General features: G+C 39.3%; 1 protein-coding gene and 1 pseudogene across 1 annotated transcript; both read right to left on the bottom strand.

The window, feature by feature from the left end:
• Positions 1-16,069: 16,069 nt before the first annotated feature.
• Positions 16,070-120,568, bottom strand: NVL (nuclear VCP like). Its single transcript, XM_007454481.1, has 23 exons — positions 120,510-120,568; positions 116,830-116,903; positions 114,710-114,762; positions 114,524-114,623; positions 110,970-111,027; positions 109,941-110,213; positions 107,161-107,293; positions 106,891-106,967; positions 106,225-106,359; positions 104,125-104,226; positions 100,911-101,028; positions 95,208-95,352; positions 82,861-83,110; positions 80,704-80,922; positions 79,752-79,856; positions 75,527-75,589; positions 70,732-70,851; positions 67,238-67,337; positions 50,002-50,108; positions 39,416-39,492; positions 36,645-36,733; positions 33,431-33,501; positions 16,070-16,252 (listed from the first exon to the last, which is right to left on the bottom strand). The coding sequence occupies exons 1-23, from the start codon at positions 120,564-120,566 to the stop codon at positions 16,208-16,210; spliced, it is 2,571 nt and encodes an 856-aa protein (XP_007454543.1). The 5' UTR covers positions 120,567-120,568; the 3' UTR covers positions 16,070-16,207.
• Positions 53,058-54,114, bottom strand: LOC103078369 (serine/arginine-rich splicing factor 3 pseudogene; annotated as a pseudogene).
• Positions 120,569-137,610: the final 17,042 nt, after the last annotated feature.

The following is a 137,610-nucleotide window of genomic DNA, read 5'->3' as shown; positions in this document are numbered from 1 at the left end:
GAGAGGCCACAACCGTGAGAGGCCCGCGTACTGCAAAAAAAAAAAAAAAAAAACAAGTCCCTCTGAGGGAGGAAGAGGCTGAGGTGTACATTCACCAACCCCTGTTCCTCTCTGGCTGGTGGATTCTCCTGAGGCCACTTCTAGTCTGCTGGGGCTGGGGGCAGAGGAAGCCCTTGAGAGACCCAGAAGGGCTTCTGCAAACCAGGGACTGGGATCTCCAGAGTGGGTGGAGAGGACAGGAGGGGCACTGATGGGTCTGCTGGGCCCCTCGCCACACAGTTTGCCACCCACATCCCAGGGGCAGAGCTGCTGCCACGCTGAAGCTTACGCTGGCACAGGCCCCCTGAAAGCCCTGGAGGAGCCCTAGCCTTGTGTTGGGGGTTGAATCGTGTCCCCCCAAAAAGACACATTGAAGTCCTAGCGCCCATACCTCAGAATTGGAACTTATTGCACATAGGGTCATTGTGGATGTGATTAGCCAAGATGAGGTCATGCTGGCGGGGGGTGGGAATAAATTGGGACTTTGGGACTGACATATATACACTGCTATATATAAAATAGATGACCAACAAGGACCTACTGTATAGCACAGGGAGCGCTGCTCAGTATTCTGTAATATCCTAAATGGGAAAAGAATTTGAAAAGGAATAGATACATGTATATGTAAAACGGAATCACTTTGCTGTACACCTGAAACTAACACAACGTTGTTAATCAACTACACTTCAACATAAAATAAAAATTAAAAAAATAAAAGACAAGGTCGTGCTGGAGGAGTGGGCCCCTGATCCAACAAGACTTATAAGAAGATGTCAACACAGGGACAATGCCATGTGAAGGTGAGGACAGGGGGTGCATCTACCAGCCAAGGAATGACTGGAGAGAGGCCTGAACGCATGTGCCCTCAGAGTCCTCTGAAGGAACCGACACCTTGGATTTCTAGCCTCCAGAACTGTGAGAGAATTGTTGAGGCCCCCAGTTTGTGATACTTTGTTATGGCAGCGCTGGGAAATTAATAGCCCATGTATTCTTTTTCTAAAAGAGGGTCCCCAAATAAGCTTCAGGCTCCACCAAACTGGGATCTGCCCTTGCCCATTTCCCGTATTTTCTTCCTAGTACGCCTCTCCACCGGAAATCATCCTATCCAGATATTTGTTCAGTTCAGTCATGAACCATCATGTGGGCTTTGTGAGAGCAAAAGCTGTATTTGTCTGTTTGCCACCATGTCCCCAGCTCTCCGACAGAGCCTGGAAGTGCTCACTTAACTTTTGTTGAGTAATAAGTATTTAACTGGCTTCCAAGGGGGTTTGGATACATGGAGCACGGCATTGTTACCGAACCAAACTTGGGCCTGCTCACCCATAAAGCCAATATGCTGATACTGGGTTGTGGTGAAGGAAAGTATGCATTTACTGCTGGGCTCCAAGCAAGGAGTCCAGGTGGCTAGTGCTTAAAAGGCCCACACTACCTGAAGGCTATCAGGAAAGGTTTTTTGTTTGTTTGTTTGCACTACACGGGCCTCTCACTGTTGTGGCCTCTCCCGTTGCAGAGCACAGGCTCCGGACGCGCAGGCTCAGCGGCCATGGCTCACAGGCCCAGCTGCTCTGCAGCATGTGGGATCTTCCCGGACCGGGGCACGAACCCGTGTCCCCTGCATCAGCAGGCGGACTCTCAACCAGTGCGCCACCAGGGAAGCCCAGGAAAGGTTTTTAGACAGGATAAGGGAGGGTTGGGGTGGCGTGCATGATCAGTTCATGGACATTCTTCTGATGGGTTGGTGGTGAGGTCATCAGGAGTCAACATCATCCACCTTCTGGTTCTGGGGTCTGTGTGCTTGAGGGCAGCATACAGTTACCTTCTTCCACCTGGTGGGGGTTTCAGTATCTGCAAAACAGCTCAAAGGACGTGGCTCAGAATATTATCTATAGCCCTTGAGGAGAAACTAAAGATCCCTGACCTTGTTTAGTGGCTAAACGATTATGATTTTGTCTTGCTTGACTGTTTTCCTTTGCTTCTGCATTTTCTCACTTCTCTGATTAAATTTATTCTTTAGAACTCAGGGAAGGCCTAGGAGGATAAAGTTTTTCTATAAACAAGAGCCAGGCAGAGAACATGGGTGGGACGGGTCTGTTCCAGAAAGGCCAGCATAAGGCAGACAATCCTAGAATGGAGTCGAGAGAAGCTGGTTGGCAGCCCTCACTTTACAGACCTTTCAAAAGTCAGTCTTTCTTGATGAGGGTTTGCTCACAAAATCATTCAGGGTTGGCGGACCTGGCATGGTGCTATGGACTCAATGTTTGTGTCCCCTTGAGATTGATATGTTGAAGCCCTAAGCCCCAATGTGATGGTACTAGGTGGTGGGGCCTTGAAAGGTATTAAGTTTATTTAATTATTTATTTATTTATTTTTGGCTGGGTTGGGTCTTCGTTGCTGTGCGCGGGCTTTCTCTAGTTGCAGCGAGCGGGGGCTACTCTTCCTTGCAGTGCACGGGCTTCTCATTGCGGTGGCTTCTCTTGTTGCGGAGCACGGGCTCTAGGTGTGTAGGCTTCAGTAGTTGTGGCACGTGGGCTTCAGTAGTTGTGGCGCACGGGCTTAGTTTCTCCACGGCATGTGGGACCTTCCCAGGCCACGACTCGAACCCGTGTCCCTTGCATTGGCAGGCAGATTCCTAACCACTGTGTCACCAGGGAAATCCGAGAGGTATAAAGTTTAGATGAGGTTGTGAGGTGGGTGTGGGGAGCCTTCATGATGGGATTAGTGCCCTTATGAGGGGAGACACCAGAGCTTCCTCTCTCCACTCACACAAAAGAGGTCATGTGAGCACATGATGAGGTGGTGACCTCTACAAACCGAGAGGGGAGGTGTCAGAATGAAACCTACCTTGCCGGCACCTTGGTCTTGGACTTCCCAGCCTCCAGCGCTGTGAGAAATAAGTGTCTATTGTTTAAGCCCCCCAGTTGGTGCTATTTTGTTAAAGCAGCCACAGCTAACTGAGAAAGATGGTATCAAGTAGTTCATGTAAGAAACATCTTGGATTTTTTTAAAGTGGCTGCAAGGAAGGTGATTTAAAAAAAAAAAAAAAAGACAAAAGAAAGAGTGCAACTTGGGTTACCTATGTAGCATGCTGTGTTAACGATCAGATCTCACCTGGAGTCTACCTCTAAGAGAGAAAAGCTTTCCAACAATCAGAATGGCCTCAGAAAGGCCTGGGCCGGCCTGCAAAGCAATGAGATGCCCTTCTCTGTAGGGGCTTCTTAAGAGATGGTGCCTCCCAGTAAGAGACAGAGCAAAAGGATTCTGGTCCCAGGGCCTTGGAGTCAGGTGTCTCCAGGGTGCCCTTTGGATCTCGGAGAGGCAGCAGTGAGTGGTGGCGTGAAGTGAGATCTTAGTTCCCTGCCCAGGAATTGAACGTGGGTAGCCTGGATGACAACCAGGAATCCTAGCCACCATAACCCCTGGCTCCTGCCCCCAGTGAAAAATGCATTTCTCACGAGGCAAAAACTGTAAAAACAGATACAAAGTTTATTATTAGAGACACAGCACAACAACAAGTGGGAAAGCACACAGAGAAACAGTTTGTTTACTTAAGACAGAAGCAAGGCAGAGAAGCACACCCAGAGAGAAAGGGTGTGGGCATCCTCCCTAATGAGGAGCTCAGTAAAGAGGCGTTGAAGTCATCTATGTAAGGCAGTTCTTCCGGGTCTTTGTTTACCTTTGGCCAATTACCTGGTTTCTTTTTCCACACCTGATCTGCCTCCGGACCCTCTCCAACATGCACGCGCAACTTTTTTCCAAGATGGATTATAGCCCAGAGGCCTATGGGACGGCCTTAGCATCACATATTATGGAGTGGCGCCCTCTCCTTTTTGCCCTCAAGGAGCCTTTCTGCGCACCTGCAATGTTTCCCTTGCCCCAAGGATGGGAAATGTATGAGCTCTTGATCTTTTAAGAGGGTTTAGTCCCACTCTATCCCTGCCATAAAAATGTCCAATGTCTGGTTATTTACCCTATTTCTGCTGCTGGTTTTTATACTGAGATGCAGATCTGGAAATACAGACAGGAATCTGGTCATAACTATGTAGTCCTGGAGCCCGTTTGTCTCTTGCTTCAGGAAATGTAAACAGGGGGCTGGTAATGAATGTCCGGCCTGGAGCCCATCTTCTTCTCACCCCAGGAAGTGTGAACAGGAGGCCAGTTTTAAGTGTCTAGCCTGGAGCCCATCTATCTCCTGCCTCACTTTCACCTTGGGGAGTCACTTTGTAGGAATGAAGGTGGGTCACTGGGACAGGACCCCCAAAAGGCCTGCTTCATGAGGAAGTAATGTTAACATCTGACCAGGGACAAAAATCACCCCAATCCATCTGATGAGAGAAAATCTTAGAGGCAGATATTTGACAGCTGTTAATGGTGGTAGTCTCTGAAAAGCAAGATTACGGATGACTCATATACCTTTCTTCTGCCTTTATGTAAATTTCTACAAATTCCTTTAGCAACAGAAAAATAAATGAACGAAGTTATCCACACGTGTATTAAATGGCTCTCCCATAGCGAAGTTGGTCATTCTATCCCGGCTCCTCACTTAATCCTTTTTTGTGCCAACCGATAGCCAGCACTTAATAGTACTTAAGTCCTCTCTCCTTTCCTGAGTCACCGTTTTTTGCCTTGTGACTACGCTTGGGGCGTTATTTAAACCCTGGACGTTTAAACTTTCCATAATTGTGCTTTGTTTCCTTGAAGAAAGGGGTTTTCAGTGGATAAGACTTGCCCAACTCTGCCTCTCTCTAGCCATGGGCAAGTTTCTTTATTTGCAAACTGATGATAAAGTCACACATCCCTCCCAGGGCTACAGTGAGAAGTGAATGAGTTAAAATGTGGGAAGGCTGGCAGCTCACAGCCACTGTCCCTCAGCCTCGAGGTAATGACCCGTGAGGCCACCGGGAGTGCAGGTATGACTGCTCTGCACGGCCCCTCCTCTGCAGAGGTTAGGGGTCATCAATGTCACAGATGGCGCTTGGGACAGGAGCAATGCTGCGACGCCCTGCCCCGGAGAGTGAGGAGGACAGAGGCAAGACCAGACCACCAACCTGGCCTGTTATGGGGCTTGAAAGTACCAGAGTGTCTGCCGGTTAACCTGGAAGAGACTGACCAGGTGTCATGGATCTGATGAAGAGGCTGGTAGAACATGAAGGGACGGTGGCACAGCTAGGTGTAGATGCCTTTGACTGACGGACATTTAGGTTCTGTGGTCTCGTGGGGCAGAGCACCCTCTCCCCCAAAGGCTACCTGCCTCTCTTTCGCTCCTTGTACCCCCCCACCACGTAAAATAACCACCGACCCACAGACCCACGCACAGCTCTCACCAGCCCTTTCCCTCCTTTTTCTTCACAGCACTTACCACTTGTTCTATTTGCTGTGTGTGTGCATAACATAGACATACCTGGACTTACTGACTCTGCCCTTTTCTTCTCCCCATGACCTCTCCCACCGTGGGAGGGGGAGATGCCCTTGGGGGAGGGACTTGAGTTTTGCTCTGAGCTGTACTGTCGGCAACTAGCACTGAACCTGCTCAGTTGCCAGTCAAGAAATATTTGTTGAATGAATGAAATCTCTCCTCCCACTTACATGACTGCTTTTCAGTTTCTAATTTCAAGTTATGAGTGGACTATGGACTGCAAACTACTATAACTATTGTGCCCTGATGCCAATTAAAAAAAAAATCAATCAATCTTTAGACTCACCTGAAATGAACCTGATTTTCATCTGGCATCTGAACCTGTTACAGGTCCCAAGTGAGAATTTAGCATCCTTCAAGATTTGAGACCTCACGTAAATCCCAGTCTTCCCTTTCTTCCAGCTTTGTCACACACTAAGCAGCGGGAAGGAGGGTTCCTGGCATTTGTCCCTCATCCCCTTTGCTGCCAATCATGCTGTGCTCCCTACCCGGCTCAGCCTCTTGACCTCAAACGCCTGTACTGCTCTCCTGCAGGGATAAAAGGAGCCTATGAAGTTCCACTGGGGCAAATTTTAATTGTTGTGTGTCAGCTCATCCCACAGCCAGCTGCTTGGACTTGGCTGCAGGGGAAGGAAAGGAAGGAGGGGGGAAAGTGTGGCACCAAAGCTGTCACTGGGCTAATGACTCTCCAGAGACTTCACCTTGAGAACGAGGGCGGCAGGCACATCTGGACTGCGCGTGGTCTCCAGGGCGGCCTCGTTTGCTCAGTCAAGATCATCAGGAAGCCAGCGTTGGCAGATCTCGCTTCTGCTTCCTCTCTTTTTCAGCGTGACTGAGGCTTTAGCTGGTCACGTAATTTACAGCACGGAATATAGTCAACACGTACAGCATGAAATATAGTCAACAATATCATAATAATTTTGTATGGTGACAGATGCTTACTAGACATTGTGGTGGTCAATTCATAATGCATATAAATGTCAAAGCACTGTGTTGTACACCTAAAACTAATATAATATTGTATGTCAACTATATTTCAATAAAAGAAAAAAATCACCCAAGCCCCAGCCAGGAACTCTGGTTCAACAGGTCTGCAGTGAGGCCCAGGTAGCATTTAAAAAAAAAAATTTATTGAAGTAAAGTTGTTGTTTATCCATCTATATATGATAGTTTGCATCTGTTAATCCCAATCTTCCAATCCTTTCCTTCCCCACTCTCCCCACCCTTGGCAACCACAAGTCTGTTCTCTATGTCTGTCTGTTTCATTTTCGTAGATATGCTCATTTGTGTTGTATTTTAGATTCCACATATAAGTGATATCATATGGTATTTTGTCTTTCTCTTTCTGACCTTCTTTGCTTAGTATGACAATCTCTAGGTCCATCCACGTTGCTGCAAATGGCATTATTTCATTCTTTTTTTATGGCTGAGTAATATTCCATTGTATATATGTACCACATCTTCTTTATCCATTCATCTGTCAATGGACATTTAGGTTGTTTCCATGTTTTGGCTATTGTAAATACTGCTGCTATGAACATAGGGGTGCATGTATCATTTTGAATTATAGTTTTGTCTGGATATATGCCCAGGACTGGGATTGCTGGATCATATGGCAACTCCCATTTTTAGTTTTTTGAGGAACTGCCATACTGTATTCCATAGTGGCTGTACCAATTTACATTCCCACCAACAGTGTAAGAGGAGTCCCTTTTCTCCACACCCTCTCCGGCATTTACTTGTAGACTTTTTAATGATGGCCATTCTGTGAAGTGTGAGGTGGTACCTCATTATTGTTTTGATTTGCATTTCTGTAGTAATTAGCGATGAGCATCTTTTCATGTGCCTATTGGCCATCTGTATGTCTTCTTTGGAGAAATGTCTATTTAGGTCTTCTGCACATTTTTTGATTGGGTCATTTGAGTTTTTTTGTTACTGAATTGTATGAGTTGTTCATATATTTTGGAAATTAAGCCCTTGTCGGTTGCAACATTTGCAAATATTTTCTCCCAGTCCACAGGTTGCCTTTCACTTTGTTTATGGTTTCCTTTGCTGTGCAAAAGCTTCTAAGTTTGATTAGATCCCATTTGTTTATTTTTGCTTTCATTTCTATTGACTTGGGAGACTGCCAGGTAGCCTATTTTTAAGAGCCTCAGTTGATTCTTGTGTCATCCAGAGTTGAGAAATCCTGACAGAGGATTCAAAGGCCTTTTGTAGCATTACGATTCAATAGTCTTGAGAAAGAGACTATAAGTAAACTGTAGGTAATATTTTCCAAGATAAGACACATGCTAATGCTGCTGGATAACCTAAGATCCCCTGCGATGTGGAGAAATACCCATTGTTCTCTAGGATTCAAAGGCATTTGAAAAGCACAATGCAAACACTGGCTTCTGATTATGACTAAGGAGGGATGTGAGCATACTCTAAGGTTCCTAGAGTTAAACATTTGCCCATTTTCTTAAATCTTTTACTTCCGAGGTTGGGCAATACAATAGTTATTTCTTTGCCTCCACCCTATCCATTTAAAAAATCACTATTTAAAATATACATGGACAGAACTTTGCCTGGTGGTTCAGTGGTTAAGAATCTGCACTTCCACTGCAGGGGGCACGGGTTCATTCCCTGCTCAGGGAAGTTCCGTATGCCATGTGGTGCGATCAAAAATAAATAAATAAATAAATAAAATCTTGTCTGCCAGAACATCAGAGTTTACTGAGTGGCAACTGTGTAGAGAGGTTTCTGATACTAGTTGCTTGAGTTCAAAGAAAAAAATGTTATTCACTATTTAATAAAGATTATTATTATTACAACTCACACTAGTTAATGATTTAGAAGGCATTTTGGTAGTTCCCCAGGGGACATGACACAGAAGTCCATCTCCTGCCCCCAAAGCCAGGAGGATGTAGGAGAAGGACAAAGTCTTTAGAGTTAAGACAGTCTCGGGTTTGAATTTCCAGATGCCACTTATTAGCTGTGTGACAAAGACAAGTTGTTCAACCTCTCTGAGCCTGTCTTCTCAAATATAAAGTGAAGATACTATATGTCTCAGTTTTAATGTATTAGTAAAGATACAGTTTATAAATCCACCTTCCTCTTCTTCCCCCATCCCATGCCACCAGCAATAATAACAAAGCCTGTGACATTTTGTGTGTCAAGGCACAGATGCTCCAAACCTGCACCGTGCAAGGTGCAAAATTAAAGTGGCACAAATAATGTCATTTTTAATAAATGAATCTAAGCTGGACTACAAACTGAGTTTGGCAATAAAGGGTCAGAGAATCTGAATGCTCCTTCAACATCCAAGTTCTAAGTGAGCTGAGAGTAATAAAGGAGGCAGTTGGAAAAAGGCAGATATGAAGCAGATGCTCAAAAAGTATTTGTTGAATTAATCAATCTGCTTTTGCCTCCTTTTCAGATAGGGCTTTTTTATTTGAAAAACAGACTTCCTTATACATACGCTGCAAAACAGGGCTTCTACAGTTCCCTAATCTATTTCCGTCACCCCGTATCTCCACTTCGAAAGGCCTCGGTTATCGTGAAACTCATTTAGCTTTCTGCATTATTAGTTCTGAGAAAAGTTCAAGCTAGCAAAACTTCCTGGAGTCTGTAAGGAAGACCCATTGTCCATTTACCAGGCTCACTCACAGCCAGAGTAGCAGAGGTTTTCCCATCTGTGCCAAGATGGTAATAAGAATTTCGGTTGTAATAAATATATATTATCTCCTCCTTAAAACTTTCTGCTTTAGAGAGAGAATGCTTGTGTGGGCCAAGCTCTTAGAACCAGTTTCTTTTGAAAGCCTTGAGCACATTCAGGGGCTCCTTAGCCACGGAGAAGGATCGCTAAAAGGACTCTTCTGATCAGCAATAACTAAGTGCCTGAGGAAGCCCCACCTCCAAAGCTTTGCTGATTTCTCTTCGAAGAGCCATGAGCCATGAAGTTCCAGTTTGGCAGATTCCTGGGGTGGAAACAACATAAAATCTCCAGCAAATCTCCCTTATGTTAGCTGTGCTTTGTGCCACAGGGCAAAGTGATTCAATTGTGCTATTAAAAAGTTACTTTGTTCTTATTGTCAAGTGCTATAATGCAAAAATGAATTAAGGACTGCCACTGAGAATCTAGTACTTAAGCAGAGGGTGTTTAATGGCCACAGTCCAGGTCAGCACAGTCTGAGCAGAAAGTGGAGTGAAGGATTGGGCAGGGCTTCTCACGATGGCTATTTCAAGCCCAGAAGTGGGTCTTGTGTAATGGGAACACCATGAGCCAGGGCTGAGATGTGAAAGAACATGGTGTTCCACTGGAATGGCAATATATCCAGTCAGGGGAGAGGGGGCAGGACAGGTGCCAAAGGTGGATTGAAGTCAGATTACAAAGGCCCATACATAATTAGACCAATGTGTTTAGGCCACAGGAGGATGCTAAGCTGAGAAGTGACATGATTAATTAGTATCTTTTGAAGGCAACCCTGGTTTCAGTGTGTAAGAGATTGGAATAGGAGATTAAATAGGAGGCCAAAGTAAACGTATGAAAGGCAATGACAGCTTGAGCTAGGTCAGTGTCTGTGAGAATAAGTACATCTAAATAATAAATGCCTGATCACTGATCAGAAGAACTGAAGATGCCTTCCACCTTCCTAGCTTGGGTGATGAGGACTGTGGGAGACACAGCAGGTGTTCAGATAGAGGGGAGGGAAGCTAAGGAACTGTCGAGTTTCTCCCTCTTGAGACTTACTGTGGTCTTGGAAAACAGAATGTCCTTGGCTGCGATATAACGTGGGCTGCTTATCTCCACACCTAAGAAGGAGTTCTTTGGAACACACTTTGGTGAGTTCCTCCCTCCCTCCCCCTCTCAGGGGCAAGGCCTACCTGGCAGTGGAACCAGACTGCATGGCCAACATGTCATCTAAGCAAACATTCCCGAAGGCAGCAGTGGTCCAGACAACCTCGACGGCTGCAGGCGTCTTTGAAGCTCATATTCTCCCAGGAAGAGAGAATATTAGTGTTGGGCTAATTTAAATAACAAAATTCCACTCCCACTCACCTCTTCAACTTTATTTTCTCACCACTGACCAGATGGGAGGACAGTATGAGCAAAACGCCTGGTGTTTTAGGGGAAAAAGAAAGAGAAAAGAGTGGCTGGCTTATCCTCAAGGATACTGGACTCTATGCACCTCTTTACTTTTAAGTGACCCACGTTTTCAATATTGATACTCCTATTGTTTTAAATTTTTGAAAAAAATTTTTTTTTTTCCTGCGGTACGCGAGCCTCTCACTGTTGTGGCCTATCCCATTGCGGGGCACAGGCTCCGGATGCGCAGGCTCAGAGGCCATGGCTCACGGGCCCAGCTGCTCCACAGCATGTGGGATCTTCCCGGACCAGGGCATGAACCCGTGTCCCCTGCATCGGCAGGTGGACTCTCAACCACTGCCCCACCAGGGAAGCCCCTGAAATGTTTATTATAAATAAAATCAGATGAAGAATCATGAATTACAGAAAAAATTTTCATAAGTTTTTAAAAAACCTTTTTTTAAAAAATAAATTTATTTATTTTTACTTATTTATTTTTGGCTGTGTTGGGTCTTTGTTGCTGCGCGTGGGCTTTCTCTAGTTGCGGCAAGCGGGGGCTACTCTTGGTTGCGGTGCGCAGGCTTCTTGTTGCGGTGGTTTCTCTTGTTGCGCAGCACGGGCTCTAGGCACGTGGGCTTCAGTAGTTATGGCGCGTGGGCTCAGTAGTTGTGGCTCACAGGCTTAGTTGCTCCGCGGCATGTGGAATCTTCCCAGACCAGGGCTCAAACCCGTGTCCCCTGCGCTGGCAGGTAGGTTCTTAACCACTGTGCCACCAAGGAAGGCCTAAAAAATCTTTTTAACTGAAGTGCACATACTTACAGAAAAGAGCTATGATAAGCACACGGTGCAATGAATCATCAGTAAGAAAACACATGCATGAAGCCATCACCAGATCAAGGAGGGCGTGGCCAGCATCCCAGAGGCCGCCCCACTTGGTGCTCCTTCCAGGCACTGCCCTCCAAAAGTAACCATAAATCTGACTTCTAATGGTATCGATCAGTTGCCTTTTTGAATTTTATACATTAATAAGTAGAATCACACAAGATGATTTCAAGACTGGCTTCTTCCTCTCAAAGCTGTGAGAATCACCTGTGCTGTTGCATATAGTTCATCACTGCTGTGTAGTATTCTAGTGCATGAAAACACCATGTTTATCCATTCTATGGTTGATGGATATCTAGGTTGTTTCCATCTTTGGTCAATTATGAATTTTGCTATTTTGGTGTGTGCACTTCTGTTGGATACATATGTCAGAGTGGAACTGCTGGGTTATAGGCTATTCACATGTCCCTTTATCTTTTCTCATATGACAAAGTGAGATTTCTATTACCCAATGAATCAACATTTTTAGTTCTCACGTGGAGGGAGGGGCTGGGCACAGCCAGCAGTCTAATTTTGACAGTCCTGTTGTCTAAGAAAGGTAATTCATTTAACATTTATTAAATGCTTCCTGTGATCCAGGCACTGGGCTGGATGCTAAGGAGACAAGACTGACAGGATCCCTTCCTCATGAAACTTAGCAGGACACCCCAAGTCAGACAACTATAATACCTGCACATTTAACTGAATATTTTTGTTTGTCCTTATTTTGTAAAAATAAGTTGAAAATTAAAAATGCTGATGCCAGTGATAAGCATAGGTCTCATGGACCTAAAGCAATGGAGTTAAGGGTAGCCTCTAAATGATGTGGGATTCCATTTTATCCCAAATCTATCTGGCCTCTCAGCTTTGGAACGTGAGCAGTGCAAAAATGTATCCAAATCCATTCAGTTCCTGAGTTCAGGTAGTGAGAACTTCAACAGTGAGAGATATTAACAATGACTAAAGATTGTGCCTAACATGTACCTAGGTGCTTTCTAACTATTTTAGCTTTTGGAAATAAGATGCTCCTGTAAACACAACTTTGATGTGTTTTCAGCAATATCATGTGGATGAATGTGAGAGCACACCTGTCCTTAGTTTCTCAGACACCAGCCCCTCTCCCATCTGCAGGTCTCTATTGTCAGTTAGATCATGTATTCCCTTCCTGCATTTCCCTCCCAGCCTTCAGGACTCAGCTGAGGCATCATTTTCTCCGGAGAACTTTCCCTGGACCCCACTGCCCTTCCTCTGTGCTCCTCCTAATGAATGGCATCTATTCTTATCCCTTCACAGTCATTCTCAGGCTGTTTTGCAACTGCCTCTTTACTTGTTTCACTGTATCAATTAGGACATTAATTTGGCTGCTTTAACAGAGATCAAAATATAATTGCTTAAGCACAATAAAGGTCACATATAAAAGTCTAGGCCAACTGTGTCTGAGCAGTGAGAAAACTGCTCCACAAGTGTCCAGGGACCTTGGTTTTTTATGTCTTATTGCTCTGTCACCCTCTAGAATGTCTCCATTTATATGGTCAAAGCTGGTTCATCATCACTTCATCACATTCTAGCCCTGGAAATGAAAAAGTGGAATTAAGAGAGCAAGCAGAGTTTTCCTCTTTTTTAAACCAGTTGTGGTTTCTGAGGACATTCCCAGAGTCTGCCTATGGGCTAAGATGCATGAGTTCAAGGCAGGCTGCCCCCAGTTAATAATGGGTTCGCAGTCCAAGCCGCTTCTTGTTTTTTTTTGGGGGGGGCAGGGGTCGTGGCCCTCGTTGGGCGGCACACAGTATCTTAGTTCTGCGACCAGGGATTGAACCCACGCCCACTGCAATGGAAGTGCAGAGTCCTAACCACCGGACTGCCAAGTCTCCAAGCTGCTGCTTCTTTGTAAGGATGTGACCAGAAGCTGCACTCATCACCTGAGTTCATATTACACTAGCCAGAACTTAATCACTCTCCTACTAAAAGGAAGAAGGGATGAATAGATATTATGGGACAATCAGATATTTCTGCTAACAAATTAGGCAGAAACTAGGCAACAAACTAGGCCAAATTAGGCAATAAGTTCTGAGTTTGTTCACCATTATGAAGTTAGTGCTCAGCACAAAGCATTTAATGAAATTGCCTAATCTTTCAGGATGCTACAGAGGATACAACTCCAGATGGTTCTCAACACAGGACTGGACGTTGTTCACAAAAGAAAGAAAAGCTGGACAGCTGTAGACCAGAATTCAGACCCTTCTTATGCATGTATATACACAGGTGACTGTGAACAAGCTCTGAACCTTATTCTTTTTATTTATTTATTTATTTATTTTTTGGTGGTACGCGGGCCTCTCGCTGTTGTGGCCTCTCCCGTTGCGGAGCACAGGCTCCGGACGCGCAGGCTCAGCAGCCATGGCTCACGGGCCCAGCCACTCCGCGGCATGTGGGATCTTACCAGACCGGGGCACGAACCCGTGTCCCCTGCATCGGCAGGCGGACTCTCAACCACTGCACCACCAGGGAAGCCCTGAACCTTATTCTTTTTAATGGGGATGCCATCCGATCCCCATTGTATGGGGAGTAAGAGTTGGGAGGATTAAAGAGAACATATGACGGTGTCTAGCACACAGATGGCACTTAGAACATGTTGTCCTTCCTTATGGAGAAGGGCTGGCAATATCCACTGTGACATTAGCTGGTTAGCTTTCTGCCCAATAACTGCCACTGTCCAACTTACATAGCAGCTGATTTGCAAAGCTGATGGACATGCAGCCCATCTGATCTCTGATGTGGTCAACATTTTATGTTTAGGCTAAGCTAAATTACCAGAAAGTTCGGTAGGTAGACCTAATTGTCTAGAAATTGTCAAAAAAATTCAATCATCAAGAAAATCTTTGCTTTCCCTCATAACCTACATATATGATATACCAGACTGTGTCTCTCTCTTTTTTTTTTTTTTTGCGGTACGCGGGCCTCTCACTGTTGTGGCCTCTCCCGTTGCGGAGCACAGGCTCCGGACACGCAGGCTCAGCAGCCATGGCTCACGGGCCCAGCTGCTCCGTGGCATGTGGGATCTTCCCAGACGGGTTCCCACGAACCCGTGTCCCCTGCATCAGCAGGAGGACTCTCAACCACTGCGCCACCAGGGAAGCCCCGTGTCTCTCTTTTTTGACCATGTGGCTTGCGGGATCTCAGTTCCCTAACCAGGGATTGAACCCGAGCCATGGCAGTGAAAGCCCGGAATCCTAACCAGGAGGCCACCAGGGAACTCCCCGTGTTTCTCTTTTGATTTGGCTGATATCAAGCACAATCAAATCTACTACTCAAATTTAATAACTGTTTAAGACCTTCTGGCCCACACTTCTAATTTAACTATCATTCCTAATCATCTATGCCTAGGACATGATCCTGATTTACTTTTTCTTTCGGTCTTCCTTCCTCTGGAATCCTACAGCACCCTCCTTTCTATGCCCCTTCCTTGGGCATTGTGATATTCTGTTCGAATGTCTGTATCCACCTGTGAACTCCTTGAAAAAAAGGACTGTGTCTTACTTACCTGACTTGCTTTGATCTATTAATATTTTCTCTATCTTATCAATTACATCCTTAAAAGCAGCATAAACATTTTTAATGACTGAGGTGGAGTAGAAATTTTGGAAGGAAAAAAGGAGGTAACCAAAGCCATCTATACAACCTAAGAATACACCATGAGCAGCACTGTAAACGAGGGATGAGATGAAACATGACACAAATTAAACCCTCCCAAAAGTATCAGCTAGAGACTTGTCAAAGCTGCACAGAGGACAGTGTGACGGGGCTCCCAACTGGCTGAATCTCGGACAATCTGAACATCATATAATGAGAGTAATAGACAACACACTGCAGAAATAGTAATACCTGAGTTTGATGAGGAATGGGATATTTACATAGTTTCCAAGTACCTCCACACAACACACATATGAAATACAAAGGAAAAGAGTAACTTCACAGTGTAAGAAGCTTGGCAGAACCACCTTAATTAAGTGACCAAAGTGAACATCACCAGTATTGGGGCAAATTAAAACTGCACATCACCTGACACGACGCAGTGAGAAGAGCATCACCTCATGATATTCCTGCCAGAGATGCACAACCTGTGTCTAATCACGAGGAAACGTAAGACAAATCCAGATTGAGGGCATTTTACAAAGTAATTGGCCTATAACCTTCAAGAGTGTCAAAAGTCAAGACAGGAGCTGTTCCAGACTTTAAGGAAACTAAAGAGAAACAGCAACCGGTTGCAATAGCTAATTCTAAACTAGATCCCTTTGTTATAAAGGGCATTATTGGGACAACTGGAGAAACCTGAATGGAGCCTGAGGACTACATGGTAGCAAAGTATCACAGCTGATGTCCTGATGTTGATGGCTGGTTATGGAGGGAAATATCCTGGTGTGTAGGAAGTGTACATTAAAGTATTTGTGGGTGATGGGGCATCAGGTTGGCCAATACTCTCAGATGGTTCGGGCGGCGGGGGAGTTCTTTCTATTGTGACTGCAACTTTCCTATAGTACAGTGAAGGTTGTTTCAAAATGAACATTCTAATTAGAAAAGGTATCTGTTATTTTATTTTGACAGTTAAAAATTTTTTTCTTTTTCTTAAACAGGAGGTATAGGGTGTTTCCGTACAAGGTTGGCCAGATGGGAAGAATCTTTAGCTCTGACTTGGCCTCATTAATTTGAGCATAAAATGCTTACGTGAGACCACATCTGTGTCAAGCTGAAAGTGGACAGCTCAGAGCACGTGGGTACCTCTGGCAGCTCGATGCACTGGACTCCCTGAAGGCCTGCTGCTGGAGAAGTCACCGGCTGAGGGACCACTGCAGAGCTTCATACATCGCTTGATCCTGAGAGGAGAGGACAGAATATAGAGCTGGTCACTGTCTGACATGGGTTTACCTGTGTTCCCCAAAATTCAGATGTTGAAGTCCTCACCCCCAGTACCTCAGAGTGTGACTGGATTTGGAGACAGGGTCTTAAAAGTGGTGATTAAGTTAAAATGAAGTCATTAGGGTGGGCTCTACTACATCCAATACAACTTGGTGTCCTTATAAGAATAGATGATTAAGGACTTCCCTGGTGGCGCAGTGGTTAAGAATCCTCCTGCCAATGCAGGGGACATAGGTTTGAGCCCTGGTCCAGGAAGATCCCACATGCTGCAGAGCAACTAAGCCCGTGCGCCACAACTACTGAGCCTGTGCTCTAGAGCCCACGAGCCACAACTATGAGACTGCGTGCCACAACTACTGAAGGCTGCGCGCCTAGAGCCCATGCTCTGCAACAAGAGAAGCCACAGCAACGAGAAGTTGTGTGCGGCAATGAAGAATAGCCCCCGCTCGCCACAACTAGAGAAAGCCCACATGCAGCAACGAAGACCCAACACAGCCAAAAATAAATAAATAAATAAATTAAAAAAGAAGAGATGATTAAGACACAGACATGCACAGAGGGAAGACCATGTAAAGACACAGGGAGAAGACCGTCATCTCCAAACAGGGTCCAGAAGAAACCAACCCTGCCAGTACCTTGACCTTGGACTTCTAATTTCCAGATCTGTGAGAAAATAAATTTCTGTGGTTTAAGCCACCCAGTTGGTGGTACTTTGTTATAGCAATTGGAGCAAACAAAGAGAGGTGGCCTTACCTCCCTGATTTAAATTCCATACACACTCCTTTTTACAGGGAATGCCCATGACTCTTATAACTGTTGACTAAAGTTTGCTATAAAAATCAGATTAGAAGATTCTTATGTCTATATCTATTTAATGAAGAAAGCAAAATTCTAAACTGTACTGGGTCCAGATGAGAATGGGAAGCAGAAGCAGAGGCTTCTTATACTACATTAACATTTGTAAGAAATGCCAGAGCATTTTCCAATTGGTGGTATCATTTTACATTTTCAGTAACAATGTATGAGAGTTCTAGTTGCTTCACATCCCTGCCACCATTTGGTGCTGTCAGTCTTTTATTTATTTATGTATATATTTTTGGCCGCGTTGGGTCTTTGTTGCTGTGTGCGGGCTTTCTCTAGTTGCGGCGAGTGGGGGCTACTCTTTGTTGCAGTGCGCGGGCTTCTCATTGCGGTGGCTTCTTTTGTTGCGGAGCACGGGCTCTAGGCATGTGGGCTTCAGTAGTTGTGGCACACGGGCTTAGTTGCTCCGCGGCATGTGGGATCTTCCTGGACCAGGGCTCGAATCCATGCCCCCTGCATTGGCAGGAGGATTCTTAACCACTGAACCACCAGGGAAGTCCTGTTGGCAGTCTCTTAAATTTTAGTCATTCTGGTAGATGTGTAGTGGATTCTCACTGTGGTCACACTAACTTGTTTTTTTTTTTTTTTTGGTGAGGCTGTGGAGCAACAAGAATTCTCATCTATTGCTGGTGGGAATGCAAAATGGTACAGCCATTCTGGAAGACAGTTTGGCAATTTCTTACAAAACTAAACATGCTCTTACTAGAAAATCCAGAAATCATGCTCCATGGTATTTAACCAATTGAGTTGAAAATGTATGTCCACAAAAAAACATGCACACAAATGTTTATAGCAGCTTTATTCATAATTGCCCAAACCTGAAAGCAACCAAGATGGCCTTCAGTGTGTGAATGGATAAATTATGGCACATCCAGACAATGGAACATTTAGTGCTAGAAAGAAGTGGACTATCAAGCCATGAAGGACAGAGAGGAACCTTAAATGCATATCACTGTGAAAGAAGTCAACCTGAAAACACTAATGTATGATTCCAACTGTAGGACATTCTGGAAAAGGCAAAACAACAGAGACAGTAAAAATATCAGGGGTTGGGGGAGGGAGTGTTGAGCACAGAGCAGTGAAACTATACTGTAAGACACTACGGTGGTAGATTTATGTCATTACATATTTGTCAAATCCCATAGAACAGCGGTCCCCAACCCCTGGTACTGGTCCATGGCCTGTTACGAACCGGGCCACACAGCAGGAGGTGAGCGGCAGGTAAGCGAGCAAAGCTTTATCTGTGTTTGCAGCCGCTCCCCATCACTCGCATTACTGCCTGAGCTCCGCCTCCTGTCAGCATTATGGTGAGTTGTATAATTATTTCATTATATATTACAATATAATAATAATAGAAATAAAGTGTACAATAAATGTAATGCACTTGAATCATCCCAAAACCATACCCCCCACCCCCGCCGGTCCGTGGAAAAACTGTCTTCCACGAAACCAGTCCCTGGTGCCAAAAAGGTTGAGGACCGCTGCCGTAGAATGTACAACACAAAGAATGAATCCCAATGTAAACTATGGGCTTTGGGTGATAAAGATGTGTCAACGTAGGTTCAACAAATGTAAAACTCCTGGTACAGGATGCAGATAGTAGGGGAATTGGGGTATGTGTGCCGCGTGCACAGCAATATTTGGGAACTCTGTATTTTCTGCTCAATTTTTCTGAAAGCCTAGAACTGTTAAAAAAAAAACATTAAAACAAACCCAAATTATATTCTATATAGCGAAACACTTGAAGCAGCGGTAGCAGTCACTTTTTGGCAAACCTCAAGTACAGAATCCAGACACTGACATCTGTACTCAAGGCATCAGGCAGCAGTGAGGATGGCTCGAACAAAGCAGAGCAGTCATTGGGATGCAAGTCAATCTAGCTGTGGACTCTCCACCATTTATTCTTTTTTTCTGATTACTAGTAATAAGGCTATAATCAAACTTCCCAAAAACAAAAGTCCAGGACCAGATAGCTTGACTGTTGAATTCTAACAAACATTTTTTTTAAACCGAGGTAAAACTGGTATATAACATTATATTAGTTGCAGACATACAACATAATACAATATTTGTGTATACTACAGAGTGATCGCCACTCTCTGTGGTCACACTAACATTTTAAGTGTTGGAAGGCAATTCCATTCCTGTACACTTAACCCCAAGAAATGTTTGCAGTATGTTTTTGTTTTTCCAACTCTTTAAAATCTTAAAGAAAACATCTGCTTTTGTTAAATTATTCTTTTGAATAAGTAAAATGTTCATAAGATTCAAAAATATAGAAACAGTTATAAAGTGAAGAATGTCTCTTTCCTACTCTACCCCCCGTCAATGCATCCTCCTCCTGCATATGCAAGCAAACAAGAATTGTCATTATTTTTTCCTTTTTCCTCTTTTTTATATAACAGTGGCATTTCATCCACATGATTTGTACTCTTTAATGTAAACATATTTAACAATATATTTAGGAGATATTCTTCAGTCTTTTTATAGTAGTTATGTCATAATTAATTATATCATTTAGAGTCAAACTTCAGCTATTACTACATACAATACTCCAACTAATAACTATATTTCTGAGGAAAGTTGCTGGGTCAAGCTTTGTTGTGATTATAATTCGGGCCATGCAAAAAGGCCATACTGAGCAACACCTCATCAGTTATGCATGAGCAACTGTTTCCTCATATCCTGGACAACAGGGTGTGATCAAGTTTTGAGATTTTTGCCAACTGACAGGTAAAAAGTGGTATCTTAGTTGCTTTTCTTTTACTACCAGTAAATGGAGAATTTTTCCATATGTTTAACAAGCTCATTTCCTTTTCTGTGAAGGGCCTGTTCATATTCTTTGCCCATTTTTAAAAAATCTTATCAATTTCTAGTCATCTTCTATGTGTGCAGGAGATTAGCCCTTTGTGATATGAGCTGCAAATATTTTTCATTTGGTCATTTGTCCTCTGAAAACATTTTTTTTTAACTAAGAAGTTTTTATTTTTATGTATCAGATTCTTCCACCTTTTCACTTATGGTGGCTGGGTTTTATGTTGAGAGAAAAAAAGGAACTCCCTACTTGAGGTTATAGAAAAATCTCCCTGTTTTCTTCTAATATTCTGATGGTTTTAGTTTTTACATTTAAATCGTTGATTTATTTGGAATTTATCCTGGTACAAAGTATGAGTTCAACTTTAATTTTTTAAGATGGCTTCCCCATTGTCCCAATATTAATCACTGAATCGTCTCCTTACTGGTACTGGTGTGAGGAACATTATACATTACATCTTTTTATATAAATTATGTATTATATTAGGATCCGTTCCTGAACTTTATATCCTGCTCCATTTGTCTGTCGATTCATGTGTCACTACTTCAGAGTTTTAGTTACTGAGGCTTTTGAAAACACATAGTGGTTTTTTAGGCCCCACCCCCAGCTTGATCTTTCTGGAGTTTTTCTGGCTCTTCAGTTTGCTTATTTTTCAATATAAACTTTAGGGTGCCTCTGTCTGGTTTCAAAAACAAAATAAGGAAAATTAAAAAGACCAAGAGCAGAGCCATTGAAATAATTTTGAATAATGCCAAGTGGCCGTAGCACTAATGGTTTCTTCTTTGCCTACTAGATTGGGGAAAGTCAAATCAACAAGATTGTCTTGTACTGCCAAGGGAACAGCCCACAAGTCTGATCACAGTGTTCTCTCTTCTAGCATGATGCAAGTAAGACTTGAGGGAAGGCATGGAGGAGTGGAGAGTTTAAAAACATTTATAGAAATTGCAAGCTAAATTCATGGAAATTAGCAATAACATATTCTTTTACATGTATTATGTTTTTGACTTTTTAAAAAATGAGTTTACCATCATTATATTTTATTCTAACGATAATCCCATGACAAAGGAAGAACAGATGTTATCTCTCTCTAACAAATCAGAATACTGCAACAGAGAAAGGGCAAATATACCATTCAAGAAGGAAAACCTCTTCTGGACTGCAGGAAGGATACCTCTGGTTTGGAAGATGAATTAAAAAAAATAATGTCTGGGCTTCCCTGGTGGAGCAGTGGTTGAGAGTCCGCCTGCCGATGCAGGTGACAAGGGTTCGTGCCCCAGTCTGGGAAGATCCCACATGCCACGGAGCGGCTGGGCCCGTGCGCCATGGCCGCTGAGCCTGCGCGTCCGGAGCCTGTGCTCCGCAACGGGAGAGGCCACAACAGTGAGAGGCCCGCGTACCGCAAAAAAGAAAAAAAAAAATTTCATTACACTTAAAAATGATCTATAGGGCTTCCCTGGTGGCAAAGTGGTTGACAGTCCGCCTGCCGATGCAGGGGACGCGGGTTTGTGCCCCGGTCCAGGAGGATCCCACATGCCGCGGAGCGGCTGGGCCCGTGAGCCATGGCCGCTGAGACTGCGCGTCCGGAGCCTGTGCTCCGCAACGGGAGACGCCACAACAGTGAGAGGCCCGCGCACCGTAAAAAATAAAATAAAATAAAATAAAATAAAATAAAATAATGTCTGTATACTTATTTCAGTGATTTTTCAAGCACCACTCTCTCTCTCTCTCTCTTTTTTGGCTGCACCACGTGGCTTCCAGGATCTTAGTTCCCTGACCAGCGATCGAACCCAGGCCCTCGGCAGTGAAAGCACCAAGTCCTAACCACTGGACCGACTCCCCTCAACTACCTCTCAAACCGTGTCAAAGGTGAACAGAAAACAGGTATTAGTGAAATGCTGAATTAACTCTGAAATAGGATAAAAGGGCCTCTGTATTTCAACACCACTGCTAAATAATATATGTAAAGACATTTTAAGCATGCTTTGCTTATAGCCAGATTAAAGCAATTCCTTTTTAAATAATAAAATAACATTTTAAGTTATAAAACACTATTTTTGTAGAAATATAAAGAAAATACAGATCAGCAAAAAAAAAAAATTAATCCTTAATTTCCAAAGATAACTATTATTACTATTTTGGCCTTACAGATCTTTTAAATTATTATTTTTTAAGTATTTAATTTTTAAAGATAGATAATACATTCACGTGGTTCAAAATTCAAACAGGATGAAAGGTCAACTTTCACACCTCTGTCCTCCAGTTACTCAGTTTCTTTTCCCACAAGCAACCACTGTTAGTTTCAGAAGTAATAATTTCGTAAGGGCCAGTTAATATGCCAAACAAGGAAAGTAGTCTCTTTACCTTAATGTTGTGCCTTATTTTTTTAAAAGATCAAACAAAGTAATAATCAGCTTGGTCATCTGTCTCATTTATCATTTACTCAAAATTCATACCATGCCTACCTCCAAAAGAGAAGTTATATCTTCTTATTCACTAGCGTAGTTTCCAGAGATCAAATACTTAAACATTTATGATCACCAAAAATATTAAAGAGAATATATTAGAATCAAGTAGCATCACCAGGGCATACATGTAGCCTTCCAAGGGATGTTCCTAAGAGGATAAAAAAAATTCTACTGTGTGTGGAATTATAGGTCCAGTTTTTTAATAAAATCAGTCATATGGCCTTTGTCATACTGTAGTTGATACCTTTGAAGCAAAAGCTGTTTGCAAACAATTTTCTAACATTAACAGAATTGAGTGACCAGGTTAATATGTATTCTATGTATACATCTATGGTAGTGCTTACCATACAACTCTTAATTGCTCAAAATGGTTCCTAATCCACGTCTTATGTGATTTTAAATATATCTTGTGAGTCTAGCACAGAGGCTGGCATATGTACAGTAGGTATGTGATGTTTATGGATGGATGGGATCTTAGGCAACTCAATACACAGCTAGAGGCAAGAGGGGCTAAGGAAGTGTTTCTCTCATAAATGTCAATGTGACAGACTTGATCAAGCAAATGGATGAACCACATAATCCTGAGTGGGAAGAAGAGAATCAATGTGTTCCGGCCAGTGGGTGCGAAAAACACTAAAACAACGAGTTAATAAAACAGGAGAGTTTCTATGGTGTGGCTTTAATAGAGGAGGAAAAAAAAAATTATAATTTATGTTTGAGTGAGGTTTCCTTCCTGACATCTGAACAATGCCATAGTAGGCAGAGTGAAAAGGCTATAATTTGAGATAATAGCTGGGAAAATAATCTCAAGGTCTCAACATTTATTAATAGTTAACCTAGCCTCAGGTCTCTGGTGAGCAGTTATTACTGAAAAAAACAAACCAGCAAAATAAGTTATGCTTCATAGGTCTATGAAGTGACACATATTGGACAATCTGAGTTAATTGAGGGGAGAATCTGAGTTAATTGAGGGGAGAGAATTAACAGTGACTGAGAAGCAATTGGCAAAAAGAGTTCAATCTTCTTTGTTGGGATATCTGTCATAACAAATTACCAGTCTATTAAGTCTTCTTAGGACCACAATAGGACATGGCCTCTCACCAGAAACTAGGACAGGGCAGGTATCTTCAGATGGAGCCTAAAAGTTTGGTACCAATGAAGTGGGAATGAATGAGGAATACGGGTAGAGACTCAGAGAAGGAATATTTGCTCATGTGTTCACTTTCCACCCTCAACTGGTTACCAAGGATTTACTGGGTCAGGTGACACGTTGCTGCATTTGGCCTCTAAACTACACCCTACTATCATGTCAGCCAATTGCTGGACACGGAATCCACTTCACACGCCGTTGTTGTCCAACCTCAAATTAACAACCATGTGGCACCTGGGAGCCAACTGCTTCAAGGAAGGAGAAGGCACGAGCTAGTAGGAATGATTTACCCGGCAGGAGAGCATGATGAATATTTCAGAACTGTAAAGACCAGCTCTGTGGACTTTGGGAGAGAATGTGCACACCCTTCTTTCAGTTTTCTTTTTCCTTTTTTGACATCTCCTGATCATTTATTTAATGTTAACTCACTTCAAAGCAACTGCTATCCCTGTAAGTATGTCTGAAATGTTAAAATGTAGTAAGTGTTCTTTTTACATTTAACAAAATCTAGTGATTCTCTTTTAGCGTGAAAAGACTCAAAATCCCAACCCTGCTGCTAACAAGTCAATTAACTTGATGCCAGTGTCTTATCTACAGCTTTTCATTCTAGGGCTTGAAGTCAAAAAACTATGCCCTTTAGAATCTGCCTGGCCAGAGTATCTAATTTCCTAGTGAGTCATAGTGATTGGTTTTGTCATGGGCTCTAACCTGAGCTGGACTAATCACAGGCTCCCTGAAACTCTCCTGCCAGAACTATCAGGGAATTCTCTTGCTCTGGGGGTTAATAAACCCCCTGTATGTCTGGGCCTGCAGGCAGCCATCTTCCCCCATGAGATGAAGCAATGAGGTTTCTGGATCTAGCATGCCTGAAGCCAGCAGTACTCTCAACTTCCTTGTTATGTGGACCAATGAGTTCCTCTTTTTTCCCACTTACATTAGTTTGAGTTGGGTTTCTGTAATTTACAACTAAAAGAGCCCTAATATTAAAAGTAGAAAGAGGTGGCTGATAAATGAGCTGCTAAACCTTATGTTCAGAAAAATATCTCAACAAATGCCACACCTTTCTTTTGGTTTGATATGCTTTTCTTTTGGTCTGATTTTTGAAATGGATTTTATTGGACCATACAACTCCTCTAATTTCAACTGAATTCTCCTAAATCAGAAGGAAGAAGTTCTTCTAAAAATAGAGCTGGCATATAATCCAGCAATCCCACCCTGGGGCATATATCCAGAAAAAAACTATAGTTCGAAAAGATATATGTACCCCAATGTTCACAGCAGCACTATTTACAACAATCAAGACATGGATGCAACCTAAATGTCCATCAACAGATGAATGGATAAAGAAGATGTGGTATATATATACAATGGAACACTACTCAGCCATAAAAAAGAATGAAATAATGCCATTTGCAGCAACATGGATACACCTAGAGATTATCGTACTAAGTGAAGTAAGTCAGATAAAGACAAATACCATATGATATTACTTATATATAGAATCTAAAATATGATACAGATGAACTTATTTACAAAACAGAAACACTCACAGACACAGAAAACAAACTTATGGCTACCAAAGGGGCTATAAAGGGGAAGGATAAATTAGGAGTCTGGGATTGCAGATACAAACTACTATAAATAAAATAAACAACAAGGTCCTACTGTGTAGCACAGGGAACTATATTTAGTATTTTATAATAAACCATAAAGGAAAAGAAAATGAAAAAGAATACATATACATACATATCATATACATATATATATCTGAATCACTTTGCTGAACACCAGAAACTAACACAACATTGTAAATCAACTACACTTCAATTAAAAAAAAAAATTTAAGGAAGGAAGAAGTTCTTTGGTACAGCTTTGAACTGTGAAGGACTAGAACCAGAACCAGAAAGGACTGAGCCCCCAATAAACATGACGTTAACACTGGTTTCAAATTTGCCTGCGAAGAGTAAGCAAAGGTGGTAAAATAAAGATTTAATCTTTAATTATTATAGCTGCAAGGATGAAAACGTGGCCAAATTTAAGGACAGGCCAAACAATTTTCAAATTCTGCATGACATTTTTGTAGGCATCTGTAATAAAATTACTTGAACATTGAACATAGAAGCTTTTCAAAATTACAGCAAGCAAATTAGAGAAAGAAGAACAAAAAAACCCCAAAGTTAGCAGAAGGAAAGAAATCATAAAGATCAGATCAAAAATAAGGGAAAAAGAAATGAAGGAAACGATAACAAAGATCAATAAAACTAAAAGCTGGTTCTTTGAGAAGATAAACAAAATTGATAAACCATTAGCCAGACTCATCAAGTAAAAAAGGGAGAAGACTCAAATCAATAGAATTAGAAATGAACCAGGAGAAGTAACAACTGACACTGCAGAAGTACAGAGGATCATGAGAGATTACTACAAGCAACTCTATGCCAATAAGATGGACAACCTGGAAGAAATGGACAAATTCTTAGAAATGCACAACCTGCCAAGATTGAACCAAGAAGAAACAGAAAATACGAACAGATCAATGACAAGCACTGAAATTGAAACTGTGATTAAAAATCTTCTAACAAAAGCCCAGGACAGATGGCTTCACAGGCAAATTATATCAAACCTTTAGAGAAGAGCTAACACCCATCCTTCTCAAACTCTTCCAAAATATAGCAGAGGGAGGAACACTCCCAAACTCATTCTACGAGGCCACCATCACCCTGATAGCAAAACCAGACAAAGATGTCACAAAAAAGAAAACTACAGGCCAATATCACTAATGAACACAGATGCAAAAATCCTCAACAAAACACTAGCAAACAGAATCCAACAGCACATTAAAAGGATCACACACCATCATCAGGTAGGGTTTATTCCAGGAATGCAAGGATTCTTCAATACATGCAAACCAATCAACGTGATACACCATATTAACAAACTGAAGGAGAAAAACCATATGATCATCTCAATAGATGCAGAGAAAGCTTTTGACAAAATTCAACACCCATTTATGATAAAAACCCTGCAGAAAGCAGGCACAGAGGGAACTTTCCTCAACATAATAAAGGCCATATATGACAAACCCACAGCCAACATTGTCCTCAATGGTGAAAAACTGAAACCATTTCCACTAAGATCAGGAACAAGACAAGGTTGCCCACTCTCACCACTACTATTCAACATAGCTTTGGAAGTTTTAGCCACAGCAATCAGAGAAGAAAAAGAAATAAAAGGAATCCAAATTGGAAAAGAAGAAGTAAAGCTGTCACTGTTTGCAGATGACATGATACTATACATAGAGAATCCTAAAGATGCTACCAGAAAACTACTAGAGCTAATCAATGAATTTGGTAAAATAGCAGGATACAAAATTAACGCACAGAAATCTCTGGCATTCCTATACACTAATGATGAAAAATTTGAAAGTTAAATCAAGAAAACACTTCCATTTACCACTGCAGCAAAAAGAATAAAATACCTAGGAATAAACCTACCTAAGGAGACAAAAGACCTGTATACAGAAAAGTATAAGACACTGATGAAAGAAATTAAAGATGATACAAACAGATGGACAGATATACCTTGTTCTTGGATTGGATGAATCAACATTGTGAAAATGACTCTACTACCCAAAGCAATCTATAGATTCAATGCAATCCCTATCAAACTACCACTGGCATTTTTCACAGAACTAGAACAAAAAATTTCACAATTTGTATGGAAACACAAAAGACCCCGAATAGCCAAAGCAATCTTGAGAACAAAAAATGGAGCTGGAGGAATCAGGCTGCCTGACTTCAGACTATACTACAAAGCTACAGTAATCAAGACAGTATGGTACTGGCACAAAAACAGAAAGATAGATCAATGGAATAGGATAGAAAGCCCAGAGATAAACCCATGCACATATGGTCACCTTATCTTTGATAAAGGTGGCAGGAATATACAGTGGAGAAAGGACAGCCTCTTCAATAAGTGGTGCTGGGAAAATTGGATAGGTACATGTAAAAGTATGAGATTAGATCACTCCCTAACACCATACACAAAAATAAGCTCAAAATGGATTAAAGACCTAAATGTAAGGCCAGAAACTATCAAACTCTTAGAGGAAAACATAGGCAGAACACTCTATGACATAAATCACAGCAAGATCCTTCTTGACCCATCTCCTAGAGTAATGGAGATAAAAACAAAAATAAACAAATGGGACCTAATGAAACTTCAAAGCTTTTGCACAGCAAAGGAAACCATAAACAAGACCAAAAGACAGCCCTCAGAATGGGAGAAAATATTTGCAAATGAATCAACTGACAAAGGATTAATCTCTAAAATTTACAGGCAGCTCATGCAGCTCAATAACAACAAAAAAACAAACAACGCAATCCAAAAATGGGCAGAAGACCTAAACAGACATTTCTCCAAAGATATACAGACAGCCAACAAACAGATGAAAGAATGCTCAACATCATTAATCATTAGAGAAATGCAAACCAAAACTACAATGAGATATCATCTCACACCAGTCAGAATGGCCATCATCAAAAAATCTAGAAACAATAAATGCTGGAGAGGGTGTGGAGAAAAGGGAACACTCTTGAACTGTTGGTGGGAATGTAAATTGATACAGCCACTCTGGAGAACAGTATGGAGGGTTCCTTAAAAAACTAAAAATAGACTTACCATACGATCCAGCAATCCCACTACTGGGCATATACCCTGAGAAAATCATAATTCAAAAAGAGTCATGTATCAAAATGTTCATTGCAGCTCTATCTACAATAGCTAGGACATGTAAGCAACCTCAGTGTCCATCAACAGATGAATGGATAAAGAAGATGTGGCACATATATACAATGGAATATTACTCATCCATAAAAAGAAACGAAATTGAGCTATTTGTAATGAGGTGGATAGACCTAGAGTCTGTCATACAGAGTGAAGTAAGTCAGAAAGAGAAAAACAAATACTGTATGCTAACACATATATATGGAATCTAAGGAAAAAAAGAAAGGTCATGAAGAACCTAGGGGTAAATAAAGACACAGACCTACTAGAGAATGGACTTGAGGATATGGGGAGGGGGAAGGGTAAGCTGTGCCAAAGTGGGAGAGTGGCATGGACATATATACACTACCAAACGTAAAATAGATAGCTAGTGGGAAGCAGCTGCATAGCACAGGGAGATCAGCTCGGTGGTTTGTGACCACCTAGAGGGGTGGGATAGGGAGGGTGGGAGGGAGGGAGACGCAAGAGGGAAGAGATATGGGAACATATGTATATGTATAACTGATTCACTTTGTTTTTTTTTCTTTTTTTTTTTGAGGTACGCGGGCCTCTCACTGTTTTGGCCTCTTCTGTTGTGGAGCACAGGCTCCGGATGGGCAGGCTCAGCGGCCATGGCTCAGAGGTCCAGCCGCTCTGCAGCATGTGGGATCTTCCCGGACTGGGGCACGAACCCGTGTCCCCTGCATCAGCAGGCGGCCCCTCTACCACTGCACCACCAGGGAAGCCCTGATTCACTTTGTTATAAGGTAGAAACTAACACACCATTGTAAAGCAATTATACTCCAATAAAGATGTTAAAAAAAAAAATTACAGCAAGCAAATACAAACAAGTTTCTAGAAAATGGAAGTGATCTTTTTAGAGGTAAAGAAAGTAAAAGAGTGACAAATCAGGAGCTATCCCAAGTCAATATAGAAAAACCAATTGATGCTGTGACCACCTAGAGGGGTGGGATAGAGAGGGTGGGAGGGAGACGCAAGAGAGGAGATATGGGGATATATGTATATGTATAGCTGATTCACTTTGTTATAAAGCAGAAACTATTATACTACTAGAAAAAAAGCAAAGGAGAACATTTTTGCAAACTTAGGATAGTCAAGGTTTCTTATGACAGAAGCACACAAATTATAAAAAAAAAAAGATAAATTGAATTTCATCTAAATTAAAAACTTCTGCTCTTCAATAGATGCCTTTAGAAAATAAAAAGGTCAACAACAGGTTAGGAGAAAATATCCTCAATATGCATATCTGATAAAAGGCTTCTACCTAAGATAAACTAAGAATTTGTACAACTGAATAATAAGGAAACAACTCAATTTTTTAAGAGCAAAAGATGAGGACACAAAATAAGATATCCAAATGACCAACAAGCATATGAAAAAATGCTCAACATTTTAGTCATTAGGGAAACACACATTTAGACCACAAAAGGATACTATTCCACATCCAGTAGAATGGCTAAAATTAAAAGCCTGAAAATATTTAAGTGTTGGTGAGACTGTGAGCCAACTAGAACTCTCATAAAATGTAAAACGGTATTACAGCCACTTTGCAAAGAAGGCTGGAAGTTCTCTATAAAGTTAAACATAAATTCACCATAAGACCCACCAATTCCTCTCCTGGTCATTTTTTTTTTCTTTAATATGTATTTATTTATTTATTTGGCTGCATCGGGACTTAGTTGCGGCATGTGGGATTTTTTAGTTATGGCATGTGAACTCTTAGTTGCAACATGTGGGATCTAGTTCCCTGACCAGGGATTGAACTGGGGTCCCCTGCATTGGGAGCATGGTCTTAGCCAGTGGACCACCAAGGAAGTCCCCTCTCTTGGTTATTTACTCAAGAGAAATAAAAACACATGTTCCCTTCCCCCCCCCCCCCGCCAAAAAAAAACCCCACACACATTCAGAGCACCATTATCCATAAGAGCCAAAAAGTGGAAACAACTGAAGTGTCCACCAACAGGGGAAAGGATAAACAAATTGTGGCATATTCATATAATGGGAAACTACTCAGCAAGAGGATAGATCAAGCTAGTGAAAAACAGAGCAAAGTGGATGAGTCTCTAAAACAATAAACTGAGCAAAAGAAGCCAGACAAATGAGTATGTATTGTATGACTGCATGTATGACTGCATTTACATCAAGTTCTAAAACAGGCAAAGTTTGAGCATGATGACAGATCAGGGGTTACCTAGAGCAGCGTTTAAAAAGGGACTGACAACTACAAAAGAACACAAGGGACTTTCTGAAGTGATTAAAATGTCCTCTATATTGACTGTAGTGTTGGTTACATTTGCCAAAACGTATGGAACTGTACTTGTGCATTACATAGTAAATTAAATTTCAATTAAAAAAAGTTAGGTTGGGCCTTTTCCCTGGTGGCGCAGTGGTTGAGAGTCCGCCTGCCGATGCAGGGGAGCCCTCAGCCTCCCAACCCCAGTGAAGCCTCCTGCATGGTCTGTGACCATAGCTCAGATCCCCAGGCTCCGGGAGGTTCCTGGAGATGTGCTGTCCACTGAGCATAATCAAATTGTGAATAAACATAATAAACATCAGCTCTGTAAAAAAAAAAAAAAAAAAAAAAAAAAAAAGTAAGGTTACAGGATGAGAGTGCCAAATGTAGAGCTATGTCAGTATGTCCTAATTCTTGAAAAGCCTCAAAACTTGGCTGTAGATAAGAAACAATTTCAATTAAAAAGATGTTTTTTAATGACTAAATCTTTGGGAGGACACATATAAGTACTCTCTTGTTGATAAGAATTAAAACTTCCAGTAAGATTAACTGTAAAACTGTTTCTGATTTTAATTAATAAGATTATCTTATTCAAAGATATTCAGTAAAATAAAAACATTTCCTCTAGTATACAAAAATGCCTGAGAGGTCAAAGCAGACTTTCGTTTCTCCAAATATGGTAGAAGACCCAGTCCAAGTTCAGCAGACTTGACTTTACTCTAGCAGAAAAAGGAGTAAGTCATAGGCCTAAAAGATACCACCACCAGCCCAAACCCCTTAACTGATTATTTTAGTTAAAAGTGATAAGATGGCCAACTAACTTAGAGCATTTACACCAAGACCGGAGGCACTGGAACAAAGCAACCCATCGCATATATTGGGTTGGCCAAAAAAGTTCGTTCAGGTTTTTCTGTAAGATGTTATGGAAAAACCTGAACGAACTTTTTTGGCCAACCCATTAAGTGTTTGAACTTGGACTTAAGTGTTTTCAATGAGTAATCATAAACACTGAGCCTGGAGTAATAAATGGCAAACAATTTAAAGGAATTTTTAGTATAGTCAATAAACAGGATCTCGTGGCTAAGGCACATTCTAGGAGTTCGGAAACACAAGATATCCAAGTGAACAAAACTTATCACAACAGTTTTCAACTTACGCATTTCTTAGGGTTGGATATTTTGTTGCTCTCTTTGTAAGTGTCATAGTAACCTGACTTCACTTAATAGCAAATATTTAACTTATTACAAACAGAATACCTCAACACAGTAAGAAATAAATATAGGAAAATCTGGTAGTTTTTGTAAGGACAAGTCACAGTGATTTTTAACCCTTCTCTGACCTTATGGTGAAGGTATTTTTAGTCTCCTGAAACTACGAGTAAGTTCATAGTGCTTAGTGCTTAGTCTGGGCAGCTTAGGTTGAAGAAGATAAGAAATTATTTGTTTAAAAGGGTGAAATGAAGCAGGTCCAATAATACTTGAATGAGACTGATTAAAAATTCTGAGCTTGTGGAAACAGACACAAAAGGTCGTTTTCTCTTTGTGTTTAGTCTCTAAAAACATTCAACATTACAGTCTCTCAAGAACACTCTCACAGAGGCAACTGTTTTGCTCGTCTTCATGAGTTCACATACCTACTACTCTCAATTCTAGTCGCTTTTCTCTTATACCTTTAAGAGCACTGCTTACAACCCAATCCAAAAATGGGCAGACGACCTAAATAGACATTTCTCCAAAGAAGATATACAGGCTGCCAACAAACACATGAAAGAATGCTCAACATCATTAATCATTAGAGAAATGCAAATCAAAACTACAATGAGATATCATCTCACACCGGTCAGAATGGCCATCATCAAAAAATCTAGAAACAATAAATGCTGGAGAGGGTGTGGAGAAAAGGGAACCCTCTTGCACTGTTGGTTGGCATGTAAATTGATACAGCCACTATGAAGAACAGTAATGGAGGTTCCTTAAAAAACTAGAAATAGAACTACCATATAAGCCAGCAACCCCACTACTGGGCATATACCCTGAGAAAACCATAATTCAAAAAGAGTCATGGGGCTTCCCTGGTGGCGCAGTGGTTGAGAGTCCGCCTGCCCATGGAAACAACCTAAGTGCCCGTCGTCGGATGAATGGATAAAGAAGATGTGGCACATATATACAATGGAATATTACTCAGCCATAAAAAGAAACGAAATTGAGCTATTTGTAATGAGGTGGATAGATCTAGAGTCTGTCATACGGAGTGAAGTAAGTCAGAAAGAGAAGGACAAATACCGTATGCTAACACATATATATGGAATTTAAGAAAAAAAAATGTTATGAAGAACCTAGGGGTAAAACAGGAATAAAGACAGAGACCTACTGGAGAACAGACTTGAGGATATGGGGAGGGGGAAGGGTGAGGTGTGTTAGGGCGAGAGAGAGACATGGACATATATATACTAACAAACGTAAGGTAGATAGCCAGTGGGAAGCAGCCGCATGGCACAGGGAAACCGGCTCGGTTCTTTGTGGCTGTCTGGAGGGGTGGGATAGGGAGGGTGGGAGGGAGGGAGACGCAAGAGGGAAGAGATATGGGAACATATGTATATGTATAACTGATTCACTTTGTTATAAAGCAGAAACTAACACACCATTGTAAAGCCATTTTGTTATAAAGCAGAAACTAACACACCATTGTAAAGCAATTTTGTTATAAAGCAGAAACTAACACACCATTGTAAAGCAATTTTGTTATAAAGCAGAAACTAACACACCATTGTAAAGCAATTATACCCCAATAAAGATGTTGAAAAAAAAAAAAAGAAAGAGCACTGCTTACCTCTTTTGATACAGATGACTTTACTTTCTTGAAAGCTTCTTCAAAGTGCTTCTGACTAATCTTGAGTTCACCTGTGGAGCAAATGCATAAATACACATATCTGGGTACAGTATGCTAATTGTGATTTACAACTTAATTTCTCTTGAGAGACTTCTAAGCATTCAGGGGGAACACTGAGGAAATTAATGATGACACTGGTTCTACTCTTTTTCAGAACAATATTCAAGCTAGATATATTCTGCTCAAGAGTTTTTAGACACTTTTTAATTTTAATTTACTTTACATATACCTGACCACATTTAATTTTATATAAACATGTAATGTTTATAATATCCTATATTAAAAAGTGTAATCTTTTTATTTGTAATCTTTTTTCCCCCAGCAATCAAAACAGTTTATTGTGGAACAAATTATACCAAAAAGTACTTTGTCCAGACTTAATTAGAGGAAGATTCTTATCCTTTAAAGAAAACAGTTCATGTGTTTTGTTACTTCTTCTCCCCAGCTTTACTGAGATATTGTTGGTATATAACATTCAAGTTTAAGGAGTACAACATGATGATATGATGGGTGAATATACTGCAAAATAGTTATCACAGTAGGGTTAGTTAACACCTCTATCCCCTCATGATAGCTTTTTTATTTTTGTGGTGATAATTTTTAAGATCTACTTTCCAAACAACTTTCAAGTACAGTTGACCCTTGAACAATGCCAGGGTTAGGAGTGGTGACCCTCAGTCAAAAATCTGCATATAATGTTAAAGTTGGCCCTCCGAATCTGCGGTTCCATTATCCGCGGATTCAACTGAGTGTGGATTGTGTAGTGCTATACTACACATTTACTGAAAAGAATCCACGTGTAAGTAGATCTGCACAGTTTAAACCCATGTTGTTCAAGGGTTAACTGCATATAACATAGTATTGCTAATTAGTACACTGGATTCTCAGAACTTATTCATCTTGTAGCAGGAAGTTTGTAACCCTTGACCAGTATCTCCCCATCTTCCCCACCTTCTGCTCCTCAGATTTTAATGCAGTACCACCCAAAGAAAACTATCACTCATAAACAGATAACCCTTTGTTATCTTTGTACTGTTTACTTTAACTTAATGGCAATGTTCATGAAGAAGAACTAGAACTGTTCTCTTTCAGGATAATTCAAATAAATTTAACTAAGAATGGAAAGTAGAATTCCATAGTATTCAAGAGTGCATACACGTAATTAGATGTTATAGAATTATATCATAATACATAATATATATATAGGTCATATCACAACACTGGAATAGAAGGGTGTTTTAATTCCTTATAAGGTTATGCCATCACACAGTAAGAGAAATTTAATAACTAAATGTTAAATAAGGCTTGGTTTACAATTTTAATATGACAACTTAAGTGATGACAATTTATACTTAAAATTGTAAACTTTTATACAGATATTAAGATAGTGTATTTACCTAAAAGTAAAATACAATGTGTTGCTGAACAGGTCAAATGGAAGTTGAATGGCATTACCGATTTCAGGTTCTGTAAGATATCAGTGAAAAGTCCCTGAAGGGGTTTCCCTGGTGGCGCAGTGGTTGAGAGTCCGCCTGCCGATGCAGGGGACACGGGTTCGTGCCCTGGTCTGGGAAGATCCCACAAGCCGCGGAGCGGCTATGCCCGTGAGCCATGGCCGCTGAGTCTGCGCGTCCGGAGTCTGTGCTCCGCAACGGGAGAGGCCACAACAGTGAGAGGCCCGCGTACCTCAAAAAAAAAAAAAAAAAGTCCCTGAAGGACAGGCAGCTGCAAATTCAAACTGTAGCAAAGCAGGGATGTCAAAATTTGTTACACATGTTTATAAAGTAACATCCAATCAGAATTATTATTATTTTTTTTTTTTAAAAAACATTTATTTATTTATTTGGCTGTGCCAGGTCTCAGTTGCGGCACACAGGATCTTCGTTGCCATGTGTGGGATCTTCGCTGTGGCATGTGGGATCTTTAGTTGCGGCATGCGGAACCTAGTTCCCTGACCAGGGATCAAACCTGGGCCCCATGCATTGGGAGCATGGAGTCTTAACCACTGGACCACCAGGGAAGTCCCCAATCAGAATTATTAGTAGCAGCCAATACATATACAGAGGCCTGCTAATTTTTAGTGACAAACAATTCCATCAGATTCAGCTCTCAGGTAGCATACTACCACATAATGATTTCTTATAAGACATACTAATTTTGCTAATTATATCCCACCCACTTCCAAAATGAACTTAAAATAGCTTACAATAAAAGAAGTTCAGATAACTGAATCTTAAACAACCAAAAAAATGAGGGACTTCACAATCAAGATACGTGTGTTGACAACTCTAAGCTAAGCATATGCTGCTGCGACTGTAAAGGAAAGTTAGCTCCAAGATTTCTGGTAGCCAAAGAAAAAAGGGAAAAGAATAAAAGAAATAAATACGAATAAAGAAAGACATCTTCTGGGAAATCTACTGAATAAAAGGAGATCAACCTAGATGTGAACTTCAGATCAAAGTACAGGTTTTGAGGACAAGGCAGGTCTTTTGAAGAAGGTATTCGACAGTACTGTAAGGAAGACGGCCACACACTGCAACTGATCAAACAACTGTCCCAGGAACCAAGCAAAGTAGAGGCTATTTCTGTACTTGGCATGGTCGGCCTGCAGGTCACAAATGAATCATTTTGTAACCCAAATAATACAATCAAAGACACTGTCAAATGTGAAGAACAATGCAAAGCTGCTGACATGGCCCCAAAGGAAAATGTAAGTATATGGAAAGTTATTTCAATTTTTACTTCTTGTTTGTGTGTTTTCTAAGCTCTTCAATTTAGGCTACATTTTAACAGGCAAGTAGGTATCACCTTAGAAAAAGAATGAGAAAGTTTTCCAGTATTGGTAAATAGACCAAACTCATGATGAAGACAGTAAATGGACCTACTTGCCTAACTCTAAACATTTGTATATGATGATAAGGAAAGATAGAAAACATTTTATTAGGCACCAAATAACTTTGCTATTATTATAGTTGTCAGTCACAGAGGTTATGTAATATTCCAGAACAGCTGCTAAAGGTCTCATCAGAAAAATGTCAGTTTTAATATCACAGATGATAGATGTTAGAAAATGGACATTTTCCAGGTTAACAGTGATTTTAGGTATCCAGAGTCATAATTAACTAGAACTGAGAGATTCTGTAGAGAGCTGTACCTTTTTCACTTCCACTCTTCTGTCTTGCCATTTCCTGCTTCAAGGCACAGATAGAAGCCTCCCGTACCAAAGCAGAGAGATCTGCACCCCTGTAATAAAAGAACCGTTCTTACTCATTTATTCTTAGACGCTGCAAAAGCCCAGAAAAAAGTCTGACAGCAATTTCTTTTTAAGTCACATATTAAACAATCAGGAAAGACACTAACCAATAACGGTGGGATAAACTGATCATGGTCAGTAGGAAATAGCTTTCACCTAAAATATTTCTAACTTTCAGAAGAAAGGAAACTATAAAGGAAACAATGCAATGAATCATAAATATTCCCATGCTAATCACTATAGATACTAATGATAATATAAAAAGTCTAAAACAACCAGTCAGTAGAAAGCAACTTATACATTATTTATTGTAAAATTTTCATTCACAAGGCCCATGCTAAAGCGCTAACTGGCCCATTACCAGTATATACCAATAGTATATTACCTAATGTCTAAACTAAGCTTATATAAGAAATCATTTATGACCCTTAGTTCAAAAAAGGAAAATACAAAGACTAAAAAGTCTTTGATGCACTTGATTCAAGCTCAAGCTGAATGGATACATCACAAATTACTTAAAATATGACAAGAACTAACAAACCTTCATTTAATGGTTCTGTGTAATGTGCTGAGTCAGCATGGTTCTTGAGTTCAATGAAAGACATTAGGGCTGACTAGAGTTTCAATACTTTACATCTTTAACAGGATTCTTACAGACGCTTTGAGAAAGATTTGAATTGGGGGATAAGAACCTCATTTCTAGACAAACATTTAACATATAATGTGACAATCCACGTAACTAATAAAATTAAAGACCCACAGAGTTTAAATTATTAACTGAATCCAATCTTTCTGTTGGTTACATGTTAGGTTTCTAACATTATTTAATAATCACACACATTAACCAATAATGTAACAAGTAGCTGAAGACTGTAGTATTATACTGCCTTTCAAACTGTGAAGACAGTGGCATTAAAACTCAAAACATGCAACATTCAACTTTAACCCTCTAATCCATTTATTAACTGACTCCTTACGTGGTATAATCCAGAAGCTTTGGCCCAGGGTAAGTTCTGCCATCAAAACTGCCTCTGCTACCAACTGAAAATCTTTTCAGATTTTAGCACTTAAACATGTAAACTACTCACTTAAGTCTTATTTTCCTTAGCAGTAAGTTCATTAATTATAGACTGGCATGCATTTGATTCCCAATGAGGGGAAGAGAGACATTCTCCTTAAAGGTAAGGTAGGGCTTTTACATGCGCCCCTCACCACCACAGCCTGGGGGACCATTTCCCTTTCACTGAGACAGTCACTGCTTTCTTAAGTGAGCCAACAGTCCTGACCAGAGTGCGGCAAATCTCTCAGGTGTGTTGGGGTTGAGGTGGCAGAACAAAGATCAAGACTCAGATCCCTAGATGTTCATATATGAAAAAACTGGACATTAAACTTTGGATCCTGGCCACACGCCCTAAAAATGACCTGCATGGTTTCAAGTGGAATCATCTTAATAAGAGATGGTTATGTGGGCTTCCCTGGTGGCGCAGTGGTTAAGAATCCGCCTGCCAATGCAGGGGAAACAGGTTCGAGCCCTGGTCCGGGAAGATCCCACATGCCGCGAAGCAATGAAGCCCGTGTGCCACAACTACTGAGCCTGTGCTCTAGAGCCCGTAAGCCACAACTACTGAACCCACATGCCACAACTACTGCAGCCTGCGTGCCTAGAGCCCATGCTCCACAACAAGAGAAGCCAACGCAATGAGAAGCCCGTGCACCACAAGGAAGAGTAGTCCCCGCTCACCACAACTAGCGAAAGCCCGTGCACAGCAACGAAGACCCAACGCAGCCAAAAATGAATAAATAAATAAATAAATTTATTAAAAAAAAAGAGAGAGAGAGAGAGAGTTATGTGAAATTCTTCAACCAGAACTGGAAAGAACTGAGTGCCTATATCAGTACCGGTGGCTATGTTCCTTGGATATAAATTTACACTGCTGAACAACAGACTCCTGAAGACCTCAAAGATTAAAACACTGCTCTCCTTGACTGACTTAGCTTCAGAAAGCACATTATTTGACCTTGACCTAAAGGAATATCATGAACACCCTAGTATATTGTGGACAATCAACAGGGTTTTTAAAATAAGCCAGAGGGAGAGATGCCCCCTGTTAGTCCAACGTGAATTTCATTTTCTTCCCTGTGAACCAAAATTAGGAAAGTTAACAAATTTACTTAAAAACACATGAAGGAAACAACAAAAACAACCACCACCACACACACATGAAAAGTGAAGGCAGAAATATTTGACCTCCTGCTTTTACTACAGGCTGTGTGAGTATTAACAGTGTGCTGTGAAAAATGCATTCTGAGGCTTGAAAAACCTGTAGATTATTTTCTTTTAAGTGCTGAAGCACCTCGATAATTTGGCAGCTGGTAATGAAATGTCTGCTTTAATATTCTGGAACGACGGAGACAATTTGTGAAAGGCAGTGATGGTGGTCAGGGTAGCTGAGTACCAAGAGTGAACATGAGAGGATTCCCCGTACTCCTGGGAACTCCTCAGAGCCTCAAAACGGGTAGTCCCTTCTCTAAGAAGGAAGAAGGAGGAAAAGCCAGACGCTGGGTGCTTTCCAGGATTCCTAATTTAATCCTCCCAACATCATTGTCCCTCATTTTGCACATGAGAAAACTGAGCCTCAGAGAGTTAACTGATTGGAGATGGAGATACTCACGTATAGCAATCACAGCGAAGGTCACCAGCAACTGCTTCCAAATTTACATCTGCATCCAGTGGGGGTTTGGTGCCATTCTGAGTGAGAGAGAAAAATCCACTTTCACTGAGGCTTTAAAGATCTATATTTTCCCACATAATAGGTTCTAACTAAATAGTAATGGCTGCTTGACTAAATGAATATAACTGACTCCCAGACTAGTGTAACAGGTTTTTACAAATTTCAATTTTGAGAAATGAGGTTAAGAAGTAGATCCCAAACTGGGGAAAGCTGAAGGCAAACAATTTATGCTGGTGAAGTCTGAAGAATCTGTAAGTACTACAGCAAAAACAAAACACCAAGAACAAAACCCACCACCCTCAATCTCTCCAATGGTGAAGAATCACATTTCCTTTGCCTGATTAAATATGGCAAGTACATAAGCAATGATAAATTTTGATGTGCATATGTGCTTAGTTTTGGTGTGAGGCTGGCTAGGAAGGGAGAAATAACATTGAACGTGACCAGAAGAGAACAATCAGCAAAGTGCTCTACAAAAAAAAAGCCAAAAGCCCTCTGTGCTCAATGTGTTCTTTCCTAACCCTTTATCTAAAACTCAACCCTGACTTTGGTGCCAATTCCCCTTCAGCTCATACCAAGAGATGCTAGAAAGGACAAGTATCTGAACAGCCTTAGAATTCCAACAACACTTACCACGGTAGCTTGCATGCATACAGTATATACTTAATAACATTTTTAGTGACTCAAACTGCAGAGGCAAACAAAACAGTTCTTAGTGACTTAAAGTACAGGACACTGTTAAGAATGGTAGGTTTGTGAGTATTTGCTTTATTATTCTGATTCATAACTTAAATCTACATTGCATATTGTCTTTCCTTGGTAGCAAATATTACATGGAAATAAACAGTTTAAGAAGAAACACACAGGAAAAAAGTAAATAAACATATGTCATTAAGCCTCAAGTGTAAATATTAGCTCGGCAGGGGCTCCAAGCAGAGGGTCAGATGACCCAGCACCTTGAGCTACCACCTGCTTCTGTCTGGTCCATGCTCAGAGGGTGTCCTCTCATGTCCTCCCAGCTGGGCATGTTTAAGAATTTAATCAACTGTACATCTGCTAGCTGCTATTATTTGATAAAATGCAAATGTTCATCTAACACAGGTTCAAGAAACAGTTATGTTTCCCGTTCAATCCACTTCCACCTGCGAAATAAACATGGGAAAATAAACTTTCTGTGCGACCTTAGGAAACAATCTTTGTGCTTTTTTCTTTTCTCCCTCTGGTTGTGTGTAAAACTAGATGGTCAGACTGCGTGATCCCTAAGTTTTCTTCAATCTCGTCAGGTAACCTTGCGCGGGTAGAGGTGGGCAGTGCCTGAAGGAAGCAAAAGGCCAGCTTCTGTGGCTCTGGTAATGTTCTCTCTTTTACTGTGGTAAAATTTACGTAACAAAATTTATCATTTTAACCATTTAAAAATGTATAGTTTAGTGGCATTAATTACATTCACGTTACTGTGCAACCATCAATCTCTAAAACATAACCAGCCACCTTCCCAAAATGGAACTCTGTTTGTGTTAAGGGAGAACCCTCCCCTCCCCTACTCCCCCCCAACCCCCTCCACCAGCCCCTGGCAGCCACCATTCTACTTTCTGTCTCCATGAAATTAACTGCTAATATTCTTTCTTGAAGGTTTTGTTTATAAAAATGCATGAAGTTGGACATTTGTCTACTTTTCTGTACGTGCATTATACTTTAATAAAAAGGTCTGAAAAGTGGAAATAACACTGAACCAGGAATTTAAAAACTTGAGTTCTGAAGTTCAAATCTGCAACTGAATGGACATTTGGTAAGGCCCCAAATCTTTATTGCGCATTTTCATAATTAAAAAAACCCAGCATCTTTTTTTTTAATTTAAAAAAATTTTTATTTTTGGCCACGCGTCTTGTGGGATCTTAGTTCCCTGACCAGGGATTGAACCCGGGTTCACAGCACTGAGTCCTAACCACTGGACCACCAGGGAATTCCCCCCAAAACCCAGTATCTTATCTCCAGATAAGGAGAGATAATTTGGTGCTATATTTGGGAGGGCAGGGGGAGGGGGAGGGGAAGTCTTGTTTAAATAGTGATGATGAACAGGTAATAAGGATTTATCGGCATGGAGAATAGAAATGTTTGGACTTTCCAAGCTATGTCGGAAGTGGGAAAGCCTGAGGACACTGCCCTGTTGAGTCCCTCAATCTACCAGTAGGAGGAGGTAGGGGGTGGGGCAAGAGGTTACCTCATTAGGCATGAACCTTTTGAGATTCTTTAATGTTCTTAAGAAACTATTAGGGCTTCCCTGGTGGCACAGTGGTTAAGAAGCCACCTGCGAGTGCAGAGGACACGGGTTCGAGCCCTGGCCTGGGAAGATCTCACATGCACGGGGAAACTAAGCCCGTGTGCAACAACTACTGAGCCTGTGCTCTAGAGCCCATGAGCCACAACTACTGAGCCCACACGCCACAACTACTGAAGCTCAAGCACCTACAGCCCGTGCTCCGCAACAAGAGAAGCCACCGCAATGAGGAAGGAAGGAAGGAAGGAAGGAAGGAATGAAGGAAGGAAGAAAGGAAGGAAGGAAGGAAGGAAGGAAGGAAGGAAGGAACTATCAACCCTACCTTGATGGTCACCCAGCACATGGATGTTCCCTGTGCTGCTAGAGAATTTTACCTCAAACTATCTACTGTCCTGTTTTGTTTTGTTTTTTTTAATTTACTTTTGGCTGTGTTCGGTCTTCGTTGCTGTGTGCGGGCTTTCTCTAGTTGTGGCAAGAGGGGGCTTCTCTTGTTGCGGAGCACAGGCTCTAGGCATGCGGGCTTTAGTAGTTGAGGCACTCAGTCTCAGTAGTTGTGACTCTCGGGCCCTAGAGTGTGTGAGCTTCAGTAGTTGTGGCACGTGGGCTCAGTAGTGTGGCTCGTGGGCTCTAGAGCGCAGGCTCAGTAGTTGTGGCACACGGGCTTAGTTGCTCTGCGGCATGTGGGATCTTCCCGGACCAGGGATCGAACCCGTGCCCCTGCACTGGCAGGTGGATTCTTAACCACTGTGCTACCAGGGAAGTCCCTACTGTCCTGTTTTAATCAAAAGCTCAATCATAAGAAACTGATTCATGGAGGACTGCCTGAGGATAATTCTTTTATACTTCTCAATATCTAAATTCTATTATTGGGTCAAGCCGGACTTTCATAAAGGCTCACACATTCTCGAAGTGCATTTCTTTGACCTTTCATTAAGTTGTTTTTAATGAACTGGCTTTTAGTTATGTCCCCAGCTTACATTAGGAGAACCACCAGCTTCAGTCCTGAAAGGCTTATTATTGTGTTTATGATAGGGATATTGGTAAAAATGTCTATCACAACTGAGTGTCTTCTTTATGAGAACCCAGAGGAGAAATTTTTCTCACAACTGCATACGGGGAGCAATTGCCAACTTGCCATATACAGGGCACTCTTTAAGTTAAATCTTTTGAGAAAGCTCAATATATAAAGGAACACAATAAACAAACACTTATCTAAAGTAATATTTTAGAAAAATAATTCTTAGAAATTTAGATTCTCAGAAATTTTCTAATTCTTAGGAGATTAATTTTTTAGAAAAATAAACCGCCAAAATACTATCAATTGAAAGAAAGTAACAAACTGCCTTTTTTTGGGGAGTGTGGTCTACATAGGATACTTCCAAAAGTTTCAACAGCAACATTACTTTCCAATTAGTAGAAATAAGGGCTGAGGAATCTCTGTATCATTAAAATCTAATTATTCTTAACTGAAATGTGGCAGTAAGAATGTGACCTGCAGTAAGAAGTAAAATGGGGGCTTCCCTGGTGGCGTAGTGGTTGAGAGTCTGCCTGCCAATGCAGGGGACACGGGTTCATGCCCCAGTCCGGGAAGATACCACGTGCCGCGGAGCGGCTGGGCCCGTGAGCCATGGCCGCTGAGCCTGCGCATCCGGAGCCTGTGCCCCGCAACGGGAGAGGCCACAACAGCGAGAGGCCCGCGTACCGCAAAAAAAAACCCCAAAAACCAAATATATAAATAGTTTAGAGAATCATTTATTAAAATGATATTTATATATATGAAATATTTAGAACTTTTTATACTTTGTTTTCTTCACTACTGGTTTTATTATCTCTTAATAAAGCTCTAATGGATATCTCAAATAATTTCATAACTAGAGAAAGCCGAGCCAAAAGAATTATTAGGAAAAGAAAAATAGTCTCTTAAGAAGTTACAGCCTACAACTATAATATGATTCTACTCATATGAGGTACCTAGAGTAGTCAAATTCATAGAGACAAAGTAGAATGGCAGTTGCCAGGGCTGGAGGGAGGGTGGAATGGGGAGTTACTGTTTAATGGGTACAGATTTTCAGGCTGCAAAATGAAGAGTTCTGGAGATGGACAGTGGTGATGACTGCACACAACAATGTGAATGCACTAATGTCAAAGAACTGTCCACTTAAAAATGGTTAAAATGGTAAATTTAAGTTAGACATATCCTACCATGATTTATTTATCTTATTTATTTATTATTATTATTTTTTTGCGGTATGCGGGCCTCTCACTGTTGTGGCCTCTCCCGTTGCGGAGCACAGGCTCCGGACGCGCAGGCTCAGCGGCCATGGCTCACGGGCCCAGCCGCTCCGCGGCACGTGGGATCTTCCTGGACCGGGGCACGAACCTGTGTCCCCTGCATCGGCAGGCAGACTCTCAACCACTGCGCCACCAGGGAAGCCCTGTGTCATATTTTAGATTCCACATACAAGTGATATCATATGTTATTTATCTATCTTTTTCTGACTTCATGTAGTATGATAATCTCTGGGTCCACTGATGTTGCTGCAGATGGTATTATTTCATTCTTTTTTATGGCTGAGTAGTATTCTGTTGTATATATGTACCACATCTTCTTTATCCATTCATTTGTCAATGGACATGTAGGTTGTTCCATGTCTTGGCTGTTGTGAATAGTGCTGCTATGAATGTAGGGGCACATGTATCTTTTTGAATTAGAGTTTTATCCAGATATATGCCCAGGAATGGGACTGCTGGATCATATGGCAACACCATTTTTAATTTTTTGAGGAGCCTCCATACTGTTTTCCATAGTGGCTGCACCAATTTAACATTCCCACAAACAGTGTAAGAGGGTTCCCTTTTCTCCACACCCTCTCCAGTATTTGGCCACAACAACAGGAGAGGCCACAACAGTGAGAGGCCCGCAACGGGAGAGGCCACAACAGTGAGAGGCCCGCGTACAGAAAAAATAAAAATTAAAAAAATAAAATAAATAAAATAAATAAATAAAAAATAATAAAATAAAATATGACACAAATGAACTTATCTATGAAACAGAAACAGACTCACAGACATAGAGAATAGACTTGTGATTGCCAAGGGGGGTGGGGGAGTGATGGATTGGGAGTTTGGGATTAGCCTATGCAAACTATCATATACAGAATGGATAAACAACAAGGTCCATATACAGAATGGATAAACAACAGGGAATTATATTCAATATCCTGTGATAAACCATAATGGAAAAGAATATGAAAAAAATATATATATATTCTTTTATATATATAAAAAATCGAATCACTTTGCTGTATAGCAGAAATTAACACAACATTGTAAATCAACTATATTTCTTCAATAAAAGAAAAAAACACATCTTTGTATCCTGTTTTTGTGAGATAAAGTTTGCTCATCAGTAAAAATGGAAATAATATTCATTTGAATATTTAAATATTCAATTCAAACAGTTCAAAAGGCAGTTGCAAGGATTAAGCATATTCATATCTGTAAAGTACCCAGAACACATTAAGTGCTTAATAAATATCACTTTTTATTATATCAGATATTCTTATCTTAGCTCATGAAAATTTAACAGATATGTTTCTTGGTGAGATGTTATATGTTTTAGTCGTACGGGGCACATTTTAAAAAACATATTGAGAATTTGGGGTCTCTTAGTGGAATTTTTATCACTCTTTTAAAGACTGCATATTACCTCAAAGCACTTGGCAGACATCAAATAACCTTTCTGGCTTTCTGAGATAAGGGCAAGTTTTAATGACATTTATAGGAAGAAACAGAAATTAAGAAAAAAGCGTTCTACTTGTCCAAGGGGTTTTTATTGATAAACCTCTTATTACCACAACATTACCAGAAACACCAAATCGAATATTTAAAAAGTAGTATGTCATTGCTCGCTTTTCTCTTAAGAAACTTAGACTCCAAAAGATACTGAGAAGTTGCTCTGACCCACAGATCTTTAGATTTTTAGGACCAAGACTAAAGAATTTTATTCTAATCTCCCCAAAATATTTCAAGTATTAATTAGAAAAAGAGGAAATAGTATATATAAAACAATCTGGGGAATATAAGTAAAAAGCCAGCAAACTTTGAAATAGAAAGGTTTATTAAACATTAAAAAGGCCAATTTTTCTCACTTTTGGCTGAGTCTTCATAAAGACTGCCATGAGGAGGAGGTCTGCCTTGTGGACTCTGCCCTGAAATTAGAGATTCTCCTTCCTCTCCCTCTACCCTGCTTTAGCTTTAGCCATCAACAAAGATCTTTAAGCAAAAACATTCAAGGCCTCTGGAGGTTTGAAAAAGTAAGATAAGGATGTGAAATGCAGTGCAAGCAGCTCTCCTCAGAGGGCAACAGAAAGTGCACCGTCACTCAGGCCTGTGTGGGTCCCTTCCTCTGGAGCGGGTCTGAGAACACAACACGCCCATAACCGCTGCAAAAATAGTCTAAACAGCCAAAAGCCCTCCTTTGCCTTTAGCATAGACAGATGCTGAGAACTGACTATATAACAGTCTAAACCACAATCTCACAAAAGTTGCTTTTAAAGTCAAATAGATTTTTATCATAATGTCTTCTTCTGGTTTCTTTTCTTTCTATAGTCAAAACTTTGTGCATGGAGGCTGCCCAAAGGGCCTTTCTATCTAATTCTAGGCCCCTCCTCCTTAACCTCAACATTTATGTTTTTGTTTAAAAAAAAAAAACCACAAAACATTCTCTGTACCCCTCCCCCCGCTATATGCATATATGCTCATGATAGAAAATTTGGAAATATAAAGCCACTGAGACAGAGACAAGCAGGCCCTGACATCCAGCAAGTGGGCCTTGGTGTTGCTACGAGCTGGCTGGGCCCTCACAGCTAGGCAGTGGTGCTATCCTGTTGAACATAAACAATTTCACAGAACATCAACATCAGAGAAGGCCACTCCGTGACCAGGATGGATCAAGAGAAAAACAAGATTCCTGCATAATCATGTCTGAACACAGATAAAACGTGAACACTGTCCGAACCACAGAATGGTCAAACATTGCCTGTCCCGGCTAATGTAAATGACAGCTGCTTCTTTCCCAATCACAGCCTTAGCCTTGGTCTAGTCTTCCTTCTTAGTAAGATTTATTAAGACCCTCAATCACAGAATAATGCCTGGTTTTTGAAAGCAATCCAGGGCAAAGCCCCTTAAACTCTTCCCAAACCTAACACAAACACAAATCACTGAAGTCCTTTCTAACATCCTCTTACTGAGACACCCCATTCCTACAGTTCTCTGTGGTGCGGGTCCTCCCTCACTTCAAAGAGAAACAAGCCCTGCTTGTTCAACTCCAAGTGTGTTCCTGGTCTCTGACTGGAGGGCACTGAGAAGGCAGAAGAAGTAACCTGTAAGCCCATCCCCAAGAGGCAAGCACTGTTCATATTTTGCTATGTTTTCTTCTTGACTCTTTTCTTTATATTTCTTTATATAGTTGAAATCTCTAGGTTACTCAGTTGCCTTCATTTTTCTCTCTTTCTCAGGAATGAATTAATATGCCTGTTGTTGTTTTAGAAACATTCATATTATCTTTTCATCTAGAAGAAAAGCTCCTTATATGTAAGGACTATGTCTTATGTGTCTTAGTCTCCCCATGGTATACACACAACCAGGGATATATTTAGTTTACAATAAAAAAAAAAATACTAAAAAAAAAAGTTAAGTTTACAAATTTACCAGTGGCAACCAAATAAAGAAAGGGAGTAAACCTTATGTTGTAAATGTTGAAAAGCAGGTTCCAAGGAAAGAGATCATTCTGGAGTGGCAATTAATTAGGCCTCCATTCCTGGGAAGCAGCACTGAGGAAAGAAGCTAACAAAATCTTATGAATGTCCATTAAGATTCCAATCTGGAGAGAAGCAGTCTTTGGAGCAGATATCCCTGGAAAAAGCTAAACACAAACCTTCAGCTATACTATCAGGGGATTTCAGCAGAATCAGGAAGAACCGCCAAGGTATGCCATTCCCCAGGAGCTGTTCAGCACTGGGGGCACAAGCACATGGGAATGAGACACACTCTGCATGAAGAGAGCAGGTCCAGGCATCAGGCACTTCACAGGGTCTCTTTCAGAAGTGAATAAGTTCAGGCTTCCTTATAATAGTCAAATCAGTACCAGCTTAGCTCTCTTTCCCACCCCCAGGCTATAAAAATGTGGACAGAAAGCGATTAACCAGACCTCAAATTGTAATGCGTGAAGTGTAGGAAAACTAGTTCCAGGTAGAGTGAGAGGGTGATGAGAGAACTCATTCACTCTACACTGGGACAAAGAGAAGGTATGGATGAAGTAACCATCAAGTTCATTTCATGAACTTGGGGGTTCCAATGAAAGGAAGGAAAAAAAGAGAAGACTTCAAGTTTAATCACAGTGAGTGCAGTAGAAAAAGACAAATTAAAGCAAGTAGACAGGGGCTTCCCTGGTGGCGCAGTGGTTAAGAGTCCGCCTGCCAATGCGGGGGACCTGGGTTCGAGCCCTGGTCCAGGAAGTTCCCACATGCCGCGGAGCAGCTGAGCCCTTGCGCCACAACTACTGAGCCTGCACTCTAGAGCCCGTGAGCCACAACTACTGAGCCCACGTGCCACAACTACTGAAGCCCACACACCTGGAACCCGTGCTCCGCGGAGGGAGAGGCCACCGCAATGAGAAGCCTGCGCACCACAACGAAGAGTAGTCCCCGCTCGCTGCAACTGGAGAAAGCCAGCGCACAGCGGTGAAGACCCAACGCAGCCAAAAATAAAATAAAATAAATAAATTAATTTAAAAAGTAAATAAATAAAAAATAAAACAAGTAGACAAAAGACACAGAAGACAAAGGGTATCTAATATAAGAATAATCAGTGACCTTGAAGAAATAAATCCAACAAATGATACAGAAAAAGTATTCATACATACAACACAGAAACATTTCCCTGGAATGAAGGAAGAATTGCATCTACAAAATAAAAAGGCACACCAGACTTTAGTTCTTCACTACTCAAAATAAAACCCCACTATCACCACCACCAGCAACAGCAACAACAAAAAATTGACAGGGACATATCTTATTTCAGTTATTAAACTTCAGAGACAAAGAATTTTTCAGGGATCCAAGCAGAAAAAGCAAGTCACCTACCAAAGAGAAAATAAAGATCAGACTGACCTCAGACATTTTACAAACACATTCATTGCCCAAAATCATGCTGCAATTTCTACGAAGACCAGAAAGACTGTGTGACCAAGGAAAAATTATATCATTTAATATATCATTTAAGTATAAAGCTAATATATCATTTAATTATAAAGACAACAGGTAGACATTCTTAATCATGAAAAGAACTTGAGGAATACAGTTGAATAAACTATTAATAAATGGAATAAGCCAGATGATGAAATACAGTCAACCAAATGACAAAATGAACTAAACTAGAAAACATAAAAGCTGTGGCAAAAGTGCTGGTTGTGAGTACTGTATCTATTTAAATGTGAAACTAAGAATATGACTCTAGAACAGAACGTAAACTTGACACTGGGCAAATAAAATATATACAGGGAAGAAAAGCTGGTAAGTGGAAAAAGGGTAATACAAGAATGTTAATTATCTAACTTTCAGAGCAGAAATTAAACTGATGCCATCTAAAATGAAACGTGTACTTGGAAGTTTAATAATTCCTTTAGTTTTGTTTTCTGTTAAATTTCAAATAAATTTAACTTTATTTAAATAATGTGTTAAATTTGTTCCCCTTCCTCCTTCTCATTCACTCAACCATCCACCCATCCAACAACCCATTCTGCATAAAGATGTTTGGAACGAAGTCTGCACTAAATGTTAATGCAGATTATTTTGCAGTAGTTCAATTTAGGGTGATTTGCTTTCTTCTTTGTATCTTGTATGCACTGCTTATGATTTTAATAAAAAGAGCAAAGTCAATACTGTATAGGCATCTTAAAAGTTGGCATATACCAACATGGAGGACAGAATTCAACATTGTGGCTTCAAAACTCAATTTTTCTCTGGATATTTAAAATGGGCCTATATCTATTTACTTTTCATCTCCAAAAGCTTCTATTCCATTTCAAATATGCTCTGAGAACAATTCCTTTAAAGTAACACAGATCTTATAGGCTGGGCAAATATTTAAAGCTACAGAAAAGACAGTGATTAGGCACCCTAAATGATTAGTTATCTGTATTTAAAATGCAAGAAACATACACAAAAATGTACCATTTTCCTTTACTCACTTTTGTGATAGTTTTTAAGATGGCGAGACGATCTGCTGGAGGTGGCAAACCGACAAAGAGTGTTTTGTCCAGGCGGCCTGGGCGCAGGATTGCAGGGTCAATGATATCTAGAGACGAAGGGAGGAAAAAGGCTTAAATAAATGAAACAGAATCTTTTACAAAATATAATTAACATGAGAGACAGGAAGAGCACATTTTTAAGAGAAAAAGTTGATAATTTAGACTTTTCTACAGTTAAAAGATTCTGCTCATCCTTAAGAAAGTGAAGTCCACCCGCCTCCTTCCTGCCGCAAACCTGCTTTTCCTTCAGGACTCTCAATCTCAGATGAAGACCCCCACCTGCCCCCCCAAATACCAGGCAGGTTTCTCCCTTCCCTTTAACTGGAGATACATTCTATCAATTCTATCGAGTCCGCCTCCCATTACCTAGACCCTAAGTCAAGGCCAAATGTAATGCCCCCCTAACTGGTCCTATTTCTAAACTTCCCCTCTCTGGGACCCCTTAGAATGCTGCCAAGATTATCTTCCTAAAATACATATTCAATTCTCTCAACTCCCTCTTCCCACTGCAGATTGAAGCCTAACACTTGCACCCTCATGTGTCTGACAAGTCTAAGGGTCACCTGACTCTACAGGGCAAAGGTTCTCAAAATTCTGGTCTCAGGAAACCTTTGCACTTTATCATACAGCATATACTACTGGCTTTCTTTTACTCAACATACTTATTTTGAGATTCATCTAGGTTGTTATTTGTATTAGTACTTAATTCTTTTTTATTGCTGAGCAGCATTCCATTGCATGGGTATGCCACATTTGTTTTTTAGTTCTTCTGGTGACAAACATTTGGTTTGTTTCTAGTTTTTTGAACTACTACAAATAGAGCTGCTACGAACGCTCAAGTACAAGTCTTTGTATATGCTTTCATCTCTCTTTAGTAAATACCTAAGTGTGGGATGCAAAGCAGTATGGCTATAACACCCTGTAGGTGTACATTTAACTTTTTTTTTTTTTTTGCAGTACGTGGGCCTCTCCCTGTTGTGGCGTCTCCCGTTGTGGTGCACAGGCTCCGGACGCGCAGGCTCAGCAGCCATGGCTCACGGGCCCAGCCGCTCCACGGTATGTGGGATCTTCCCGGACCGGGGCACGAACCCGTGTCCCCTGCATCGGCAGGCGGACTCTCAACCACTACGCCACCAGGGAAGCCCACATTTAACTTTTAAAACTCAACAAGCTATTTTCCAAATGAGTTGTACCATTTTACATTCCCAACAGCAGTAGTATATGAGAGTTCAAGATCCTCCATATCCTTGTCAATACTTAGTATAGTCTTTTGTTGTTGTTGCTGCATTATGATTTAATCTAATGGCACAAAAATTTGAAATTACACCTCCTCTAGATTTCTAAGAGCAAGGTTATGCATGCCTCCATATTCAATTCTACACTGTTACATTTGAACCATATAGTGAATTTTACATCATGATGGATCAACTTCGAATTCCCATGAAACACCTCAAATTATATAAAATGGAAGCAATTTTTAAAGCTTTGTGTAAAGCTTTCATGCTAATGATAAAAGTCTATTTCTTTATGGGCAACTTTGGATTATAATGTATCAGGTGGCTCTACCTTAAAATGTTGATCACTGAATATCATGGACTTTGAACTGGCTTCTACTCCTAAAAATGTATCATCACTGAGGTGGACAACCAAAAACTCCTTTCACTTCAAAAGCCGCAACTGTATTTCTTACAAAATGAGATTTGTGTAACCAACTGCCTTCTATGGGATAAGAACTATGGTAATGGCGGGTTCAACTATTACAGTTATGCTAATATTTTATTTTCAGAAGTACTTTACAAGAAAATATAAGTATGGCTTCCAATAGGAATGTTATACCTGGACTTGGTACCAAGTTCAAATGTTAGTTTTGCAAGGAAAACCAGGCTTTCAGGTTAAACAATTTGTAACCAAAACTTTAATCCCAAGGATTCTCACAAAACATTTAACAAATGACAGCATGAAAAAAAATCTTGCACAGCAACTCAAAGTTCAGCTCTACAATGTACCCTTAAACTGGCAGGACACTGGTATCTTAAATAGTCTCAAATTTCCAAATAATGTTACAAAGAGCTATGTATTCATATACAGCAATCACAGAAGGAACTTCTGACCTAAAGCAAAGGTAAACTAATTTCTTGAAACTTCTTCGATTCTACACCAGCTGGACAACCTCTTGTCCAGTGTGAACACTAGTGGAATTTTTAAACCTCTAATCTAGGTTAAGGGTGCAGCTTTAATTTTTACCTGCTGGCTTGTGTTCACAGCAGGTTTTAAAGACTGCTTGCTTAACCACAGCTGCATACCATATCCCAGCTATGGAAAAAGTCTTTTCAGTTTTTGCCAGTTTTGTTTCCGTAATATTAAACATCATACATTAGCTGGGCAGGAGTTGGAGATTTATTATCAGTCTACACAAGACTAAAATTCAAAGCAAATTCAATTTTGTTTAAGGGAACATCGTAACGTAACAATTCTTGATATTACGTGCCTCATATAGTCTATTTCAAACCATAGAGAATTACACCTTTATGCGTCACTGTGCCAACAGACAGACAAATGTGAACAGCTAAAACATCTTAAAAATGCACCAAGCTTGGACTTCCCTGGTGGCACAGTGTTAAGAAACCGCCTGCCAATGCAGGGGACACGAGTTCGAGCCCTGGTCTGGGAAGATCCCACATGCCGCGGAGCAACTAAGCCCGCGAGCCACAACTACTGAAGCCCACACGCCTAGAGCCCGTGCTCCGCAAAACAGAAGCCACCGAAATAAGTCCACACACCATGACGAAGAGTAGCCCCCACTTGCCGCAGCTCGAGAAAGCCCGTGTGCAGCAACGAAGACCCAATGCAGCCAAAAATAAATAAATAAATAAATTTATTAAAAAAGAAATGCACCAAGCTTATGAATTCTCAAACAAAACTTGAATTTTCTGTACATACTCCTGTCAAATGAAGTTATTTCCTGTACAACACTCCTCCTCTTGCAAACCGGTCTTCTATTTCCCTTCATTTGACCTAGATCGGCTACGAGAGCTAGAGAAAGTTTGGGACGGCTTGTGATTTCTCTCTCCCAGGACGGCGATTTCTCTCTCTTCTCCTGCCTCTAGAAAGGGACCTGCTCCAGCTGTAGGAGAAGGTTCTCTGTCTTGGAGATCTGTGGATCTGCGGTGAGGGAGGCCTCCTCCTTCAATAATCATCTTGAGGGACTTCCCTGGTGGTGCGGTGGTTAAGAATCCACCTGCCAATGCAGGGGACACAGGTTGGATCCCTGGTCCAGGAGGATCCCACATGCTGCAGAGCCACTAAGCCCATGCAGCACAACTACTAAGCCTGCACTCTAGAGCCCACGAGCCACAACTACTGAGCCCACGTGCCACAACTACTGAAGCCCATGCGCCTAGAGCCTGTGCTCCACAGCAAGAGAAGCCTGCGCACTGCAACAAAGAGTAGCCCCCGCTCACCCCAACTAGAGAAAGCCTGCCCGCAGCAACGAAGACCCAACGCAGCCAAAAATAAATAAATTAAATAAACAAAAAAATAAATAAAAATAATAATCATCTTGAGGGTGACGACCCCAAGAAGGAGGTGGGCCGATTTCGACTTCTCTTTTCACCATTCAACAGTTCCACTCTTGGGCTTCCCTGGTGGTGCAGTGGTTGAGAGTCCGCCTGCCGATGCAGGGGACCTGGGTTCATGCCGCGGAGCGGCTGGACCTGTGAGCCATGGCCGCTGAGCCTGCGTGTCTGGAGCCTGTGCTCCACAACGGGAGAGGCCACAGCAGTGAGAGGCCCGCGTACCGCTAAAAAAAAGAAAACAAACAAACAAATAAAACAGTTCCACTCTTACTCGGCAGCCACAAAGTGTTCTCCCATCTAGCTCTGTCTCTCTGGGATCTTCAAATTCAACAAAAGCAAAGCCAGGAGGGTTTCTAGCAACCCACACACTTTGGATGGGTCCACAATAGCCAAAAGCTTGTTCCAATTCGGTCCCACCATTGTTTCTAAGATTACCTACATAAAGTTTACAGTCTAATGGACAGGAATCACAATGCATTTCGAGATCCTGGGCTAGAAACGCGGAGGCTCAAATCCACACACCCTCAGCTGGGTCTTTCCGGTCCCCTCCTGCCAGGCACCCGCAGATGCTCTCGCAAACCCAGCGTACATGAAATGACCTATAGTTAGTCTTTTTCATTTTAGTCAGTCATTCTGAGGTTTGTAGTGATATCTCACTGAGGCTTTAATTTGCATTTCCTTGATGACTAACGATGTCGAGCACCTTTTCATGTGTTTATTTGCCACCTGTATACTTTCTATGTTGAGGTGTCTGTACAAATCTTTTGCCTATTTTTAATGTCTTTTTTGTTGTTGCTGAGTTTTGAGTTCATTATATATTTTTTAACAAATAATATACTTTGCAAGTATTTTCTCTCTGTCTGTGGTTTGTCTCTGTATTCTCTTAGTGGCATCTTTTGAAGAGCAGTTCAATTTATCCATCTAAGAAAGCTTTGCTTAATCCAAGATAGAAAAAATTTTCTCCTGTGTTTTCTTCCAGCAGTTTTATAGCTTTGGGTTTTCATTGGTCTTTGATTCATTTGGGTTAATTTTTGCATATGGTAAAATATAGGGATTAAAGTTCATTTTTCTTGCATATGGATATCCAACTGTTGCAGCAACTATGGAAAAGGCTATACTTTTTCCACTGTATTGCCTTTGTGCTCTATAAAAAAAAAAATCAATTGTCCAGATATTTGTGGGAACATTTTTTAATTCTACTATCCAATGATCTATACGTCTATGTCTATGCCAATACCATGCTGTGAAAACATCTTTTATCTCAAATATACAAACAGAGATCTTAAAGCCAGATCTGCATGCCCCAAAATAAAGCTTGATATAAAGAATCCCAATTGTACTTAGAAAGCATTCTTAGTTTAGGACTTTTATAACCATTTAAATTCTCTGACAACATCACATTTAGTATTTTGTTGTTTATTATTTTAAGAAATTATTTACTTATTTTAATTACAGTAAAAAGCATCCTGAGTAATCTATATATCATAAAGTATGTGTGTGTATAAATGTGTTAGATGATTTAAACTATGCTCCACCAAAAGCTCTTACAAAATTCTATGTATTACATCTTTTCTCAAAGAAAAGCTGGCTCATACTCGACAATTCTATTTCACTAACAGGCATCTTTTTTTTTTTTTTTGCGGTACGCGGGCCTCTCACTGTTGTGGTCTCTCCCGTTGCGGAGCACAGGCTCCGGACGCGCAGGCTCAGCGGCCATGGCTCACAGGCCCAGCCGCCCCGCGGCATGTGGGATCTTCCGTGTCCCCTGCATCGGCAGGCGGACTCTCAACCACTGCGCCACCAGGGAAGCCCACTAACAGGCATCTTAAACACGGCATATTTAAGACTGAGATCCAGATCTTTTCCCATCACCTCCCCAAACAGGGCCCTACCATTGTTCTTCCCATCTTTGTTAATGGCAATTCATCCTTCCACTTTTTCAGGCCTAAAACTTGGAGTCACGTTTGATTCCATTCTCCCACATCTATATCCAATCCATTAGCAAATCCTGTCAACTGTATGACACATTATATTCAGATTCTTTCTACATTCCCAGGTGTCACCTGGTTCAAAGCATCTTGCAGCACTTAGGTTATTTTTACAGCTTCCTAACTGGTTCCCTACCTAATTGTGTCAGAATTTTAGGTGGAAGACTCAAGATAACAATTCTTATCTTTGCAATGAAGAAGTCACCAACAATTCCGAAGATCTAAGGACAAAATGCATTCACTTACAGATGAAACAGATGCCTGAAGAGGAGGAACTCTCCCTCAGATCTGCTGATTAAAAAGCAACTACTACTCTATTAAGTACCAAAAAAGCGCTAAAATTTAAGAGCTAATGGTAGCAACTTTCAACTTAGGAAAACAGTATTTTGTTACAAATGGACCCTCAATTTTCAACAATGGTGTCAAGACAATTCTATGGGGAAAAGATCAGTCTTTGCAACAAAGGACGCTGAGACACGTGACCATCCACATACAAAAGGATGAATGAACACCTTTTTCACAACATTCAAAAAATTAACTCAAAGTGGATCAAAGACCTAAATGTGAGCACTAAAAGTTTAAAACTCTTGTAAGAAAACATGACCCTGGGTTACGCAGTGATTTCTTAGGTATGACATCAAAAGTACATGTGATTAAAAAAAGAAATAAATAAATTGAACTTTATCAATTTAAAACTTTTGTTCTTCAAATGATACCATCAAGAAAGTAAACAGACAACTCACAGATTGGGAGAAAATATATATGCTAATCACATATCTGATTATGGACTTGTATCTAGAATAAATAAAGAACTCTTACTACTCAATGACAAGAAGGCATTAACCCAATTAAAAACTGGGGGAAGGATTCAAACAGACATTTCTCCAAAGAAGATATATAAACGGCCAACAAGCAAAATAAAAGACGTTCAGCATCATTAATTATCAGGGGAATGCAAATCAAACTACAATGAAATACTTCCTCACATCTACTACATGGCTATAATAAAAAAGACAAACGATAACAGGTGTTGGTGAGGATGTGGAGAAACTGGAAGCCTCATACACTGCCTTGTCACAATTACTAGTGCGAATATAAAACGATTCAGACATTTTGGAAAAGAATTTGGCAGTTTCTCGAAATGGTAAACATAGAGTTACCATATGACCCAGCAATTCCACTCTTCGGTATCTGCCTAAGATAAATTATAACATATATCCAAACAAAAACTTGTACATGAATGTTCATAGCAGCATTATCATAATAGCTAAAAAGTACAAACAACCTAAATGTCCATCAACTGGTGAATAAATAGTATGTGGTATATCCATATACTGGAATATTATCCAGCAATAAAAAGGAATGAAGTATTGATACATTCTATAACATGAAACTTGAAGGCATGCTGAGTGAAAGAAGCTAGATACAATAGCCCACATACTGTATGATTCCATTCACATAAAATATCCAGAATAGGGAAATCTACAGAGACATTAAGTAGACTAATGGTTGCCTAGGGCTGGCAGTGGGGGAAGAATAGGGAGTGACTGCTAACAGACACAGATTTTCTTCTTAGGGTGATGGAAATGTTCTAAAATTAGATTATTGGTATGGCTGCACAACTCTGTAAATATACTCAAAACCACTGAATTGTATACTTAAAACAGGGAAAATTTATGGTACACCACATATCTAAATAAAGCTGTTTTTTTTTTAAAAATTAGATCCTCAGACTAAAGAGATTATCAGTATGTCCAGTGAAATAAAAATTACTGTAAGATCAGACAGCCTTCATGAATCAGAAGTAGATCTCTTCTTATGATCCATAAACAAATATTTACTGAGTTCTAGGACCAGGGTATCTGTATATCAGCAGAAGTAACGCCAGGGCCTATGTTAATTTTATAAGGGCAGTACTTACCAAAGGGGAAGATATACTGGCTTGACCATGGCACCAAGTCATTGTTCAACTGCCTTCAAGAAGCATTCAACCATAATCCAAGGCCATTCAGAATAACTAGGTAAGGGAGCATTGCATTTGACTTGGTACTTAAGTGGCTGAATATCTTACTATAATAAAATCAGTATCTTCTTTTAAGTCACCCACTCTTTCATCTGACAAATAACTGTGGGCTTACAATAGGTAGAAACCCTGAACTTGAAGCTCTCTCTCAAATATAAGACTGCAGACTTACTCCTTGCCTAAAAGAAGCTTACACATCATAATTTACTTATTTATTTTTTGGACTGTACCATATCTGGAGAGCAGAAACTCATTCTAGATACTGAATTGCTACTGGTAAGAAACAGACACCTACTCAATAAAAGAAAAAGTAATAAGCTTGTGTGGCCATTTGGGTTACATAACCTATGCGTGCTGCTCAGAAGTGTTTTTAACCAGCTAGACAGGGGTTAAGTGGGAACTGTTCCTCAAATGAGAACATCCTTTACAGGACTTGGTATCTGAAGAATGCAATGCAAAGATGTGTACAGGAGAGTTAAATTTAGGGCATCTGTGCTCAAGATGTAATTTGCACCAGGAGCTCCATCTCCTTTGGTTGAGCACAGGGAACTGGTTTATTTCCAGAAGAGGGTATGGACTTTGGTATACCACACGTTAGAAGAAGGCTGTCACGGTTCCTCAGAACAACCAGAGGTAGAATGGTGAGAGGACAGGATTTTAATTTACTTCCTAAAAATCAGTACCTCAAAAATTAGGGAAAAAGGATAAAGACAGAAATGGAAAATAGGTGAAAAGAATAACTTTAGTAGATCAATTCAAGAGGTTTAAAACTCACCAAGTGCGAAGCATACAAGTGAAACAAACAAAAAAGTCACATAAAAAGGATCAGAATGACATAGAACTTTTCAAAGAAAAAAAGCAATGCCTACAAATTACAAAAAACAAAATTTTCAACTCAAAATTCTATATCCAGCCAGGCTACCAATCAATAATGAGACTAAAGATATTTTCACATATATAAGAATTCAAAAAAAATTTACCTCCTACATGACCTTTCTTAAGAAAGCCACTGAAAGATAAGCTCTAGCAAAATTTAAGAGTAAACCAAGAGACAAACATAAGATCAGAAACAGTGCGAAACAAAGGAAAGCAGGAAAGGGAAATCCTGAAATGACAGCCATTTATATCACAGACCTAGATGGCACCAGTCCAGATTGGAGCATGAGGATAGAAAGCTCCAGAAGGGAGATCTCCAAAAACAAACAAAACGTCAAACGGAATTGATACATCATCTAGATAAATAATACCGACTGATGTATAACATAGTTGATGAAGAATGGGAACACAGAAAACAAAGCAAAAGAAAAAAATGAGGGTTACTAAATCTAAGAATAAAAAAGGTTTTAGGAGAAGGAAACCTAATCATGCTGTGATTCTTGGGTCAGCGGAGAGAAATTTTTTCAAAGTCATGGTAATGTTAAGTGTTGACTAGTGATTTAACCAGAAGTTGTAATAAATCTATATTATAATGTTGGGAGGCTGGAGTGGCAAGAACAGATGGTGTGCATGGTGTGGCAGTGATGGTGGGCTGGGCTACGTGTGTGGAGAAAGGGTGAATGTAAGATAATGAATCTTCATTCATTGAAAAGAAGTTAATGGATAGTGTGTGAAATTGATAAGACATAGCAGTATGAGCATATTATTTGAAAATATGGAGGAAACACAGCAAAAAAAAAATAGCTCAAGGATTTTACCAGTAGAAGCCTCTGGGATGGGGGCTGGGAGACGCAGAGGACCAACAGTTTTTGTTATAAGCTTTTCGGTGTCATTTGATGTTTAACTGATATCTCTCTGTGTGGGTTTTTCTTTTTCATGCCATTCACCAACTGGATCCACAACCTCACGGCTTATTATAGCCATTCTCTTACGGAGTTTGTCAATTTACCAGAGCCGTGTCACACAAAACAAACACTGTTCAAAATCTGAGACATAACAAAACAAACTTCAGTATGCAGAGATGACTATGGTACAGAATGTAGAGGAAATGAACTTGTGCTTTAAAGAAAATATAATTCGGTGGGTGCCTGAGGGTCAAATCTTGGTTTTGCCACTGCTAACTTATCTGGTGGCAAACTAATTGGAATCTACTAATTACTGTGAGCTTTACTGTGAGGATTACCTGACAGAACATGGGAAGCACCCACTGCAGTGGTTGGAATACAAGTGCTCACACGATAATTATGATTATTTGGACTCAGGCAGACTGAGATTCAAATCGCTGCTCCACCCTTGTCAGTTCTACTTGGGCAAATAATTTAACCTAATTTAATTAAATTAAAATAATTTAACTTTTGCAACAGTAAGTATATACATCATAGTACTTTCCTCACAGGGTTGTTGTGAGGTTTAACAAGGTGAACACTTAACACATTACTGACTGGGGGATTTTTGCAGAAACTAATGCCTGTGGCCATAATATATCTCTGGTCAAAAATATGTTAACAAAGTGCTTAGCGTTTATTTAGCAAGGCTCCATGAACTCCAGTTATTATCACTGATGAGTTATTTTTTTAATTAAAAATTATTTTTACTGGAGTATAGTTGATGAGTTTTAAGTAAAGAAAATGGGATGGATTTATTTTCACGCCCTTTTAGAGATACTTTAGAACTGAAGACACCTGTGTACTTCTCTCCAAGTGCTCTCCATCTCAGGAAGTAGCAAAACCTTTTACCTAGTTTTTTAGGCAAAAAAAAAAATCTAACAGTAACCTTTGTTTATTCTCTTTCTCACATCCACATCTAATTCCAGCACTTTCTATAGGTTTTACCTTCAAAATATATCCCAAAGCGGGGTCATCTCCCCACTGATCACTTCTTACTTCTCCCACTAAGCCCACATCAATTCTCCCTTGGACCATGGATCTTCTAACTCCTTTGTGTCAAGAACTCCTTTGGGAATATAGCAAAGTTGATGGACTCCTTGTCAAAAAAAGTGTTTTTAAATGCATAAGGCAAAATGCATAGGACTACAAAGAAATCAATGGTACTGAAAGTTATCAAACTGCTAGAAAAACAAAATTTTGATATTAATAATATATGTACTTCCTTATTAATAACCTTAAGCAGCAGGTCTGATAGAATTGTAATTTTGGAGTAGTATGGGTATAAACAGTATTTTGTGATATCTGTAAAGTGATAGAGAAATAGCTGTGATTTTACTGGTTGACAGCTGCAGACACTACTTGGGCTCGTTGCCAACATTCATAATTCAAGGAGATGCTAAATTTCAGTTAGGGGTTGGTGAAACTGAGATGAAAGTTTTTCACATTCAGGTTCACAGACCCCCTAAATTCTAACCACAGATCCCCAAGGTTAAGAACACCATTTCTGGTTAATTTTTGTAAAGGGTGTAAGGTCTGTGTCTAGATTTTTTTTTTTTTTTTTTTTTGCATGTGAGTGTGCAGTTGTTGCAGCACCATTTGTTGAAAAGACTGTCCTTTCTCCATTGTGTTGCCTTTGCTCCTTTGTCAAAGATCAATCGACTGTATTTGTGTGGGTCTATTTCTGGCCTCTGTTTTGTTCCATTGATTTATTTACCTTATTCTTTCATCAATATTACACTTTTTTTGTTTTTTTATTCACTCTTTTTTTTTTTTTTTTTTTTTCCCTCTTTTTTTTTTTTTTTTTTTTTGCCTGCCCCACATGGCTTGTGGGATCTCAGTTCCCTGAGCAGGGACTGAACCCAGGCCACAGCAGTGAAAGCCTGGAATGCTAACCACTTGGTCATCAGGGAAGTCCCCTACACTCTCTTGACTACTGTAGCTTTACGGTAAGTCTTGAAGTTGGGTAATGTCAGTCCTCCAACTCTATTCTCTCCTTCAGTACTGTGGTGGCTTTTCTGGGTCTTTTACCTTTCCATATAAACTTCAGAATATTTGTTGATATTCACAAAAAAAAACTCGTTCCGATTTTGACTAGGATTGCTTTGAATCTATAGAACAAATTGGGAAGACTGACATCTTGACAGTACTGCGTTTTCCTATCATATACAAGGAATATCTTTCCATTTATTCAGATCTTCTTTGATTTCTTCCATCAGAGTGTCACGGTTTGCCTCATATAGATCTTGTACATATTTTGTTAGATTTATACATAAGTCTAAGTCTGTCTGTCTCTGTTTCTTTCTTTCTTTTTGGTGCAGATATAAATGGTATTGTGTTTTTAATTTCAAACTCCAATTGTTCATTGCTAGTATTTACCAACTGATTTTTGAAAAAGGTACAAAAGTGATTCAGTGGAGGAAGGATAGTCTTTTCAGTGAATAATGGTGGAGCAATTGGATACCCATAGGAAGAAACCCCCTCGACCTAAACTTTGCACCTCACATAAATGTTACCTAAAAATAGATCATAGGTTTAAATGTAAAACATAAAACCATAAAACTTTTAGAAGAAAACAGTGGAGAAAATCTTTGGGACATAGTTTTGAAAAGAAGATTTTAGACATGGTCCGCAGAGTGTAATATATAAAAGGAAATATTAATAATTTGGATCTCTGTGATTAAGAAGATGAAAAGACAAGATGCAGACTGGGACAAAAAGTTGCAAATTACATATCTGATAAAGGACTCACATCTAGAATATATACAGAACTCTCAAAACTCAACAATAAAAAAAATACACATTCCAAATTTAGAAAATGGGCAAAGGACACAAAGAGACAATTCACTGAAGAAGATATAAGGATGGCAAAGAAACACATGAAAAGAAGTTCTTATCGGCCATCAGAGAAATACAAACAAAACCATGATGAGATATCACTATACATCTCTTGGAAAAGATAAAATAAAAACAGTGACAATACAAAACACCAGCAAGGATGCAAAGAAACTGAATCTCCCTCAGCATTACTGATAGAAATTATAGTAACTCAGGAAGACTTTGATAACCTCTTTAAAAAACTGAACATATACTTAACATATGACCCCGCAATCATGCTCCTGGGCATCTATCCCAAAGAACTGAAACCTTATGTCCACATAAGAACCTATATGTAGATGTTCAGAGTAGCTTTATATGAAACAGTCAAAAACTGGAAACAATCATAATGCCCCCAGAAGAGAATGGTTAAACAAACTAGAACCTCCACACCACAGAATACTACCCAGTACTGAAAAGGAACAATCTACTGATACACACAAGTATTTGAACAGATTTCAAGGGCGTTAGAACAGGTGAATAAAGACAATCTAAAAGGTCACATTTTGTATGATTACTTTTATATAAAATTCTTAAAGTGACACAATTATAGAGATGGAGAACAGATTAGCGGTTGCCTTGAGTTAGACATGGTGGGAGAGAGGTGGTTGTTACTATAAAGGGACAGCATGAGGGAGATCTTTGTGGTGATGGAATAGTTCTTGTATTGACTGCAGCGGTGATCACATGAATCTACACGTGTGCTAAAATGGCAAAAAAAATAGACAAATTACAGAAAAGTCTATTTCCTGGTTTTGATTTTGCACCATAGTTATGTAAAATGTAACAAATGAGTTAAACTGGGTACATGGAACTTCTGTGCATTATTTTTCTAATTTCTTGTGAATTCATAACTGTTTCAAACTTCAAAGTAAAAAAAAAGTCACATATTTTATAAAAGGAAAAAGAAAATGAGATCACTTCACTCCCCCACTTAGAAAACATTCATGGGACTTCCCTGGTGGTGCACTGGTTAAGAATCCACCTGCCAATGCAGGGGACACAGGTGGTCCAGGAAGATCCCACATGCCATGGAGCAACTAAGCCCGTGCGCCACAACTACTGAGCCTGAGCTCTAGAGCCCGCGAGCCACAGCTACTGAGCCCGCGAGCCATAGCTACTGCAGCCCGTGTTATGCCTAGAGCCCGTGCTCCGCAACAAAGAGAAGCCACCACAATGAGAAGGCCGCACACCACAACAAAGAGTAGCCCCTGCCTGCCACAACTAGAGAAAGCCCGTGCACAGCAATGAAGACCCAACACAGCCCAAAAATAAATAAATAAATTTATTTATTTAAAAAACCCTTCATGGCAGAATAAAAACCACACCCCTTACTGTGGCCTAAAAGGCCCCTTGCACTTCTCCATCACTGCCCCCCAACTCTTTTCACTCTAGACGCACTGGCCTTCTTGCTGCTTTTCCAAACTTCTCACTTCAGGGCCTTTATACTTATTGTTTGCTCTCTGCCTGGAACGCCTTCTCCCAGATATTTGCAGGGCTTGATACTTCACATTATTTGGGTGTGTGCTGACATTACTTCTGAAGAAGCAGCTCTCCCGGACTATATCTAAATTAGCATTCCTCTCCCCAAACACCAGTCATTCTCCATCCTCTTACCCTGTTTTATTTTATTTGATTGTCTATTATTTACCCCCTGTTCCCCAGCCCCAAATCAGAATACATGCAGGCAAAGAATTTTTCTGAATTGTTAACTTTTGAATTCCCAAAGCTCAGTAGGATCAGGTATACAATAAAAATTCAATAGATATCTGATGAGTGAAGGAGTAAATCTGAGAGACTAAAGAAAATTATACTGGTATGACTGACCTACAACACCAAGCTGTAAGGCAGATGTATAACTTGCACCATAAAACAAAGAATGTGATGAAAGAAAAATATACATAAGAAGGATTAAAGATAACTCCCCTTTTTTTTACATTTCTACTTCTCTCCTTTTGAATCTGGCCCTTCCTGTCACTGCCCTGACCAAGAGAATTTGTCTATTCTGCGCCCTGCCTTCAAAGGAATGGCAGCTTCCACCTTTATCTCTTGGAATCCAGTTGTCAAGTAAGAAATGTGAGTACTCAGAGAACCATTCTAATGGAAGCCAAGCCACATGGAGAGGCCTTGGAAGATGACAACTGGTGGTGAGGAGGGGCTGGGGGAGGGAGGGTGTGGAGGATGCCGAGGCGCAGCAAAGCACCCGACATTTGAGTAAAGAAGTGACCTTGAAAGGGGATCCTCTGGCCCAGCCATGCCTGCTGGTGGCATGTGGATCAGAGATGAACCACCTGGACAAGCCCTCCCTGAATTCCTGACCTACAAAATTATGAAAAATGCAAAAATGGTGATTTTAAGCCACTAAGTATCGCAGTAGTTCACCATGCAGCAAGAGCTGACCAGGACATCGGGCAAGAAGGGGTTTCTTAAAGCTGAGCAGAATCCAAGTTATAAACAATCAAACAAAATGTCACAGGATAGAATACAATGGAACAGAACTGCCAAATAGGCATCAATACAAGTGAAAAGATCTAAAACATCTATTTTTAAATTTATGTGGATCCTCAACGTAATGGGGTTTGTTATGGGGAGAAAGGGATGGGTGAGGTACAGTGGAGAGGAAGACAATACTCAAGAACACTGGAAAGAACAAAACAGAGGTACCACATTCATCCTGTCATTCACTGGCTAAACTCAAGAGCCTACTGTACTCAGTTCTGGGTTTTACAACTAAGGAGAATGGAGAATCCTAAGGAATTCAAAGATGAATAAAGAGATCGGAGGAAAAAAAAAAACCCATGAGGAAAGGTAACGTACCTGAACCCTTTTGAAGGAAGGGATTTAAGTAAAACCTAGTAGTAACATTGAAGGACCTATTATTTGAGTAACACTGAAGGACCTGTTATTTTCTAATCTACAGAGATTAAACTAAAAGATAAGAGTGTTTACAATAAACAAATATGAAAAATGGTGAGTACAGTTAAAGACAGAATAGGTTATTAGAGCACACCAAAGACTGTCTTCTTGAAATCTGCTAGAAAAATCTGTAGCTGCTCAGGAAAGGTAGGATGTGATCTGTCCAAATCTGACAGACCTTCAAGGTTTCTTCGAGGATGACTCTCTGATTTTATAACCTAATGACTGCTCCTACTGCTAATACCAAAAGTGCTCATGATAATGATAATAATACTAAACAGCTACTTGCCACGCATTATGATAGATACATTACCAATATCACTTAAGCTCTGGGACGATACTGCCTATTGGGTGTTATCCTCATTTTATAGATGAGGAAGTACTGGTTAGCAAGATGAAGTAATACATGCCCAGGATTAATGTGGCATAATAAGGAATAAATACATTTGGTCTTTGCCCCTCGTTCCTGGCTAGAACTTTCTGAGTAACAGGAGTGTCTCTGTTGTGCTAATGAGATGACTCAAGGTTGGCCCTGCAGATAACTTCAGGATGGGGCTGGTTACCAGAACAACTTACCACCTGATTAGAGGGTTGGAGCCAGACATCTGGGGAGGTAGGGCGGGGCTGGAGACTGAGTTCAATCACATGGCCAATGAGCCAGTCAATCATGGATACATAACAAAATCCCAATAAAAACTCTGGACATCAAACTTGAGGGAGATTCCTCGCTGATGAACACAGTGATGTGCCAGGAGGGTGATGTGCCCTGACTCCATGGAGAGAGGGCATGGAAGCTCTTCACTCCCTCTGAGACCTAGCCCTAAGTGTACCCTTTATAATAAACTGTAATTTTAAGTATAGTGCTTTTCTTCATTTTGTTAGTCTTTTTAGCAAATCAGTGAACCTGAAAGAGGTGATGGGAATCCCCAAGTTTGTAGCAGACTGGTCAGAAGTGCGTGTGTCCTGGAGACACCACTTGCATCTGGCATCTGAAGTAGGGCAGTCTTGTAGACAACTGACCCCTTAACCTGCAGGTTCTGACATTAACTTCAGGTGGTTAGTGTCAGACCTGAATTATAATCTACTCAGTTTGTATACACTAGCTAGGGTTGAAAGAGAACAGTTAGTAAGATATGAAGTGCTAGAGCCAGGACTCAAACACAGTTCTGCCTGACTCAGAGTATTTCTAATTCAAAGATAAGAGTCTAATTCAAACCTTTCGATTTTTCATTTTAAAATGAAATGGTATATAATTCATGAAGGTTTTAATATCTGTACTAACTTACAAGAAAAATTACATCAGCTTGAAAACTGAAAAATCCATTTAAGCAATTAAAGTCCCAAGTCATTGCCGGTAGACATAGTTAACACAAATATCAATGCAGGAGCAGCTATGATACAGTGGTGCATATGGATGGCAAAGTATTAAACAATATGAAGAGAACTGAGGACCCAAAGTAAAAGCCACCTTCGGTACTTTTGAAGTTTTGAGACTTTTTCTAAATCCCTCACTAGTACTTAGGCTTTTTAACAATGAAAAAAAATAGTTAAGTGCAGGTATATGGACATGCTTCCAGTATAAAACCTTAAAAACCTATCTTTAACCTTCAGATACACTGAAAAAGAGACTGGCTCTTGTCTCCTATAAGCTTGAGAGAAACCATAGGACATAAATTCTGATAATACTCTGTGGTCAAAAGTGTATGTTACAAGGGTTCTCTGCTAACAAGACAATTTTCTATGCACCAACACAGAAAAAATCTTACAGAATCCAAGCAATAATGTTATACTGTTTTTTTTTTGTTTGTTTGTTTTTACTATAGCTTACATAAAAGCTTTCTAAGGTTTTATTCCAACTTATGAACCAAAAAGGGATTTCCCAAACTTACTCTTCCTTTACTAGGACATATATAAATTATACTGTTTGTAAACGCTGTAAGTTTTTAGACTCATCTGTTTTATATTCTTCTTTCTTACCTGGTCTGTTAGTGGCTGCCATAATAAAAACCTGCTGACGTGTTTCCAGACCATCCATCTCTGTAAGTAACTGATTTACCACCCGGACACTTGCCCCTGTCTAAAAACAAATACATCAGCTCCCAATAAAAGAAAAATACATCACCGTTTTTTTTTTTTTTCATGCAAAATAATATATTTGCTAACTTGAATGAAAGCTTTTGTCAAAAGATATAAAAATTATTTCCTGAGAAGTCACTATATCTAAGCACTGTGCAAAACATGTTCTCATCAGTGTGCTTCCCCAGCAATCCTGCTATCATCCACTATTCAGAGGAGGAAATTGAGGCTTACAGAGGCTATTTGTCCAAGGTCTCAAAGCTACATAAGGGTAGACATGAAATTCAATCTCAGGCTTAGCTGATCCCACAGTCTTAGGCCTCTGAGCTATCCAAAGATCTAAGAACTGAGAATTATATTCAATATCCTGTGATAAACCATAATGGAAATGAATATGAAAAAGAATATATATGTGTCTAACTGAATCAATTTGCTGTACAGTAGAAATTAACACATTGTAAATCAATTATACTTCAATAAAATAAATTTTTAAAAAAAGATCTAATAGCCACAGTGAATTTCCCTTTGGGCAAATCTAGACTCAGCTTTTGAATGCCAGATCACACTCCCCAGGATACTGGATATTCCAGAGCTTTCAGCTGGGTCACTGAGGACTTTTCTCTTTTCCTTGAAGCATGCAGTACAAAGTTGAACTACCTCAGGGCAATATCTAAGACGTTCAAGGAGTTGGTGAATAGGGGGATGTTTATCCCTTAAATGCAGAAATTTTTAAAATGCACAATGTAGGAAATGAGGAAAGTGGTGCTGTGTTTCTTTTTGTCATTAATTGCCTTTCTTCAACATAAATTTTATGTACAGAGGTAGTAATGAGTTTAACATACTGATTTCTCCAGAAAAAAAATTTGGTGCATCTTATTATCACCCCTTGGAGACACAGTATTAACCGTTAGGAGCTTAAAAGAATTATAACCAGGACTCAAAAAAATAAAGAAGTACTGGTTTTAAAAAAACAAACAAACAAAAAACCCCCAAAACACTGTCCTACCTAAGCAAGACAAAAACCTCACAATCAATTCAGGAAAAGGCTGACAGACTTTACTATATATAAAATTTTATATAATAAAAACAGATAAGTGATAAAACTGGGAAAAATAGTACCAACACACATAACTGGACAATAGACTAATTTCCATCACATATAAAAAGCTCTTATAAATTAACAACAAAAAAACGGGAAGATGGAACTTCCCTGGCGGTCTAGTGGTTAAGACTTTGCCTTCCAATGCAGGGGGTGTGGGTTCAATCCCTGGTGCGGGAGCTAAGATCCCATGTGCCTTGGGGCCAAAAACCCAAAACATCAAACAGAAGCAATACTGTAACAAATTCAATAAATTGAGACTTTAAAAATGGTCCACATCAAAAAAAAAAAATCTTAAAAAAGGAGCGGGGGACATTTCATTTTCAGTGTATGTGCTGCCAAAGTGAGCACAGAAAAACACTTTAACAGCAAAAGGGTCAGAGACGTGAATACTAAAATTTAACATCATGTTTTGCCAATAAAATTGAGAAAAATAAAAAGATGGGTATTACCCATTGTTGACAAAGGTGTAGAAAATGGTTATTTTTAGTTGGTAGGTGTATGTAACTGGTAGTTTTTGCGAAGAATGACTGTGTTAGCTTTCAAAATATTTGTATACATCTTCTACCCAGAAATTCTACTTCCAAAACTCTCACATATTCCCACATGTGCACAAAAGTATGTGATAAGAATGTTTAATACAGTTGTGTTTATAAAGGAAACAACTGGAAACAATGTAAATGTCCAAAACAGGGGACTTGTTGAATTAATTCTTCCCTATCCAGACTGGAATATTTATTCAATAGTTACAAAATAAGTTATTAAGTACATGGGTAAAGTGTCAGATAGAATGACCACATTTATATTAAAAAAAAAAGTTTAAATCATACATGTTTTTAAGCTTATAGAAAAAGTTCTAGACCACAAATGCAAAACACTAAACTGCCAGCAGAAGTAGCCTCCAAGAAGAGTAACAGGGAGGAGAACTGGGAGAAAGACTTGACTCTATACTTGTATTTATTTGCATTTTTCACAAGCATGTATTCGTGAATAACGTGCATCATTAAAAAAAGAATATGTTCAATTTTAGAATATTTTCAGAGTCCCCTTCAGGTGAAAATGTTAAAGCAAAACACATATATCTGATTACAGGGATGTGTGGTAGCTGACAGCCAAGAGAGATAACCTAGAAGTTAGAAATGTAGTTCATAAGAACGCAGACTTCTCTGAGGGCAAGGAGTTGACTGGATATACCTCCTAATTTAAATTAGCACTTGATAACAGATGCAAACCAATGAAATGGGCTATCAATGAACAAAGGGTTTAATTCACAGCAAAAGGGAATAAAAAGGAGTAAATTCCAGAGCATACCATGCCCCCACCAGCTGGATATAGTGTGTAGGATTTTGCTCTGGATCCCACATTAGATTTTGGAACGTGATGGCCGGCAGGAGAACCCGGGAAGGATCTCTGCCCTGGCCACTGACATCACTATCAGAGATAAGACTGTAATAAGGATTTTCTGTGATATTGCTGACTGCTGGGTGAGCAAACAAAATTGCTATGATATGAAGCACACTTATCCTAGTCAAGTTTTGTTTTGCAACTTGTGAATGCTGGGAATTTTAAGCAAAACAAGGCACCTAATAAATGTTTCACAACCCAAGAACACACACAGAGTAACTATGTGAAAACAAATCACATAAGAAATATAATCATTTCCTCAATCATCTTGTAATAAATGTACTTACTACACAGTCTTTGCTATCCTCTTCAAAAGGTTATATATATATGTTTAAAATGTATTCTTTATATTATGCTTCACTATGATTCAAACAGTATTCCTGATAACTGTTTTCCAGGCAACCACTGTACCAAAATTTCTAAGAATGGTGACTCAGTGTAGTAATGCAAGTGGTCTTTAATGCACACCAATTTATATCTTCCCCAGATAGAAATGGTGCTGCGTCTTAAAGCATATCATCTGACCCTACTTTGAGTGCATGATGTCTTAAATTATATTTTCTCCAAGAACTCTGAAGAGAATCATATGATTACAAGGTAGGCTATCCAAAACTAATAATCATTTCCATTCCCAAAAACTCATTTGTGTGAATCAGATATGTGCAACCAAAATAATGCACAGAAAGAAAAATGGATACAGAGGCTAATAAAAATACAATTGTTATCCCTAGGCCCTGTTTTCAAATTACTAGGTTTCTTCACTTAAAGAGTCTCAGCGTTCTCAATGAATGACTTTATAAGAACTATTTGAACTTTACATAACTTTGTAAGAACTTACAAAAGGTTTATGGTGCTTAAAAAAAATCTGTAATCACTAAACTATGATACCTACCTCTCGGACTGATCTTCGAGGACATAAGGCATCCACTTCATCAAAGAATATCACGCAGGGTGCTGAATTCTTGGCTCGCTGAAAAACCTGTCGCACAGCACGCTCGCTTTCACCAACATACTAGCCATATATAGAAAGGAAATAAAATGTAGAGATGTTTCAACTTTGGAGTTTGGGCCAAATTATAGTAGTACTAGTTTTAAATGACATTTATATGTCAGAGTCCAAAAAGTATTAGGTCAAAAATAGCCAGTTATATGTGGTTCAACTTAATAAGATTAGCTATTACTTAAGCTTATTATAAATTTCCTCATTTATAAAATGAAGACTAAATAGAATGAAAGGTCTCCTCTAGCTCAAAAAAATTCCACAATTTTATGGTATTTCAGAACGGATCAAAGCTTTATGCATATAAAATACCCAGCAGTAATTTTCATTAATTCAATAGTATTTTAAATGTGAACAAGACAATTTACTGTTCTACTGCCGTTTCTACACAAGTCATCTTGCTAAAGGAAGAGCTAACGGTCATACAACATCAGAGGAGGCAAACTGAGCCAGTTAGACATCTACCAGGTTTCATAATGCATAATGCATGGTAAAATCAAAATACAAAGCAATTCACAAGCAGCTATAACATGAGGACTAATTAATATGAAAAGTTATATGTAAAAATACAGCTTTACTTTCAGCTAAGCACAAGAAATTGTTCTTGTAAAATTTCAAATTAGTTAACTAAGAAAAGCTTTGTTTCTCATAATAATACTGCTAAATAAGACAATTTGAAAATGTCTTTACAGTGCCAATTATATCATAAGGTTACCTTTTACGTTATGACTATATGGTCATAATAAAGTAATTAAGGCACAGAATACATCACAGATGACAATGATTAAAGTATTTTTATTTTCTATTTGAGTAGAACTTCTTTTCCTCAGATCTGTCCTTTAACTTTTCTTTGTACTTTGGCTTATTCTGCTTCTCTCACTTGAACAATGCTTCTCCAACCTACCTCTAAAACAACTCTTGCATTCTAGATCAAGATCACTAATCTTTCTTCCCACCATCCTCTCTTCTTTGCTGTTACAGCACTTCCTACTATTATAACTTCTGAGCTATTCTACCTTCACTATATTACATCATAAAGTCCTTGGAAAGCAGAAGTCATGACAGTTTCAAATTTTTCTCTGATCATAACATCCTGCTCAGTGTACAAATACAGCAGACCTATTTAGTTTCCTGAAAAATCTAAATCAGCAAAAATTATATTCGGAATGCTGAAAAGACATTCAGTAGATATTTTTAAAGAAAAGGTATCAGGGGGTTGGGACAGAGAGTTTCAAACAGGAATTAAAGAGAAGAATCAATACAGCTGGCAAAGGGACTTTGGATATAGCTAACCAAAATGACTAAGTAAAAGGAAATTTAATTTAGGGGAAGGTAAACCTAAAGTTTCAAAAGTACAGATTAAAATCAATTCATCTTAAGAAATGTAACAATGATTAAAATTCCCACTACCTTGGCCTTTAAGAACTATTTCAAGTAAGGATCCTATATTTATTATTTCTAATTCCTTATTTGCCATCAGTTTTCAACCATTATAATCTGGCATTTGCAAACATAATTATTGAAAATATTTTCCCTAAAGTCACTAGTGACATTCTAATTGCTAAACCCAGAGCCCTACTTTCAATTTCTTTTCTATTGTTTGGTTATATTGACAAGTGGAAAAAATTATCTTCCCTAGGTTTTCAGGCTTAGAAAGTCTTGGGCGTCCTCCACCTTCGGAACAGTCTCCTTTGCCAGCTTTTCCTTTCCTGGCCCGTAAATGTTGGTGTCTTCCAAGGTTCTGTCAGAGACCACCTAACAATACTACTCAAGCTTACCCATTCCCTAGGTTTTAGGTGCCATTTAGATTGATCCTTACTCCCAAATCTCTTCAGAGCTCCAGATTCACACCTCCTATAGTTTGCTGAATCACTCCAAATGGCTCTTTAAATCTAAAACGTCCTAGAGCAAACTCATTTTCTAACCCCAAGATGTCTATCTTCCTCATTAGATCACTTAATCTCTCAGAGTCATTCTGGACTCTTGCACAGAACTCTTCCCACATTTATCTCTAAAAAACAAACCAGATGACAATGAGATAAAATTTCATACTCATCAGACTGGCAAAAACATAACTTTCATTCACTGCTGGTGAAAGTAAAACTCAGTAACAACCACTTTGGGAAAAAAGTGGGCAATACTTAGTATTTTTGAAAGTGTATATACTGTATAAGATACAGCAATTCTACTGCTGAGTACATACCATAGGGTGAAAATATCTCACAAATATGCATAAGGATATATGTATATAATGTTCAACCTAAGCATGAATCAAGAAAAAAACTGATGTTTTTAAGGGACTTCCCTGGTGGCACAGTGGTTAAGACTCCATGCTCCCAGTGGAGGGGGCCTGGGTTCCATCCCTGGTCAGGGAACTAGATCCCACATGCACGCTGCAACTAAGAGTTCGCATGCCACAACTAAGGAGCCGGCGAGCAGAAACTAAGGAGCCGGCGAGCAGCAACTAAGGAGCCCGCTTGCTGCAACTAACACCTGGTGCAACCAAATAAATAAATAAATATTAAAAAAAAAAAAAAAAAGAAAAAACTGATTTTTTTAGAAGTGTGGTTATACTCATTCAATGGACTATTGCACAGAGAATTAATAACTAGAGGTAAATATATCAATAAAGATAAATATTATAAATATAATATTCAACAAAAATAACAAAAAAATCAAGTTACAAAAGAACACATACCATTTATATAAATGGCTTTGTTTTTGCTTTACCATTTATAAAAGGAGTTCCAAACATATAATAAAAGTAGATATAATAGTTTAATAAACCCCAGATATACCCATCACCCTGCTTCATTATTATCAGCTCAATTCATGATCAAACTTGCTTCATTATTATCAGCTCAATTCATGATCAACCTTGCTTCATTATACTCTGTCCACTTTTCTTTCTACTTGATATTTTGATGGAAAGCCCATACATCATAACTTTATTTGTAAATATTTCACTCTCTCTAAAAGATAATGTTTTAAAATATATATATATTTTAAAAATGCCATCATTTATAAATGTATTTATTTATTTATTTATGGCTGTGTTGGGTCTTCATTGCTGTGTGCAGGCTTTCTCTAGTTGCGGCGAGCAGGGGCTACTCTTTGTTGTGGTGCATGGGCTTCTCACTGCGGTGGCTTCTCTTGTTGCAGAGCACGGGCTCTAGGCGCATGGGCTGCCATAGTTGTGGCACGTGGGCTCAGCAGTTGTGGCACACGGGGCTTAGTTGCTCTGTGGCACATGGGATCTTCCCGTACCAGGGCTCGCATCTGTGTCCCCTGCATTGGCAGGCGGATTCTTAACCACTGAGCCACCAGGGAAGTCCAAAGATAATGGTTTTAACATAACTACATCATTATCACACTTAAAAGTTATTTTCTTAATATAAAGTGTCCAGTAGGTGTTCACATTTCCAATTCTCATAAACTTCTTTTTTGAAACATGTAAAATAACACTACATGTTATTTAGGGATAAATATATAACATATACAGTAAATGTAGAAAGAAATATACAGAATTAATAAACACCAAATTCAGGATTATAGTAAATTCTATGGGAAAGAGAATGGAGGACATGATTAGGGAAGGTTTGCAGGGGGCTTCGAGTATATATTGATTTTTTTTTTAAGGCTGGATATTAAGATACATGGAGGGGTCATTATATTACTCTATAACTTCTTATATGCTTGAAATATTTCATAGTAAAATTTTAAAAATATTACACTCTTAAAAAAAAAGTTACTCTGTTAGCTCTCTAATATTCTAAAGGTAACATTTTGACTGTAGCTTGGTATGAAGGCCCTGCAACTGCCTGGCTATTACTTTATTTCCAGCCTCACCCTTCACCCCCCATCAATCCCTTCCCCTCAGCACTTATTTTGAGTACTTCCTCCACTAGAAAGCCAAAATGAAGTGTAAGAAGAGTAAAGATAAAAGTACAAATCCTTATTTTAGGAGCAAAGTAACATATTTAATAGGAAACAAAAAAAATTAGAGGGGAGATATATTGAAAAAGCCTTTTAAAACAAATGATACCACTTTCATTTCTTCTTTGTTTGAATATTATGGAATGGCATTTTACTCTTCATAGGCATGAACAAGAAATAAGAAATTCAAAGTCTCTTAAATTTAAGATATAAGCTGCTTAAAAATGCAGAAAGAAGTTATTATATAGTAGTTTAGTGATTTCTTTCCCAAGTATTTTTATTTATTAATCCTTAACTCATTTGAGCTATACAACAACAGGACAAGGAAAGCAGATCAAATGTCAGCTCCACTATCCCCAAGCTGTTGGACATTGGCCAAGTTATATGACCCCTCCAAACGTAAGTTTCGTCATCTGTGAATCAGAGAAAAAAACAATTTGTATCTCACAGGGTGTTGAAGAATAATATATATAAAGGGCTTGACAAATTCAGAGTTAACACTTTAAATGGTGACTATTTTGATTATTTCCATTTTGCTGGTGAGAAAACTTAGGCTCAGAGGTTAACAGACTTAATTAAGAAAGCATTTATACACAGTAAATAGTACAGCAGAGCAAAGCTCAATCTCTTCACTCCTATTGCAGTGATTTTACCAAAAAACCCGACTGTTTCAATGATCTGAGGACCCTGTAATTTGAATGACCATTACTTTTCCTAATCAAAAATAATGGCTAATGCCACAACAACTTACCATATTTAGTAACTCAGGCCCCTTGACAGATATAAAATTTAACCCAGACTCATTTGCAACAGCCTAGTAAGAGAAAAAAGACACAAGACAAACATATAATAAAATAATAATAACAATAATTTGTGATAATGCAAGGACTTTTTGTGGTTTATACTCTAGTTCCCCCTTTTTATAACTGCCTCTTTCTCAAGGAGAGGAGACAAATGGGAATAAAAAGAAAATCAAAGGAAGTAAATGTAAACCTAAAACTTTCCACAGACTAGAAATCAGACTAGAAATCAGATGGAAATGACTTGAAACATTTATGTAAATGTTTTGTTTACATAAACATGGTATATGTAAGTATATTTGTAGCCCTAGCTTAGAATCCTAGTGAAATCATAATCTCTGTATAAACAAGTGCCGTGCCCAATGAAAGCAATCATTCATTCATTCATAAACCAGAAGTCAAAAGCATCGGTATCAGTCTTTACAGTATTTACAGGTTATTTTGTTTAATAAATAAAGATTAAACTGCATGGCTGAAAGCCAAAGAGAATAACAAAGGAGAAATATATGGTTATATGTGTAGAAGAACACAAAAATTACACTGAGAATGTAGAGATGAAACCCGAATAAAATCACTCACAACTTCAAAATGATCAGGGAATAAAGTTCTTTCCTATTCTTAGAACCTGATATCTGAGCTCAAGATTTATGTTCAACACATTCCTCAGCATCTCCCTTTGGATTTTTTTTTCTTTTTTTCATTTCCCATTTGGATCTCATAGGATTTTCAAATCTATCGTTTCCAAAGCAGGACTCCTGAATTTCTCCCAAAGCAGGACTCCTGAATTTCTCCCAACTCTCCCCAAATCCCACACCCCAAACTCTTTTTCTCCCTATCCCAGTAAATATATTTTCTAAGCCAAAACCACGGTGTCTCCCCTTGATCTCTTGTCTTGTCGGGTCAGCCAATCCATCTGTAAGTTCTATTAGCTCTAATGCTAAAATGTAGGTGAGTCTGATACTTCCTATTTCTCCACTATACCACAATCCTCATCCAGACCAGCATCACCTACTGTCTGGACATGCAAAAAAACCAAACCAAACCAAACCAAAAAAACCCTAACTGGCTTCCTCTCTCTCTTTGCCTTCCTCCAATCCATTCTCCACTTAACTCAAAAATGTAATGAGGGGGGGAGGGATAAATTGGGAGATTGGGGCTGACATATACACATTACTATATATAAAATAGATAACTAATAAGAACCTGCTGTATAGCACAGGGAACTCTACTCAGTACTCTGTAATGGTCTATATGGGAAAAGAATGTAAAAAAAAGAGTGGATATATATATATATATAACTGATTCACTTTGCTGTACACCTGAAACTAATGCTGTAAATCAACTATAATCCAATAAAAGATTTTTTTAAAATGTAAATGAGATCATATAGTTTTACTATGTTTCTCATTTATTTTCAAGTACAAATTGAAATATTCACCATGGCTTGCAAGCCTATATTTTGCTACATGACAGTTTCTTCTTAGTCCAGCCACTAGATCTTTCTCTGGTTCTCGAATTCACCAAGCCCTTTCCCACTTCAGGGATTTTGCAACTGCTGTTCCCTCTATCTGGAAGACTCTTCCCCTTCTTTCCCTGCCTCTTCATGTGGCTATCTAGTCCTTCAGGACTCTGTTAAATATCACCATCCCCTGAATACCAAACCTAAAATAGCCACAACAGTTTGTTTATTTCCATCATAACTTAGCTGAATCTGCAATTTTATTGTTTTGTTTACTGCCTGCCTCTTCAAGACAGACAATAAATTCCATTAGAGTAGGTGCCATGTTCACTAGTTTATCCCTAGCACCTTGCACAAGTTCTGGCAAAGTGTATGTAGCTCAACAAATACTGGTTGAACAAATGAATGCATGCAGGCGCTGCCAGGCAAAAACTGCTCAATATGTAGCTTATCCACAACTCGAAATCTCTGTCTTTCCGGCTGCCAATTTCTTAACTTTCCTACCTCTCACGTTCTAAGTAGAGTCAGGATACGCATCGAATAAAGCATGATTCATCTACATTAGGTTTTCAACATCCATATGCGAGATAACTAAGATTTCACCCATTAAAACACCCAACAGAGTTCCTGAAATTATCAGAAATCTTTTGTCTTCCACTGATAAATGAAATACAGTGAATATAATTTAATTTTTTCATGGATATCATCATGAATCTTGTGTTAGGAGCTGTCTGCTTCCATACTATATAGTTGCAGATGACTAAATGATTTTTACTGTTCTCCTTCCTTCTTATTAGTCACCAATTTTCAGTGTGTTGGCCCCCAGCAATCACATGCCTTTACTTGATGCTATTTATATAGTATGTGCTAGTGCTTAGAAATTTTTCATTACGTTATTGTTACCATGAGTAAACAAAACAACCAAGGTCATCCAAAATCTTAATTTTATAACCAATTCTAGGTTGCCAGGTTCTGACTGATAAGTGGTTCCATAACTTTACTCCAGTAACACTTTGCTTCTGTCATTCCAGGACATTTTCTATTACTTCTAGATTCTAGGGCATGTAGTCATGAATCTCTTGAAGAATCTAATAAAAGTGTGAACTCTCTCCCTGGAAAAAATACATATACTCATAATATATTGCCTGGGCTCATGGATCCAGTGAGCTGTTGAAGTCCATCCATGGAGTCCTAGGTAAGATTCCCTGCTCTAAATGGTCAGATACCAGAAATCTGACTGAACAGAGAGGGACTAAAATGTTGGCAATTTGGGGAGGCGGGGGGTGGGAAGAAGAGGAAAACTTTGATCTATGATGCCTTAACATTATTTAGGGATTTCAAATGATCTAAGCTATCTCCTTTCTGCTGTGAGCAGAACTAGTCAAAGGCAGATATAACTAAAAAACAAACATTACAAGGCACTCAGGCAAGGGAAGTGCATCCACCCAGTGAATTCACATATTAGCTTGCAGGACCTTCTTTCTGGCTACGATTTTCTAAAACTGTTGTGAAAAAACATAGAGCAGCAACTGTGGTGTTCTCCTTTCCCTCCTATGTTCCCAAACTCCTTTACAGTAATCCCTTGTAAGAGTACTGAAAACATTAAGCAAGGAAATTTAGTAATACAAGTAAAAATAAGTTTTAAAAAATGTACATGTATATTATATAGGTATATATATATACATAGGCAAATGGCACTGTGGATATTTGGTATTTACTGAGGAGCCACAGATTATTCGGCTGCTGTGAAACTTATTAAAAATGCCATTAATTTTGATTTCTTATTTACAAGTAATCCAATTTTTTTTTTTTTTTTTTTTTTTTTTTGCGGTACGCGGGCCTCTCACTATGTGGCCTCTCCCATTGCAGAGCACAAGCTCTGGACGTGCAGGCTCAGCAGCCATGGCTCACGGGCCCAGCCGCTCCACGGCATGTAGGATCCTCCCGGACCAGGGCACGAACCCGTGTCCCCTGCATCGGCAGGTGGACTCTCAACCACTGCGCCACCAGAGAAGCCCAATTATAGAGCATCTTTATGACAGAATACTACGCAGGCATTAAAAATACCGATGTGTATCTGTATATACTGACATGGGAAGATGTTCAAGAAATATTGAGAAGTGAGAAACGCATGTTTAAAAACCTTATAGTTGTAAATATATGTATAAAAGTTATTCATATTATCTTGATATATATGTACAAAACAACATCTGGAAGGACTGACAACAAAATGAAACAGTGGTGACTAGTAGGCAATAGTGAGAGGATTGTAAGTAATGCTTTTCCCTTTTGCTTATCTATATTTTCTATTGTAAAAAACTAATTTTTCAAAATAACATTTGTAATAAGGAACGTAAAATACCTAACTTATAAATAATAACTATATCAAAGCAAGAAACAAGGTCAGCTACAAACTACAACTATGCAATAATGTTCATTAAAAACTCAAAATAATACACAGAAAACATGAAAATTTCTGTGTTAAAATCAATGGGGTTATGGTAGATTTAAAATTTTCTTTTCCAAATTTTCAGTGATATACCTTGTGTAATTAAAATTAAAGTGGGAAACTTTCCTGAAGAAAACTGTCAGTCTTTCCAAAATGAAATTCTAATAGAAAATATGCAAAAATATCTCACTGTAACATTTAAAGTTAAATTCATGTTATCCTAACTGATAGTAAGAAATAAAATACATGCAGTTGAATTATTCCATACCTTTGCCAGCAGAGTTTTCCCACAGCCAGGGGGACCAGCAAGGAGGACTCCAGCTGGAGTCTCCAACCCAAGAGCTTTGAACTGATCTGGGTTACGTACTGGTGCCTGGAAAAAAAAATCCCAACATCAATCTGTTACAAATGTCCACTTTCTACTGCATATTCAAATCATCTCTAGATGCCTATTTTCAACACTGATTGTGAGGCCTGAAGATAAGAACAGTGCCTGGCACAGAGTGCTTACCTCTGTTTCAAGCATGAGGTACGTGGTGATAAATTTAAAATCCCTGCTCTTGAAAAATTCATACTTAAATGTAAGTTCTGAAAACATTTTAGATACAGTATTTCAACATTTTAAACTCAATTTTTAGAAAACGTATCTATATTTCTAGGTTATAAAGATTTTAAGCAATGGCCCCCTTTAAGAAATCAGAAGCAGATTACTCTATGTAATCTTTTAAGAAGCAGATTACTCTATGTAATCAAAAGCAAGAGACACCTGTTCACTATCATCTCCACGTATTTTCTCCTTCAGTAGTTACACACCTCTAAATGGATCATACATCATTAATGAACCATGAAATGATCAGGGAAGTGGAAAAGTAAGAGTAAATGAAAATCCAAAGTTTCACAGGCATTAAAACTGCTTTGACCCTTATGAGCGTGATCAAGTTCAGAAAGTATTTCTCAAATAATTTATTCTGGGTTAAAACCTAAAATGTTTTCTTTTCTTTTCTTCTTTAAACTCACTGCCATAGAATTCAAGCACAACCAAAAGAAAAAATCTAAAGCAGATCTCAGAAGAATGAAAAACCATCATTGGGGGCTTAATAATAATACAACAGATAAACGAAAACATATAGTTAAGCCAATTTAGACATACAACCTAGTATACACGCATGGTCGTTTACCCATCACACATGCTAACAACAGTTAGCGGCAGATATACCTACCAATATTGCCATGGTGAGCTCCTCTCTAATGTCTTCCAGGGCACCAATATCTGCCCATGTCACATTAGGGACAGTGACAAAGCCTTCCCTTTTAGCAGAGGGTTGGACAGAGGATAGAGCAACAATGAAATCATTCAACTCAAGGCACAGCCCTTGCAGCTGCTCCTCTGAGAGGGGATCTTGGTTCCTCAGCAACCCCAAGAGCCTTTGCAATTCATCCTGAAAGGGAACAAATGAGGGGAAAAAATGAAAAACCACAAAGTTTGTTGAAAACGTTAGTTTGTACTTTAAAAAATTATTACTCCAATATTTCTGTAAACTACACGAACTTCTATGCATTAAAATAATTTTCTCTATTGACATAGATCACTTATTTTGCTCCAAATGGATTATTTGATTTAGTCAAGCAAAAATACATCGACTGTCATCAACTGTAGAAGAATGACTTTTATTTACTCTACTAGGGCTAGCTATAGCAAACATAAGCAGTTGGCAAATATTCATTTCAACAATCATGTTATTTCCTTTCTTCATTTACAAATATTCATGAAACAGCTGAATTTTGATGAAATTAAAACAAAGTTACTCTGGAGGCAGTTTAATTTCATAATATAGCTCCGTGATAGTTTATCAACTAAACAGAAAGCAGGCAATTTTCCTAGTACGAATGAATCTTGAACTTCAAAGGGAGATTTCTTGCTTTGTGAGGAATATGAAAGAACAGGTGTAGAAAGTAACTCTGAATAATTCAACTTATAAAAGCCTAATTTATATGCAATATTATAAAAGGAATGAGTTTACTATTATTTTTAACAGATATCATTGTGGTTCCAAATGAGTACGGAACAAACAAATGATTTGAAAACCAAAAACTTAGATCTAAGTTCCTGCTCTGGAAAGTAGAGGCCGTGTAGCCTCGGGCAAGTCACAATCTCTTAAGCTTAGTTTCTTTGATTATGAAATGGGAAAAGTAATGATATTTACTTAACAAAGTTATATGGAGCAAGTTATATAATATGTAAAAGCGCCCTGTGCCAGCTATAAAATGCTATATAAATGTATACTGAGTTTTCATGACTCACAAAACTCAAAATTTTAACAGATCTTGGATAATAAATGTCCCTCTCACATTCTCAGCACTGTCCTCCAGCACCATTTACAGCTAGGGACAAGGATATGATTGCATCAGCAGACTATCTTAGTATATCAAACCAAAAGGTAACCTGGAAATATAACAAAATGCCAATGTTCTCATAAGAGCTGGAAAACATTTTCTGTAAAGAATCAGAGTAAACACCAAAGGCTTTATGGGCCATGCGGTCTCTGCTATATGGATGTCTATGCGAATTCAGCTGTGAAGTGTGAAAGTAGAAAAAGACTCTGTGTCAATAAAGGTGCATGGGGACCTCCCTGGTGGCACAGCGGTTAAGACTCTGCGCTTCAATGCAGGGGGCCCGGGTTGGATCCTGGTCAGGGAACTAGATCCCACGTGCCTGCCACAACAAAGAGTTCGCATGCCACAACTGAGGAGCCCGCGAGCCTCAATTAAGACCTGGCACAACCAAAAAGAAAAAAAAAGTATTAAAAAATAAAATAAAAAATACGGGCTTCCCTGGTGGTGCAGTGGTTGAGAGTCCGCCTGCCGATGCAGGGGACGCGGGTTCGTGCCCCGGTCCGGGAAGATCCCACATGCCGCAGAGCGGCTGGGCCCGTGAGCCATGGCCGCTGAGCCTGCGCGTCCGGAGCCTGCGCTCCACAGCAGGAGAGGCCACAACAGTGAGAGGCCCGCGTACCACAAAAAAAATAATAATAATAAAAAAAAAATTTTTTTAAATAAGGGAGCATGGCTGTGCTCCAATATAACTTTAATTTACAAAAACAGGCAGTGAGCAGGTGGACCATAGTTTGCCAACACCTGCTGTAGATTTCATAATCATTATTGTAAAAGGAATTTATTCAGAATCAACTGAAAAAAGTAAAACAACTTGTACTTTTGAAATTATAGACACTCTGGGTGTAACTGATAATTACTCTAAAGATACAATGAAATGAAACAGAAAATCATAAACCTCAACTATATTGACACCTGCCTGCTTGTAAGATAACACATATTAAAAATGTTTAAATGATAGTTTAAGGTACCTGTAGAGAAAGCACCTGTGTGTTAGAAGTGGGTTCAGTTCCAATCCTTTTTTCCTGGCCTCCTTCAGAGGGCAAACCTTCAATCTCAGGATTCTTCTGCTGCTGCTCCTGCAGCTTCATTAAGACCCTATTGACTGCACACATGGCTGCCTCTCGGCAGAGTGCCATCAGGTCAGCACCAACGAAGCCCGGCGTTAGGTGTGCTAAGTGACGAAAATGAAAAGTTTCGGGAAGTCTAACTTTTCTGCACAAAGTTTGAAGTATTCTGTAGAAAAGACAAGGAAAAGAAATTCAGATTCCTAACCTACTAGTAAAAACAAGTCACGGAATATATTTATTTGAAGCCTTTCCTCTCTGTCAGTGGTATCATAACAGGTAATAAGATCAAATAGCTCAATCATTCAGGAAATGCTAAATCACTATAATATATCCTACCTTATTCCAATAGGGGTTAATATATACACATATCTGCTTTTTTAGAAACTATATTAAATTCTGTGAAGAATAAAAAATTGGTTTTTAAAAAATATTCTGCCTTTAAGAATTTTACAATATTACAGAGGAAATAACACAAATGATTTATGAGGATATAAGGTAAATTCTACTTTTAGTGTAGTTTAAATGGACATCTGCCAGCAATAAAAAAGTCTCTAAACTCAAAATCAACCATTAATTATATTCATCACGAAGTTATGCTGATACAAACTTTAATATCCAATTTTATATTAGGACAGTTATTTCTCCAACTTCATCTTTATTTACTGCTCATCCTTTGTACTTATGTGTGAAAAATTTTGCTCAACTGAACTGGCAACATGGTATGTGTCAATGAAATATGGACTCTGGATAATTATTATTATTAAAGGAATATCTTAAACAATTTCTGGTAAGATTTACTGAATAAAACTTAAAAGCAGTAAAGATATTCAGGACAAAAGGTCTGATGCCAGGGAATTCCCTGGTGGTCCAGTGGTTGAGAATCCATCTTGTAATGCAGAGGACGCCAGTTCGATCCCTGATCTGGGAACTAAGATCCCACATGCCGTGGGGCAACTAAGCCCATGCACCACAACTAGAGAGCCCGCATGCCACAACTACAGAGCCCACATGCCACAACCAGAGAGAAGCCTATGTGCCACAACTAAAGAGAAGCCCACACGCTGCAAAGAAATATCCCACATGCCACAACTAAGACCCAAGGCAGAGGAAAAAAAAAAAAAAAAAAAGTCTGACGCCAGACCACTTGAGTCTGAATGCCAGCTCTGTCACTCTGTTATTTCATTTTTGTGCTCCAGTTTTTCCATTTGTTAAATATATATTACAGTAGCACTTAATAGTAGGGATGTTAAGTGGATACATGCAAAGCTCCTAGAACAGTGACTGATCCACAATAAGTGCCCAATAAATGTTTGTTATTATTATTAGTTACATATTGTGATATTATAAATTAACTTGGACAAGAAAATATATTTTGAAATTTCCAAATTTGTAGGAGACTAATATTTTCAAATGTCAAATTACTGGAGAATAAGTTACTATACAAATGTCATTTGGGATCATGTAAGTGAACAGAATAGAAGCAGATAAACATTTCTGACAAATGAAAAATAATTCACTTTGATACTGTGAACAAAAGACCCAAGGAAAAGAAAAAAAAAAAAAAAAAAAAGTCTGACGCCAGACCACTTGAGTCTGAATGCCAGCTCTGTCACTCTGTTATTTCATTTTTGTGCTCCAGTTTTTCCATTTGTTAAATATATATTACAGTAGCACTTAATAGTAGGGATGTTAAGTGGATACATGCAAAGCTCCTAGAACAGTGACTGATCCACAATAAGTGCCCAATAAATGTTTGTTATTATTATTAGTTACATATTGTGATATTATAAATTAACTTGGACAAGAAAATATATTTTGAAATTTCCAAATTTGTAGGAGACTAATATTTTCAAATGTCAAATTACTGGAGAATAAGTTACTATACAAATGTCATTTGGGATCATGTAAGTGAACAGAATAGAAGCAGATAAACATTTCTGACAAATGAAAAATAATTCACTTTGATACTGTGAACAATAGGAGCCAAGAAGAAGTCCCATTATAGAACTACTTCCTAAAGATACAGACCTGATTTGCTGCTATGCATAAGAATACTAAGAAATTTAGAATGTTAAGAAAACTAGCTAAGATAAAATAAATATCATTCTTTTTTCAGTTACAGTCTACTCCTGAAAAAATGTAATTTTGGTCGTCATACTATAACTCCACAGGAGGAGAAAATAACCATTAAGAGATTTCCAGTTTCAACATGGTTGAGTAAAAGTGTTTCAGCAATATTTCCTCCCCACCCCACCTCCAAAACAAAAACAAACAAACAGAACAAGAACAACAAACAGGAACACAAACTCAATGGTCAAAGAACCTAGGAAATTATCTGTACTCCACTCCCTCACCCCAAACCCCCCCATCCTATCCTGGAAGTACCGCAAAGAATTTGCAACAAGAGGATCAGTCTTTATCTCCGTGAGGTCTTTAAAAAGTTATCGACACTTGCCTTAGGCTACAGGCTTCAGTATGGCTCTATAATAAAGACAGGTATCTACAGTGATATGAGATAGTGAAGGAAACAGGTATTAGTGGAGGGGGTGGGTGCTGATATATGCATATTTTACTACCAAAGAAGACAAAGGCCACCCAACATGGGTCTCTCCGTGTCAGCTCTAGCTGGTGCCCTAAGAACTACAAATCCCTATAAAGATTCAAGTATTAGGAATTCCCAGAATAAAAACTCAGGTTTAATAATATAGTTGACTGTAAATGGGATGAGTTTTAACTAATTTTTAAAAAACAAACCTTTTATTTTATAAAGTTTTAGATTTATAGAATTAGTGCAAAGATAGTTCAGAGAACTCTGTACACCTCATACACCTCTCCTGTCATTAAGGAAAATTTTCAGGATTACCGGCCCATTATTTTGTAGAATGTCCTTCAACTGGGATTGGCCTGATATTTTTGTCACGATTAGACTAAAGCATTTTTGGGAAGAAGACCACAGAGGTAAAGTGTCAGTCTCATCATATCATTATCAAGGATACATACTGTCAACACGACTTATTGTTGTAGATGTGAACCTTGACTACCAGGTTTGAGACAGTGTTTGAAAGGGTTTTCACTTGGAAGTTACTCTTCCCTCCCTTTCCATACTACACTCTCTGGAAGTAAGTCACTTACGTCTGGCTCACATTTAAGAAATAGGGAGCTATACTCCACCTCCTTAAGGGCAATGCAACCACATAAATTATTTGAAATTCTTTTGCAACAGAGACTTGTCTATTCTCACCCATTTATTTATTCAATCATTTATTTCTATCAGTATAGACTAACAAATACTTGACTATCTGTAATCTTGAACCAAAATTTATGAAGAAACTTGTGGAGAATGGTAAATGACCCTGCAGAGGGCACAAAGTCAAAATTAACGTTTTGCAGAAAGGGGCGCTATTGAGGAGGAAGTATACTTGTCTGGTGGAACCTCAAAGACCATGAACCAGAGGCACCAAAGTGTTGAACTACAGAAATTAGGGCCACAGCAGGGAGCCAAGACACAGAAATTATCTGAAAATCTGTGTACGAAGTCTGAAGATGCCACATACCCTCCACCCTGTCAACCAGCAATGTACCCTCTGGTGAAACTGAACCAGGAGAGGGAAGCCTCAGGTTTGTGGACAACAGTAAGATCAATTCCATCAGAAAAAAAGGTCAAAGTCTGTGTCCAGTCGCTCAACCTCCTGCCCCTGCCCCTGCCCCTGTCAGAAGACCAGCAGTTAGACGGACAGCCCCGTGGTGTTGTCTGAAGATCTTTTTCTGAAAAATCTGAATTGGTTCAACAAAAAGAATCTACAGAAATAGATATTTGGAGTTTTCTAGCTCAAAAGTTAGCTGGTCATATGACTGCTTTACAATGGCACTCACACTTCAACAAAGTAGCCTGTATTGCACACACGCAATTAGCCTCACTCTTAAGCTGCCAGCATGAAATAGTAATAGTAACAGCTCTCAACTGTCAAGACTTACCACATGCCAGGTCCTGTTATTATGACTTTATAAAGATAGGATTTCTCACTGCAGTATAATATACAGACCCAAACAAACACATATACACACATATACATACACAAAGAAAAAAAAAAACTTGGAGGAAACAGTGCAGAAAAAATTGTAAAAGGGCTAGCAAATGAACAAAAATTGGCAATCATGAATTTCAGAAAAGTTACAAAGGTGAATAAATGAAATGTGACCCTCATATAGGAACAATATTTATAAAGATGAGAAATGAAAATGCTAAATATGGATATAGTAAAACTTCATAATACAACTACATACTACAAATATATGAACACGTTTGGATATCAGATAAATTATTATTTGTTAGGTATATAAAGGCATTGTGTAATGCTAAATAAAAAGTCTTTATTCATTAGATATGGACGTATTTATAGCTGAAATGATATAATGACTGGGATTTGCATTAAAACACTCCAAGAAAAAAAAAGTGGGGGATAAATAAAATAAAACTGTGAAAATGTTGATAATTATTGAAACTGGGTGATAAAAACATGGGGGTTCATTATTGTGACCGTTCTAAAAAAGCATGTTTGTAAATTCTCAACCCTCCTCTCAGTGTGAGGTGGGGCTATGACTCCTCTTCTCGAATCTGGGCTGACCTGAGTGAGCAATCAACCAACAGAGAATAGTGGAATTGACGCTATGTGACCTCACTTCCAAGGCTAGAAGATCTGCTGTAGAAAGAGCTTAGACCTCAGTGTCCAAGTCCAGGCCACCCCCTCCGGCATGGCCCCAGGTGGACCGGTGACCGGAGGATGCAGAGCCTTGCTCCTGGGACCTGCCTCTTCCTGGGCCTCCTGGGGGAGAGTCACACGCCCAGGTGACAGGGCTGGGGTGTGTTAAGAGTGGCTGATTTTGACTGCTGTTTCTTCCTCCTTTTGATTGTAATGTTTTACAAATCCTGAGGTCAAGAATAGCAGTGCTGCCCAAGCTTCCAATGCAGGGGGCCCAGGTTCCATCCCTGGTCAGGGAACTAGATCCCACATGCATGCTGCAACTAAGAGTTTGCATGCCATGACTAAGGAACCGGTGAGCCGCAACTAAAGAGCCCACGAGCTGCAACTAAGACCCAGCACAACTATAACATAACATAACGAAACATAACAAAACATAACATAACATAAAATGAACAGCAGTGTCACTTCAGCCTGTTTCCTGCAAACCTCATGCTGCAGCCCTAACCTGCCATGGAAGAACCCTTCCACCCTGAGGCTGCCCGACTCTGAGCAAGCCCACACTACCCTGTAAAGGGTGCCACGCGAGAGGCCTTCAGTGGACAAGACAAGAAAGGGGTTGGGGGGGCAGGAGGCAAGGAACAGACAAGATCAAATGATAGGTATACAGATAGCTAAGTAGGCAGACAAGCACAGCCCCGCTGCCCTAATCCTCCACATGTTCTAGCTCCAGCTAGAGTCTCTGCAGCCATGAGAGACCCTGAGACATAACCAGCTGGCTGAGCCTCTCTGAATTCTTTATCCACAGAAATGGTGAGAAACAATAAAAATAAACTTGGGGGTGCTTTGTTTTGCAAGAATAGAAACCGAAACAATTATATTAGACTCCTTCTGTGTACACATTTTACATAATAAAATGCTTTTAAAGTTCAGAAAAATACCAATAACTACCTCAAAAACTTCTTTTCTTGCTACGTGTCAAATGTTATGCTAGGTCCACTGATTTAATTCTTACGAGAAGCCTTCAAGTTAAAGTATTATTATCACTTTACAGATCAAGCAATTACTATTACTGTATTTCAGATAAATAAACTAAAGCTGGGGAATGTTAAACATCTAGAAAAAAGCACAGGACAGGGCTTCCCCGGTGGCGCAGTGGTTGAGAGTCCGCCTGCCGATGCAGGGGACACGGGTTCGTGCCCTGGTCCGGGAAGATCCCACATGCCGCGGAGTGGCTGGGCCCGTGAGCCATGGCTGCTGAGCCTGCGCGTCCAGAGCCTGTGCTCTGCAACGGGAGAGGCCACAACGGTGAGAGGCCCGTGGACCGCAAAAAAAAAAAAAAAAAAAAAAAAAAAGCACAGGACATACGGGCAGCGCTTGGATTCCCAGATAATTTCCTTCAATGACTCAAAGTTCCAGCACCTACTGAAGGCCTCTGCACCCCCGTCTCACCTGCCTCTGCCCTCTTCTCCACTTCATGGACCGTCATGCCCTGGACCTTATCAGCACCTGGATCTGTCCCACCTCTGAAATCACTAGCTCCAGCATCTCCTCTTCGCTCAGTCTCCTACACACCTGTTTTCAAACCTCAGTAGGTTCTTGGATTCACCACCGCTTCATCAAATAGTCCTATTTTTACAATTTAAGAGTCCATAGTCTCTTTTTTTCTTTCTTAATCTAAATTCTAAATCTCTGCTTTCTCTGTGCCTGAACCTAGAATGTTGAGCATTGCTATGGGAAAAAAAATCATTAAACCAGCCCTACTGGTACCATTCCACACCCCAATCCTAAACACTGCCTGAAAATCTTGTTACCCCAGCCAGTTCATCTCAAATTAGCCAAGGAAGTAATTTCAGACCTTCATCCTCCTCAAACCTCTAACCTATCCATCATGAGCCTCACTTTCATCAGAAGATCTCGCTTTTTAATTCATAGAGACAACGCCCTCAATTTTCTAGTACCAAACTGATAATCCTTGCCTGCATATCCATTCTTTCTCCCTTTACTATCATGTCAACAAATTAACCCTCGTTCTAAGGCCAGCACTGATACATAAGCTCTGACTCCCTGCTCCTCCCATTTCTCCTTCCCATCAACCCGTAAGGACACCACTCAAGCTTCTCCCACCTTAGAAAAGTCCTCTCTAGACACCCCATTACCACCTCATGAAGCCACCACAACCTTCTGCCTTCTCCCTCGCTGCAGACTCTCCTGAGTGAACTGTGGAAGTCTGCTGCTCTCGCCTTTTCAGTTTCCCTTTACTCCTCAACCATTCCAACCTGGAGTTTACCTCTACCATTCCACTCAAACAGCTTTTTGTTAAGGTCACTGGTGACCTCTAGGCTGCTCAATTCAAAGACACTTTTTCAGCCCTCCCTCCCTGGACCTCTCATTCCTCCCTCTGGAAACACAGACTTCTCTTGGCTTGCATTATGCAACTTTCTCTTCATTTTCCCAATGCTTCTGGCTGCTCTTCCTACATCCTGAGCCTGTTAGCCTCTTAGGGCCTGTCCCAGAACCTCTGACATGTTCTCTTCACACTCTCTCTGGACAATCTCATCTACTTTCTTCACTCCAACTGCCATCAATACATTGATGATTCTTAAATGTTGGCTTCTGTGGAGATCCAGACTCATTTGTCCAATTGCCAACTTGACATCTCTACTTGGACATCCTGCAATTGCCTCTAAATTCCACCTATCCCTAAATCCTATTCTAAAAATCTGCTTATCCTCCAGTATTTCCCACCCCTTAAGCACCTGAAAACCATCAGGTGCTTAAGCAAGAAATCTGGGAATATTTCCCTCTTGTTCATAGCCCCCACCTCTCCACACATATATTCTATTGATAAACATAACTTATTGATTCTACTTCCTAAATGTCTCCAGTTATCTCGATTTGCACTCCCACCTCTTTAAGCCCACCCACCATTGCCTCTGGATATCACAACAGCTTCCTCACTGGGCTACCACAACCCATCTTGCTCTCCTGTCATTCCTTATTCACACTGCAGCTACAGTGACCTTCTCAAAACAAAAATCTGTTTCTATCACTGTCCTGCTTAATTTAATTGCTTCCTGCCACTTACAGAATAAGTCTAAAACCCTTACCAAGGTATCTGTGAGCTGGATTCTGTACACCTCTGTAGCCTTTCCACATCCTATCTCTACTTCTATAGCCATATTCTTCTTCCAGTTCCCTGGACACAATGAGCTCTCAGTCACCTTAGGGCCTTTACACATGCTATTCCTACCAATACTCTCATCACTCTCACCATGTAAGCAGTTAATTGCTATTTATTCTTTGAGTCTCAGCTTCCTCAGAAACGCCTTTAAGAACCTAAGAACTGCCAGACCGGGACTTCCCTGGTGGTCAAGTGGCTAAGACTCCACCCTCCCAATGCAGGGGGCCCGGGTTCGATCCCTGGTCAGGGAACTAGATTCTGCATGCCACAACTAAGACCAGGTGCAGCCAAATAAACAACAAATAAATTTAAAAAACATTAAATTAAATTAAATTAAAAAAAAAAGAGAACCTCCAGACCATGTTAGCTTTGCCTGACACATATATATCCTCCCTAAGACCCTGTCTTTGTCTTTTTGTACTCATCACACTTCTGATTATTTAAAGTGGTGACTGAAGTGCCAACCATCGTGTCTCCTTGGTAAACAACAGGTGCTTAAATATTTCTTCAATTAATGACTTCCTAAGAATTATTATTTCTAAGCATTACTGATAAAATAAACACTGATGTCATTCTATCAATATATTAATTCTATTTATAAAATTTCCCCATCTTAGAATTTAACTCATTAACATCTGCATATAATAATATAACTAGTTTGCTTCTGCCTTCAGAGCTAGACAAAAGTATAAAAATAAGAAAACTGTATTCTGCCTTTGTCAAAGACTCAATCAGAAATACTCTTCTGGGATTTCCCTGGTGGTCCAGTGGTTTAGACTCTGCACTCCCAATGCAGCGGGCCCGGGTTCGATTCCTGGTCGGCGAACTAAGATCCCACATACGGCAACTAAGCCCACATACCACAACTACTGAGCCTGCGCACTGCAACTAGAGAAGCCTGTGCGCTGCAACAAAGAGCCCGAGAGCCCCAACAAAGACCCAGCGCAGCCAAAATAAATAAATAAATTAATTAATTAAAAAAAACTATTAAAAAAAAAGAAAGAAAAAGAGAGACACACTTCCTTAGGAGCGGAAATTAGTGTTTAATGGGCATGGAGTTTCAGTTTTGTAAGACAGAAAAAGTTCTAGAGATTCACTACAATGTGAGTATACATAACACTACCGAACTGTACTCTTAAAAATGGTTAAGGGCTTCCCTGGTGGCGCAGTGGTTGAGAGTCCAACTGCCGATGCAGGGGGCGCAGGTTCGTGCCCCAGTCTGGGAGGATCCCACATGCCGCAGAACGGCTGGGCCGGTGAGCCATGGCTGCTGGGCCGGTGAGCCATGGCTGCTGGGCCTGGGCGTCCGGAGCCTGTGCTCCGCAGCGGGAGGGGCCACAGCAGTGAGAGGCCCGCATACCGCAAAAAAAAAAAAAAAAAAACAAGGTTAAGATAGCAAAGTTTGTGTCTTTATACCACAAAAAATTTTAAAAAAAAACAAAACTTCTTCCTTAAAAAATTCTACCTCATAATTATATTCAAGAGCTATCTTCTTTCAGGCTTGACCTCGCTCTTCCCAATTGGCCTTAAACATAGTAAACACTTAATACCCCTCTTTAGTCTCAGAAAAATTCTTCCCCTAGCCGTCTAAGACTTAGCTAGATGATTACAGCCCACATAAAACACCAATGTATGCCTACAGAATTTACTTCCTGAATCTAAAATGGAGTTTGAACAAACCAACAAAAGGCAATCATAAATAACTGTAGATACCAGAAATAGATGGATTTTATTTATTAAGTACAAAAGAAAAGGTACCTTTAGAGGAGAGAACTCTGACAAATTTTTCAAGTGATCAAACTTAACATCAACAACGATACAAACTGACACTATGAACTTCCTGAAATGTTCTGAGACACCTCACCACGAATGGAGCATTCTTGCTCAAAATATGTAACCCGAATCTAATCGTGAAAAAGCAATCAGATAAATTTAAGTTGTAGAGTGATCTAGAAAAGACTTATCTAGACAATTCAAAAATGTCGATGTCATGAAAGTATTCTCCCCCAAAAAGGCAGATTCAAGGAGATTAAAGGGACATGCCAACTACATAGCAGGTTTGCTCTTTATTGAATCTAGGGTAAAAAAAAAAGCTAAACAAAATGAAAGATTAAAGGTACAATGGACAGTTTTGGGGCAACTGGGAAAATTAGAATAGATTGTGTATTAAATAATATTACTGTCAGTGTTAAATTTCTTTAGTATGGAAAATGGTATGAGAGTTACACAGAAGAAGTATTTACAGCTAAAGTGTCATGATGTCTTCAATTATCCTTCAAATGGGCTGGCAAAAAAAATAAAATAGGGCTTCCCTAGTGGCAGCGGTTGAGAGTCCGCCTGCCCGTGCAGGGGACAGGGGTTCGTGCCCCGGTCCGGGAGGATCCCACATGCCACGGAGCGGCTAGGACCGTGAGCCATGACTGCTGAGCCTGCACATCCGGAGCCTGTGCTCCACAACGGGAGAGGCCACAACAGTGAGAGGCCCGCATACCGCAAAAAATAAATAAATAAAATAAAAATAAAATAAAATAAAATAAAATAAAATATACACACACACACAAATATATGATGTTTTGGGTTTTGGGGGGGTTTTTTTTGCGGTACGTGGGCCTCTCACTGTTGTGGCCTCTCCCGTTGTGGAGCACAGGCGCCGGACGCGCAGGCTCAGCGGTCATGGCTCACGGGCCTAGTCGCTCCGGGGCATGTGGGATCCTCCCGGACCGGGGAACGAACCCATGTCCCCTGCACCGGCAGGCGGACTCTCAACTGCTGCACCATCAGGGAAGCCCTGACGTTTTTATATACAGAGTGAAAGTAAATATGGTAAAATGTTAACAAGTGGTAAATTCAGCTAAAGGACAGATATTTATTGTATTATTTTTTCAACTTTTTCGTAGGCTTGAAAATTTTCAAAATACGGCTATCTAGGAAAGCCCTTTAAGAACTTTGTTGATGATGGAATAGTGATCAATGGACAAAGGATTTTATCTAGCAGGGATGATGGGCTCTACTGTGTCTATGTCTCTACCATTAAGTTTGGCACTTAATCAAAAAAAGGCTTGATAAAGGATACAGGCCTTATTTCTCTTTCTGTACTGTAAGCATCCTGAAAGCAAGGACTTACAATTTTTTATGTTCTTCATATTACCTACCCCAGTGGTATATACATATACTATATGCTCAATACATGTTTGCTGAATAAATACAAACAACTTAAATACTAAATAATATTACTTTGCTGTGGGTATAAACATGATAGTAAAGAAACCTGAATGGTTGAGTAACTATTTAAAGCTTATATATGTGAGAATGCAATCAGCATACCTATAGATGACACTGAATACTAAAGCTTAAGAAGAAAGTGTCAATGAATCAAAAGCTGAAGTCACATTAATCACTGGGAAGAAGGTAAGGATGACCTGCTCCTTCCGAATGCTTTCTCCTGTCCAAAGTGTCTTCTGATCACTTTTATGTCCTGCATTCATGAAGTCTCCTGTCCTTCACCTCTTCCCTTCTCCACTGTCCCCTTAACTATCCCTTCACTACATACCACTTTCTCTAAAAGCCACTGGCAATCGTGTACAGCAATTCAGTGTCATTAACTTAAGCCGAAAGTCATTGTAAATACGGTATTTCAGGGCTTCTCTGGTGGCGCAGTGATTAAGAATCCGAGACGCCACCACGATTAGAAGCCCACACACCGCAATGGAGAGTAGCCCCTGCTCACCGCAACTAGAAAAAGTCCGCGCGCAGCCAACGAAGACCCAATTCAGCTAAAAAAAAAAAAATACGGTACTTCAGCACATTACTAGATTTTCTTTACTCCACTGCCTGAACAGTGCCTCCCGAGATATTTCTGTTACTGAGATATTGGTGGATGTTTCGTTGCTCTATGGACATTCAACCCCAATTACTAGGAAAGGTTGGTCCTAGAGCAAACAGATAGCTTTCAACTCTCTGGCTACCATTTAATTATTTGTCAGGGAACCTGTGACCTTAGGCAGATTAGTGCAACAAGTTAAAATACTTGTTAAACTCATGTGGACCAGTGAGCACTATTCCATAGCTCTAGCCACTCTCCCTAGGCTGATCAGCCACCTAAAAAACACAAGACACTGTTAATAAGACCAGGTAAATGAGTATGGATACATAAGTCCAATATCACTATTGAAAAAAGCTGCCTGAAACAACTGCCGTATTAATGAGTAAATTGTTTTAAGCATTAATTTAATGTGGGCTTTTTCCTTTCCAAATCAATTTCACTGACACATAAAGAGAGAGAGAAAGAAGAGGCTACATCATATTTCTCAACCCTCATTTTCAAAGCGTTCAGTTCAGATGATGTACTGGCATATAAACTTCATTCTATAAGAGTATACCTTTCCCTGGATGCTTCATCTGGGATACCTAGGCATATCTCTCGGTCGAACCTTCCTGCACGTCTCAAAGCAGGGTCTAAGGAGTCTGGTCGGTTAGTAGCTCCGATGACTAGGACCCGTGCTGTAGCGGCCATGTCATTTAGATCTAGTAAGAACCAGACACAGGATGAGTGGTGAACAAGACACTTGACATTAAGGATAATAATGCTTACACAAGTCATTTACGTGGTTAGAGAGAGAGTATTACACACTGACAGCAATATATATATATATGTATATAAAACTAACATTCACTAAATGTCTAGTATGGGAAAGATGTAAGGAAAATACAAACTTTGTCCTCAAGCAGCTCAATCTATTTGAAGCACAGTAAGCATAAACAAAGCACCACAGTGATATGATGGAAGATATGAATTCAGACTGAGGAATCAGGGAGAACTTAGGGAGGAGGTAACATTCTAGAAAAGGCTTGAAGGGTAAATAGGATATTGATAAGCTGAAACATAGTTTAATGAATTTTACATGGAAGAAATGGAATGAGCGAAAAGCACAGAGGTACAAACAGGTGTGGCATGTTAAGACAAGGTGAGTGGTCCACCAATAGGGAGCCTTGGCAAGACAGAGTAGTATGTATCTCAAAACAGACTCACGGCACTGAGATCGGGGAATACAATATAGTCTCCAGTTGCTCTGGCCTAATCCAGATACAGATTTTTATTAATGGACAGAATGCAGGGCCTAAAGTGTATTTCCCACAAGTATTATTTCTCTCAACTGAACCAGGGGTGACTAGCAGAGAGTCTGAGGTTACACCCCCTCACAGGTAACTAAGTCCTCTATCAGCCAAGTCGTGAGGAATTTAGAGTATATACTTTTGCCAACAGGAAGCCATGAAAGGTTCCTCTGGTAAGATTTGTATTTTAGAAAGATAACTCTAATAATAATTTTGAATTGAGTAAAGAGGAATAAATGCAAAAAGAGTTTGTTGTGATTTGAATACAATAATCAGGTGAGAGATGAGTGAAGGCAGGAACATAGGAGATGAAAACGAAAAGCCCAGTTTAAGGTCCAAGTTGTAGATAGAATCAAAAGCACTAAGCAAATGATTCAATGTGAAGGCGGAAGAGAAGGAAGAGACAAAGACAACTCAGTTTGCATGCTGTTAACTTAAATATGGAATACAGGAGGGAGGTCAGACATGCAGAAAGGGCCACAGGGGAAGCCAGTGGAGCTCTGGACACACCGAGTGTGAGGGGACGTGGGACAGTCACCTGCAAGTATCTGCCAGGCAGCTGCGAAGATGGGTTGCAAGCCTGCCAGAAATGAAGATTAAAGATGTAATTTGACGGTTTTTCAATGCACTGAACAGGAGATAGCTGGGAAGTGAGGAGGGCAAGAAAAGAAGATCAAGAGTAAATCCTTATGGGATATCTTTCTTTAAGGGATGGAGAAAAGGAGGCAAGTAAGTGAAGGAAAGCAGTAGGGAGTTGTCAGAGAACAGAAGGACAGAGAGTGTTACTCAAGCCAAGTGTGATAACAACAACAAGGACAAGGCGATCACAGTATCAAATGCTCTCAACCACCACCAGTAACCCTCACTGGGTGCTCACCCCGTGCCAGGAACTACTCTAGGTACATTCACTACCCCCAGATAACAACTGTAAGAGGTGGGTTCAGAGGGGTGAGGGCTAAGAGCAAACCAAAAGATATGGCAACGGTGATCATCAACGGGTTTTCTATGACTGTTTCAGTGGAATGGTAGACGCAGAGAGACAACTGTAGGGGTGGGGTTACAGAATAGAACTGAAATAGAAACATATTTAATTGGCAGTGACTACTCTTTGGATAAATTTGGATTGAAAAGAAAAGAGGCATAAGGTATACGTTTGAGCAAGACAAAAAGCTCTTTAATACTTTTTGAAAACTGAATAAAAGGAATCAGCTAAAAAAGAGACTCACGCTACAAGAGGAGATCCCTGAACAAGCAGAACTACTTTACAGAAAACGAGGTGACACCTCAGAATTGACGTAGCACCACGAGCTACAAACTTGCAGTCACAGGAAGATGTTCCTATGCTGAACCCTCCCTGCACTAATGTTGGTATAGAGCAAAAGCTGTTCCACTGCTGATTCAGGGATGCTTTCAGTCTCACAGCTAAAACAATGACCAAGGGTAGGAGTCTGCTTCCTTTTTCTAGTTCACGTTGCTCAGACACTACAGTCCTGGTGATATGCTCTGAACATAGCAAGGGTTAATAACAGAATTCAATAAGAACAATCATGGAAATCTGTTAAATCTTCAGTAATGAAAATATCCTTCCACAGGAAGTCAATACTTAGTAACACAAGTGCTGTTTCAAAAGCTAGAAAGTTAAAAATCAGACCCTAGCTAGGACTGGCCACTTACTACAAGATAAATACCATTCTTTTTCTCACTTTTAGAGGATCTGATCATTTTAAATTGAAGTTACATTAGTCAAAAGTATGAATTTCTGATTATTAAAAAAATGAAGTTTTACTTGTTTTTACACAGAGTAAAAAAAAACAAAACCAAAAACTAGTTAACGTGTTTCTGGGATGAAAGCTCTCATAAATAAAGCATTTGTGGTAGCTCATTAATTGCATATGTATAAATAAACATCTGGATTCTGGCCTATGCTTTGCTAATGACTCACTGTATGCATCTGGCCCATAGCTCTCTGTGCAACAGTTTCCTCATAAACAAATGATGATATTTTAAGATCCTTCATAGCTCTTAATTAGAATTATGTCTGAGTTTAAGTTTTTAAAATTAGGTGAAATTAGTTTTTTTTAAGTGGTCTCCTTAATTATCTTGTTCATATTAATTTACCTAAAAGTGTTAACTTCTTACAATTTCAAATTTATAAACTCTGATTTAATAATAATGTTTTACAAAATTCTCAAACTATAGGGAAAAAAATGACCACATAGTACAGGCTATTTGGGGAGAGAGAAAGAAACAAGTCCCAATAAAACTGAGTTCCTCCACCGAGTTTATGATTAACATCTCTACGGAAAACTTTATTCCTTTTCTTGTCCCACCCCTGTTCCCCTCAGGATTAAGGAGTATCAAAGAAAAGGGAGAACTGAGACCGAGCAGGACTCTGCAGAGCCCTCCTGCGTACAAGCCCCTCTGTGTCCTCTGCTTCTTGTTTGGCCTTTGCAGAGTTCTAAAAAGTGAACCCAAGCAGCTAACAATTACAACAACAGAGTCACAGGACTCCTAGTTCCTCCAGAAGGGATATATAGATAACAATCTGATGCATACCTTTCAGTGGTTCTACAGAAACTAAGACCCTCCACCCAGTGGAGGATGGTAACTACATGCTGACCACAAGCACAGAGCCCCCAGACTGGCTGGTGATTAAAATTCCCGAAACATCACCCTGTTACCTTTCCACCAACCAATCAGAAAAATGCCCAGGAGCTGATCATGTAGCCTGAGACCCTCCACTAATATCGTCTTTAAAAAACCTTGCCTGAAAGCATCAGGACTTTGGGTCTTTTAAGCATTAGCTGCCTACTCTCCTTGCTTGGTGCCCTGCAATAAACACTGTGCTTTCCTTCACAACCCAGTGTCAGTAAATTGGCTTTGCTGGGCATTGGGCAACTGGATCCAAGTTCAGTTCAGTAAAAGGATGACTATGTAAGTTGAATTATTTACTGTTTTCCCTATTTTGGTTTATAAAGGGGAAACTTAAAACACACACAAAGACACACCAAAAATCCCAACTAACAGGGCTTTCAGTAATGTTCTAGTAATAAGTAGTCTGTTTAATTCCTGTACTTGTTCATTTTTCCACATTTTAATATCTCTGAAATCAGAATGCTTATACTATCAATGTGATAAGCGTTATGTCATACTTTGATTGGTGTTTTGCCATTTTCCTTCTCAGAGGTACATAAAATAATGGTGTATCTTATAACTGATAACAAATTAGCTTCAATAAAATAATGATAATTCAGAACACAGTCCTGGGACTTCCCTGGTGGTGCAGTGGTTAAGAATCCGCCTGCCAGTGCAGGGGACAAGGGTTCGAGTCCTGGTCCGGGAAGATCCCACATGCTGTGGAGCAAGTAAGCCCATGCACCACAACTACTGAGCCTGCGCTCTAGAGCCTGCAAGCCACAACTACTGAGCCCACGTGCCACAACTACCGAAGCCCATGTGCCTAGAACCCGTGCTCCACAACAAGAGAAGCCACCGCAATGAGAAGCCCGCGCCCCACAACGAAGAGTAGCCCCCACTCGCCGCAACTAGAGAAAGCCCGCATGCAGCAAAGAAGACCCAACGCAGCCAAAAATAAATAAATTAATAAATTAATTTAAAAAAAGAATTGATGCAGACATTTTAAAAAAAGAACATAGTCCTTAAAACATGGCAAGAAAATTTTACATTAAAAATAAAACAGCAGAATAAGCAATCTACAACCCAGCATCCCAAGAAATGCAAAATATGTATTACTTCAAATTTTCTTATGTACATAAAACATGCTATTTCACAATAGGTAAGATTTAGTTCCAAAAGTTCTACTCGTGCTGAGTCCTTCCCTCCAAATTTGTATCCAAAAACCATTAAACAAAATTGAAAAACAAATTACAGATAGGAAGTAACTGCAGTATATTTAACAAAAGATTTGTTTCCATAATATATTAAAATATAATATCCACTCAAATTTTTTTTTAAATTCAATAGAACAATGGGAAAAGGATGAGAAAAGGGACTTTGGAAATAATATGAATAGCCAAAAAAGTATGGAAAGATGATCTACATCAATGGTAATCAGGGAAATGCAAATTACAACAAAGATACCAATTTTCATCCCTTAGACTGGCAAAAATTAAAACAATTCAATGTTGTGAAGGATCTGGAGAAAGAGTGATTCTCGTATAGCACCGGTAAAGATGTAAATGGCAAAGTCTTTTTGGAAGGCAATTTGCCATTTCCTATAAAAATTTTAAATGTACTCTTTAACCATTGCTTCGTCTTAGAAAAATACGTGTATCAAAAAGGACCATTTGGGGCTTCCCTGGTGGCGCAGTGGTTGAGAGTCCGTCTGCCAATGCAGGGGACACAGGATCGTGCCCCGGTCCGGGAAGATCCCACATGCCGCGGAGAGGCTGGGCCCATGAGCCATGGCCGCTGAGCCTGCGCGTCCGCAAAGGGAGAGTCCACAACAGTGAGAGGCCCGCGTAACACAAAAAAAAAAAAAAAAAAAAAAAAAAAAGGAACATTTAAGGATATTCCCTACAACTTGTTGTAAAGCAAAAACCAAAACAACTTGAATATCCATCAAAATGGAAATATTTAAGTACAATATGATAAATTTATCCTAAAGGATACCAAGCAGCAATTAAAAAGAGGTAGATATAAATGCATTAAAATGGCAACATTTCCAAGAAATATTAAGATACAAAGAGCAGGTTATAGAATAGTGTGTATGGTGCAATCAGAGTATTGTAAAAAAAAACAAAACAATGTTGCTGTATTTATACATGTGTGTAAATGCATTAAAAATAACTGTAAGATATACTCCAAAAATTAATGATGCAATCTTTTATGAAAAGAAAAAGATTTCTGTTCTTACTCTTTTATGCTATTTGAATGTTTCATATCTTCACATCTTACACTAAAAAAAGGAAATTCATTTTCTTAAAATGAATTCATTATTTCAAACTGACCGTCCATGCAGGTTAGGAGCTGGGCTACAATTCTTCGTTCCATATCTTTTGAAGCAACTTCTCTTTTGGGGGTAATAGCATCAATTTCATCAATAAAAAGGATACATGGTGTATTTGACTAGAAATAAGAATATCACAAAAAGACAATCATAAATATATTCCCTGTACTGCAGCATGGTTAAGTATATACATTTTTTTCAATCTTAAAGTTCAAGGATCATTCACCAAAAGAATAACCCTAAAGAAGGCAGTTCACAGTGATTTACTTCTGATTTTTATCTGACTTAGGAGAAGTGAAAGGATTAAAAGAGAACAGTAAGAGACTACATATAGGATAACACATTTATAGTCTTCTTATCAATCCATGTTATAGTCTTCTCATCAATCCATGTTCTGTGATGATAAAACTACTGAAATTCTTTTGTATATTAGACACATTTGCTATGTTCTGAAATTTAAAAATAGTAAGTTTATAAATTTTAAACTAGAAAAACTAAGTTCACTACAAACGTTTCATGAATGTTCCTACCAACATAAAAATATCCAAGCTTTTCCCTAGAATCTGCTATAAGAGGAATTTAAGAAGCACCAGAGGCTTTGCTTTTATATTTTTTATTGTGGTACCATCTTAACCATTTTAAGTGTATGCTTTAGTGGCATTAAATACGTTTACGTCGTTTTCATCATCCCCAACTGAAACTACCAGAGGCTTAGTTTGAAGACTACATTGAGTAAGAAAGGAGGATAAAGTTCCAATACATTGTGTGGACAACGATCACCGTCAGTCTTTTTTTAAACATAAACTAGATAGAGTTCAGAGAAAGTTAAGTTCAGATACAATATAAGCAACAACTACCTGGAATAGTCAAATTCACAGAGGCTGAAAGTAGCACAGCAGTTGCCAGGGGCTAGGGGCAGGGGAAAATGAAAAGTTAGTGATTACTGGATACAGAGTTTCAGCTTGGGAAGATGGAAAGTTCTGGAGATGGATGGGGGTGATGGTCACATAACAATATGAGTGTGCTTAATGCCACCAAACTGTAAAAATGTTTAAAATGGCACGTTTTATGTTAAATATATTTTACCACAATAAAAAACAAACAGATTAAGAATCAGTTAAAATGAGAAATTTAAATAAAAAGATGTAGATTTACAATCTAAAGCACAGCTCATCCTTAGTTATTTAGTTAGGAGCGACACTGATTATGCTAAGTCAGACTGTCAGCCTGGCTAAGATACCTAAAAAGTGTGTGAACCACTGCATTTTAAAGGGAAAGAAATTTGGCCTGCCATTAGCTGGCTCTCTTTCCAATCCTCTTCATGATAATGTTTGCAAAGGAGAACCTCTGACTGCTTGACACATTACCCAGTTACAAAAGAGTAAAGTTACAGAGAGCAAAGGTCTCAGAAAGCAAGGGCAATAGTATTTGTCAATGTTCTGGAAAACTGAATGAGAAAAAAAGGAAAAAAGAATAAATGATGGTCATCAGAATTTAGCCTAAAGCAAGCATATAGTTTTCAACAAAGAACCATTTGATCTGATTTTACCTTTTTGTTCTCTGATCCACACATACCTTATTGTACTGACTTTCATTAGGAAACAGGGGGTCCAGGAAAGAGGGGAGCTAGACCACACATTTACTGAGCATCTGCTGTTAGGCACAGTACCAGCTTAGTACTGGTTCGAGAAAGATATAAACACACAACTAATAACCTAATTTTGCCCTTTGTCTCTTTTATCCTCATTCATCATTGTGTTTACCATAAACACGAAAGTTATTACTTGTCTTCCAGCTGTATGCCAATTAACAATCAAATCAAGCTCATTTTGGAAAACAGGTAACACCTGAAAGAATTTAGCTTTGCTCTGCACAGTACCCTTCCCACCCTTCCTCTGCACCTTCCTTGTGCATCCACAGCTTTTCCAATGCCAGTCTATGTTTAGGTCACAGGAAACATCCTGACCAGGCTCACCTGTGTGAATAACTGCAGGAAGGAAAAAATCAACACATCCCTTCTGGAGTCTGACCAGAACCAGGACTTTACCTCTTCCCCATTTTAGAATAAAAGAAGCCGCCTTCTTCATTGGCTGGCTTTCCAAATAAAGTCTCTATTCCTTGCTCCAACAACTTGTCTCCCCATTTACTGGCCTACGGCAGCAAACAATACTAGCTTGGACTAGGTAACGAATTTTGCTACGTTCTTGCCATTTAAAAAAACATTTTCAATTACTGATAAAATACACTTTCTCTTCTAATTTCCCATCAGTTTTGCATTTCAGATGCATTGGCCATGTTCACCAGGCCCTATATAACTGGGGTGCAAATGATGTCAACATAAAATTAGACTTTTTGCTATTTTTTAGTTTTCAACCAGTGATGACTAGTGATTGCTCAAGTGAGCATGTCATAGCTAACATTTTTGGCTTTTGCTGTGTGCCAAACACTACATTAAAGATTTTATATGAACCCTCTCATTTAATACAATCAACAACCCCATGAGATTTAAGTAGTATTATTAACAGTTTATTAGTAAGGAAACTAAGGGTTAGAGTGGTTAAATCTCTTGCCCAGGATTACACAATTAGTATGTGGTGGCATAAGGATCTGAACCCATGTTTCTGACTTGAAAGTACATTTAACCATAACACGATACTGAAGATAAAACTTTCATGGGATACAAATGTCATCTTCCTCATAAGTTCTTAAGCATCCAAATTGTGATAACATGAATTATAATCAGAATAAAATCCAATCTGTAATTTCTCTGGTAACAGAATTTTCTTTTCACAGCTTCAATTATACAAGTAGAGAAGAGTTTATCCTGGCATGTCCATGGGTGCTTTTATAATGTGATAATCCTTAAATGTTAAAAATGTTCACACTGCTTACAGGTTGTTTGGTCAAACCTAAGTTAAGGAAAGTAAAAGTGAAAAAAGTATCACAAAGATAATCTCCTTTCAGCATATCGCTATTGGGTATGACAGCCCAGAACTTCTCACCAATTACGTTATTTTCAGATTAAACAGATTATTTTATCCAACAGTCTATGTTAGTTAATCTACTTTAAACATTTAGCCACCATGAGTAACAAACTACCATGCTTAGAAAAGAATGGCCAGTGAAAAGGTTAACAAATACCAGCGTTAGAGAAAACAGGATCTTCCACACAGCCTTATACGATTTGAACACCTAACAGCCATTAGCTGACTCACCACAGCTTGTTCAAATAGCTCTCTCAGCTTCTGTTCCGATTCCCCAGATACTCCAGATACAATCTCTGTAGCAGCTACTTTCAATATTGGAAGGTCAAGTTCCTATGCACAGATATATAAAAGAATGACCAAATTGTCAAATGTTCACTTCCCTACTTTTTCCTCACTAGTCCCTCTCTCAAAATTACATTTTTTAAATAACCAATTTTCTGAGGAACCTCATCTTGTGTTGGTCCAATGAAAAACATTACCTAAAAATCTAAAATTTAATCCAAACACTTTGACTGGATACCTTTTTTTTTTTTGATGATAGAGAAATGGTTTATTTATTTATTTTTTACAATGGTGTGTTAGTTTCTGCTTTATAACAAAGTGAATCAGTTATACATATGTTCCCATATTTCTTCCCTCTTGCGTCTCCCTCCCTCCCACCCTCCCTATCCCACCCCTCCAGGTGGTCACAAAGCACCAAGCTGATCTCCCTGTGCTATGAGGCTGCTTCCCACTAGCTATCTACCTTACGTTTGGTAGTGTATATATGTCCATGCCTCTCTCTCGCTTTGTCACAGCTTACCCTTCCCCCTCCCCATATCTTCAAGTCCGTTCTCTAGTAGGTCTGTGTCTTTATTCCTGTCTTACCCCTAGGTTCTTCATGACATTTTTCTTCCCTTAAATTCCATATATATGTGTTAGCATACGGTATTTGTCTTTCTCTTTCTGACTTACTTCACTCTGTATGACAGACTCTAGGTCCATCCACCTCATTACAAATAGCTCAATTTTGTTTCTTTTTATGGCTGAGTAATATTCCATTGTATATATGTGCCACATCTTCTTTATGACTGGATACCTTCTACTTGTTTTTACTCTGTAGATATCACTATAAAACTGCTATTATCTCTTCTGAATAAAGGGTCTTGAATCTTAAGAAATATGTTTGCCCCCACTTAGAGCTGAGCCAAAACAACTTCATCTGTTATTTATCTGCTGGAAAGGAAATAGCAGGGGGGTGTGACACAGTGGTCTCCCACACACCCCACTGGCGTTTCTCCCGCCCTGAACCCAAAGAAATAGCCAGTTACTAGTCAGAGGAGGCAGGTTCTTAAAGTAAAGGAAGAGAAACTACCACTGTCCCACCAACACAAATGGCAGCAACCCTGCCTAAACGCTACTATTCTTCTGGCTATCTTGAAATTTCACTTCCTCAATGATATTCTCTTTGATCCTAACTCTTAACTTGGCTTAAGACAACATACCAACAACATACCACATAGCATTCTGCACTTCTGTCTCCCACTCACTCACTGTAATTGTAATCATGAGCAACATTTATTTGTGTGAAAGACTGTTTAATGTCTGTCTCTCATATTTGATCAAAAAACTCCTTAAAGATAACAACCGAGTTTGTTTTACTTATCACTATATTTCAATGTCTGGCATGCAGCAGTCACACAGAAGATTTATTCAGTAAATGAATAAATGAGGCAAATCAATCAAGTTATCCTATAAAAATAATTTGCTTTCCTAGAGCACTATCTGTTCATGACTGGCATAGTGTGCTATTCTTCAAACTGAAGTTACCTGGACATTTTGCATTTTACCATCCAACACAGTTTCCAAGAAATCTGATGGGACTAAAATTAAGATTGCTTTTTATTTTGCCAAGTGAGTATCTATTATCACCATTTTAGAAAAGATATTCTAACACTAAAAAGGATAAAAACATGACTCTGAATGGAAATTCTGAATATTTAGTTCTATGGAAAATACAATCTTCAGTTTTCTTATTTTACTGCTCTTGAGAACCACTGGCTTAAAGAGAAAGAGAAGTGACTAAAATGTAAACTATGTGGTTAAAAAAAGAGTTGTTTATACAGCTGTATTATTTTGCTTCCCAACCAACCCCTGCCATATAAATAATTGGATACATTAAAAGAAAACAGCATCTCACAAAGAGCAGCATGAAAAGAGGTAAAAAAATGAAGAAAGGATCAGTCCTCCTGAGAATATGCCAAGTCTGGTTCAAGGCGATCAAAGAGAAAAAATAAAAACGAGTAACAACAAAAATAACAAAAGCAAACAAGTGTCAGCAAACCTCACCCCAGCAATTGCATGTGCAAGCAACGTCTTCCCACAGCCGGGTGGTCCATGAAGAAGAACTCCGCGTGGGGGTATGACGCCCAGGTGGTGGTACACCTCTGGGTGACGCATGTGTATGAGCATCTTGCAGACCTCCTGTTAGGGAAAAAATAAGAACGATGATCTTCACAGCCCCAAAGAGAAAGAATCAATGTGGAATGAAAGGACCTATTCTTTGGAGCAGCAAAGTACAGCAGACAGAGAACAGGCATTAGGCTTACACCTGAGATTGAATCCCAGCTCTAGTACCTGTCCTGTGACTTTAGCAATACCCTCTCTGAGCTTCCATTTCCTAAGCTGTAATAATATCTACCTTGCAAATACAATGAATAGTAACTAGATTGTAACTGAAACAAACACCAAAAAATAGTAACTTTTACAACTGTTAAAGTAATGCTCCTTATAAAGCATGTATCTTATGTACACTATAATTAAAATGGTGAAAAAAGTTGAAGACATGCTTCTTTTATCCCTCACTACCCTGAAGGGTACAGCCAGGCTTGCCCTTCTCACCTTCCTGGCTTCCTTTTCTATACTCAGTTCCTATTAGATAAAAAGAGAAAGGCTTTGTTTGAATAACTGATTGGCCATATCCATCTAAGGTAGAAATTCTGAATTTGAACTAACTTTTAATGTCGTATCATTGCCTCCAACATCTTCAAACTTCACCTTGGAGATCTGCAATTCTAGCCCCCTGGCTTTAGCTGGTAAACAAAAAAGGAGGTGCAAGGATTAGTGATTCAGTAGCAAATCAGAACTATACTGAATAATCTTTAAGTAAACAATTCTAGTAAATGTCTCTGCACACAGAACGTCCCCCATGCAAAACAGCTTGGAATCGTGATGCCTCTCTCAGAGCAAACACAGCTGCCACCACCCACAAGACTGGCATCTCACCTTTCTTTTGCAGGACAGCCTCTATTTCTCCATCTACTTCCTGAAGATCTTCTTTCTTCCTTCTGCCTCTTTTGCTGTTTAGCCTGCCTTTTCTTTTTTTACTACTCTCCAGAAGAGAAGAATCTTTTGAATTCTGGGGGTGGGGTGGGGGGGAGAAGGAAATTTAAATGTGCCATGCTTGGAATTATAATGCCAATATATATTTTTAAAAGATGGGCATTATTAAAAAAATCATTCCTGCCCTAGCACTTTCACCTGTTAGCTATTCCCAACCTATTTGCTTAAGGCTGATCTCTGCTGGGGATGTCCTTTTCCATAGCCTTAATGCTCAGTTTATATCCTAACATTTGAAAACCTCCTTTCCTGATTCTTCTAATTAGAATTAATCTCTTCTTCACACTCAGAACACTAAATTTGCAACCGTAGTACAGCCTACCACAGTCTGCCTTGTATTTGAGTGATTCACCTGTCTATGTCTCCGTCACTGAATTGTGTGCTTCTGGAGTTGGAGCTAAGACACTAACATTCATTTTTTATTTCTCACTGAGCCTTTTACACAGTTGGTGTTCATTTGATGTCTGATCAATCACTAAATTAAATATGATGACAGAGCTGCTCTGACAGCCATAAAACAGTATAATTCAACATAAGGGTCAAGCTTTTCCCTTGACCTTGCCAACGATAATAATGTTCTTTAGAGACAAATGACTAAAGTAAATAGATTTGGAAAAGGCCCACTAATAATTCAAAAGGGGAGGGGAGAGGTTTTGCCAAATCAAAGGGCTTGGTGCTTGAAAACCACTTAGAGCAGCAACATCTAACAGAAATATAATACCATCCAGATATGTAATTTTAAATATTCTAGTAGCCACATTTAAAAAAGGAAAAAAGAAACAAGGGAAAATAATTTTGGGGGGAAATTAATAATCTATTTTATTAACCAAATATATTCAAAACATTATTACTTCAACATATAGTCAGTATAAAAATTATTGAGATGTTTTACATTGTTTTTGTAGTAAGTCGTCAAAGACCAATGAATACTTCATGCTTACTGTACATCTCAAGTCAGACACTAAATTTTCATGGGAAATACTTTGTATTTAGATTTGTATTTAGACTCTATAAAATTTACAGCTGAAAAAGTAGAAGTTATTCTAAGTATACTTAGAAGTTTTCTAATAACTGAACTATTAGTTTTTAAATTATAAACTCAGTTCCTCATTTTCACTAACCGCACTTCAAAGGCTCAACAGCCACAAGTAGCTAACATCTCCCACACTGGACAGCAAGCCCCAGAGCACAGACAGCCACGCTACTGGGAGACAGATTACCTTAAACCCCCTCTTTGCCATGCATTAAAACAATCAGGTAGGAATGATGTCCAGGGGACTTCCCTGGTGGTCCAGTGGGTAAGACTCCACGCTCCCAGTGCAGGGAGCCCGGGTTCAATCCCTGGTCGGGGAACTAGATGCTGCACACATGCCACAACTAAGAGTCTGCATGCCGCAACTAAGAAGTCCGCATGCCACAACTAAAGATCCTGCATACTGTAACTAAGACCCGGTGCAGCCAAAATAAATAAATTAATTAAAAAAAAAAAAAGAATGATGTCCAATTGTGCTCACTTTGTGATAATCCATCAAGCTTTACTTTTCTTTATATATAGTATATTTCAATTTGAAAAGATAAAAAAAAAGTGTCTACTTATTTTGTCCATTTTCGTAGTGTATCCATTTATGTCATTAATCCCTCAAGGGATTAATAAGTAATTTTTTAAGTACTTAAAAAAAAGAAATAAAGCAGGGTTAGGAAACAGAGTTTCCAATGATGTGCTAGTTTACATGTCAGGGAAGGCCTTTCTGCGAAGATTACATGTGAAAAGAGATGTGAAGAAATGATGGAGTGAGCCACAGGAATCTCAGGAAAGATGTTCTAAACAGAAAGTACAAGTATGAATGCCCCAAGTGAGAGAAGGTTTGGTATATTCTTTTTTTAAAAATAAATTTATTTATTTATTTATCTATGGCTGCGTCGGGTCTCTGTCACCATGCGCGGCCTTTCTCTAGCTGTGGCAAGTGGGGGCTACTCTTTGTTGCGGGCTTCTCATTGTGGTGGCTTCTCTTGTTGCAGAACATGGGCTCTAGGCATACGGGCTTCAGTAGTTGTGGCTTGTGGGCTCTAGATCACAAGCTCAGTAGTTGTGGCACACTGGCTTAGCTGCTCCGTGGCATGTGGGATCTTCCCGGAGCAGGGCTCAAACCCGTGTCCCCTGCATTGGCAGGCGGATTCTTAACCACTGCGCCACCAGGGAAGTCCCCTGGTTGGTATATTGTAGAAACAGCCCAGCTGTGTCTGAAGCAACGCTGGGAGGTGGGGGAGGAGGGCAGCAGGGCAGTCAAATCATACAGGGCTTTCCTGGCAACTGCAAGATCTCTGACTGTAGAATGAATGAGGCCACTGGAGAGTTTTTAATAAAAGAATGACAATGATCGGACTTAACTTGTAAAAAAGTTATCTCTGTGTGAAGAATAAACTAGGGGAACAAGAATGGAAGCAGACTCCAGTTGGAAGGTTATTTCAATCGTTAAGGAAAGAAAAGAGTAGAGGCTTGGACTAGGATGAAAATGATGACGGTAGTGGGAAGTGATCAAATTCTACATGTATCTCAAAGTTCCTAAGTCTTTTACAAAACACAAGAATCTGCCTGATATTACGTTCAATGAAAAGGGTGTAATGTGCTCCAACTACGTGGGGCTAAAATTCCACTATAAAAATACCTCTATCTCAGAGATCGTCTTCTTATCATTACTTTTCTCATCTGATAGGTCTGAGAAAAAACTGTCTTTCTTCCCACCCGGGGTTTTGTCAATAAACCATCCTCCTTCAGAACCTCTGGCAGGGGTCTTCAAAGGATTGGAGCCTGTTTTGGAAGTTATCCGTGGTGTTGAAATCGTGGTTTCTCTTCGCTCCATCTCAGGAGTACTTGAAACAGAATCAGGATTTCCTTTCCGATATAAGGAGAGCAGGGAACTGTTCATCTGATTTGCTGACTGTAGAAACATGATTTTAGCATAAAGTACTCAACAGGTACTCATGAAAGTTTGATTACCTATATTAAGAAGCTTTCTACATTTTCCTCTCAACACCTCTCCTCAAAACAACTACAGTCAGAAAATACAGGTGTTTACAATATGATAATTCACAAACATTTACTATTCAAAAAGATGTACCCCCTTCACTCCAAGTTAATGTAAAATTCATAATTAGCAGTTAAATAAAACCAAATAAGAATGGTTGTTTTAAAAAAATATAATAAAATGAAATATAATGAAAATGAGTTGGATCAAATATCAATTCAAAACTGGATCAAATATAACAGTATCATCATGACTTAGTGAATAAATTCAAAAGCTGAATTATCAATGAAAAAAAAAGAAAATTAGAAATAATTTCACATATTATTCCCATACTTCCCTTTAATCCAAGCCTATTTATTGGCAATGCCAGCTCTTTGGCAGAAAAGGTATTCTTTTCTCCATTTTTACTATTAATTGCCCTTTCTTTTCTTGTCTGCCCATATTTCTGGCCATTCTCTTCCCTTCTTTCCACTATATAATAGGCTATACACACAAATACTGGAAGGATGGCTAATCCAAGGGTTCACCAAGGCTGTACACAGAAATATTCAATTATTTACTGATGAAGATGTTCAAAGTCTCTTATTCTATTCCTTATTGATCTTTTCTAAGAAGGATTCATAATGAATTTTTAAAAATCAAAGTTGGTCCATTAAATATCTGACTTACCTGTGGATCTGGGTAATCTTCCATATTTGAACCATCATCAGAATAGCTTTCAGTATACCTCAGTAAAAAGAAGAAAAGAAACATGGCAAAGGCTTTTCTCCCACATGACAAAAAAATTACTTCCCAAAACAAGAAAATATACTGAGGCAAAATACTATGGCAGTGAGAGTCCAGGCTTTGGAATTAGAGAAATCTGGATTCAAAATCCAGCTTTACTAGCTTCTAGAAGTTACTAGCTTCTACTTAACCTCTCTGAGCCTCAGCTTCCTTATCTATAAAATGGAGATAATAAATAATGTCTATCTCACTGGCCTAACAGAGGATTAAATGAAAGCTTGCAAAGTCCTTAGCACATAGTAAACGCTTAATAAATTGTGGTTATCTTTATTCTAGCAAAGTGACACACAAATTCCCATCAGATCCCAGGGTCTCATTTAGGAACGTGAGATGCCAGTAGAAGAAATATTCCAGCAAGCCATGATAAAGCAGTTTGAGTAACAAATTCAACAGGACCAAGCCATGTAACCAAATGCAACTTCTCCAAGTCCATTCACGAGAAATGAAGGTACAAAGAGTTTTTCATAAAATACGGCCAAAAACAACTATAAATCCTAGTAACTACAAACTGAAGTTGCAATCAGTTCATTATAACTGACAGCTGATATCTAATAGCTTCAAGTAACTACAGGACTGTTACCATTTAATATAGTTTCTTTAGAAAATAAACAAGAAATGGACCTTTCCTAAGTAAAATTCTATATAAATTATAGATTCTATATAAATTTATATAATGTTATAAATTATATAAATTCTATGCCCACCTTTATAATTAAGACATGAATTCTTCTGTTATTCATTAAATTCCATTAGTATAATCTGGGGCATTTCTAATCAAGTTAAAAAAGGTGGATTATTCAAATACTTGGGAAAAAAATGTTTTGCTCTACAATTCATGCCCTACAAACAAAATTAATTATAAGTTAACAAAATTAAATATAAAAAGTTAAATGAAATACCATAAAGACGCAAGAAAAATGTATAGGTAATTATTCTATACACACTTGTGAAAGAGGTCTTTCTAAGTACATCAGCATAAACAAACCATAAAGAAATAGGTAGAAAGACTTGACTAGGTAAAGATGCAAAACTCCTCTAATTAAAAGACGCCATAAACAAAAATAAAAGGCAAATGGCAAACTGTGACAAGCATTTGTAATACATATAAAAAGAGGTGCTATTTTATACAAAGAGCTCTGACAATAAGGAAAATTCAAATAGCTCTCAAATGAGATAAAACCCATAAACAAGAAATTCACAGAGGAAACATGAAACAATCAAAAAACTTAACCTCACTAGTTTTCAAAAAATTACAAATAAAAATAATACAATCAATTTTTTTGCCCATAAAACTGGCAAAAATCGGGACTTCCCTGGTGGCGCAGTGGATAAGACTTCGCGTTCCCAATGCAGGGGGCCCAGGTTTGATCCCTGGTCTGGGAAGATCCCACATGCCGTGGAGCAACTAAGCCCCTGTGCCACAACTACTGAGCCCACGTGCCTAGAGCCCACGCTCTGCAAATAAGAGAAGCCACCGCAATGAGAAGCACGTGCACCACAACGAAGAGTAGGCCCTGCCTGCCGCAACTAGAGAAAGCCCACGCACAGCAACGAAGACCCAATGCAGCCAATAAATAAATAAATAAATTTATTTATTTATTTATTTAAAAAAATTTAAATATATAAAAAGAATACTATATTAGAACCAAGTAGGGTTTATCCCAAGAATGCAAGACTGGTTTAACACTCAAAAATCAATGTAATTCACCAAATTAATAAGGGGAGAAAGCCAATAATAAAATCTTCCAATACCTGCATAAAAAGCATTAGACAAATGTTATACCCATTCATGATAAAAACAATTAGGAAATTTTCTCAATCTGATAAAGGGTACCTATTTAAAAAACCTACAGCTAACATCATACTTACAGACTATCTAAAGTTAAAAACTGACCATACCAAACGTTGGTAATATGTGGAACTAGTGGAACTCTCACATACTGCTGATATAAAGGTAAAATGGCACAAACACTTTGGAAACAGTCTGGCAGTTTCTTATAAAGTTAAATATGCAGTTACCAGGTGACTCAGCTATTCCACTCTCAGGTATTTACTAAGGGAAATGAAAACACAAATTCCTGGACATAAGTTATCACAGTAGCTTTATCTGTAATAACCAAAAAGTGGAAACAACCCAACTGTCCAACAGCAGGTAGATGGGTAAAAAAATAGTGGCATATACATACCTACAGAGCAATAAAAAGCAATGAAATATTGATACACACAACATTGATAAACCTCAAAATCATTATCCTGAAAGAATCCAAATTTTTAAAGTACATACTCTATGATTCCATTTATATAAAATTCTAGAAAATGTAAACACATAATGACAGAAAGCAAATCAACAGCTGTCTCGGAACAGGGATGCAAGGAGAAACAAATTGCAAGTGGGCAAAAAAAACCTGTGAGGTTGGATATGTTCAGTAACTTGCTTATGGTGATGGTTTAATGAGTATATACATATGCCAAAACCCAACAAATTGTACACTTTAAAAATGTACAGCTTAGGACTTCCCTGGTGGCGCAGTGGTTAAGAATATGCCTGCCAATGCAGGGGACACGGGTTTGAGGCCTGGTCTGGGAAGATCCCATATGCCTCGGAGCAACTAAGCCCGTGTACCACAACTACTGAGCCTGCACTCTAGAGCCCGTGAGCCACAACTACTGAAGCCCACGTGCCTACAGCCCGTGCTCCGCAACAAGAGAAGCCACTGCAATGAGAAGCCCGCGCACAGCAACCAAGACTCAGTGGAGCAAAAAATAAATTAATTAATTTTTAAAAAAAGAGTAAAGGAACTTAAAAAAAAAGTACAGCTTACTGTATGTCAATTTTACTGCAATCTCAACAATATTACTTCTTAAACACAAAATTAATTGGCACCTTTTTATGTACATGGCATTGTATTAGGGCAGAGAAAAAGACAGCTAATGAGACAGTTCTGTTAGTAACGCAAACACGTAAACAAATACTCTCAATATCATATGATAGACGCGCTACACTAAATATCTATAACTAGGAGTTAAGGAAATGCTGAGAAAGGAGGAGTCCAAAAAGGCGTGAAAAGGCAATAACATAGCCTTTCGAAAGCTGACTCTTGCAGAAACTAACACACCACTGTAAAGCAATTATACTCCAATAAAGATGTTATAATCCACCCCCAAAAAAGAAAGCTAACTCTTGAAGGCTGAATGAAAGTTCATAAAGGGGTAATGAACACTCCAGCTACAGAAAACCACCCACACAAAGGCACAAAGAAAGAAGCTGACCTCTCTGGGGAACAGTGAGTATTCAGTGGTCTGAGGTAAAAGTCTGGACAGGTAAGTGTTATGCCTGGCCTCACTGGCAATGAAGAGCCACTGAAGTTTTACAAGTAGGAATGTAACGTGATCAGGTTCATGTTTTAGGAAAAAACCCTCCATTTTATAATCCTTACTCATTATCCTCTTCACCGTGTCTTGCTCTTTTAGCCAGATGTTCATCTTCTAATTCTGGTAGATCCTTAAGTTCCTTCTCACTACTAATTATGCTAAATACTGAAACGAAAAGAAAAATGCCATGAGCTAAAACAATTCTTTCTATGACTTTATTAATAATGCAGCTCTAACACTAAAAGACTCACCTTTTTCTACCTGAATCCTAAAAGCATTTCTTTTTCTTCGACCATAGTCTATACTGAAAAACATAACCAGAAGTTTAGTACAGTGGTCTCCACCAATATTTTCCCATTAAGCTCAATCTAAATTGAGACCATAAATTTGCATGAATATATAATTATGTCACTGTATTCACACTGACCATAAACCTATTTTCAAACAACTTCTGAGTTTATATTTTTACAATTGTAATTTTTCTTGATTAGAAATAGGGTTATAGCAGCAGCAACACTGCCAGCTTGTACTGAAGAAGACAGAGAAGGGATGAAATGAAGGAAGGCCACTGGACTTCTTGTCTTGGATTCCACAGGGCAGGCCAAAAGAGGAATGCAGCTGCGAACACATTTATCCTTCAAAAAAAGAAAAGAATGACTACAAAGGAGGCTCCGAAGGTGGCAGGGTTGCCACTGATACCATGTGCCCAGAGGACACAGGTCCAGGGAGAGGCACAGTCTCCCACTCAGTTCCAAATGGCAGGGCAGTCATCCCAGTGAGCCCACAGGACAGAGCACTGAGTCAAAGAGGATTATTCTTAAAGTCTAGTGGAATTTCCCCTGCTAGGTTTCGGACTTCCTTGAGACCATGACCCGTTTCTTCTTCCCAACTTCCCCGCTCTGGAATGAGAATGTCTATCGTAGGCCTGTCCCATCATCATATTTTGGGAACAGATAACTTGTTGCCTGACTTCACAAGTTCACAGCTGGAGAGGAATTTTGCCTCAGGAGGAATCATACTTCCAGTCACACTCATACCTGAGTTAGATGATATTCAGATGAGACTGTGGATTTAGAGTTGATGTTGAAACTGGTTAAGACTTCCAGGGCCACTGGGATGGAGGGAGTATATTTGCAAACAATAAAGACATGAATTTGGGGGGCAAGAGGGCAGAGTGTTATGGGCTGAACTGTGTCCCTCCAAAATTCGTATGTTTTAAGTCCTAACCCCCAGTACCTCAGGATGTGACTGCATTCGGAGACATGGCCTTTTAAGAGGTAAATAAGGTAAAATGAAGTCATATGGGTGGGCCCTAATCCAACATGACTGGTGTCTTTATAAGAATAAGAGATTAGGATACAGACACACACAGAGGAAAGACCATGTAAAGACACAGGGAGAAGACAGCCATCTGTAAGCCAGGGAGAGAGCTCAAAAGAAACCAACCCTGACAATGCCTAGATCATGGACTTGGAGCCTCCACAACATTAGGGAATAAAATTTCTGTTGTTCAAGCCACCTACTCTGTGATACTTTCTTATAGCAGCCTTAGCAAACTAATATACAGACTAAGGAAGTCAAGAAAACAGAAACAGTGAGATACACAAAGCAGAGACAATTAGAGAGGCAAGAGAGCAGAAGAAGTGGGATTAGAGGCACAAAAGGAGGATTTAATCTTCAGTGGAAAGACTACTCGAGCGACACATTTTTAGATATTCAGGAGACTGAGGGAGATCATGCCTAACAGTTTTAATGTTTTAATGAAGCAGGAAAAGCAGTATACTCCTGACCAGAGAGTCAGGTGCTAAAACATAAGAAGCAGCCATTTTCCTTAGCAACAAGGATGGCTCCTTACATATCACAAGTGCTTGATAAATGTTTGTATAGATAAACTGAATTCTAAACGTATGGACTGGTGAACTACTGCCAGCGGCTATTAATATCGGTTGGAAATTTAGGCAGGATGTAAACTTTAAAAATGGTAGGAAAGGGCTTCCCTGGTGGCGCAGTGGTTGGGAGTCTGCCTTCCAATGCGGGGGACGGGGGTTCAAGGCCGGGCCTGGGAGGATCCCACGTGCCGCGGAGCAGCTGAGCCCGTGCGCCACGACTGCTGAGCCTGTGCTCTGGAGCCCGTGAGCCACAACTGCTGAGCCCACGTGCCTGGAGCCTGTGCTCCGCAACAAGGGAGGCCGCCGCAGTGAGAGGCCTGCGCACTGCAGCAAAGAGTGGCCCCTGCTCGCCGTGACTGGAGAGGGCCCACGCGCAGCAACGAAGACCCGATGCAGCCAAAAGCAAATAAATAAATAAATAATTTTAAAAAATTAAAAATGTAGGAAAGAAAAGCAAGAATCTGGAGACTACATTTCTTTACCTGTACATTCTTTGTAAATCAGATGCTAAGACTCCAGTGTCCACATATTTGCCACATCTGTTACTGGTGAGATACTAAAACAGAAAACATGATAAATACAAGGCAATAGTTCAAACAGTGATTTTAATCGACAGGTAAGCGACTGAGCTACTCAAACATGTCATATGTTAATGTAAAGTCTCCATTAATAAAGTATACTGGAAATATAAATAAAAATCACCAAATAATTATCAAATTTGAATCAAAGAATTTAATTAACATTACTAATCACTATGACAACACAACAACAATAACTAGGATAGCTAAAAGGCAGTAAGTAGGTGAGAGCTTCTTATACCCTAGGTTCCCAAATATACCAGAAAAAAGCACTCAACTTGTGAGAGCACCAAGGGGTAATTTAAATTTGAGGGAACATAGAAATATTCGGTATCTGTCCAACAGTGCAGGAACTACAGTTGCCCCTTGAACAGCAGGGGTTTGAACTGCCAGTCCACTTACAGCAGATTTTTTTCAATAAATACATATTACAGTACTGGGCGAACCAGGGCTGGTTGAATATGTCAATGAGAACCACACATGGAGGGCCAACTGTACACTTATGCACAGATTTTCAACTGAGTAGGGGTGGGGGTGGGGGGAGGTGGTCAGCAACACACCCCCGTATTGTTCCAGGGTCCACTATACCAGCCTGAGACAATTCACAGCTGCAATATTAAATCACCTTTTGATGATGTCATATCTTTGCAAAACTGGCTTTTTAAGCATTTGCTGTAATAAAAATCAAAGTGGCCATGCTCCGCAAAAAGAGAAGCCACCGCAATGAGAAGCCCGCACACCGCAACGAAGAGTGGCCCCCGCTCGCCGCAACTAGAGAAAGCCCACGTGCAGCAATGAAGACCCGATGTGGCCAAAAGTAAATAAATACATTAATTAATTAATTTTAAAAAAGAAAAGAAAAAAATCAAGGTGGAACACGAAATGAGAGGAGCAATGTCAATCTGATCCGAAGGTATGAGAAGCTGTGCTGTGCCCAATGGACTCACAAATCCCACTAGTAAATAACTGTGGTTATTTTAAGAATGAAATATAAATGCATTAACTTTCCTTGTACTTTTTGTATTATTTGTTCAAAAAGCTAATAAGTTATTTGGGCTAAATAGTTATTAAGTTGCTTGAACCTAACTACTTAATAAACAAACCCATTAGGTGTTACTTTGGGCCTAGGAGCATCGTGAAAAAAATTACTAAGAAACTAAGGGCCTGGTAAACCTGTTCTGGGGCCTTTTACACATTATCTCTTTTAGTACTCACAATGCTATGAGGTAGATGTCAATCTCCCCCCATTTTATAGGAGGCTTTAAAAGATTAGTTACTTGCTCACAAGCACATAAGTTACACGGCTAGATTTCAAACCTGGAATGTCTAACCATCAACTCCCAAGTTTCACTACTTGCTAGTTATCCAGTCTAGGTTCCCCATTTCATACAGCAATTTCTTCTCAAGGATCCCTAACACATAAGAACAGTCTCTGCATAAATGCCTCCAATGACAAGAGACTAGGTATCCACAGCTGGACCGTTCTTGTTAATCTTCCCCTTCTCTGAACTCCTATAACATGCTGTCATTTACCACAGTTAATCTTGAATTATACATATACATGTATATCTCATACCCACTGCAAACCAAAACGCAACAGAACTAAAACCACTTTAATCTGCTGTCTTAGAGTAATTTGTTATACAGCAATAGATAACTAATATGCTAGTTAAAAGGAGGCAAGTGTACTACTTGTGGGAAGATGTCTAAAACATACTGCTAAGTGAAACAAGCAAGCAGCAGAATAGATGCAGATGAGCCCATGTGTGTGATTTAAAAAAATTAATACATCTATAAGTGCATACATGCATACAAAATTTCAAGAAAGATACAACAGAAACTCTCCCTGACTACCTATGGCGAAATGGAGTGGAGATGAAAGGAATTCTTTCTTCTCATTTTATACCCTCCAGTTCCTTTTATTTTAAACCATAGAACCTATTACTTTTATAATGAACCAAAGTAAAAGCAAGAGAGGAAAACTGCTCATGTCAAATGCTGAAGAGCAGTCAAGTGTGGCAAGGACTGAGAAGAGGCCACTGGATTTAGCCATTAGGAGTCACTGCTCAGAGACCTGAATAAAGTGAAGGAGCAAGTTGTGCAAACATCCAGCGGAAGAGTAATTGAGATGAGTGAACTACAACAGTGAAAGTCTTGTGCTTGGCATGTCTGAGAAGGTCCGTGTATGTAAGACAATGAAATCAAGGGACAGATCAAAAGGGACAAAAAGGTAGATGGGGCCAAAGTACATAGGGCTATTTCGGATGGATTTTACTCCAAATGTCTGAAAGTCCACCGCAGGGTTTTGAGCAGGGCCCTGGCAAACTCCAATTTTCCCTCTAAAAGGATCTCCCTGGCTGCTCTGTGGGGAACAGACTTTAAGTAAAACCAGAATCAGAGAGATCAATTAGAAGCTACTGCAATACTCTAATAGCGAGTGTGGTATGGACTAGCATGTTGGAGGAGATGGTAAAAAGTGGTTAGGTTCGAAGTATATTTTGAAGGTAAAGCCAAACAGGTTGCTGATTAATTGGTTACAGGAAGCAAAAGTCAGAATGAGTCTTAAGGTTTTTGGCCTTAACAAGTGGATGTTATTTACTGAAACAAAGAACACTAAGAAAGGACAGGTTTGGAGGAGAATATCCAAAGTTTAGTTTGCATACGTTAAGTTGAAATATCTATCAGACACTTAAGAGGAGATGTTGAGTAGGCAGCTAGACATATCAATCTGGAATTCAAGATAAAAATCTGCATTGGATTATAATATAAATTTAGAAGTCATGAATGTGTAAATAGTATTTAAAGGTACTAGACTGCATGAGATCACCTAGAAGTGTGGATGGATAAGAGAGAAGTACGAGGATAATGAAAGAGAAGGTAAGAGCACAGGTGCCCAAAGGCACTTCCAACAGATGGTAGGAAGAGACAGATCCAAAAAGGAGACTGTACAGTGGCCGGAAAAGTAAAAGAGACAGAAGGAGAGTATATAGCTCTTAAAGTATCTGTCTCTCTTTCTAACTAAGATTGCGTGCTGACTATACCATTCCAAGACCTTTACCACACAATGCATTCCACTGGTGATTATGAAAATGAAAAAAAAACCGTAGGTAAAGTGCCCATTATAAAGTCAGATCCAGAGTACCTGTTTTTACTGTGTCCCAACCTGACCCCAAGTTTCCTGAGAATGGAAATTAACGTATTCTTTATGGCCCCCAAAGCGCTTCGCCCTCACGGGCTTTCGAAGAATGTTTCCATCCCTATTTCACAAGACAGGAAGATTTAAACTCAAAGGCCATCTGCACTCTCCTTGCTGATCTGCACTGAGGTCAAGCAGATCCGGGCTGGGCCCCATCAAGCCGCAGCCTCCCACGGTCTCGGGCTGCTCCATGAAACCCCGCCCCACAGTGAGAAGGGAAGGCCTCGAACCGCTCGCGAAGCGGAGTTGTCAACAGCCCCACGCCCGCACCCAGACTAGAGCAGGAGGCGAATCGGGTTCGAGCTGGGAGCCCCCCAAGAAGGGGCCTGAGGTGACCCTGGGCACCGAACGCGGACCACTGTGAGGCCTGGCCGTTCGGGATACACACCTGGGCGACGCGCTGCTTGAGCTTATTATCCACAAACCTCGCGGGCCTGGGCTTCATCGCTTCTGCTTCCGTCGCCGCAGCCTGGGCTTCACGTGAACCGAGGGCCTCCCCGAGGCTGCCCGCGGCGAACGCCGGGCCGGCTTCCGCCAGAAATGCTCCCCAAGCCGGTCTAGCCCGTGCCATTCCCCTCAGGAGTTTTGTATGGCGAGTGAGGAAAAAAAACTACCGAAAACACACGGAGAAGACTTGAAAGCAGTAGGGAGTTTCTAGGAGTCTTATCTTACAGGCTTGTCCGAGAGGCCCTGGAAGACAAGGACCCGTTTGAACACGCTCAACTTTATTGTTCCCAACTGTGAGGTGAAGCGCATAGGCGGCTGCGGGGAGGTTAGTTGCGGGCGCCTGGTCCCACGCATCTGTTTGTAGCCGGTTTCCGTTGTCAGATTCTAGGCGTTCCAGGCGCACCGTTTGCGAATGTAAAGTTAATCTTGACTTAGAATCTTAACAAAACAATAACTAGGTACTTGGGACGATTAGATCAGGATAAAAACACACCGCCGCCCTGCTGCTTGCTTTCCCACCCAGTGACGCGCATTACTAAGACCCGACAAAGGGGCTTGGTGTCAAAAGAGAAGGAAAGATTAGCTTACCCAGATAACCAAACCATCTGTTACATTTGGAAATCACTTGCTATTATGGTATTTTCGACAGATAATTCATTGAGCACATCCAGTGGCAGACTCCATCTTGGCTTAGAAAACTGCCCAGAATTTTATTAAACGTATGTGTTTGCCCGCAAGAAGTTCATCTTGCAGCGAAGGAGACACAAATAAAGGAACCATTATCCAAAAATTTACTGGCTTTAATTTCTGTTTGTTTGCTTGTTTCAATCGTGTTTTCAGTATTCTTATTTGAGGTCTTACTTGGCTTATGACAATATTAAGTGTGGCCTAAGTAGTGATGGAATTAAGAGAAGATGGTGAGATGTTGACAGTGTGGATAAAGCATGTTGCCTGCCATTTTAGTAAACAAAGGATGTTGTGGCCATAAAGCCATCAGCCACTCTTGCTGCCCCCAGTGGTGCACCCTGAGAGGAATTCAGGATGGAGAAAAACAGGATACTGACCCTAGATTGTTAAGGTGCATATCAAAGGTATAATTTCAATAAGGCCAGACTCTTGCATCTTCCCGTACATAAAAAAAGCACTTAAATCACTGACTTGAGATGTCTGTTTTTTGTGATTAGCGGTAATCTTTTGATGTTCAACTAAAGGTTTTTGTTTTTGTTTTCAGCAAAACTTCCGATGCATCCTGGCTCCTCCCTTACCTCTATGGATCACACAGCTATCGCAGAGGCTGGTTCCCAGGGGTATAGTCCTCAGTAAGTCTGCCAAATAAAACATAATCCTCAACTTTTAGGGTATGCATTTTTTCAGTCGACAACAGGTAATCTTCTAGCCAAGGGTACCACTGACTTACTTTCTGTTCAGAGTTTAGAGTATAACACTGTTCTTTTTAATGATTGTTATCTGTACACTGGTTGAAGTATAGATTCTCTCTGATATTCAGAACATTGGGCAACGTGGCTCCAACTTCATTTCCTACTTCTTCACTATGTAGGTACTCTGCTTTTAGCTAAGCAGCATTGCCTGCATTTATTCAGCCAATGAATATTTATTAAAGACCTACTATGTCACAGGCACTGAGTACAGCTATGAAGAAACAGAAAAGATTCCTCCTGCTTCTGTGGGACTTATAGTTCTATTGGAAGGTAATAATGATAAACAGATAAATAAATTATACACAGCACTTTGCTTTCACTGACATTTCCTCTTATCTACAATGTCCTTCCTGGCCAGCCTATGAGTTTCAGCATCCTAGCTAACCATTCCCTTACAGCCTTTCCTGATATTTCCTTTTATTAAAATCTCCACCCAGTGAAGCCTCTTTTCATTCATTCAACAAGTATTTACTGAATAGCTACCAGTATAAGTCCCTGCCCTGCCCTTGAGTCTTGTGGGGAAAAGCAAAATAATTATAATTGTAACTTTTATAATATTTTAAATTAGATTAAGTATTTACATGCTTGATTAAACTTTAGTGAAGATTCCTTACAGCAAATAGCACAAATATACTCATTGCCCAGTAACTTTTTAAATGTAATTTTATTCTGTGCATACCAAATATACCACATAGAATAAAACAGGCTAAAGGGCCCAGCAGCATTACAACATATACCAAGCAGCATAGTGTATCAGTCTATAATTTGTTGGAGAGTACTATTCTACACTTAGGGTCAGCTTCATGGGTGTGTGATCTGTGCAGCCACAAAGGGCTTTGTGCTCAGAAGGGCTCCACGCTTGGTTTAATGCTCTGCAGTTGCTATCTTGAAATTCTTAATACTGTTTGAACAAGTGGCCCCTTATTTTAATTTTGCATTGGGCCCTGAAAATTATGTAACTCATTTGGACCTTAAGTACTCTAGAATGCAAACTTGTTAAGGGCAAGCAGTGTGTTTTTCACCTATTTACTGCATCAGGTGCAGTAGGCGATAACTGAAAGTAAGTTAATACTAGGAGTCAATAACTGTAGGCTAGAACATTTTCCACTGGAATTATTTCCAGTAATCATTGCCCTGAAGACAATTTTACCTTAATTCCAGTGTTTGATTTTACAGTACCATATACCTAAACCAAAAACATTACCGAATAGTAACTTGAGTGCATTATACATCTCAAGAACTTCCTGCAGTAATTGAATTGTCCTCCATTCTTTAATGGTGCAACACCACCTAGTGGTAGTGGCACATTTCACCTTCTGTTCATCATACCTTTGCCCTCCCAAATTTTGTATCTCACTAGCAAACAGCCTCTTGTCTAATTGTGCTTCTTAATTAGGGTGATCTATGTCCTGATTTACTCAAGACAGTCCCGATTTTTGCCTCTTGATCAAGCACAATTATTAACAGTATTCCTTTTGTGGAAATACATGAAAGTCACCCAAATGAGAACAGGCAAAGATTATTCAGAGCTTGCAATAATAGCAAGGGAGTTGGCTACCATCACTTGCATTTTGGCAGAGACTCAAAGGCAGGTAAAGGATTGGGAAACCTTTATAGCTGAAAAAGGGAAGGTTTCAGATATGCCCTGATTGAAGACTGTTGGTATGGGGAAGCTGTAGGAGGGCTAACTAAAAGCAGGGCATCTTATGTGACTAGTTGGGGGAGTATATTTGGCTTTCTCTGGTGAGTCCTAAGTTTGAAGCAGGGACGAAAATTAGAGAAGCTGTCAATGGAGTTCTGGACATTTGGGGCCAATGCTACAGCGTTTATTGTTTGGCTTCCTGGATTGTTTGCTAGAGATATTGTTCTGACTTCCTACAAGTCCAACCTGTAGATAGCAGGCTGGCTTCCTGGTTTGGTACCTGCAGATAGTAGGTTGGTTTCCTGGACTGGTTGCTGCAGATTATAAGTCAGAGTATTGTTTTGTTTTTTATTTTTTTTACAGGGTCTGGCTATTGTTCATTTGTATATTCAGTTTCTCATCTTTATCTCTCATAAGGGTTCCAGTTTGGACAATTAATTATATGGTCATCAATGTATAATAGGCACATGGAGAAAAACGGTGAGAGTGTGCATGACCGAGGTTCCTTACCAAGGTTCAAAAAGGAGGTGGCCTGCTTGCTGGGAGCTGGAGACTGAGTCTGTATCCATGTTTCCTGAGGTTAAGAAAAAAAATCTTTGATTTTATTTATTTTGTAAAGGCCAATAATTCCGATTTCTAATCAAGTTTGTTCTCCTTTGAGGTGAATGCCTCATTCATGTCTCTAATCTTGAATAGAATAAAAATAATATCTGAGCTGGCATTTTATGCATTCGATCTACAAATGTTTGCCTACTATATAGCAGTTACTATGCTAAAGTCAGAGGATACAGTGATGATCAAACAGATATGGTCTGGGAACTTATGTTCTAGTGAGAGGGTCAAGCGGTGGGCTGGCAAAACAATTAACATATAATTACAAAAATGACAAATAATGAGGATTTCATAGCCCTTGGAACTGTACCTTTTATATAGAAGGTTTTCAGTGAATGATTGTTAAGTAAATGAATGAAAATTGTGACATAAATAATCAGGGTACTGTGATAACGAATAGCAAAAGCAGCCTACCTCAGTCTCAGTAGTTAGCAGAAGAATTTCTGAGAATGTGACATGTGAGAACCTTAAGGATAGCAGAACTGGTTGCTGAAAGAGAATTTCAGATAGAGTGTGCAAAGTCCCTAAAGCAGGAAAGAAGTTGACCTGTTCTAGGAAGAGAAAGAAAATATACTTCTTTCTTGTTTAAATCACCAGTATTTGAGGTTTCTGTCATTCACAACCAACATTAATTTGAGTGGATATGGGTAATTTCAAAAGTTGAGTCTAAGATTAATGTGAAAGAACAAATGGTCAAGAAGAGCAAAAGATTCTTGAATAAGAATTCAATATCATTACTCTTTTTTAAAAAAACTATTGATGTATCTTTTATCTATAATAAAATGTGTCCATTTTAGTGTATGGTTCAATATTTTAAAAATTGAGGTAAAATTAACATAAAATTCACCATTTAAACTATATTACAGATAAAATTTAGTGGCTTTTCGTATATTTACAGTGTTGGGCCAGTATCATGAATACACAGTTCTAGAACATTTTCATCATCCCCGAAAGAAGCCCCATATACCTTAACCAATCACTCCCAGTTCCTCTCTTTCCCCAGCCCCTGGAAAACACTAAGCTACTTTTTTTTTTTTTAATAAATTTGTTTATTTTATTTATTTATTTTGGCTGTGTTTGGTCTTCATTGCTGTGCGCGGGCTTTCTCTAGTTGTGGCGAACGGGGGCTACTGTTCGTTGCGGTGCGCGGGCTTCTCATTGCAGTGGCTTCTCTTGTGGAGCACGGGCTCTAGGCGCACGGGCTTCAGTAGTTGTGGCACATGGGCTCATTAGTTGTGGTGCACAGGCTCAGTAGTTGTGACACATGGGCTTAGTTGCTCCATGGCATGTGGGATCTTCCCGGACCAGGGCTCGAACCTGTGTCCCCTGCATTGGCAGGCAGATTCTTAAGCACTACACCACCAGGGAAGCCCTAAGCTACTTTTTTATCTCTATGGATTTGCCTATTATGGACATTTCATATGCATGGAATCATACAATATGTGACTTTTTGTGTCTGGCTTCTTTCACTCAGCATAGTTTTCTTTCCAAGGTTTATCCAGGTTGTAGCATGTACTGGTACTTCATTCCTTTTTTTTTTTTTTTCATTCCTTTTTGTGGTTAAATAAGATTTCATTGTATAGATATGTCACATTTTACTTATCAATTAATCAGTTGGTTGACATTTAGGATTATTTCATCTTTTTAGCTTGTAAGAATAATGCTTCTATGAGCATTTGTATACAAATTTTTCTATGAATACCTGGTTTCAGTTATTTTTGGGTATATACCTAAGGTTGGGATTGCTAGGTCACGTGGGCATTCAATGTTTATCTTTTTGAAAAACAACCAAATTGTTTTCCACGGGAGCTGCACTATTTTACATTCCCACCAGCAGTGTATGAAGGTTCCAGTTTCTCCATATCCTGCCCAAACCTTTTTTCTGTCTTTTTATTTTTTTAATTACAGCCATCCTAGTGGGTGTGAAATGATAATCTCATTGTGATTTTGATTTGCATTTCCCTAAAGTTAATTTCTTAATGGCTGCCCTGGAAAGTACAATTAAACATGTTAATTTATAACAATCTACTTTGAATAAACTTTGCTGCTACTATATATATAGCTTTGTCCCCCTCATTACCTTGTCACATGTTACATATTTATACATTGTGTGCCCATCAATAGCTTTATAATTATAGTTTTATGTAGTTGTATTTTAAATCATATAGGAAAGAAAGAAGAATTACAAACCAAAATTAAATTAATACCGACTTTTTAATTTACTTATGTAGTTACTTTTACCGGAATTCTTTATTTCCTCATATGGTTTCAAGTTAATGTCCTTCATTTCAGCCTAAAGGACTGACGCCCTTTACCTTTTTTGTAGGGCAGGTCTACTGGCAAAGAAATCTCTCAGTTTTTGTTTATCTGGGAATGTCTTTATTCTTGCTTCATTTAAAAACATTTTAAATTTCAGTAAAAAACGTGTAACAGAGTTTACCATCTTAACCATTTCTAAGTGTACATTTTAGTAGTGTTAGTCATATTAACATTGTTGGGCAACACATCTCTAGAACTTTTTCCTCTTGCAAAACTGAAACTCTGTATGTATTGAACAAAAAGTCCCCATTTCCTCTTCAACCCAGCCCCTGGAAACCACCATTCTACTCTCTGTTTCTATGAGTTTGACTACTAGAGTATCTCATATAAGTGGAATCATTCAGTATTTGTCTTTTTGTGGTGGCTTATTTCAATTTACCGTAATATCCTAAAGGTTTATCCATGTCACAGCATGTGACAGGGTATCCTTCTTTTGAAAGGCTGAATAATGTTCTATTGTATACCACATTTTCTTTATCCATTTATCTGTCAAGGGACATTTGGGTTGTTTTCACCTCTTTGCTACTGTGAAAAATACTGCAGTGGTGTGCAAATATCCCTTCAAGATTTTGCTTTCAATTCTTTTGTATATATACCCAGTTGTTTTTTTGTTCTTTGGGTTTTTTTTGCAGTACGCGGGCCTCTCTCGCTGTTGTGGCCTCTCCAGTTGTGGAGCACAGGCTCCGGACGCGCAGGCTCAACGGCCATGGCTCACGGGCCCAGCCGCTTCGCAGCATGTGGGATCTTCCCGGACCGGGGCACGAACCCGTATCCCCTGCATCGGCAGGCGGACTCTCAACCACTGCGCCACCAGGGAAGCCCTCATTATGGTTTTGATTTGCCATATACTGGTTATTAATGATGTTGAGTATCCTTTCATATGCTTGCTGGCTATTTGTATATCTTCTTTGGAGAAATGTCTATTTGAGTTCTTGCCTATTTTGTAATTGGGTTATTTGGTTTTGTGTTGTTGATTTGCAGTTCTTTATATATTCTTAATGTTAATCCCTTATCAGATATATGATTTCAAATATTTTCTTCCATTCCAGGTTTTGATAAAGTTGATTCTGACAGTTTTTGCCAGTTTGTTTTTGGATATTTTGTGGAGAGAGAGATTTTTGGAGTTCCTTACTCCACCAGTTTTACTGATGTCACTCAAATTCGATTGGTTTTGACAATATGTGGACCTGTGTAATCAGTACAAAGATACAGATCATTTCTATCAACCCTGAAATATTACCTTATGCCTCATCCCAGTCAATCCACTGTCCCCTAGATATAGGCCACCAGTGAAATGTTTTCTGTTACTTTATATTAGATTTTAATTTGTCAAGTTTCATATAATAGAATCATATAGTATGTATTCTTTTGTTTCTGATTTCTTTTGTTCAATGTAATATCTTTGAGATTTATCCATGTTTTGCATAATATCAGTAGTTTGTTTTTATTGCTGGGTAGTATTCTATTGTATGGTTACACCACAATTTTTTCTTACCCATTTTTCTATTCACAATTGTTGGATGATTTCTATTTTTTTGACTTTCTCCACTATTTTATATTTATTTATTTTTTAAATTTATTATTTATGTATTTATTTTTATTTTTGGCTGCCTTGGGTCTTTGTTGCTGCACGTGGGCCTTCTCTAGTTGCGGCAAGTGGAAGCTACTCTTTGTTGCGGTGCGTGGGCTTCTCATTGCGGTGGCTTCTCTTGTTGCGGAGCACAGGCTCTAGGTGCGTGGGCTTCAGTAGTTGTGGCACATTGGCTCAAAAGTTGTGGCTCATGGGCTCTAGAGCACAGGCTCAGTAGGCGTGGCTCACAGGCTTAGCTGCTCCGCAGCATGTGGGATCTTCCCCGACCAGGGCTGGAAGCCGCGTCCCCTGCCTTGGTAGGCAGATTCTTAACAACTGCACCACCAGGAAAGTCCCTCTCCACTAATTTTAAAGTGCACCTTTGTAATATTACATTACCTCAGATATTCGAATATCTTTTCTTTATATTTTATTTTGTTCAGTTGGTAGTTTGCTTCTGTCAGTGCTTCCCTCATTCATGAACAAATTTTTTCCCTATTAAGTTCAGACCTTAGAAATCTATCCTGTGTGTGTAGTGTAAATGTGAGTGTGAATGAGATCAAATACAAGCGTGGCCCTGAATGGGAATTCTGATTCCTTTTGGGTGACTCTTTTTTCTATCCAAAGTCAAGCTTCCTTGATACTTCCATATGCTTTTTATATCTCTATTAATCCTCAACTCTGCTTATAAATGGAGCTGTTCTATAGGATTCCTGTAATTTATGCCATTCCTCTCCTGCATATGAGGTTTTGGTCTTAGATTTACTTTCCTAGTTGGACATTGAAGTCTCAGCTTGCGATGATTGCAGTCTATACATAGCTAAAATTCTCTCATGAGATTTTCAGCCCTGTTTTACTGCTTTACTCTGATTTAGGTTTATGAAACTAGAGTAATCCCACCTTTTAATTTATTACCTTAGTGTTTATTTTTTATGCTTCATTTTATGTGACATTTCTTTGTGTTTGGCACTAGATGGAAGACATGTAAGTTATGTGTCAGCTTGGTTAATTGATATAATGTTCAATCAATATCAATTGATTTTTTCCCTTAGAAGATTGAGGATGTTGCGTTCCTGCTTTACTGTGTATGGGGTCACCAATGAAAAGTTTCATTACAGTCTTTTCCTTTTGTACTTTTAGGTTTTATAGTTAGGTCTGGTTCCATTTTGAGTTAATTTGTGAATGAGGTGAGGATTATGGGCCAAGGTTCATTTTTTGCCTATGGATATCCAATAGTTACAGAATAACATGTTCTGGAAAAGATTATTGAATTATCTTTGCATCTTTATCAAAAAAGATATATTGACCACATATATGTGTGTCTTTTTATGAACATTCTATTTTGTTCCATTTACCTATGTGTCTCTATTTTTATTAATATCACAATGTCCTTTTTAAAAAATTTATCTATTTATTTATTTATTTTTGGCTGTGTTGGGTCTTTGTGGCTGCACGCAGGTTTTTCTAGTTGTGGCAAGCAGAGGCTACTCTTTGTTGTGGTGCGTGGGCTTCTCATTGCAGTGTCTTCTCTTGTTGCAGAGCACAGGCTCTAGGCACATGGGCTTCAGTAGTTGCAGCATGCAGGCTCAGTAGTTGTGGTGCATGGGCTTAGTTGCTCCGCGGCATGTGGGATCTTCCCGGACCAGGGCTTGAACCCATGTCCCCTGCATTGGCAGGCAGATTCTTAACACTGTGCCACTAGGAAGTCCCACAAAGTCTTGATTGCTATAGATTTTAACATATCTTGAAATCAGGTAATGTGAATTCTTCAACTTTGTTTTTGTTTTTCAAAATTGTCTTGGCTATTATATTTCCTTTGCATTTTCACATACATTTTAGTATAAGGTGATATTTCTATAAAAGAAATCCTGCTATTTTTTCTTTTTAATTTTAATTTTATTTTTGGCTGCGTTGGGTCTTCGTTGCTACACACAGGCTTTCTCTAGTTGTGGCAAGCGGGGGCTACTCTCCATTGCAGTGCACAGGCTTCTTATTGCGGTGGCTTCTCTTGTTGCGGAGCAGGGCTCTAGGCATGCGGGCTCAGTAGTTGTGGCACACAGGCTCAGTAGTTGTGGCACACGGGCTTAGTTGCTTCACGGCATGTGGGATCTTCCCCGACCAGGGATTGAACCTGTGTCCCCTGCATTGGCAGGCAGATTCTTAACCACTGTGCCACCAGGGAAGTCCCTCTGCTATGGTTTTGATTAGAATTTCATTGAACCTATAGACCAGTTTTGGAGGAATTGACATTTTAACCATTTTGAGTATTCTAATCCACAACATGCTTTATCTCTCTATTCATTTAATGTTTGATTTATTTCATGAATGTTTTGTAATTATCACAAAAGGATCCTGGAGATAATTTATTAGATTTATCCCTAAATATCTCATGCTTTTCTGGTGATATTATAAGTGGTACTGTTTTAAAATTTTCATTTCTAACTGTTAATTGGTAGTATATAAAAATGCACTTGGTTCTTGTGTATTGACTTTGTGTCCTCCAACCTTGTTAATAAGACAATCTACACAGACAAAATTAATATCCTCCTTTCCAGCCCATAAGTATTTTTTCCCCCCTTATTGTACTGACTAGACATAGCAGAGAACAGAAAGGAGGCACAACACTGAAAACAAGAAGATTAAGTGAAAGTCCTCAAATATGAAACCACAGTTCCATTTCCCCATTTGTCTCTCAGAACACTAGCAGCCTGGCTTATACTACTGTAGTCAAGAGCTTGGATTCTTTTCTGGAATAACTGCAGGGCCCTAGGGAAAAGATCCACATTTGAGGAGGTGAGAGTCAACCACTGATCAACTAGGTCATGACTGATCAACACACATGAAACCATTAATCAACCAGCCCTGCCCATCCACACTGAGCTTCCAACCACCTTTTTTCTTTCTTTTGGCCATGCCCCATGGCTTGTGGGATCTTAGTTCCCTGACCAGGGCTCGAACCTGGGCCCTCGGCAGTGAAGGCATGGAGTCCTAACCACTGGACTGCCAGGGAATTCCCCCAACCATCTTTTTAGTGTTTGGGGTTTTCTTTAACATATGCAAAGACTGTCAAGGATCAAAGTGTGCTTGCCAGTAATGAGCAACATGAACTGAACAGACCAAAACAAAGTAATGGGGGAAGAGAATAGAGGAAACAGAGGCAAAGCACAGAGCAAAATATTTAAAGTATACTAAAATTTATACCCTCATAGAAATGAGAAGATTCTGTATCACTGAAATAAGAAGAGGATGCTATAAAAAAGAACAATCAGAGGACAAAACACAAAATACACAGGGATGGAAAGAGGAGAGGAAATAGCCTCAGGCTAGGAGGTCTCAATTATAATTAAAAGAAGTTTTAAGAAGCTAGAAGGGAGAAAGCAGAAATAAAAAATAATAATCAAAGAAGTAGGGACTTCCCTGGTGGTACAGTGGTTAAGAATCTGCTTGCCAATGCAGAGGACATGGGTTCGAGTCTTGGTCCAGGGAAGTCCCACATGCCATGGAGCAACTAAGCCCGTGAGCCACAACTACTGAGCCTGCGCTCTACAGCCGCGAGCCACAACTACTGAGCCCTCATGCCACAACTACTGAAGCCCACACGCCTAGAGCCTGTGCTCTGTGACAAGAGAAGCCACTGCAAGGAGAAGCCTGCGCACCACAACAAAGAGTACCCCTGCTCGTCACAACTAGAAAAAGTCCATGCGCAGCAACGAAGACCCAATGCAGCCAAAAATAAATAAATAACATAAATAAATTTATTTAAAAAAGAAAACAAATGAACTATTTTTAAAAATAATCAAAGAAGCAACCCTTGAAATGTATCAGAACTGGAAGGCATGAGTATTTATATTCAACAAGCCTACTGAGTACCTTGCACAATGAAGAAGACATGTTATCATGACATTTCAGAAGGTCAGGGCGAAGAGAAGATCCTAAATCTTCCAGGGAGAACAAATAGGATACATCCATAGTATCAAGAATTTTAGAATGGCACAAAATTTTCAATGTGTGCACTAATACAAGCTAGAAAACAGTAGAGCAATGGTGTCAAAATTATTCTGGAAAATAATTTTCAACCTATAATTCTATACTAATTCAAGCTATCAATCAAGGTAGGAGTAGAACAAAGCTATCCTTAGACATACTATGCCTCTATGTATCCTTACATCCATGTATCCTTTCTCCGGAATCTACTGAAAGAAGCCATCCAGCAAGTGAGGGAACAGTTCAATTTGAGAAGCAAAAGTATATTCTGCTCTTGAAGTGATCTTAGATATCAATTACATATAGTTGGCTGATGGTATTGTTGGGATCACCTATGTCCTTACTGATTTTCTGCCTGCTGTATCTATTTCTGTTAGAGAGCTGTTGAGGTCTCCAACTGTAATAGTAGATTCATGTATTTCTCCTTGCAGTTCTGTCAATTTCTGGCTCACATATTTTGATGCTCTGTTGTTAGGTGCATACACATTAAATATTGTTGTGTCTTCTTGGAGACTTGATCTTTTATCATCATGCAATGCTCTTTCTTATATCTGATAATTTTTCTTGCTCTGAAGACTGCTCTGTCTGAAATTAATATAGCTTCTCCTGCTTTCTTTTGATTAGTGTTAGCACAGTAATATTGTTGAGAGAAAAATACCACCAACCTAGAATTCTGTATCCTGCAAAATTATCCTTCAAATGTGAGGGAGAAATAAACACTTTCTTGGACAAACAGAAACAGAGAATTTGTTGCCAGTTGACCTGCCTTGGAAGAAATGTTAAAAGAAGTTTTTTGGGGAGAAGGAAGCCAGTATAAGTCAGAAACTCAGATGTATATAAAGAAAGGAAGATCTTTAGAGAAGGAATAAATGAAGGAAAATAAAACCTTTTTCTTATTCTTGATTGTTCTAAGTTTGTTCAAAATAATAATCGCAACAATGTATTCAAATATATATATACATATATGTGAGTTTATATACATACATACATCCTTATGTATAAGTGAAATGAATGACAAGAATGATACAAGGGAGGAGAGACCTTCAAGATGGTGGAGGAGTAAGACATGGAGATCACCTTACTCCCCACAAATACATCAGAAATACATCTACTTGTGGAACAACTCCTACAGAACACATACTGAATGCTGGCAGAAGACCTGAGATTTCCCAAAAGGCAAGAAACTTCCCACATACCTGGCCGTGTGGCTGACAGAGTCTTGGTGCTATGGCTGGGTGTCAGGCCTGTGCCTCTGAGCTGCGAGAGCTGAGTTCAGGACATTGGTCCACCAGAGACCTCCCAGCTCCACGTAATATCAAACAACAAAAGCTCTCCCAGAGGTCTCCATCTCAACACTAAGACCCAGCTCCACTCAACGACCAGCAAGGTATAGGGCTCGACACCCTATCCCAAACAACTAGCAAGACAGGAACACAACCCCACCCATTAGCAGAGAGGCTGCCTAAAATCATAATAAGGTCACAGACACCCCAAAACACACCACCAGACGTGGTCCTGCCCACCAGAAAAACAATATCCATCTCATCCACCAGAACACAGGCACCAGTACCTACACCAAGAAGCCTACACAACCCACTGAACCAACCTTACCCACTGGGGGCAGACACCAAAAACAATGGGAACTACGAACCTGCAGCCTGTGAAAAGGAGATCCCAAACACAGTAAGTGAAGCAAAATAAGAAGACAGAGAAATATACAGCAGATGAAGGAGCAAGGTAAAAATCTACCAGACCAAACAAATGAAGAGGAAATAGGCAGTTTACCTGAAGAAGAATTCAGAGTAATTATAGGAAAGATGATCCAAAATCTTGGAAATACAATGGAAAAAATACAAGAAATGTTTAACAAGGACCTAGAAGAACTAAAGAGAAAACAAACAATGATGAACAACACAATAAATGAAACTAAAAATTCTCTAGAAAGAATTAATAGCAGAATAACTTCGGCAGAAGAATGGATAAGCGAACTGGAAGATAAAATAATGGAAATAACTACCACAGAGCACAATAAAGAAAAAAGAATGAAAAGAATTTAGGACAGACTTAGAGACCTCTGGGACAACATTAAATGCACCAACATTCAAATTCTAGGGGTCCCAGAAGAAGAAGAGAAAAACAAAGGGACTGAGAAAATATTTAAAGAGATTATAGTTGAAAACTTCCCTAATATCGGAAAGGAAATAGTCATTCAAGTCCAGGAAGTGCAGAGAGTCCCATACAGGATAAATCCAAGGAGAAACATGCCAAGACATATATTAATCAAACTATCAAAAATTAAATACAAAGAAAAAATATTAAAAGCAGCAAGGGAAAAACAACAAATAACATAAAAGGGAATCCCCATAAGGTTAACGGCTGCTCTTTCCGCAGGACCTCTACAAGCCAGAAGGGAGTGGCAGGACATATTTAAAGTGATGAAAGGGAAAAACCTACAACCAAGATTACTCTACCCAGCAAGGATCTCATTCAGATTTGATAGAGAAATTAAAACCTTTACAGACAAGCAAAAGCTAAGAGAATTCAGCACCACCAAACCAGCTTTACAACAAATGCTAAAGGAACTTCTCCAGGCAGGAAACACAAGAGAAGGAAAAGACCTACAATAACAAACCCAAAACAATTAAGAAAATGGTAATAGGATCACACATATCAATAATTACCTTAAATGTAAATGGATTAAATGCTCCATCCAAAAGATATAGACTGGCTGAATGGATACAAAAACAAGACATGTATACATGCTGTCTACAAGAGACCCTCTTCAGACCTAGGGACACATACAGACTGAAAGTGAAGGGATGGAAAAAGATACTCCATGCAAATGGAAATCAAAAGAAAGCTGGAGTAGCAATTCTTATATCAGACAAAATAGACTTTAAAATAAAGACTATTACAAGAGACAAAGAAGGACACTACATAATGATCAAGGGATCAATCCAAGAAGAAGATATAACAATTGTACATATTTATGCACCCAACATAGGAGAACCTCAATACATAAGGCAAATGCTTAGAGCCATAAAAGGGGAAATTGACAGTAACACAATCATAGTAGGGGACTTTAACACCCCACTTTCACGAATTTACAGATCATCCAAAATGAAAATAAATAAGGAAACAGAGGCTTTAAATGAATGATATATTAAACAAGATGGACTTAATTGATATTTATTGGACATTCCATCCAAAAACAACAGAATACACTTTCTTCTCAAGTGCTCATGGAACATTCTCCAGGATAGATCATATCTTGGGTCACAAATCAAATCTTGGTAAATTTAAGAAAATTGAAATCATATCAAGTATCTCTTCTGACCACAATGCTATGAGAGTAGATATCAATTACAGGAAAAAATCTGTAAAAAATACAAACACATGGAGGCTAAACAGTACACTACTAAATAACCAAGAGATCACTGAAGAAATCAAAGAGGAAATAAAAAATTACCTAGAAACAAATGACAATGAAAACACGATGACCCAAAACCTATGGGATTCAGAAAAAGCTCTTCTAAGAGGGAAGTTTATAGCAATACAATCTTACCTCAAGAAATAAGAGACATCTCAAATAAACAACCTAACCTTACACCTAAAGCAATTAGAGAAAGAAGAAAAAAAACCCCCAAAGTTAGCAGAAGGAAAGAAATCATAAGGATCAGATCAGAAATATATGAAAAAGAAATGAAGGAAACAATAGCAAAGATCAATAGAACTAAAAGCTGGTTCTTTGAGAAGGTAAAAAAAATTGATAAACCATTAGCCAGACTCATCAAGAAAAAAAGGGAGAAGACTCAAATCAACAGAGTTAGAAATGAAAAGGAGAAATGACAACTGACACTGCAGAAATACAAAGGATCATGAGAGATTACTACAAGCAACTATATGCCAATAAAATGGACAATCTGGAAGAAATGGACAAATTCTTAGAAAAGCACAACCTTCCGAGACTGAACCAGGAAGAAATAGAAAATTTAAACAGACCAATCACAAGCACTGAAATTGAGACTATGATTAAAAATCTTCCAACAAACAAAAGCCCAGGACCAGATGGCTTCACAGGTGAATTCTATCAAACATTTAGAAAAGAGCTAACACCTATCCTTCTCAAACTCTTCCAAAATATAGCAGAGGGAGGAATACTCCCAAACTCATTCTACAAAGCCACTATCACCCTGATACCAAAACCAGATGCCACAGAAAAGGAAAACTACAGGCCGATATCACTGATGAACATAGATGCAAAAATCCTCACCAAAACACTAGCAAACAGAAACCTACAGCCCATTAAAAGGATCATATGCCATGATCAAGTGGGGTTTATCCCAGGAATACAAGGATTCTTTAATATACGCAAATCAATCAGTGTGATAAACCATCTTAACAAATGGAAAGAGAAAAACCATATGATCATCTCAGTAGATGGAGAAAAATCTTTTGACAAAATTCAACACCCATTGATGATAAAAACCCTCTAGAAAGTAGGCATAGAGGGAACTTACCTGAACATAATAAAGGCCATATATGACAAGCCCACAGCCAACATCATTCTCAATGGTGAAAAACTGAAACCGTATCCTCTAAGAGCAGGAACAAGACAAGGTTGTCCACTCTCACTTCTATTATTCAACATAGTTTGAAGTTTTAGCCACAGCAATCAGAGAAGAAAAAGAAATAAAAGGAATCCAAATCAGAAAAGAAGAAGTAAAGCTGTCACTGTTTTCAGATGACTGATACTATACACAAAGCATCCTAAAGATGCTACCAGAAAACTACTAGAGCTAATAAATGAAGTTGGTAAAGTAGCAGGATACAAAATTAATGCACAGAAATCTCTTGCATTCCTATACACTAATGATGAAAAATCTGAAAGAGAAATTAAGGAAACACTCCCATTTACCATTGCAACAAAAAGAATAAAATACCTAGGAATCAACCTACCTAAGGAGACAAAAGATCTGTATGCAGAAAACTATAAGACACTGATGCAAGAAATTAAAGATGATGCAAACAGATGGAGAGATATACCATGTTTTTGGATTGGAAGAATCAACATTGTAAAAATGACTTTACTACCCAAACCAATCTACAGATTCAAGGCAATCCCTATCAAACTACGAATGGCATTTTTCACAGAACTAGAACAAAAAATTTCACATTTTGTATGGAAACACAAAAGACCCCTAATAGCTAAAGCAATCCTGAGAATGAAAAATGGAGCTGGAGGAATCAGGCTCCCAGACTTCAGACTATACTACAAAGCTACAGTAATCAAGACAGTATGGTACTGGCACAAAAACAGAAATATAGATCAATGGAACAGGATAGAAAGCCCAGAGATAAACCCCCACACATATGGTCACCTTATCTTTGGTAAACGAGGCATGAATGTACAGTGGGGAAAAGACAGCATCTTCAATAAGTGGTGCTGGGAAAACTGAACAGCTACATGTAAAAG

This window comes from Lipotes vexillifer, unplaced genomic scaffold (genome assembly GCF_000442215.2).
Source record: "Lipotes vexillifer unplaced genomic scaffold, Lipotes_vexillifer_v1.1 scaffold634, whole genome shotgun sequence".
NCBI lineage: Eukaryota > Metazoa > Chordata > Mammalia > Artiodactyla > Lipotidae > Lipotes > Lipotes vexillifer.
The sequence above is the reverse complement of the archived record's forward strand: the minus strand, read 5'-3'. Positions and strand labels throughout refer to the sequence as shown.

What these genes read in the sequence shown, in the direction of transcription:
- NVL (XM_007454481.1), bottom strand. Translation starts at nt 120,566, where the DNA reads ATGAAGCCCAGGCCCGCGAGGTTTGTGGATAATAAGCTCAAGCAGCGC. An exon ending in GCAATGATACGACATTAAAA is followed by an intron (nt 106,360 to 106,890) that starts GTTAGTTCAAAT and finishes TTTCCCTAACAG; the next exon opens with GAGGTCTGCAAGATGCTCAT. An exon ending in TTGCACATGCAATTGCTGGG is followed by an intron (nt 104,227 to 106,224) that starts GTGAGGTTTGCT and finishes ATCTGTGCATAG; the next exon opens with GAACTTGACCTTCCAATATT.